At 37.9% G+C, this 144179-nt stretch overlaps 2 pseudogenes; one reads left to right on the top strand and one right to left on the bottom strand.

Moving 5' to 3' along the window:
• Nucleotides 1–24197: 24197 nt before the first annotated feature.
• Nucleotides 24198–127508, bottom strand: LOC133756576 (mannose-P-dolichol utilization defect 1 protein-like; annotated as a pseudogene).
• A 5179-nt stretch (nucleotides 127509–132687) lies between these two features.
• On the top strand, nucleotides 132688–133523 carry LOC133756575 (beta-chimaerin-like; annotated as a pseudogene).
• The last annotated feature ends 10656 nt before the right edge of the window (nucleotides 133524–144179 follow it).

Genomic DNA, 144179 nt, shown 5'->3' with positions numbered 1-144179 from the left:
CCTGTCAAATAAATAAAAAATCTTTAAAAAAATGAATGAAAAATGACATTGTAGAGACTGAATAGCCCTAAACAATGTTATATAAATGAAGAAAAAAACTTAAGGAGGAAACCTACTGATCATAACTGTACATGAAAAGGACTAGAGTGGGGAGGACATGTCTGTTACCTTAAACTCCATGAAAGGAGAGTGAGATAAATTTTGGCAGTGCAGATGGAGGCACTTCTTTGAGGATAGACTGTTGTGGCCCACTGCACTTCTGGAGATATCAAAAGCAAATGGAGAGGTCCCAAGGTATGTCAGACTGAGATTACCAAATATACAAGTAATGTATTAACTCCCCTCAATCTGAATCTAGTTGGTTTTTCATGTAAAATACTACGGCAAAAAAGTAAACCTGGGGAATGCTCAGGCTTCCAATCTTAAACAGTATTAACAATACTCATATTTCATATATGAATGATAATACTAGCGTACTTGGGCCTCATTCCTTTGTAATCATAACCTCTACTCTACCACCAATGGCTCTACTCCCAACCTGTGTGTACTAATGGTCCTCTTCCCCACTTAATGCAAAAAAAAAATACTCATATTTCAATAAAATCAGATTTTATGATGCCTTCCTGACCTGTTTCCCTGAGGCCTTCTCTAAATTATGAATCTAGTATGTTAACAAGACAGGGTCCTGAACTAAGAGGAAATAAATAAGCTCATGGTTAAGGATAAGTGCACCAAGTAATTCCATCCTATATGCAGGGAAGGTTTTGATAGAAATGGAATATACCCTGGGTGTTTCAAACAAAGAGCCTCAGCTAAGGAACTTCCTGCCCCATTGTGGGCAAAGTTAAAAGAACAAGCAGAGAATGATCTATCTATAGACTGCAAACAAAAGCTATCTCCAGGGATAAGGAGAGATGGAGTTATCAGAGTACTGCAGAAGTGGAAACCATTGAGGCATGTTTGTTGTCTAGTGGGAGTTGCAGTCATGGAAGTAAGTGGCTATTTGAAGATATTGGGCAGAAAAAAGCAGAGAAGGAACAGAGCAGAAGTGCTGCTTCCTGTTTATCCTCCCACATCCTTATCTCCTGTCTGTGAATTCCACTGGTTTAAATGAAGCTGATCAGTTAGTGAGCTCAGAGATGCTGCAAGTCATCCTCACCAGGTCCAGAACGGGCAATGAAATGGAGGGCATGGTGGAATATGGTGAGGCAGGTGAATGAGCACAAATCGGTCTTCTGTCTTGTTGAGGGCCTTACTCGGCATTTCGCAATGAAAATTTATCTTTAGTTTTCTTACATAACTTTCACATGCCAAATAAGAGTTGCTGTATATGTATCCTTGTGATAAGTCAGAATTCTTCCAACAAATTCAACAAGGTTCTTCTGAGAGCAACCACTGGTATCTTCTGAAGTACCAGTGTTTCCCTGAGTTTAACACGGGCTCATTTTTTTTTTTTTTTTGCATATTTGCTGCACTTTGAGGTGTATCAGGCAGAAGGTCAAAAAGTAAAAACTTCATGCTGTGCATTGGCATAAAATCCCCCCACATAAGATATATGAAGAATATTTAGAACAAAATGTGACTTGCCCATTATTGTAATTACTACTATTCAGGAAATGCAATGCCATGCTTGTTTAAAACCTGGCCAAGAAAAATCAGCTGGCCTTTCAAGTGCCAGAAACACCTTTGCCCATTTTGTTCTTTATGGGATGTTTGAAGGTCAGTGATGATTATACCATATTGTTAGCTTCGCATGAGTTTTATATCCATCCCTGAACTTAGAGATGGAGAAAAGTTTTGACAACGTGAGGTATATATCATTAAAGCTTTCTAAGAAATCTTTGTATTTGTGTAGTTAGACCTTTTATTTGAAAGGCATAAAGTCAGAGAGCCAGGCAGGCAGAAAAATCTTTTCTCTGAAGTTTCACTTCCAAACTGCCTCTAACAGTTGGGGCTGGACTAGGCTGAATCAAACTCAATTTGAGTCTCCTACATGGTGACAGTAGCACGAGTACTTCAGCTATTATCTGCCTCCCAAGGTATTCATTAGCAAGAAGCTAAATTATCAGTGGAGTTGGGCTTAGAACCAAGACACTTCCATAGGATACCACTTGGGAGGCTTACATCCCCTGTCTTCAAGTACCCACCCCAATGGCAAAGCCTTTTATCCTAGCCCCTCAAAACTAAGAAACAAATGAAAAAGAATAAATGAATCTTTAAGATTCCTTCCTCCATCACTGGCTGTGACATCACATTTCTGATCTGATGCACCTAATCTGCTGGCCTGTATCACATGATGACACCCCACCTAGGGGGACTTAAAGAGTCTTGAGGACCTGGGAGGTCGTTTTTTTTTTTTTTTTTTTTTTTTTTCCTTTATTTCTGTTGGAAAAGACTGTCTCTTGTAAGTCACTAGTTTAGGAATTTCACAAATAAGCTGGAATGATTAGATGCTGGGCAATGAAAACATAAAATAAAACTTGACCATAGTTATATTGAGTCTAGTTTTAGCTCTATTACAAATAGATTCAAAGTAAAGAGGGTTTAAGATGCATAAAACATCCATAACAGGTCAAAGGAAAAGCTGTCCTGATCAGCAACTATTAAGCATAATTTCCTGAATGGCTCTGCTGTCCTCTTTCTAGAGATATCTTTTTAAAATGAGAAACAGAGGGCTGGTGCTGTGGCTCACTTGGCTAATCCTCCGCTTGTGGCGCCAGCATCCCATATGGGTGCCAGGTTCTAGTCCCGGCTACTTTTCTTCCAGTCCAGCTCTCTGCTGTGGCCCAGGAAGGCAGTGGAGGATGGCCCAAGTGCTTGGGCCCCTGCACCCACATGGGAGACCAGGAGGAAGCACCTGCCTCCTGGCTTCAGATCGGCGCAGTGCCGGCCGTAGCGGCCATTTGGGGGGTGAACCAATGGAGGGAAGACTTTTCTCTGTCTCTCTCTCTCTCACTGTCTAACTCTGTCAAAAAGAATTTTTTTAAAAAATGAGAAGCAGAGAGACAAAATTCCCTCTTGCTTTCTATAATAGCATATATATAAGGAGAAACAGTCCTCTCTATATGTAGAAAGAAACAGTTCTATAACCCAATTGTTCACATTCCAAATGTGGCCATGGCCAGCACTGGATCAATCCAGATCTCCCACATATGGATGGTAAGAACCCAATTACTTGAGCCATCACAGTTGATTCCTGGGATCTGTTTTGGCTGGAAGCAAGAGTAAGGATGTAGAAGTGTGTATTGAGCTCAGGTACTCTGATACGGGATGCAGACCTTTTAATTTCTAGGTCAAACACCTGTCCCCCAGAGATTTTGAAATAGAATTGTCATTTGATCAGACTTGTAAATCACTTATCAATATTACCTCTTTGAGCTTGTAATATTTAATTGATGCTTATTTTGTAAGTTGCATTAGTAAAGGAGTAGAAAATTAGGGCTTTAAACATAGACAAAACACAGATGGAAAAGGGCAGAGTCTGAGCGGGATCTGATAAGTCACATAAGAACACTTTGTTCTTTTGCAAAAGCATCCCAAAGTTTTAGTGACAAAACTAATACTGTGATCCCACTGAGTATTTTGAAAATGTAAATGTTTCTCTAATTATATAAACAAAACATGCAATTAAATCTTAAAAATGAATTTACTCTGAAATTGGTTTCAAGATGACCTCTTTGCCCATTTTCTTTAAAAAAAAATTGAGTCAGAATAACAGGAGAGTTGGGATACACAGGGGAGAGATCTTCCATGTGTTGATTCACTTCTCAAATGCCCACAATAGCTGAGACTGGGCCAGAAGGAAGCCAGGAGCCAGAAATTCCATCCGGCTCTCACACATGGATGTCCGGGATTTAAATTGAGTTATTAGCTGCTACCTCCCAGGATGCATTAGCAGGATATTGTATTGGAACCAAGGTACCTGGGACTCAAACCAGGTACTATGATGTGGGATGCAAGAATCCTAAGCATTCCCAATACACCTATCCCTCATTACTCATTCTTAAAAAATATCGTGAGTGACAGAATTGAGGTCTTACTGTGGAATTTCACTGTTCTTAAAGAATGACTTTTAAACACATTCTACAGGTGCTTACTAAGTAGCTGTTATGTAGAAATAACTATAATTGCACATGAAAGATGACTACAACACCATTTCTGTAAGAAGTTTCACTCCAGTATGGTGAAAGATATGACTGATACAAAAATAGAAAGCCCTAAGTGCCAAACAGGCATTCTTTTTTTTTTTTTGATTTTTTAAAAACTTTTATTTAATGAATATAAATTTCCAAAGTACAGCTTATGGATTACAATGGCTTTTTACCCCCCCGTAACTTCCCTCTCACCCACAACCCTCCAATCTCCCGCTCCCTCTGCCCTTCCATTCACATCAAGATTCATTTTCAATTATCATTATATACAGAAGATCAATTTAGCATATATTAAGTAAAGCTTTCAACAGTTTGCATCCACATAGAGTGTAAAATACTGTTTGAGTACTAGTTATATAGCATTAAATCACAATATACAGCACATTAAGGACAGAGATCCTACATGAGGAGTAAGTGCACGGTGACTCCTGTTGTTGATTTAACAAATTGACACTCTTGTTTAAGGCGTCAGTAATCCCCCTAGGCTCTTGTCATGAATTGCCAAGGCTATGGAGGCCTTTTGAGATCTCCAACTCTGATCATATTTAGACAAGGTCATAGTCAAAGTGGAAGTTCTCCTCCCTTCAGAGAAAGGTACCTCCTTCTTTGATGACCTGTTCTTTTTTTTTTTTTTCAGTTTCTATTAAACTTTTATTTAATGAATATAAATTTCCAAAGTACAGCTTATGGGTTACAATGGCTTCCCCCCTCCCATAACATCCCTCCCGCCCGCAACCCTCCCCTTTCCCGCTCCCTTTCCCCTTCCATTCATGTAAAGATTCATTTTCAATTCTCTTTGTATATAGAAGATCAGTTTAGTATATATTAGGTAAAGATTTCAACATTTTGCCCATATAGCAACATAAAGTGAAAAAACTACCATTGGATTACTAATTATAGCATTAAATAGCAATGTACAGCACATTAAAGACAGAGAACCTACATAATTTTTTTTCAAATTAATTAATTTTCTATGTCATTTCCATTTTAACACCAGGTTGTTTTTTTTTTTTTTCATTTCCAATTCTCTTTATATACAGAAGATCACTTCAGTATATAATTAGTAAAGACCTCATCAGTTTGTGCCCACACCGAAACGCAAAGTATAAAAATACTGTTTCAGTACTAGTTATAGCATCACTTGGCTTTAGACGACACATTAGGGACAGATCCCACATGGGGTGTAAGTACACAGTGACTCCTGTTGCTGATTTAACAATTTGACACTCCTGTTCATGGCGTCAGTAATCTCCCTAGGCTCTAGTCATGAGTTGCCAGGGCTATGGAAGCCTTTAGAGTTCGCTGACTTTAATCTTATTCCGATAGGGTCATAGTCAAAGTGGAAGTTCTCTCCTCCCTTCGGAGAAGGGTACCTCCTTCTTTGATGGCCCCGTTCTTTCCACTGGGATCTCACTCACAGAGATCATTCATTTAGGTCTTTTTTTTTTTTTCTAAAAATTTAAAAAAATTTCAAAAGATCGCACTTCATAGTAAGTCAGCCATGCCTCCCCTATGCAGCTGTCTCATACGCTGCTGTCATTTACTCCTGGTTTTTCTGTTCACTTCTGAGCTCAGTCTCCCATTTTGGGCACTTGAAATATGTTTTTTTTTAACTTTTATTTAATGAATATAAATTTCCAGTGTACAGCTTATGGATTACAATGGCTTCCCCCTCCCATAACTTCCCTCCCACCAACAACCCTCCCCTCTCCCGCTCCCTCTCCCCTTCCATTGGCATCAAGATTCATTTTCAATTCTCTTTATATACAGAAGATGAATTTAGTATAAAGATTTCAGCAGTTTGCACCCACATAGAAACACAAAGTGAAACATACTGTTTGAGTACTAGTTATAGCATTAAATCACAATGTACAGCACATTAAGGACAGAGATCCCACATGAGGAGCAAGTGCACAGTGGCTCCTGTTGTTGACCCAACAAATTGACACTCTAGTTTATGGCGCCAGTAACCATCCTAGGCTGTCGTCATGAGTTGCCAAGGCTATGGAAGCCTTCCAAGTTTGCCGACTCTGATCATCTTTAGACAAGGTCATAAAAGACAGAGTGAGGATAGTAACCAATGATCCTAAGAGTGGCATTTACCAGGTTTGAACAATTATACAGCATTAAGTGGGGAAGAGGACCATCAGTACACACAGGTTGGGAGTAGAGCCATTGGTGGTAGAGTAGAGGTTATGATTACAAAGGAATGAGGCCCAAGTGCACTAGACAGGGCCTAGAACAAAGGACAGAGTCATTATTAGAGGAGCTAAGAAAGGTGCTGTCTAAGCTACAAGTAATTTTTCTGATTGAGAGGCAAATAGAACCTGATAGAAGGGGCTTGATAATAATCTGCTGGGCTTTAGGCCTTGTAAATTCAGAGGCCCAGACCTATCTATCTCTTCACATGGGGTATATGGCATTCTTAAAGTCTTCAATGCCAGGGACAGGAGGAATGAACTGTGTTATAAAGAAGCAAAGGATTTGCTTTGAAAGATAAATCTAACTATGACTGAAATAAAATAGTAGGAAATTCAATATAGGATGAAGGGACCAAATTTCCAAAGACATGATAAATGTAAGACTTTCCCTATTCAAACAGTAGTTAAAGCTGCAGCAAAGGTGCATGGGACTCACGTATGGTAGCAAAATAGTTGTCTCTTTTTGGCTTGCTCTATCTGGAACTCTTCCAGGACAGATGCTGCCTAACTGCATATGCCACCACTCCCCCTTATTCTAAACAGGATCTCCATTTACTTATCTTTGTGCACCCCCAAAGCTGAATGTCTGCTAGTCCAAAGCAATTAGGTAATGCACTTTCTTTTGCATGGAGGTGCGATCCAATTTCTGTCAATGATATAATGGGATGTATGCTAGAGGCCTTCTGGGAGAGGGACATAAGAGCATAGTTATCTGTTCAGTCTGAATGTTAGCCTGGGGATCTGTTTGAAAATTAACAATTAACCTGTGCCTGAGGGTAGAGCAGAAGAACCCATGCAGAATCCTCTGTACAGTAAACGGCTGAACCACTGACATGGGCACTTACTCATGTGAGAAATGAGGGATTTACCTCTTGTTTGTGGCCATTTTTTCTTGACATTCTGGAATCCTTAGTGAAGGCTGTTGCAGTGGTATGTCTTTTTTACTCTGAACCAATACTGAATTTTCTTAGGAACATTCAGAACTTTTGAAAAATGCTTGCTTTTTCATCTGTCACACTATATAGGAAAATCTTTTTCTTGTTAATTGCAATGATTTCTGTAATACTTCTTCCCTTTAGAAATGAGTTCAGTCTCTGAAGTTTTGTTAAATATTTATTCAATAGTTATACTCAAGAGCAGAGGAACAGATGAGCGTGGAAAAATTGCCCAATATTTAAAAGTGTTCAGATATATTCATATGCTAGAATGTAGTTTTACTGTTTTGTTGGAGAACATGAATTTTATTCAGAAACATGAGTATTGGTTCTTTGCTACTTGGGATAATGGTAGTCTTCTTTATTAGCCTTCTCATGTGAGGAAAACAAACTTTCAGCAAAGTTTTCATGAAAGAGACTATCCTCCCCACCCCAGGGAGTCCTTCAAGATCTGTGTTGTGGATCAGAAAACAGGACCAAGCATCACGGGACTCCTTTGGAAACTAAATTTGCATGTTGAGATTCCGCCAGCTTGGGCTTTATTTTCACTTGCTCCTGATGATTCGTTCATCCTCCCTTTGTTTTTAACAGATACTCCTGGCATTTCATTTATTCTGCTCTGCCTACTCAATACAAAATCCATTCCTCTGATCAGTGTGTTAACTTACAACTAGAGCTGCTCCGTGTAACTTGAACATAACTCCATTAGATCAAGTGAGTCCAGGAAGTGGACTTGTAAGACAGTATCCTTCACCTCCATGGTTTCTTAAGATTGAGTTTAAACCAAGTTGAAACCCCAAACATTATAGTTCAGTCTTGACCTTCATGCCTCTTAAAGGTTAAATAAATTAGGGCTAGAGTTGTGGTGTAGTGAGCTGACTGCGATGCCGGCATCCCACATGGGTACCAGTTTGTGTTTTGGTTGCTCCACTTGTGATGCAGCTCCCTCCTAATGTGCCTGGGAAAGCAGTGGAAGATAGTTCCATGGTCTCCATATAGGAGACCCCCGAATAAAGCTCCTAAGTTTGATCTCCACATAGCAGACCAGAATAAAGCTCCTGACTTTGGCCTGGCTTACTCCTAGCCATTGCAGTCATTTGGGAAGTGGACCAGCGGGTGGAAGATTCTCATTCTCTATCTCTTTCTCCTTGTGTGTGTGATTAGTTTGAAAGAGTTGGAGAAGGGGGAAATTATGTGATAGAGAATATCTTCCATCCCATCCCTCCTTAAATGGTTGCAACTGTTGGACCTGGGCCAAACCATAAACCAGGAGCTTAGAAGTTCACCTGGATCTCCTATGTGGGTGAAGGGGTTCGAGTGCTTGGGCCATCATCTTCTTTCTCAGGCACATTGGTAGGGATATGGATCAAAAGTGGAGCAGCCAGGACTCTAACCGGCACCCATATGGGATGCTGGAGTTGCAGGTGGTGGCTTAACTTGCTGTTCCACAATGCCAATCCCCTTCATGAGTTTCTGAAAGTTCATATTCCCACTTTCTTGCATAATGAGTATTCTTTGAAATATGTTATTGGAAAACTTTGATTTAAATAAAAGTTGGGGCTGGCGCTCTGGCTCACTTTGTTAATTCACTGCCTTGGCAACGGCATCCCATATGGGCACCGGGTTCTAGTCCTGGTTGCTCCTCTTCCAGTCCAGCTCTCTGCTGTGGCCCGGGAGGGCAGTGGAGGATGACCCAAGTGCTTGGGCTCCTGCACCCGCATGGGACCGGGAGGAAGCTCCTACTCCTGGCTTCGGATCAGCGTAGCTCCTGCCGTAGCGGCCGTTTTGGGGGTAAACCAACGGAAGGAAGACCTTTCTCTCTGTCTCTGTCTCTCACTGTCTATAACTCTACCTGTCAAATAAATAAAAAAAAATATAAAAGAATAGGGGCTGAGTTGTATTTTGAAGCTGTTATTCAAACTTCTCTTAAAGAATTTTCAATTTTTTAATATTCTATTTCTATTTCAGATATAATATCTATTTAAAATTTGAATATTGATATAACACGTATAAAAATATCCCAAGTGACAAAAACAATTACAATTGTTCTTGATTGAGATAATCCATTTTTTTCTATAAGTATGTTTATAATGCGTATGAGGCTTGCATATATACACACATTAACAAGTGTATATCCACAGATTATATAAACTCATCTATTTTGTATTTGCTGTACTCACTAGCTTATATTGTACTGTTTTGGGATTGCACTTTAAAAGGAAATTTTTTGGTTCACCCAATTATTAAGATTGATACAAAGAACACCATTATACTTTCAATTCATATTCAGCAATCATTTACATTTTTAGTTTTACTCACTGTTTCTTAACTTTCTTTTACTTAATAGATATAACACATTTTCTGACATGTGCTAAATTTAATTGTTTCATTGCAGTGATAATGGGAATGATGCTAGTGATAATGATTGCTAAACAGTTAAAAGATTATATGTGGCAGGCACAATCCTTAGTGCTTTATGTGTTGTATCTCAACCAATGATATTGGGCATATTTATCTAAACAAAGATCGTTTCTTAGAAAATCAAGAAAATTATGTATTAAATGATAGTACTAGAGGTTTTCTTAAAGATTTTTATTTATTTGAAAAAGTAACAATGGGGAAGGAATGGGGAGGAAGAGGGATTCCATCCACTGGTTTACTCCCCAAATGGCCTGGGCCAGGCTTATATAAGGAGCCTAGAGCTTCTTTTAGGTCTCTTAGGTGGGTTGCAGGAGCCCAAGGACTTGGGCCATTTTCTGCTGCTTTTCCAGGTGCATTAGTAGGGAGCTGGATAGAAGTGGAACAGACAGAACTAGAACTGGCACCCATGAGGGATGCCGGTGTCACAGGTGATGGCTTAACCTGCTGCACCACAGTGCTGGCCCTACAATATTACTGTGGTTTTTTTAAGAATAGAGTTGGAGATGCCAGCACTGTGGCCCAGTGAGTTAAAGCCCTGGCATCCGGCACTGGTATCCCATATGGGTGCCGGTTCCAGTCTCAATTGCTCCACTTCCAATCCATCTCTCTGCTATGGCCTGGGAAAGCAGTGGAAGATGGCCTAAGTCCTTGGGGCCCTGCAACCATGTGGGAGACCGGGAAGAACCTCCTGGCTCCTGGCTTTGGATTAGCTCAGTTCTGGTGGTTGCAGCCATTTGGGGAGTGTACCAGCAGATGGAAGACCTCTCTCTCGTGTTCTCGTGCTACCTCCCTCTGTAACTTTTCAAATAAATAAAATCTTAAAAAAAAGTGGGCATTGGACAGAATGATTAAGATGCTTCTTATGATGCCTGCATTCCATATTGGAGTGCTTGGGTTCAAGTCCTGGTTATTCTTCTGATTCCAGTTTCCTGCCATCGTGTACCCATGCATGTGGGAGAGCTGGATTGGGAAGAGCTGGATTGAGTGAAAATTAATGCTGCTCTATATACTTAAAGTATTTAACAGGATGTTATAAGATACAGATAAATGGTAAAATGGCTACATACCAAGAACAAATGTAATCAGACTATCGAGCATAATTTTCAAATACAATACAATGACTATAGTCTTCATGCTGTACATTAAACCTTTCCACTTGTTTTTTTTTAATTTATATATTTTTTTATTTGAAAGATGGAGATATAGACAGTGTGAGAGAGAGAGAGACAGAGAGAAAGGTCTTCCTACTGTTGGTTCACCCCTCAAATTGCCACTACAGCTGGCACTGCGCCAATCCAAAGCCAGGAGCCAGGTGCTTCCTCCTGGTTTCCCATGTGGGTGCAGGAGACCAAGCACTTGGGCCATCCTCCACTGTCTTCTCAGGCCACAGCAGAGAGCTGGACTGGAAGAGGAGCAACCAGGACTAGAACCTGTCCCCATATGGGATGCTGGCACCACAGGTGGAGGATTAACCAAGTAAGCCACAGTGCTGGCCCCTCCACTTGTTTATCTTCCCTATTTGCTCATCAGTTTTGCTTGCTCTAAAGGAAAAACATTTTGATTAATATATGGAGGAATTAAAGTCAGCATTCATTGTGTTGTCTTATAAAAATACTTTATGCAACAAACACTATGTATAGCAGTACTGGATTATAAATTTGGTTATGTGTGTTTTATACTTATGGTTTCTCAGCAATAGGTGTTATTAGTGCATTTCCATTTTTTTTCATAATGGAATTGGTGAAAAGCACTCAGAATGTGGATATAAGAGTAGTTTTTGCATGTTTAATTTTTGTGTTTTCTTCTTCCAGATCCTACTGACTGTTCTGTACCCCTCCTGTTCTTGTTCCACAGTATTTTAGTCCTATGTCAATCTGTTCCAGGATGTTTTTCTGCAACTGTGATTTGCATAATATTTCTAGCTGTTGCCTGTTCCTTTGCTCAGCATTCATTTGAATTCCAGTCTTTATCACTGCTTTACCAAGGAGCTTTTACATCTCTAAATACCTTACAAAATGCTTGTTGTTGATTACTTATACCCCGGGAACAGCTTTGCTCTCTGCGAGGCACCAAGACTCTGTTTCTCTCCTCTCATTACTCTGTGCATTTGTTGCCTCTGGCCTTTTGTGTTTGGAGCCTCCTGTGGCCCGTGGTTGCTATGAGAAGGTCAAAGATATAGTGTGACTAACACTATTGGTGGAGGGCCAGCCGGAGAAGATAGTGATTGCTTCTTCCATGAGATGGTTCCTTATTTTTAGCTTTTATCCTCACAAAAAACTAAGATTTTACCATTGCAAAAGAAAAAACTGAATAGTTCTTAATATACCTTTGTTTTATGTCTCTTTGCATTAGTTTATCTGAGATACATTATGGGACCAAGGAAAGGTACACTGGAAGTTGAAGGAGTGTGACCAAGCAGTTAATATCATAGGCTGACGTTTTGCTGACTCACCTTCGTTGCAGCAGAGTAAGCTACATACTTAATGGAGCTTCCTTAGGTTCTGTCCAGTGGTACTATCTCCTTCTCTGATGGCCTTCAGAGGCACCTGCGGAGTACAAAGAGGAGCGTTTCCACAAGGGGACCAGTCAACTTATAGGAATCCAGTCTGGTTGTGTCAATATCTTTTGTGATCATATCCTTCTTGTAAAGGATTACTTATTTGAAAGGCAGAGTTAGAAGCAGAGACCTATCTTCCATCCACTGGTTAACTCCCTAAATGCCCCAACAGCCAGGACTGAGCCATACCAAAGCCAGGAGCTTTTTCTGGGTCTCTCACATGGATGCCAGGGCCCAAGCACTAGGACCATCCTCTGCTGTTTTCCCAGGCTCATCAGCAAGAAACTGGGTTAGGGATCAGTGCTGTGGTATAGAGGGATAAAGCTGCCACCTGCAGGACAGGCATCTGATATGGATGCCAGTTCAAGTCGGGGCTGCTCCACTTCTGATCCAGCTCTCTGCTATGGCCTGGGAAAGCAGTGAAAGATGCCCCAAGTGCTTGGGCCCCTTCACCCACATGGGAGAGACTAAAGAAGCTCCTGACTTTGAATAGGCACATGTCAGGCGGTTGTGGCCATCTGAGGAGTGAAGCAGCAGATGGAAGACTTTGTCTCTCTCTCCCTCTCTTCCTCTCTTCATCTCTCCCTTTCTCCCTCTCCCTTCCTTCCTCCTTCTCCCCTCCCTCCCTCCCTCTCTGTCAGCCTCTCTGTAACTCTGCCTTTCAAAAATTAAAAGATCAGGAGTAGAACAGCTGGGACTTGAAGTGTTGCCTATATGGGATACATCATTGCAGGCTGGAGCTTTAACCCACTGAGCCACAGCCCTGGCCTAGTCATATCTTTAAAACTCAAAAGAGGAAATCCAAAAGGCCAACAGACACATGAAAAAATGTTCAGGATCACTAGCCATCAGGGAAATGCAAATCAAAACCACAATGAGGTTTCACCTCACCCCGGTGTGAATGGCTCACATTCAGAAATCTACCAACAACAGATGCTGGTGAGGATGTGGGGAAAAAGGGACACTAACCCACTGTTGGTGGGAATGCAGACTGGTAAAGCCACTTTGGAAGTCAGTTTGGAGATTCCTCAGAAACCTGAATATAACCCTACCATACAACCCAGCCATCCCACTCCTTGGAACTTACCCAGAGGAAATTAAATTGCCAAATAAAAGAGCTGTCTGCACCTCCATGTTTATTTCAGCTCAATTCACAATAGCTAAGACCTGGAACCAACCCAAATGCCCATCAACAGTGGACTGGATAAAGAAATTATGGGGCATGTACTCTATAGAATACTATACAGCAGTAAAAAAAAAAAAGTGAAATCCAGTCATTTGCAACAAAATGGAGGAATCTGGAAAACATCCTGCTGAGTGTAATAAGCCAGTCCCAAAGGGACAAATATCATCTTTTCCCTGATCGGTGACAACAAATTGAGCACCTAAAAGGAAACCTGTTGAAGTGAAATGGACACTATGAGAAACAATGACATGATCAGCCCTTGTCCTGAATGTTGATATACAATTTTTTTGTAACAATTTAATGATTATTTTATATCAGCACCATCAGTTGAATGAACTCTGTTACATTTCTAATGTTGATTAATTTGGATATTCTGCATTTTTCATTAGTTGAGTCAGTGCTTTATTGATTTTGCTTATTTTTTTCCAGAAAACAATGACTCTTTATTTCACTGATCTTCTACATCATTTTTTGGTTTCTGTGTTTTTAGTTTTTTCTCTAATTTTTATTATTTTTCTCCTACTAATTTGGCATCTTTATTTAATGAATATAAATTTCCAAAGTACAGTTTATGGATCACAATGGTATCCCCCCCATAACTCCCCTCCCACCCGCAACCCTCCCTTTTTCCACTTCCTCTCCCCTTCCATTCACATCAAGATTAATTTTCAATTCTCTTTATATACAGAAGATTAGTTTAGTATATATTAAGTAAAGATTCCAACAGTTTGCCCCCAATTTAATACTTTATTCCTTTTAGTATTTTTTTGTTCTACTTAATACTATTGGTTGAACTATTTAATTAACACACAATTATTCTTAGGTGTTTAAATTTAACTGAAAAGTGAACCCTATTAAATATAAGAGTGGGAATAAGAGAGGGAGGAGATGTGCAGTTCGGCACATGCTCAGTCAGAGTTACCCCTAATAGTAGAGTAAGAAACATACCAGGGGAGTCCAATTCAATCCCATCAAGGTGGCATGTTACCTATGCCACCTCACTAGTCAAAGTGGTCAGTTTCAGTTCATAATTGATCATAATGATAGGATTAGGAGTCAAAGGGATCACATACACAAGACTAGTGTCTACTAATCTAACTGATGGATTGTTCTCTCCTTTTTAATTCTAACATGGGAAGCAGGATATACAGAAGACTCATAGAATGGCAGATGTCCTAAACAGCACTCTGGCCTCAGAATCAGCCCTTAAGGCATTTGGAACTGGATAAAATCTCATGAGAGTATTTCAGGCATGGAAAGCCAAAACACTCTGGCAAAAAAAAAAAAAAATGACCTAAATGAAAGGTCTCTGCGAGTGAGATCCCAGTAGAAAGAATGGGCATCAAAGAAGGAGGTACCTTTCTCTGAAGGGAGGAGAAAACTTCTACTTTGACTATGGCCTTGTCTAAATAAGATTGGAGTTGGCCAACCCAAGAGGCTTCCATAGCCTTGGCAACTCATGACAAGAGCCTCAGGTGATTACTGATGCCATAAGTAAGAGTGTCAATTGCCGGGGGATTCCAATACAATCCCATCAAGATTGCATGTACCAATGCCATCTCACTAGTCCAAGTCATCATCTTCAGTTCACAATTGATCACACTGATAGGTCTAAGTCAAAGGGATCACAAAAGCAAGACTAGTGTCTGCGAATACTAACTGATAGAATCAAAAAGGGAGAGAATGATCCAACATGGGAAGTGGGATACACAGCAGACTCATAGAATGGCAGATGTCCTAAACATCACTCTGGCCTCAGAATCAGCCCTTAAGGCACTCGGATCTGGCTGAAGAGCTCATGAGAGTATTTTAGGCATGGAAAGCCAAGACATTCTGGCAAAAAAACAAAGGACCTAAATGAAAAGTCTCTGTGAGTGAGATCCCAGTAGAAAGAACGAGGCCATCAAAGGAGGAGGTACCTTTCTCTGAAGGGAGGAGAGAACTTCCACTTTGACTATGACCTTGTCTAAATAAGATCGAAGTCAGCAAACTCAAGAGGCTTCCATAGCCTTGGAAACTCATGAAAAGAGCCTAGGGAGATTTCTGACGCCATAAACAAGAGTGTCAAATTGTTGAGTCAACAACAGGTGTCACTGTGTACTTACTATTTATATGGGATCTCTGTCCTTAATGTGTTGTCCAATGTGAATTAATGGCATAACTAGCACTCAAACAGTATTTTTACACTTTGTGTTTCTGTGTGGGTGCAAACTGTTGAAATCTTTACTTAGTATATACTAAATCGATCTTCTGTATATAAGGATATTTGAAAATGAATATTGATGTGAATGGGATGGGAGAGTGAGTGGTAGATGGAATGGTTGTGGGTGGGCGGGAGGTTATGGGGGGAAAAAGCCACTATAATCCAAAAGTTGTTCTTTGGAAATTTATATTTATTAAATAAAAGTGAAAAAAATAAAACTTGTTAGTGTTTTCTATCTTGATTTGAGCACATTCTTTTGATAAGGTTGAGAATTTTCTCTTTGTCTTATTTTCTGCTGTTAAAATTCTTATAATCTTTGGTAAAATTGTTGATATTTTTTGGTTTGAGGGAGCTCTGTTTGCAGTAAACCAAACCAGAACATGTGTAGAATTGTGTTGCTCTGCTTGCTTGGCTGAATTTCCAGAGCTGAGTTTATTATTCTTACTAACACTCTTTCCTGGTATTTTTGCCTTATTCCATCTGTATCTGCCTAATAATCTTTGCCTTAAGGCCTAATAGAGAGACAACATCCAATAGAGCACATTCCTTATCCATGTTTATCACTTCCAAGTCATGAAATTCTATTTAGCTTTTTAGGGTATTTGCTTATGTGGTAAATTGTTGCTAGGATATAGCACACAGAATGCCCACCCTACCTCATGAAGGAATCAAATGACTAAAGTGATATTCTAACCCTCCACCTTATTGCACATACTTTCATTCCAAAAGTTAATATACTTCATTTTTCTCATCAATATTGGAGACATATGATCATTCAGGTAACATGGCTGTTTGCCAATGTTCATAATTTTTTGAAGGAACATAATAAATACTACTCTTGCATCCCTTTTTGTCCATAACTGGATATCTTGTTTTAAATCTGACTATATATATTTCCCAAGTTGTACTCTGTATTTGTCCTCTAATATCTTTACACTGATTGTAACATCATATAAAGCTTCAATATTTGTGGAAATGTAATCTAAATAGCCATGGATAACAGATGACAGCTGAACTATTATGTTACTGTCAATCAGAAACTTATCATGTGACAGAGGAATCATCATTTTCCCCCACCCCCAACCTGGACTCAGTTCATCCAGCTTTACATTAAAAATAAATTATAACTTCATTTATGCCAATTTCTGTTTTCAAAATTATTTTGGCTGCAAATAACTGAAATCCATCAAAGCAACTTAAGTAAAAGAAGCTATATTGCAAATGCAAACTGATAACTGTTCATAGTCTAACAGGAGAAGTGTATTAGGCTTTAAGAAAGACATGAAATATAAACTTAAATAGACACCCTCTTAGTTTCCTCTAAGTTGATCATTCATCTCTATCATTTATTTCTCTATATATTCTATTCCATTCTGCTTAGCCATGATGCAAATTATAGCAATCCATATCTTCTATTACAGTGTCTCAACCCCAACCCTCAGGGAAGAGCATCTAGTTGGTCTTCTGTTTAATTATGGACTCATGTCCCATCAGCTCAGCCTGTATGATAAAGACACATGGGACAGACAAAAATCTCTGTATAGCTATAGGGACCCAAAAGGATACAATTTATAATGAAGAATCCTGGGCTGGTAGACATCCAAATAATCTACCACATCTTCTATAGGACTCAACTATGGTTGCCATGGAACAGCACAAAAGACCATCTCTGTTTTTCAGTGGATGGAAGATATGTCTGTGTCTGTTTCTTTCTCTGCCTGCCTGCCTGCCTTTAAAAAGAAAGTTAATGGAAAATTAAAATGTTTATGTTGGTCTAAAATTCAAATCCATGTGTATGTAGAGCCTTCAAAAGTTTCATGGAAAATATTCAGTATGGAAGAAAACTGTATTGACTTCAATTATTTTGCCCCAAAATAAACATTTTTTTAACTTTTATTTGATGAATATAAATTTCCAATGTACAGCTTATGGGTTTCAATGGCTTCCCCCTCCCATAACTTCCCTCCCACCCACAACCCTTCCCTCTCCCACTCCCTCTCCCCTTCCATTCACATCAAGATTCATTTTCAATTCTCTTTATATACAGAAGATCAGTTTAGTATTATATTAAGTAAAGATTTCAACAGTTTGCCCTCACATAGCAACACAAAGTGAAACATACTGTTTGAGTACTAGTTATAGCATTAAATCACAATGTACAGCACATTAAAGGCAGAGATCCCACCAAAATAAACATACTTTTAATGCTATTTATTCCATGAACATTTGAATCAACCTTGTACTTTTGGCAATTTCATCTGCTAGAATTTTTTTTTTCAGGAATAATGATTACATATGCTTTAGATCTCCTTTTTTTTTTTTGCATTTTTTCAGGAAAAGTCTATTTTCCAAAAATTTTTGTTAATTTTTTACCTCTTGTTGACCAATGGAGTCTCTTCCTAGAGTTTATTTATTGCCTTTTAAGTTGATTAATCTGATTTTTGGTGATGTTTTTACACAGCTTTCTTTTCTTTACTGAGCCCTACCAGCTTACTTTTGGTCTTTTCACCTGTTCATGCAATCTCATCTTTGAATCTTTATATCTTTTCTTTGAACTTTGTCCCTCTGTGGAGATATGTTTGTTGTAATTTGAGACTAGAGAAACACACATTTTTTGTACTCATATCAGTTTTGCCTTTACTACTACTTTAAAATGTTTGGCTGATTTTTTGAGTACTTTGAGTACTTAGGTTTAAATGTGACCGGGTATATTAATGAAGGATTTGAAAGAAGTGTGGTGACTGAACTGGTGCAGTCCATAGCTTTATTTGGGGTTTAGTGTCTCAAATATCCTCTAATCAAATCAGTTACTGTCTTTGCCCTGGATGTATAGTTCTCCAATTGTGTATTTGAAGAAGTTGATGGGGTCTTAGTAATACTTACGGAGTCTAGGTTTCTGACTTGGAATCTGGTAGCTTCTCTTCGTCTGTCTCTTTCTATTGTTCCTCACACTGTTATCATTGAATTGATCTTTTCCTCATTCTCTTTTGTCCAGAGAGGTTAGTTCCTTGATCAATGGCTGGATAAATGTTGGGAGCCTATGACACTAGTTTTTCTTTTTTTAATTTTTAAATCTATTGAAGTATACATATAATAAAACACACTTGAAGTGACAAAGTGAGGTAGGAAGAAAAGCCTTTTCTAGTAAAGAAGAGTGACAAGAAAACACATTGATTGAAATAATAACAAGGGGCTGGCGTTGTGGCACAGCGGGTTAAAGCCCTGGCCTGCAGCACTGGCATCCCGTATGGGCATCAGTTGTAGTCCCAGCTGCTCCTCTTCCAACCCAGCTCTCTGCTATGGCCTGGGAAAGCAGTGGAGGTTGGCCCAAGTCTTTGGGCCCCTGCACCCATGTTGGAGACCGGGAGGAGGCTCCTGGCTTCCGGCTCCTGATCGGTGCAGCTCCAGTCAATGCAGCCATCTGGAGAGTGAACCATCAGATAGAAGACCTCTCTCTCTGTCTCTACTTCTCTCTGTAACTCTATAACTCTGTCATTCAAATAAATAAAATAAATCTTTTAAAAAAAGAAGAAATAACTATTAAGTTGCTACTGCTGGAAGATCTTAGCTTTAAAGGAGCAGCAGTTTTGAAAGAGAAGAGTGGGGAAGTGATTTGGAAACAATAGTGAAGAGCAAGGAGAATACATACCTCACTTCCAGGCACTGAGGTACCCAAGAAATTAGACAAATGTGAAAGAGCAGAGTGTTGTTTTGGCCAAAATGGGATTACTATTAAGAGTGGTCATGGATCTCCACTTCTTGTGTGATAGTCATATTCCCATGTGCATTTAGTTTTTTGATTCAATTTTTATCCAAATAAGACTTGTAGATAATTTTATAAAAATCCTCAGACCATAATAAGACGTATAGCATGAAGAATTATCTACTTTCCTGCCCTTTTGGCCTTGAAATTCTAATTTTCAACAGAAAACAACTGCTTCTGCTATATACCTCCACTGCTTGGTAAAAGCATGCCCATATTGCTGTTAACTATCTTTCTCTTTCATATTCTTCTCCCTTTTTGTACCAATCTCTTCTCATACACACCTTTGTTTTCCCAATCACCCTGATATTTTTATATCAAATTTTTGGACTAACATCTAGTGCCTACATTCTATCAGCTATATGACCACAACTCAGCTAGTTTTTAGTGGGTGAAAGTATTTTCTTTCTTGTATGATTCTCTGATGTTAATTTTACATTTTAAAGTTAGTTTTAATATCCTTATTAGGGACTGACCCATTAACTTCCCAGTTTTATTTTTTTTAACCCATTCGAATCTTTAACTATTTTTCATTTTCCTAAAGGTACCCCTCCTGAAGACTTAATTCTCCATACTAAGCGCTTCTCTCCAACGAAAATAGGTTCCCACAGCCTGTGGCACAGGCATCCTTCTAGAATGTCCTTCTTGTCTTCTCTTGGATTTCAGGTTTCCTGCCTTCATTTTCTATCTTCCTGGTTTACATTCTACTTTCAGATGAACTCGCATCATTCATGTTATTTATAAAAATATTTTGGAGTAAAATTGAGTTTTCTGAAAATTTATTTCTTCTCCCTTCACGTGTGATGGATGGTCTGGCTGGGTATAAAATAATGGATCAGAATCCCCTAGCCTCAGAATTTATAGTTACACATCCAAAAGTTACCAGACAGAAGTATATTTTACTTCTAGTCTTTGCCTTTTTTTCTCATTGCTTTGAAAAGATTGTAATTATCTCTGAAATTATCAAATATTTGATGTTATTCCTTGGTAAGTATAGTATTCATCCAACTATCTTCAGTGGTTCAGTGGTCTTTTTAAACCTGGTTATTATGTACTTCAGACCTTGAAGAAATTATTAGTGTTATTTGAGAATTTTTACCCTGTCAACTGTCTTTTTATAGTCTGGGATTTCTTTTACCTGAGCATTAAACACTGTAAGTTGCTGTCAACTTTCTTAGCTCTTTTTGTTTTTATTTTTACTTCACATTCTGAGAGAGATGAATAACTTTATTGATTAATATTGTTCATATATATATATTTTTTGACAGGCAGAGTGGACAGTGAGAGAGAGAGAGAGAGACAGAGAGAAAGGTCTTCCTTTGCCGTTGGTTCACCCTTCAATGGCTGCTGCAGCCGGTGCACTGCAGCCGGCGCACCAAGCCGATCTGAAGCCAGGAGCCAGGTGCTTCTCCTGGTCTCCCATGGGGTGCAGGGCCTAAGCACTTGGGCCATCCTCCACTGCACTCCTGGGCCACAGCCGAGAGCTGGCCAGGAAGAGGGGCAACCAGGACAGAATCCGGCACCCCGACCAGGACTAGAACCCAAAGTGCCGGCGCTGCAGGCGGAGGATTAGCCTATTGAGCCACGGCACCGGCCCCTATATTTTTAATATCTAAGAAGTATGTCCTGATGCTTCTTTTAAGCATTTTACTTTTTGAGTGGATATAATGTTAATTATAGTCCAATCAAAAACATTAACTGATGCAATGTGTTTAGTTATCTGTATATAAGCATATGTAATTCTGTGAAATATATACATAATATTACAAACTGCAGTTTATTTTAAGTTTCTTTTGATTCCAGAAAAGTCTATTGCCTTCAGCTACTTGTTTTAGATCCAGATTTCATATTGGAGCTTTTCTTTAATTTGTCAAGTGTTTCTCAGTTATCTTTTCATGTTATGGAGTAAAACACTAAAATTCTGACTACAAATTCTTGTAAGGGAGAAATTTATTGACTACAGAGTTTTACTGATGAGTCAAGGTTGGCCATCTCATTAAGGGATCCATAACTGTCAGTTTCAATGGACCATTTCTCTTGCCCTAGTCAGTTTCCCCTAAGAAAATATTCTCAATCACGTCTGGGGATATTAACCAAGGTTCTGGGAGCCCCAGTGGTTCTTGTTGCTCGTTTGTCACAGTTTGCTCAGTTTTGCAGTTCCTGATTCTGACCTCCGGTGAATTCTATCTAGTAACTCAAGTCAAAAGACATTCTGTTCAGCATCACTGGAGATTAAATGGCTAGGTTTCCCAGAGTAGCGAGAACTGCTTGGCAGTTCTGACATGTTTTGGTGTTTAATTATATCCTACAATCTCTAGCCAATCCTTCTATTCTAAAACTCCATAGTATTTCTGCTTTCTTGGTAGCTCTATTTCTTGAGCTCCTTGTACCTCTAATTCTTGAGACTTATCCAGGTTTCTGAGGTGTGAATTTTCTGATTTTTTTTTTAATTCCACACCCTTTATTTGCTAAGTAACATCCTTCTCCCCTTTGCACAGTTATCTATGCAATATCACTGTTACCTCTAAAATAAAAGAATTTACTCTCTAAATATTTTTAAGATTAATTTATTTAAAAGTCAGTTATACAGAGGGAAGTAGAGGCAGAGAGAGGGGTCTTCCATGTGCTGGTTCACTCCCCAATTGGCTGTGATGGCCAGGGCTACACTAATCTGAAGCCAGGAGCTTCTTCTGGGTAACCCACACAGGTGTAGGGGCCCAAGGACTTGGGCCATCCTCTACTGCTTTCCCAGGCCATAGAAGAAAGCTGAATCAGAAGTGGAGTGGCCAGGACTTGAACTGGTGCCCATATGGGGTACTGGAACTGCAGGCCATGGCTTTATCCCGCTATACTACTGTGCCAGTCCCTTTAGATCAATATTTTAATTCTTTCATTGTAACTCTACTGGGGTTTAAGAGGGAGGTTAATGTATATATTTGATCTATAATGTTTCACTAGAAACTCTAGGATACACTTTAAGGACACCAATCCTGATTTAATAAAATTAGGGCATTCCTCAGAGTTTATGGTGAAATGGATTAGAGATAGTGTTCAAGTACTTCATGTTGTGAGAATGATAGGTATAGCTCATCCTGCTGAGAATCAAGTATGTTTCTATTAAATCTTGTAGTTTCAGTGATGAACATTAGAAACAAGTATTTCTTTGGTACTAGAAGCTATATATTGTTGTTAACTAAAATACTAGTAATTGGCCCAGAATATGATTGAATTAAATTCTTTTGAAGTTTGGATCTTTAAATGCTACAGGAGGGAAAGTGGAAGTAATATAATCAGAACAGTATTAACTTCAGAAGAGTTTATATAGAAAAAGGTTTGTTGCAATCTAAAGTTTTCAGTACTTTTAACCTCCATTATTTGTGTTTTCCACATTTGTAGTTTGTTTACCTTTTTAAAATTCATGGGCATTAACATTCAAGCAAGCTCTGCAGAATTTTGCAAATAATTATCTTTATATTAGCAACTGCAAAGAATTTCCAGTGTTTGCATAGACTCTGGATAGCTTTTCAGAAAAAAAATTCAAAATTATTGATTTCTGCTTGAGGGTTACTATATATATATGTATATATATATAATGTATATGTTTTAATTATTTAATGCTGATGTCCTTGGAAATATGATATAGTTTGCAATATGTGCAGTAAGAGAAACAGTCTATAAATATTTGTTAGCAAGATATTTAAATATTTCATAAATACTCAATTGTGAAAATTATTCATCATTGATATATAATTTATGTGTATAGTAATTACCTATATGCATATTAGTTCTAGTAAAAAAAGAATATATTTTATGTTGTCTAATATGCAAATAAAAGTTCATGTTTTAGGAAATCTAGAAATGTCTTAAATACTTTAAATAACAAATTTTTTAAAACATTCTTTTCATTTAAGTGTCAGAATTGCTATTCTATTCACATAAATTGATAGGATATAATCTAGGGCAAATGAATAGACATAAGTTTTTTTATGTTCTTAGAATTGTATGTATGAATTACATCATATCTGTTTTCTCTCTCTTTCTGCCTTTCAAATAAATCTTTTAAAAAAAGATAATTATTAGAAATTTTATAAAAATTGGAATGAAAAGTCTAAAACCTTAATAAAAAATCTACCTTTTAAATTTCTGTAATCACTTTATGTCTGGAAAGATGATATTTCTTTGAGGGCACATACCTTTTTTCTAAAATATAGTGAAACCTTAGACTTCAGTTCTAAAGCACAATTCACCTACCTTCTCTCTAGATTATATATCCATGATGATTTATACTTATAAAGAAATTTTATATAAATTACATCATGAGCATTTTCCTTTTCAACATAGCTACATGTGTACTTTGAATGCTTATATGTGCTTTTTTCTAATTTTAACTTTCAGTTTATGATCTAACATACATTTTAAACTTAAGGTATAAAAGTTTCATGTATTTCATATATACAGATTTAAGAACATGCTCCAACCCTTCTTCCTCCTCCCTCTCCTATTCCCACTCTTGATTTTTACATCTATTTTCAGTACACTTTATAATCATAAGGTTAACCCGGCTCTAAAGAGTTCAACAAATAGCATGAAGAAATAAAAACAATGTTGCTCAATAGTAGGGACAAGGGCTGTAAGCAATCATTGAATCTCAAAATGTCCATTTCACTGCAATACATTACATTTTAGGTACTCTATTAATTACCCCAGACTAGGGAAACATCTGTCTTTGTGGGACTGACTTATTTCACTAAGTATAATGGTTTCCAATTTACCTGTCAACTTACATGTAGTAAAGGCACAATGTCTCTTGAAAACGTACTTTCCTGTGTTTGGCACGAGATATGCAGAAGTGTGGAGAGAAGAATGGAGAAAGAGATGAAGTCACACTGGCAGTCTGGCTTAGGTGGCAAGCACCTGGAGGTTGAGTGGATAAATGGAGAATGGCAGGGGATCCAGCAGGTGCTTCAGTCCTATTTCTCCTTTTTCTGCTTGTCGTAAGCTTTGCATTCTAGTAGAGGACTTCAGCAGTGATGAAGCTGTGGCAGAGGAAGGAGACTGCAAAGACTCCAGCCGTGACTTGGTCTCCAGTTTCCTGGCTGGAAGTGAAGATTCATGTCTGGAAGCCCCCAATAGCAGGAAGACTGTGAACACTGTGATGCTGTTGTCAGCAGCTTCCCCACCAGTGCAGTAAGCACATTGGGGGCCTGGAGCAGGCTGACTACAGCCAAGGGCATCAGCAGGATGAGGGCATAACAACAGCAAAGAAAGCCCCACTTTTCACAGTCTGTCCTGTGGAATGCATGACCAGGAGGCAGATTGTAATAGTGTGGAGCATCAGGAACAGAGGGCTTTACCCTAGGAGCTGCAGAGTCAAGAGTTGGGGCAGGGGGTAAAGCAGTCCCAAATGAGAAGTTGTTGTTGATGGTCCCAGGTCCAGCATTACTGACTAGAGACAGCCCTTCAGCATTGTTGGCTCCCATAAGTTTAAACAGCTGGATAAGCTTCACAAGAAGTGACCCAGCCACAGACTGCTGAGGAGAAACCTGAGGCAGGAGACTAAGAAGAGGAAAAGAGTTAAGCAGAGGAGAATTGATGTAGCAGTTAAGGATCAGCCTGGGATGCCTGCATCCCCTACTGGTGTTCCTGGATTGAAGTCCAGGCTCTGGTCTGGATTCCAGCTTCCTGCTAATGAACATTCCAGGAGGTAGTAGACAATGATTCAACCAGTTGGATCCCTGACCCCCATGGGGGAGAACTAGAATTGGGTTCCTGACTCATAGCTTTGGCCTGGTCCAATACAACCCAGACCTGGCTATTGCATTCATTTGAGGAATGAACCAGTGCATAGGAGATCTCTGTCTTATCAAATAAATAAGACTGTCCTTACTTGCTCCAAATCATCTCCTATTCAAAGAAGGTGGTTTGCCAGTTCTTCATTCCCTACAAATTAACATCTAAACTCACTTGATTGTTTCCATTTATAAAACAGCAATGCTTTAGAGTCCTCTGATCCTTTTTAGGTGACCCATTTCTCATGTCTTCTCCCTCCAAGGACATTTCTCCATATGACTCCTTCCTGAACCCTGAAGTCATCCCAGGTCCCTATTTACAGACTTAAATAAATACTTTTAGGGCTTGCTTTTTTTTCTTTTGTTTTTTTTTTCTTAACTTTTATTTAGTAAATATAAATTTCCAAAGTACAGCTTATGGATTTCAATGGCTTCCCCCCCATAACTTTCCTCCCACCTGCAACCAACCCTCCCATCTCCCACTCCCTCTCCCATTCCATTCACATCAATATTCATTTTCAATTCTCTTTATATACAGAAGATCAATTTAGTATATATTAAGTAAAGATTTCAACAGTTTGCACCCACAAAGAAACATAAAGTGCAAAATATGGTTTTAGTACTAGTTATAGCATTAATTCACATTGAACAACACACTAAGGACAGAGATCCTACGTGAGGAGTTAAGTGCACAGTACTCCTGTTGTTGACTTAACAAATTGGTACTCTTGTTTATGGCATCAGTAATCTCCCTAGGCTCTTGTCATGAGCTGCCAAGGCTATGGAAGCCTTTTGAGTTGGCCAACTCCAATCTTATTTAGACAAGGTCATAGTCAAAGTGGAAGTTCTCTCCTCCCTTCAGAGAAAGGTATGTCCTTCTTTTGATGGCTTGTTCTTTCCACTGGGATGTCACTCACAAAGATCTTTCATTTAGGTCATTTTTTTTTTTTGCAAGAGTGTCTTGGCTTTCCATGCCTGAAATACTCTCATGAGATTTTATCCAGTTCCAAATGCCTTAAGGGCTGATTCTGAAGCCAGAGTGCTGTTTAGGATATCTGCCATTCTATGAGTCTTCTGTGTGTTCCACTTCCCATGTTGGATTGTTCTCTCCTTTTTAATTCTATCAGTTAGTATTAGCAGACACTAGTCTTATGTATGTGATCCCTTTGACTCCTAATCCTATCATGATCAATTATGAACTGACCACTTTGACTAGTGAGATGGCATTGGTACATGCCACCTTGATGGGATTGAATTGGAATCCCCTGGCACCTTTCTAACTCTACCGTTAGGGCTAAGTCTGAATGAGCATGTGCTGAACTGCACATCTTCTCCCTCTCCTATTCCCACTCCTATATTTAACAGGGATCACTTTTCAGTTAAATTTAAACACCTAAGAATAACTGTGTGTTAATTAAAAAGTATAAGTGCTTTGAAGGCATCTGCAAAATATTCTGAGCACATAATCATTGTAGAATTTTGTAGATTTTCTTATCATTGTAATGATTTTCTTATGTGCCTAATTTCATAGCCCTTTGATTGTTTTAAGTAAGATTTGTTGATGTAGGACTTACATTTGTTAAAATTCACCTTTTGCTATGCCATTGCATGAGTCTTAATAAAAAATATTGTATGTAACCATATTCCTGTAAACACCATCATAACTAAGATATAGAACAATTTATTTACTTCAAAGGATTCATAATGTCACTATAAAGCCTATTCTCTTCTGACTCTGGCAACTCCTGATTTCATCCCCTGCCCCTCAACCTCCAGTCCAGATTACAGAATCAAGTAATATGGAACTTTTCATGTTTGCCATCTTTCACTGAAGGCATTTGAGATTCATTCATGCTATTGTGTTTATCAATATTTCATTTGTTTATCTTGGTGTATATTATTCCACTGTACCACAATTGTTTTTTAGTTTCATTTTAAATTTATGTATGCCAGTTATGCAAACTCATGAAATGCAGCATGATATTTTGATACATGTACACATTGTAAAATGTTTAAATCAGGGTACTGAGCATATCTATCACCTAAAACATTTATCATTTCTTGATGGAAAGAACATTGAATATCTTTCCTGCTGGCTATTTTGAGATGCCTATAGTTAGGCTACTGTGCACTAAAATAGAACTTGGTCCTGCTACCTTTGTTCCTTTTGACCATCTTCCTTTTTTGTCTACTCTCCCAGATTTTGATAACAACTATTCCACTTTAAATTGACATCTGAGTGAGAGAATGCAGTAGCTTCCTCTTTGGTTTATTTTATTAACATAATGTGTTCCAGTTCCATCCATACTGTGGCAAATAATTGGATTCCATACATTTTCATGCCTGAATAGTATTCCATTGTGTATATGGTCTATATTTTAAGAAAATCTATTTGGGCACTTAGGTTGATTACATATCTTGGATATCATGAATAGTGCTAAACTAGGAGTTCAGATATCTGTTTGACATACTGATTTAAATTCTGTTTGGTATATACCATAAAGTGATAGTTTTATTTTAGCAACTTGCCTTTGTTACCTTCCTCAAATAATTCAATTTAGTTTTCACAAAAATAGCTAGGTTTACCACTTTCATTTCTTCCGTTTGAAATAAGAATAGCATGTAAAACTGGCATTAACTCATCTAGATAAAAACAGAATTGGGATTTGGAACCTGGTGGGAGCAGAAAAGACCCAACAGAGTAGCTTCACAACTCTGTATTTAGTAGAGAACAGTGATAATTTATGAAATTTCATTGAGGAAATGAAGAGCTTTGGCTAATTTGAGTCAGTTGCATAAGGTCAGTTAAATGATCTATTGCTGCAGTAGAATTCTTAACATCTGTGATATGTTTTTACAAAAGTAGGGGTAATTTCTGTCTTTGGTAGGCAAAGCTTATATAGATATGTATCATTAAAATTTTTAATTAAAATGTAAATTATATAAATAGCTGTTTCAATAAATTATAGCACATATAAATTATGGCATACTGTTTACAAAATATTCACATGCATTATGAACCCAATTTAAGTACTTAAAAAGATGCCTATTAGGCATAATTAAGTGTTCGTGAATGTTCATGTGTACCTGTCTTATCTGGAATATGATAGCAATGAAGTTGGGGAAATTACTCTTTATACACTTCAAATAGTGGGCTTATGTTTCAAATGGCTTGTCTTTATATCATGTCACAGAAAAGAATATATTTTTAAAATTTCATTTGCTTTTGGAGATTTTCTTCCCATTTTGGGTATTTTTTTTAAACTTTTATTTAATGAATATAAATTTCCAAAGTACAGCTTATAAATTACAATGGCTTCCCCCCCCCAAACTTCCCTCCCAACAACAACCCTCCCCTTTCCTGCTCCCTCTCCCCTCCCATTCACATCAAGATTCATTTTCAATTCTCTTTATATACAGAAGATCAGTTTAGTATATATTAAGTAAAGATTTCAACAGTTTGCCCCCACATAGTAACTCCAAATATACTGTTGGAATACTAGTTATAGCATTAAATCACAATGTACAGCACATTAAGGACAGAGATCCTACATGATATTTTTTAAAGATTGATAAGATTGATTAATTTTCTATGCAATTTCCAATTTAAAACCAAGTTGTTTTTTTTTTTTTCATTTTCAATTATCTTTCTACACGGAAGATCAATTCAGTATATACTAAGTAAGGATTTCATCAATTTGCACCCACACAGAAACACAAAGTGTAAAAATACTGTTTCAGTACTAGTTATAGCATTACTTTACATTGGACAACACATTAAGGACAGATCCCACATGAGACGAAAGTACACAGTGACTCCTGCTGTTGATTTAACAATTTGACACTCTTGTTTATGGCGTCAGTAATCTCCCTAGGCTCTAGTCATGAGTTTCCAAGGCTATGGAAGCCTCTTGAGTTCGCTGACTTCAATCTTATTTAGACAAGGCCATAGTCAAAGTGTAAGTTCTCTCCTCCCTTCAGAGAAAGGTACCTCCTTCTTTGATGGCCCCATTCTTTTGACTGGGATCTCACTCGCAGAGACCTTTCATTTAGGTGTTTTGTTTTGTTTTGTTTTGTTTTGTTTTTTTTGACAGAGTGTCTTGGCTTTCCATGCCTAAAATACTCTCATGGGCTCTTCAGCCAGATCTGAGTGACTTAAGGGCTGATTCTGAGGCCAGAGTGCTATTTAGGACATCTGCCATTCTATGGGTCTGCTGTGTCTCCTGCTTCCTATGTTGGATCCTTCTCTCCCTTTTTGGTTCTATCAGTTAGTATTAGCAGACATTAGTCTTGTTTGTGTGATCCCTTTGATTCTTAGACCTATCAGTGTGATCAATTGTGAACTGAAGATGATCACTTGGACTAGTGAGATGGCATTGGTACATGCCACCTTGATGGGATTGTACTGGAATTCCCTGGCACATTTCTAACTCCACTATTTGGGGCAAGTCTGATTGAGCATGTCCCAAATTGTACATCTCTTCCCTCTCTTTTTCCCACTCTTATTTAACAAGGATCACTTTTCAGTTAAAATTTAAACACCTAAGAATAATTGTGTGTTAATTACAGAGTTCAACCACCAGTACTAGAACAAAAAAATACTAAAATGGATGAAGTATTACATTGTATATCAACAGTCAGGACTAGAGCTGATCAAGTCACTGTTTCTCATACTGTCCCTTTCACTTCAACAGGTTTCCCCTTTGGTGCTCAGTTAGTTGTCACTGATCAGGGAAAACATATGATATTTGTCCCTTTGGGACTGGCTTAATTCACTCAGCATGATGGGTAATTTTAATATTTTTTCCATCCAGTTTATTTATTTTTTTTATAAAGACCCTTTCTTTTTTTTATTTGACAGAGTTAGACAGTAAGAGACAGAGAGAAAGGTCTTCCTTCCGTTGGCTCACCCCCCAAGATGGCCGCTACTGCCAGTGGTACTCCGATCCAAAGCCAGGAACCAGGTGCTTCTTCCTGGTCTCCCATGTGAATGCAGGGGCCCAAGCGCCAGGCCATCCTTCACTGCCTTCTCAGACCACAGCAGAGAGCTGGGCTGGAAGAGGAGCAAATGGGACTAGAACCTGGTGCCCACATGGTATGCTGGCACAGCAGGCAGAGGGTTAACCAAGTGAGCCACAGTGCTGGCCCCTCCATCCAGTTTATTGAGATAAAGTATCTTGGTGCCATTAACATCATTGAGCGCAGATCATTTTATTAGGGCAAAGTGAAAGAAAAACCTAGGGAATGTTTTCCTTAGTCCAAAGTAAATAATATTGTCCATACCAAGTGTTTAAGAGGATTAAATGAGGTAATATATATATATGTATAAAATGCTTAGAGTCCTGTTTTGCAGATAGTAAATGCCATGGATGTTTTCTTTATTATTAATAGAATGATTGTTATTGTTACAGTCTGCCCAATATGTCAAAAAGATTTAGGAAAAATGGAATTAAAAGATTTTTAGGCATAAAAATTTGTTGAAATTTATACATAGCATAAAAAGAACACATCTTCCATCAAGTTTTTAAAGAAACTTGTAGATGTTCTGCTTCCTGTAAATCTAAGCTTTGCTCTTACAGTTATGTACTCTTGGACAAATCATTTTAATTCTGTGTGCTTCAAGTTTTTATTCTGTAAAATAGTTACTATAATATCTTCTGAGTTTTATGATATTTCTTAAATGATTTTAGGAAATAGCAAATACTGCATTGTGGGGAACATGCAGGTCTTTGAAAATGCTGTCTGCCCAAATTGGTTTACTCTCTCGGGTCTCCTTTCTCAACACTACTTCTGCGTTCTTCTGTGTGACTGAAAGACCTTTCTTGTCTCACGTTTTTTTTTTTTTTTCTCCTAACCAGTAGGCGTCTACCTGTATTCCCTCTCAGCATTTTATTTGTATAACTCTTCCACAAATACATACCAAATGTTGTTTGTAATATTACAGTCCTCTTGATAGTCTTATTTAGTATTAAATTTTATCATAAAATTTGGGCTTGAATCTAGAAAGAAAAATTATGAATAGCTCCCTCTTCTTGTGCTTCCCTGATTCTTATAGATGCAGAATTGGAGCACAATTTTAATTATTCATTTGTACTGAGATGGTGATATTCATTTTTTATGATTTTTGGGAGTCATTAAGGATAGCTACTTCACTTGTCCTCAGATAAAACTCCTTTTGTTGTTATACCACTGATAACCTTCAAAATGCCTTAGTGTATTTTTTCCTTTATGAAAGTACCTGGAATTCCATACAGCACCTGAGTAGATTTTTCTTCCGAATATTTCCTTAATAAACAAAATTTCTTTTTCTGATTACTTAAAAAAAAAGTTAGGGAAAACTGGCTATTGATTCACCTCATTGGTATAATTTGATAATACATGAAATATGTAGATGTTTTCTGTTCCTTAGAAACAGGAAGCCTTCTCAGTATACATATTATGTAAGTCTGATAAAAGACAGATGGTACTCCAGCACATTCTGTTAACTTGTGTTTTCAGAGATTAAATTTTATAATGTATGCAGGATTAACTTCCAGCTTTGTATCCCAATATTATGTAAATGTTGAGGGCCTTATTTCATAAAAGAATATAAAATACAAAAGTTACAAACTGAACTTTTTCACAGGACAAAAAATACAACCTACAAATTTGAAAAAGGTTTACATGTTCTAAAATCTAGAAAGTTTATTAAATAATCATAATGCCTAATGTTCTATATCACTCTTCCCTATGCATTTAGTTGCATGCTGTTTGATTACCTCATTATAAAACAATTTTGGAGTACTCTGTATAAAATCCATAGAAAGATAATTTAGTTTTCTTCTGCCTGATTGAAATTTATTTCTTACTGTCAATAGCTATGATGCATTCAATGTGAAATTTTACAATGTTTATTGCTTGTATTGGTGTTCTTAATTGGAGCCATACAAATGCAGAGATTCTAATAAATTGTATGGTGTAGGATTCCTGTAAAAAGTGTTGTATAATCACATTGCAGCATTCTTGAAAATATTCTTGAATAGAACTTCTATTTTGACTGGCATCAAAGAATTGAACTTTCCCTTTATAATTCCACATATCTGATAATTTAAAAAATTGTATATATCCTAATTTCCTGCTCCATACATTCCAACCCTTATTACTTTATTAACCATGAATATTAACTGTATTAACTATGAATGTTCTGTGCGGGGAATCATAAGTCATGCTCCTATAACACTATGGTATCTAGATCTATATATCAGATGCTTGGTTAGTCCAGCAGCAACTTAAGTACAAATGCAAAATACTGCAAAACAAAATTTATATTGGATCCAAATAAATATATCCTCAATTAGCTTTCCCTTAATCAGATTCTAAATGTCCATGACCCCACCGTTGCTATTTGAGTCTAGAGGATTTGTGATGGAGAGGAAGTCAGGAAAGAAATACTAGCAAAATCTTCGCTGGCTCCGTGGCTCACTAGGCTAATCCTCTGCCTTGTGGCGCCGGCGCGCCGGATTCTGTCCCGGTTGCCCCTCTTCCAGGCCAGCTCTCTGCTGTGGCCCGGGAAGGCAGTGGAGGATGGCCCAAGTCCTTGGGCCCTGCACCCGCCTGGGAGACCAGGAGGAAGCACCTGGCTCCTGCCTTTGGATCAGCACGGTGCGCCGGCCGCAGCGGCCATTGGAGGGTTAACCAACGGCAAAAGGAAGACCTTTCTCTCTGTCTCTCTCTCTCACTGTCCACTCTGCCTGTCAAAAAAAAAAAAAAAAAGTCCTTCTCACTTCTCACTTTTGAAAACTTTAGGAAAAACAGTAATTACATGAACACATCACAAGGGAGCCTCCTAGGATATTACAATGATCTCATGTAAGTGAGGTGCCTTAGAATTAAGCTTTATCAGTGTTACAGCAAATTTTCCCTTAATTACAACTCTGAGCAAAAGGCTTTCCCAGAGAGACTTACTTTCTGCAAACACAGGTATGTCACCTTTGATCTTGTTTTGTTTAATTGTTTTTCCTATTCCTATTTCTCAAAAGCTGAGTTATTCCAAAGGCACTGAAGTTGCGACCTAAGAGTTCTCTATTTCTTAGAGTAGCAGTTCTGTATGGATTACTAAAATATGAATGGCTCACAACATTATAGACAGCAAGAAGTTGGAAGGAAGCAAAGAGTGTATGCACAACTGGAAAAAGGGAGGCCTAGTCAGTTCAAACTGTTGAAGGTAGAAACATGAGTTTGGGAGCTCAGGCACTCCCAGGATGCTCTCTGGGGCTATATAACTAGAAGTCTATGTTAAGTTAAAAACTCCCCACAATCTTAACCTCAGTCTTCCAGACCAAGAATTGGTTTCATTGGAGTTGGACAAATGAAAAGAAGTTAATTTACAATAACTCAGTTCTCCAGCGATGAAGTATAAACTTGAATGTTTATCTAGTGCTTTATAGTGTGATAAAATTTGGCACAGATCAGAATACTTGTGTTAATGTGAAATGGCTTGTCTTCTCAGGGACTAGTTTGGCATATTTGATTGTAAACATGAGGTAGCCTGGTTAGTGTGGAATGAGATGTGTGATCCTAAGCAAAGTTTCTCAGTGTTAATACATCTAAGTCATTCTTCTCCAAGTCTGTTGGCCACAACTTGCTTCTCCCTTGAGTTCTTTTAGATGCACGTTGGCACATTCATCATGTATGCCTGTTCTGATTGATAGTCTTTGCTTACACATACTTGCCAATGCCCTTGTAATGGCTACAGTTGAACATTGCACTGAACTAGGAACTATTTAAATCTTAGGTGACATAGTAATGTGCTCTATTATTCTACATTTTTTTGCATTTTTGTAAAAACATTCTGTTAGAGACAAATTGAAGGGTTTAAGCAAAATGAGTAGCTCTCCATTCTTATCACTATCTTTCCCACATCCTTCACCTGGAGGCTTATCTGCATATCTGAAAATCCGTGTAGTGGGATTTCTTGATTGCCAGTTCTTACACATTTTATGCTAAATTCTTGATAAGATAGAATAATATTTGGTCCTCTTCCTTCCAAAAAACTGTAATAGCATTTGTTCCTTAACTTTATTGGAAACATTAAAAAGTATTCTTATATGTCTACTTATGATCTTGCCAATTATAAAAGTAATTTTAAAAACTCCTACTTTATAAACATAGATGTTAAAGATTCGTATTCCTCTTGTCAGAACCTCTTTGTCCAAATTTTTATTTGTATTTTATTCTTACATCGCCAATGTTAACAATTATCAACTAGACACTACATGGAGGGGAAGATCCTCAAACTCACGACTAATGATGTTTGCATTCTATATATAAGTTGATTGAAGGGGAAGAAATGAGACCATGAAAGATTTTGTTCACAATAACAATGGGTCTTTCAGAAATTGTACCTTTCTCTGTTTAAAAACTCCAGGCAAGAAGCCTCAGGATGTACAATGTGTACTTCACTAAAGAGCTGCTCTGCCTATACAGTGCATCCTTAAGATGTCAGCATAGATGAGAGGTGAACCAGATTGAGACAACCAACTTCACACTTAATCCACAACTTACTGTCTATTGAATCCATGTATTTGCTGACTTCTGCATGCACATACCTGGGTCATACCCAGAATGAAGCTATACATACACTCAAACCAGCAACTGCATGTTTCTTTCATCTTGCAAATGTTCCTATTAGTTGTGTAAATTTACATTATTATGATTATGTAACTAATTCACCAAGAAGTACCTTCTTCTCCTTTCTGGTTCAGTGTTTTATTTTCCAATTGCCCTTTCTGTTTTCATTGTTCCTTGCCTTCATTTGTTATATAATCTTTTCTTTTCCTTGTCTCACTTTAAAGAGCTGCATACAACAAGGCAGGATAACTGTAAGAATAAAAATTCTGTCCTGGATGAATCACAAGAACCTGAAATTCAAAATACTCATCTTGAGTCCATGGCATCCCCTCCTATATTTCCCATCAAGGGACACTCAGTACCAAAGCCAAATATTGAGGAGGTATCCTGAATTTCTTCCTTTTATTCTCCACATCCTGTCTGCTGTGAAGTTGTTACCTGTTTTTCCTCATAAAGAGATTGGAATAGGGTAACTTGCTCTGCTGCCACTACTGCTTCCTTGGTTTGATCTGAACTGAATTCACAATCCTCTCTCAAAACACTTGCTATATAGTAAACTCTTAACTGCCCTTCTTGCCTTTAGTCTCGCCTACTTTCAAGCCATTCTCTATTCCTACCCTGAATAATCTATTTAATGTTTAGATCTAATTAAATACGTCTTATGCTTAAAAGCCTTATTGCTTTCTCATTGTGTGCACGATAGTGCCTCACATATCCAATGTGATATCCACAGCCTTCTGTTACCAAGACCCCGCTTGTCTCACCAGCCTGGCATCTCAGTAAAGCCCCTTCAACCCACTACTCTAGTCACCCTACACTGTACCAGAGCATCCGAAATATCTTTTCCTCTTTGGTCTTTAGACTTTTGCATAGTCTGTCTCTCCTCACTGGAATATCCTTTCATTGTTTTCTTTACCTGGCAAACTTATGTGCCCAGCCTCAGAGTAAAACTCTTTCCTGAATAAATCTTCTCTCCTAGCGTCAGTAGATAACAAACTCATGTTTCCAAAGATAATATCTTAACTGTTTCTGAAAATACGTACAGTATACTGACATGACCTCTTGAACTGTTGTGATTATTAGACTGTGCATTCTTTATGGAGATTGTATCTCATTCACCATGCATCCCAAGTGTCCAATATTGAGGGCACCATTCCTGGTATCTGTTTGCAAGTGGATAGATAAAAGCATCCAATTCTTCTGTCAGATTTCTTCAGTCTTTCAAAATATTTTTAATATAGCAGATGGCTATCCCATAAAATAGCATTTTTCTTTTTCATAGCATCTGATACTTCTCATTTTCATGGGAATGTGATATTAATACAAAGAGAGCCGATTCAATGTAACACATAGATATAATTCTAATGTAATGATAGCCCTTTCTTATTTCCTCCACTCCCACCCACTTACCTTCCCTGATTTACCCTCCTCGCTTTATTCTCCCCACTTTACCTTCTCCCCACCTCCCTCCTTGAGGTAATATTTTTAATTTATTTTATAGTCAAAGGCTTAATACTCCACTAAATAGTTCAAGTGAAAGGTGAAAAGACCATAGTTCAGCAGGAATACAGACAAGGGCTATAAACAATAGGAATGGACAGGTTGGATGACATCCTCTAGATGCTGTCAGGATTCTGAGGAGAATAAATTTATTTGGGGATTAGATACCATTACAAAGGTTTTTGTATTACCCTCTTTCTTTAAACTTTTTATTTGAGAGGAAGGGAGAGGTAGAAAGAGACAGGGTCCCTCTGCTGGTCTTTTCTCAAATTCCTACAATGACTGGGGCATAGGCTGAAAATAGAAACTGGGAATTCAGTCCAGGTCTCCAGTGTGGATGACAGCAATTCTTTTTTTTTTTTTTTATTAAACTTTTATTTAATGAATATAAATTTCCAAAGTATAGCTTGTGGGTTACAATGGCTTCCCCCCTCCCATAACTTCCCTCCCGCCTGCAGCCCTCCCCCCTCCCGCTCCCTTTCCCCTTCCATTCATGTAAAGATTCATTTTCAATTCTCTTTGTATACAGAAGATCAATTTAGTATATATTAGGTAAAGGTTTCAACATTTTGCCCATATAGCAACATCGAGTGAAAAAACTACCATTGGATTACTAATTATAGCATTAAATAGCAATGTACAGCACATTAAAGACAGAGATCCTACATAATTTTTTTTTTCAAAATAATTAATTTTCTATGCCATTTCCATTTTAACACCAGGTTGGTTTTTTTTTTTTTCATTTCCAATTCTCTTTATATACAGAAGATCACTTCAGTATATAATTAGCAAAGACCTCATCAGTCTGCGCCCACACAGAAACGCAAAGTATAAAAATACTGTTTCAGTATACCAGTCATAGCATCACTTGGCTTTAGACGACACATTAGGGACAGATCCCGCATGGGGTGTAAGTACACAGTGACTCCTGTTGCTGACTTAACAATTTGACACTCCTGTTCATGGCGTCAGTAATCTCCCTAGGCTCTAGTCATGAGTTGCCAGGGCTATGGAAGCCTTTAGAGTTCGCTGACTTTGGTCTTATTCCGGTAGGGTCATAGTCAAAGTGGAGGTTCTCTCCTCCCTTCGGAGAAGGGTATCTCCTTCTTTGATGGCCCCGTTCTTTCCACTGGGATCTCACTCACAGAGATCATTCATTTAGGTCTTTTTTTTTTTTTTCCCATGATATCTTGGCTTTCCATGCCTGCTATACTCTCATGGGCTCTTCAGCCAGATCTGAATGCCTTGAGGGCTGATTCAGAGGCCGGAGTGTTGTTTAGGACATCTGCCATCCTATGAGTCTGCTGTGTATCCCACTTCCCATGTTGGATCTTTCTCTCCCTTTTTGATTCTATCAGTTAGTATTAGCAGATACTTGTCTAGTTTGTGTGATCTCTTTGACTCTTAGACCCATCAGAGCTATCAATTGTGAGCTAAAATTGATCACTTGGACTAGTGCGATGGCATTGGTACATGCCATCTTGATGGAATTGTGTTGGAATCCCCTGCACATTTCTAACTCCACCATTTGCGGCCAGTCCGATTGAGCATGTTCCAAATTGTTCATCTCCTCCCTCTCTTTTTCCACTCTTAGATTTAACAGGGATCACTTTTCAGTTAAAATTTAAACACCTGAGAATAATTGTGTGTTAATTACTGAGTTCAACCAATAGTACTAGAACAACAACAACAACAACAAATACTAAAAAGGATAAAGTATTACATTGTACATCTAAAGTCAGGACAGGAGCTGATCAGTTCATTGTTGCTTATAGTGTCCATTTCACTTAACAGGTTTCCTCTTTGGCGCTCAGTGGATGACAGCAATTCTTTACTTGAACCATCATTGCTGCCTTCCAGGATCTGTATTAGCAAGAAGCAGGAGTCATGAACTGGAGAGATGTATCAGACCCAGGGACACGTGGGGCATGTGCATCTTACGGGGTCCCTCACAGGCCAAGTGCCTACCTCTATTTAGTCCTCCAGAAGTTACTAGACTTTGCCTAATGGCTTTTAGGAATTTGCACATAATTAAGATGGCTCCTTTTCTATATACTTTACCTTGGTGACTGATTCAATGTGAGAAAAGCAATTGTTCTGTGCATTTGGGGAAATATAAATAATCCCTGGTCAATCTGAGATATTGCATTATGATAATTTTTTTTCAATGACTTGAACTTAAGTTCAATAACATTTCTCCCAGAAAGCTATTTGAAATCTTATTTTTCAATTCTTATTTAAAAGAAATTTTCCAAGCTGGAATTTGTCCTCCAAGTCTTTAATTACCTTCCATAAACTGATGGTTGATATTCTCTCTGCAGAGATTTCCATTCTCTCCAGGCCCTATAATATGGATATATTGCTGGGAAAACTGTGTTGCTCTTTGAGGGTTAGATGTAGTTCCTTGAATTTTTATCCACTCAATGCTTCATTTTATCATATCTATTGTCAACAGCAGACGTTTTGTTTTCGAGATATTCTGTATTTTGTGCTGAAGTTTCCCATATAGGGTTGTTCTTTTCGCTATCTTATACTGGCATATTTATAGTTCAATTGTCCACATTTAAAAATTACTCTGAATTTTATTGTGAGTCTAGAAATTGGCATAAGGCTGAGCACTAACTTTAACATAAGTCCAATTCCTTTATTTGCTTTTAGACTGACTGTTCACAAGTATGCTGGATTTTCATTTGCCCTCCTTGAAGTCTCAACTCCACTGTGTTTGATGGCAAAAGAAGCCAGAACTGGACAATTAGGGCTGTGCAATGCTCCCCTACCACACTCAAATCTAGTAGCTTCACTTTTATCTTCTTAATCAGTCAAGCTTCAGAGTACTATTTCATTTTGGAAAACGAAGTGAATAGAGCAGGTTGCTACCAAATATTAAATTCTCTACCGTAGAACCTGTATAAGGCTTTGATGTGATGTAAAGCTTTCTATGAGCGAATATTCTTTTCATTTTTCCTCTTATACTGTCTCTGTAGGCACAGATTGCTACGTAATCAATATTTTAATCACTAAACTATGGCTCATCAACTCAGAATCTTCAAGGACACCCTCTGCAACAACTGTCCAGTGACTGCCTTTGAAACGCCCTTCCCACCAAGAGCTGCGAAAGGTTGGGCTTCTCATGTTGCAGAGCATTCCAAAAGACGTTTTTCAGAAAAATTACTCACGTAGGCATCATATGCACTTTAGCTTATCCTTTACATCTTAAATATCCATCACACTGTTAAATATCTAGAGCATGCAACAGTATGGGAGATATCTATTTCCTTGCAGAGGTACTCATCACTCCCATTTGTGGGGGACAATTACTTGTTTTTTAATTGACTACCATCCCTTCTCTTTTTTTCTGGAGACTGTTATGGACAAAGACCACAGCAATCAAAAGGCACTGGAGGCTTTGGGAGGAAAGGAACAGTTTATTTACTCATGTGGACTTCAGACTCCTGTCTCAAGAGAAAAAGCCCCGATCCTCTGTCCTTTTCCTGTTTTCATACCCTAAATTTACCAAGGCAGTTTCAGGGAGCACACTGTTATCTTAGGGCCTCGGGGATTAACAAGTTGCAATGGCAAGGTAAGATAGTTGTACTATACAGGAATGAGTAAATTATAATTTAAAAGCAATTTCGAGAGGAACACAACTATCTTGTCTTAGGTATGCGACCAGGCCTTCATGCTAAGTGGGGAACTGGTTTCTAGAGTCAGCATGGGTTTGCATAGACCCAATGACAACCACAGAGGAGTTGTGGGGGAATCTTTAGCATTCCCTGGAATTGGAGGGTCTGTAATCACAACAATCCTCCTCTTTGGGGAACTGCTCTTTGTCCAGTCCCCTCAGGAAGGAGTGTGTTGATACAGCTTGGAACCTGGCTGGCTAACCAAAAACTCTCCTATAGGATTTATATTTTATTACAGAGAAATAAGTTTTCTTTCTCCTGGGCTTTCCCAAGTGAGATGAGGTGAGCCTGAATGATTGCAGGCTATTCTTAGTTTCTGCTGTGATAGGAGAGCTGGTTTACATACTCTCATAATTCCTGGGATGCCGGGGAGCCTATCTCCCTAGCAGAGTGCCTCTACCATGATTGTACCCAGAAAAAAAGGACAGTACTTTAGAATACAGGACTTCTGTTTCTGAGATTTAAAAAATTCTTGTCTTCCCATTTCAAAACACTGCCATTTCTTCCTGCTGTAGAAAAAGTTAGGGAACTAAAACTGAAGTTTTATGACACATTGGTAGGGCCGGTGCCGTGGCTCACTTGGTTAATCCTCTGCCTGCGGCACCAGCATCCCATATGGGCACCGGGTTCTAGTCCCAGTTGCTCTTCTTCCAGTCCAGCTCACTGCTGTGGCCCAAAAGGGCAGTGGAGGATGGCCCAGGTGCTTGGGCCCCTGCACCCACATGGGAGACCAGGAGGAAGCACCTGGCTCCTGGCTTCAGGTCAGCACAGCGCCAGCCGTGGTGGCCATTTGGGGAGTGAGCCAATGAAAGGAAGACCTTTCTGTCTCTCACTGTCTGTAACTCTACCTGTCAAATAAGTAAATTTTTAAAAAAATGACACATTGCTGTTTCCACAGCCAAAAAAAATAATCAATTTTACTTTAACTATTTTCTATTTGCAATATACTGAGTAAATTATTCCTATATCCTGCCTACAAAATATACTATTGCCTGCAAAATCCACTGTAAAATGAGATTTCTTGCAGCCTGGTTCCTTATGTTAATTCTGTGAACCTTTCCCATAAACACTTGATATAAAAAGAATTAAAACAATGATCCATTTGAACCATTATGATTGTGCACCTTCATATTTCTTGTCCCGAAGAAATATGAACATAACTAATCTTAAACTGAAATTTATTCTCTTTCACACTTTTGTGAGTTAGATTATATTTCCAACCAACTGCATTAAATAGACTCCTTTTCACTGCCTGACAAGTAGACAGAGAAGAACAAAAGATTTAATAATCACACTGAAGTAGTCTGCCATCCAAGTAAGCCAGGAACTAGGCTAAAGTCATCACTTTCGCCTTAATTGCCCTATCTCACTTCTACAGTGTAGAATAAATGCATCATCAAGGTGGATAGCATTTCATTAATAATAAAAATGAAGCAAGGCTTTGAGAATTTTATTATTCTAAAGACAAAATTGAATTACTCAAGTGTAATTTCACGGGATTACTTATTTAATCAATGATTACCTTTATATTGCTGCAGGGTAGGGAATCTTTTGTAGCCAACCTACTTTGGGCTACAAAACCTAGAATTGTGCTTCACTTTGGGAATTGTTACTCTCCTGGTTAGGATACCCATTTCCCACCTATCGGGCAAAGGGATACCAAAAACTGGAGGTAAAATGTAAATATTAATCATTCAAGGGATTTCAGATTTATATGTGATATTGATATCTAAATTGCAGATACCTTGTAACAGTACATGATTTAGTCTAAGAGGTTGTAAAATTTTTCTCCTACTTGAAATGATTTCCCAGGAAAATCTCTGTGTTTGAATTAATGGCATCAACCCTATATAATTATGCTATATGTTAGTAAGTTCTTGCAAAGTCATGAAAATACTTCAAATATGGGTGGTCTGCCTGCAAAAGAAGAACCCCTCTCTCACTCCCCAAGGCTGTACCCTGGTCTTGTTAACAAATTAGAACTGCGGATAGCTTTATAGGATATTCTTTTTTAAAAAAGATTTTTTATTTATTTGAAAGTCAGAGTTACACAGAAGAGAGGCAGAGAGAGAGGTTTTCCATCCACTGGTTCACTCCCCAACTGGCCGCAACAGCAGGAGCTGTGCTGATCTGGAGCCAGGAGCTCCTTCCAGTCCTCCCACATGGGTGCAGGGGCCCAAGGACTTGGGCCATCTTCTACTGTTTTCCCAGGCCACAGCAGAGAGCTGGATTGGAAGTGGAGCAGCCAGGACAGGAACTGGCACCCATATTGGATGCCGGCACTGCAGGTGGGAGCTTTACCTGCTGTTCCATTGGGCTGGCCCCATTATTGGATATTCATAACAGCATTATATATTGCTCATTGGAAAGGCAGTGCAAACCTGTAGTTATCATTATGTTCACATATGTTGTATTCTAAATGCACAATTATCTCTAGCTTCCTAGACAACTGTGCATTGCAGCATTTAGAATTGCATAATGAAAACTTCTTGAGTGTAGAAATGCAGTGAAATGTGAACAAATACTATCAATGTTTTTTAGTTTTAGATAAGAAGATTTAGGATAGTACTAAGGCAATAATGTTAAGCTATATATTACTTCTTGAAGTAAACACATCTATGTTTTCTAAATGTGAGTGAGATTTAATGTTTGTATCCTAAAGAGGCAAAATAGGAAGCAGAAAAAAAAAATTCTGTCTAGCCCAATAACCACATTAATAAAAAACTGTCCTTAGGATATAACCTAGCTGATAACTTCATGGACCATTAAAAGTATGAGAGAGGTTATTTACGGAATGGCTTTGAACTTCTTTAACTTACAGTCTTTAGTGGGGGAGGGACTTTAACATTCCTTCCAGAGAGTTCAAAATTATTCCTCCTTTGGAATTCTAGGTCACGTTCATGCATTTGACTTTTATTGAGAATTGGAGAATACAGGACACATTGTGCCACACTCTCTCTAGGATTAAAACAACTTAAAAGAATGCAAATCAGCATGTGCTTATCCCAACTTTCATATTCTGAATGCTCTTGCACATTTCAGGGTGATGGTGTTGAAGATGGGAAATTTTTCCCCATTTCCCTGCAGCAGGTGCTGAATCCTTCATTCAGCTCTTCCACCAGTTTTCCCCACTTCATCAGTGTGTTGAAAGCAGTAATGAGTTAGTGACAGGAGAGTGTTTAAGTGTGAAAGCTTGAAAGTTTGACCTTCCATGTTTGTTTTCAGTGTATCAGCATATACATAACCTCAAATTTATTTCTAAATGATGAAATGCATCAAGATGAGAAATGCAGGGGTTTGATGGCTAAGTGAGAAAGAGGGAGCCTTGGCTTATCTTGTCATTCATCTGAGTCTATGAAAAACTGGGAAAAACTTGGCAGACTCCCCCTTAATAAGAGTTGTGTTACGTTCTAAGAGAATGATCGCAAGTACCCACATGATGTGGAACATGATGTTCAAGCTCCAGACTGAGGCATAGGGAGTTCCCTTTGGAAAGATGTGGGCAGGATAAGCAATAACCCTCAACAATAGCTATTCAACCTTCAGGGTCTTCTCTCTAATAATACAATTTCAAATATGGCATCCCACAACATAATTACAATACTGCTCCCATAACTGAAATTGTAGCAATGGTTTTCTCTGAAGTCGAAATTCTAGGTTATTTTTACACTTTTCTTCCAGCCCTTTTTCTATACCATTGTATTTGTATTTTAAACATTTTACATTTAAAAAAATTCATTTTCCACTAAGAATAAAATGGGCGTAAAACTTGTCAGGAGAATCAACCTGATTTTCTTATGAGAGATTGAAAACTACATAACTACTGGGAATTTGAAGATATAGAGTATGTGGTACTAATGATGTGCTTTATCTGAATCTGACCTTATAATTCTAGAGAATCAGTGGTCACCATAAATGAGTGGAAATGAGAGATATTCATCTGAATAAAAGTAAGGGCCACACAAATGGAAAAAAAGCAGATGTTATTGTAGAAGTATCAGGTGCATCCCAGGTACTTAGATGCTTATTTTTAACTTGCTGGTTTTAAATTTTTCTGTGGAAGGAAATAGCTGGTCCATGGCATTTCCTAAAACCTCCAAAACCTGATAATTTGATGCTGAATTGAATCCTCCTATGACTCAAGCGATTATAAAAATATAACAGATTTTTATAACAGTACATGCCTACCAAGCACCTATATCTCATCCTAGGAATAGCTTATTGAGTCATCTGTACTAGTATTTGCTGAAGTAGTATAATTGGTGAGAAGTTGCTCCAGCAGAGAATTAGTGTGACTCTTGTACCTTGAGGGTCCAATGTGACTAGCAGTACATATATATAAGGTGCAATCATGTACCCTGAGGGAGCAGTAGGGGAACTTAGGGCTGATGTCTTCCTTAGGCTGAGGTGATTGGTTATGTCCAATGTCATCTCTCCTGACCTTCTGAGTTTGGGGACAGCCATGGTATTTCTGCCTTGCTGTGGATTGTCTATGCTTGGTGCCTTTGCTGGCTCTTTGTTAACATTAAATCACTTTTCACTGGAAAAAGCCTCTTGTGTGTCATGTCTTTGATTATTAATCCAAACCACAGCTCTTGCCTGAGCAGTTTGTATCATCCTGTATCTCAGTGAGTTTACTAAGATCTTTTCAGCTTTTAAGTGTTTGAATTTCTTTAAAAATAACTCTTTGAAAAACAAATAGCTGTATCAACTTTTCAATAACTTTTAGAAGAAAAATGGCTTCTTTCATCCCCTTCGCAGATTAGTCTGATGGCTTGATTATTGTAATAGAGTATATATAATGTATTATAATAAAATGTATTACAAAGAGTTTCTTCCTCTGAGAACATCCAGAATCACAACTTATCAAAGTTGGTGAAAGCACTTTCAAGTAAATATTAATTTTACTGTGACAAAGACTGAAAATTAAATGATGTTTTATAAGGGAAAATGATTATCAGTTTTATTCAGTACATTATATAAATAATATTTTCTGTCACTTTGTACTTGTCACTTATATTTTCACTTTCACCTATCTTAGATAAAGTGATAAAATGGGGCATTTCCATGGAAGCTTTGAATATAAATCAAATAAGCAAAAATGCTGAAATATATATTTTCAGAAACCAAGGGCTTCATAAGAAAACTGTAGGGTAGTGGTATGCGTATAATCTAGATCAATATAGAGAAGCTGAAAGACAAAAACTGCCTTTGCAGTATGTATCATATAGGCTGGGCATAACACTTTTGTGGTAGGATGTTTCATTCATGATCTGAGTTTTCAGGATTTGCAGTTATTTGCATAGAATTAATGTTTTATATCCGTAAAGTTTAAACACTTTTTATTCTGTAGAAAAATTATTGTAGGATTTAGAGTAAATAAAAATTCTAAAGAAATAAAAATTCTTATTTTTCCTTATTTTGTAAGGCATGTTGCTGGATAAGTAACAGTAAATATGCAAATGCCTCCTTATTAAAATTGAATTAGAATATGAAAATTTCCTATGCCAATAAAAATGCAAAACTAGGTAAGTAGTTTTTTTTGCAGGCTACTTTATGAACACTTTGATAAAATAGCCTCTAGGGTCAATAAAAGGTTATATAAGAGTCAAAAACTTATGGCACTACAAAAATAATACATTAAATATTTGACAGTATAGAGAATACCGGCCTTTCCAATTTCCTATCTTTGGGACCCCACTTGATGTTTAAATGTAACTGTTTACATCTCCTATTTTTACAACCAATAACTGCCTCAACTAAGAGAAAACATTTCTTTTTGAAAAGAAAGTCACCCAAAATTAAAATATTGCATTGTGACTCTATTCTTTGATAACTTACCTTTGATTTTTTAAAATGCTTTCCTATTTACATTGTTTCTCATCAAGCTATTAATGTGTAGACAGTGATGCGGGTTTACAAGTATCATACATTTCTTCTTAGTATCTCTCCTTTATTGTCATAGCCTCATTTTTCTTATTGTTTTTCTTTTCCCTTCTTCAACTTTCTTTACCTCTTAAGATATTCTTTTATTTCTCATAACAAGTTGAAATTCTTTATTTTAAATAGTTATTTACTTATTTGAAAGGCAGTGAGTTACAGAGAGGCAGAAGCAGAGAAATCTTCCATCTGCTGGTTCACTCCCCAGATGGCTGCAATGGCCAGAATTGGGCCAATCTGAAGTCAGGAGCTTCTTTCCAGCATTCAGCTTCTTCGAAGTTGCAGGGGCCCAAGGACTTGGGTCATCTTCTACTGCTTTCCCAGGCTAGAGCAGAAGAGCTGGAACAGAAGTTGAGTAGCTGGGACTCAGATAGGCACCCGTATGAGATGCTGGCACTGCAGACGGCAGCTTTATCCACTGTGCCACAGTGCTGACCCCTCAAATTGAAATTCTACACATTAATTAAATTGAAGGTGGTTGGAAGAAGCATGGAAACTCAAATAACGGGAACACTATTAACAATGAAAATACATCCACAACTAGATTTCAAAGGCTCCTCTAAATTCGGCTCTTGCCTTATTCGATGTTATGCAATGTTAGTGATGAGTTACATCCAATTATATGTAGTATACATAGTTTCACTCTGAAGATTAGCCTCCTTTCCCCACTGAGTTCTTTAAGTGAGGTATTATCCTTTATTCTGGCCATTCACCAAATTGGCTTAAGCAACATTTTGGTGCAGGAGAGTATGTCCATATACAGACAAGGAAATTGAAATAAAGATTTCCTAGGCACCACAGTTGATCTTAGGTAGTGATGGAACAAATCTGTTGTCTCTGCTGGTCTTTGGTGTACTAGCTATTGTGCCTTGGCCTGAGTTTGGTTAATGCCTGAACTTGCAAGCTTTCAAGTTGACAAAAACAGAAATGTAGGAAATTGTAGATTACATGTACTGACATATATTTCAGTAAAGAATATTATTGCAGTTGAGACAAGAGCTGTTCAAAGTCATCACATTTGAAAGTATCAATTTCACTTCCATAGATTACCTTTTAGGTGTTCTATTAGTTACCACAGAATGGGGAGAACATATGCTATTTGTCCTTTTGGGACTGGCCTACTTCAATATGTTTTCCAGTTGCATCCATTTTGTTTCAAATGACAGGATTTTTTTTCCCACTTTCAACTGTTGTGTAGTATTATATGGTGTACATATCCCATAATTTCCCTCCATACTATTTGTTGAACTCTTTACTTAGAATATAGTTAATCATATATGTATAAACTTAATTTAAAATAGATTTTAGTAAAAATCAAGAATGGGAGGGAGGAGGAAGAAGAGTGGGAGTGAGGGTGAGAGGTCGGTAGGGTGGGAAGAATAACTATGTTCCTAAAGCTGTGCTTATGACATACATGAAGTTTGTGTACCTTAAACAAATGGTTTCTAGAGGGAAAATATTATTACAGAGAGTAAAGACTTAAACCTTCTCTTGAACATGTAGAAAGTAATAGCATGTTTGCTATCATCTGTCATTTATCATAAGATGTAAATATGCAACTAGATCCTTTGTTTCATAAACACTTTATCAATATGCATTTTGTAAGCAGTAAATGAAAAATGTGACCACATGCTTAACTAAACATTAAAATTGAATATCTGAATCTCAAAGTTGATGACTGTGCAACTTGTACATGTCTATCAGTATTTACATCTCCCATGAAATCTATAGAGAGATTATTCATAAAATTAAAACCAGAAGGAGAGCAGTATGGAAGTTCCTCAAACTAAAAATAGGTATACATATGACACAGTTATCCCAATCTGGAAATATAACTGAAAGAAATTAGTTTATAATATACCTGTAATGTTCTTGTATATTAGAACACTATTCACAGCAAGCAAGATATGAAATCAACATAGATGTCCATTAATATATAAATGAATAAAAATATGTTATTAGAATATTAGTCAAAAAAAGAACAAAATCCTTATAATTGCAAAATACAGATGGGATGGAGATCATTATGCTTACTGAAAAAATCTAGACAAATACTATGTATTAAATATGCATGTTGGGTTGACGCCGTGGCTCACTTGGCTAATCCTCCACCTGCGGTGCTGGCATCCCATATGGGCGCTGGATTCTAGTCCCAGCTGTTCCTCTTCCAGTCCAACTCTCTGCTGTGGCCTGGGAGGGCAGTGGAGGATGGCCCAAGTGTTTGAGTGCCTGCACCCACATGGGAGACCAGGAGGAAGCACCTGACTCCTGGCTTCGGATCAGCATAGCTCTGGTTGTGGCGGCCATTGGAGGGTGAACCAACGGAAGGAAGACCTTTCTCTCTGTCTCTTTCACTTTCTAACTCTACCTATCAAATAAAAAAATATATAAAATAAATAAAAATATGCATCTCATATATAGTCTATCTAAAATAGAGATTCTTAGAGGCTGGAAAGAGTAAGGTGATAGAGGTGATCAGAAAATGGAAACGGGCTGGCGCTGTGGCTCACTTGGTTAATCCTCCACCTTCGGTGCCAGCATCCCACATGGGCACCGGTTCTAGTCCCAGTTGCTCCTCTTCCAGTCCAGCTCTCTGCCGTGGCCCAGGAGGGCAGTGGAGGATGGCCCAAGTGCTTGGGCCCCTGCACCCACATGGGAGACCAGGAGGAAGCACCTAGCTCCTGGCTTCGGATCAGTGCAGTGCCAGCTGTGGTGGCAATTTGGGGGGGTGAACCAACGGAAGGAAGACCTTTCTCTCTATCTCTCTCTCTCACTGTCTATATCTCTATCTTTCAAATAAAAAATATATATAAATAAAAAAAAACAAGTGGAAAGGTTTAATGTACAGCATGAAGACTATAGTCATTGTATTGTATTTGAAAGTTATGCTCGATAGTCTGATTACATTTGTTCTTGGTATGTAGCCATTTTACCATTTATCTGTATCTTATAACATCCTGTTAAATACTTTAACAGGAGTGTGGCCATTTGGGGAATGAATCAATGGAAGGAAGACCTTTCTCTCTGTTTCGCTCTCTCACTGTCTATAACTCTACCTGTCAAATAAAAATTTTTTTTTTTTTGACAGGCAGAGTGGACAGTGAGAGAGACACAGAGAGAAAGGTCTTCCTTTTGCCGTTGGTTCACCCTACAATGGCCGCAGCGGTAGGCGCGCTGTAGCTGGCGCACCACGCTGATCCGATGGCAGGAGCCAGGTGCTTATCCTGGTCTCCCATGGGGTGCAAGGCCCAAGGACTTGGGCCATCCTCCACTGCACTCCCTGGCCACAGCAGAGAGCTGGCCTGGAAGAGGGGCAACCGGGACAGGATGGGTGCCCCGACTGGGACTAGAACCCGGTGTGCCGGCGCCGCAAGGTGGAGGATTAGCCTAGTGAGCCGCGGCGCCAGCCAATTTTTTTTAATGTTTATTGCAGCTCGATTCACAATAGCTAAGACCTGGAACCAACCCAAATGCCCATCAACAGTAGACTGGGTAAAGAAATTATGGGACATGTACTCTATAGAATACTATACAGCAGTCAAAAACAGTGAAATCTGGTCATTTGCAACAAGATGGAGGAATCTGGAAAACATCATGCTGAGTGAATTAAGCCAGTCCCAAATAGACAAATATCATTTGTTTTCCCTGATCGGCGACAACTAACTGAGCACCAAAGGGGAAACCTGTTGAAGTGAAATGGGCACTATGAGAAACAGTGACTTGATCAGCTCTTGTCCTGACTATTGATGTACAATGTAATACTTTATACCTTTTAGTATTTTTTTTTGTTCTACTTAATACTATTGGTTGAACTCTGTAATTAACACACAATTATTCTTAGGTGTTTAAATTTTAACTGAAAAGTGATCCCTATTAAATATAAAAGTGGGAAAGAGAGAGGGAGGAGATGTACATTTTGGGACATGCTCAATCGGACTTGCTGCAAATGGTGGAGTTAGAAATGTGCCAGGGGATTCCAGTACAATCCCATCAAGGTGGCATGTACCAATGCCATCTCACCAGTCCAGGTGATCAATTTCAGTTCACAATCGATGGCTCTGATAGGTCTAAGAGTCAAAGGGATCACACAAACAAGACAAGTGTCTGCTATTACTAACTGATAGAACCAAAAAGGGAGAGAAGGATCCAAAATGGGAAGTGGGATACACAGCAGACTCATAGAATGGCAGATGTCCTGTCAAATAAATTTTTTAAAAAATGGAAACTAAAGTGCAGGCAGGTCAAGGTAATGGATTCTGATGTTACACCAAAGAGTAGGAAAAGTATAATGTGTGATAAAGGAAATGGAAGAACTAGATGCCTGGCATAATTGCATTAAGTTGCTGAAATGTTACACTATTTCCCAAAAAATGTAAAGGTATTTTATGTTAAATTTAAAAATTCAAGGAAAAATCCAAACAGGCATTAATACTGCTAAAAAATATCAGAACCTACTAAAATGTTAGCCTTTGTCTTATGTGTTAAGGCAATCACTTTACACATACAATTGTAGGAGATATATTTACACACTTATTTTTGAGAGAGGGCTTTTGGATAAGTGAGAATTGTTCTATACCCATTTGCTCATTTTTCTTCATTAATATAAAGAAAACAGATTTTACACTTTCTATAAGTGCAGCTCCAAGAAGACAACCACACTTCCCTCACTCACTTGCTCCCCACCAACCTCCCTTCACTCTCTCCATCAGTTTTTGCAAAGCCATAATTTTAATTCAGTCTATATTCACAGGCTTAATTCACCACTAATCACAGTATCCAACAAGTAAAAACTAAGAAAACAGCAGTTCCACAGGATTAAAAACAAGAGCTAGAAATGACAAACATATTTCACAATGACCATTTTACTTCCTATACAAGTTTTGATATTCTATATTAATTGCCACATATCAGAGAAAACATACTTGTCTTTCAGACTGGCATATTTCACTAAGCATAATGGTTTCCATTTGCATCTACTCTGTTGCAAAACGCAAGACTTCACTCTTTTTTGTTGCAGACATATTCCATAGTGTATATATATTCTACATTCTCTTTATCCAGTCATCAGTTGATGGACATTTAGGTTGACTCCATATCTTAGTGATTATGAATTGAGCTGCAGTAAACATGGAGTATACAAATAATTCATATGCTGACTTCATTTCATCTGGTTAAATTCTTAGGAGTGGGATGGGTGGGTTGTATGTAGATCTACTTTTAGATCTCAGAGGAAACTCCATATTATCTTCCATAAAGGATGTACTGGTTTACATTCCCACCAACAGTGTGTTAGGGGACCTTTTACCCCACATCCTCACTAGAATTTATTCTTTGATTTTTGGATGATAGCCATTCTAACTAGGGTGAGGAGATACCCCAATTGTGGCTGTTATTTGCATTTCTCTGTTGGGTAATGATACTGAGAGTTTTTTCATGTTGTAACAGATCCCTTAATCATTACATAATGTCCTTTGTTTTAAAAATTTTTGTGTTAAAGTCTATTTTGTCTGATATTAAATGGTTACACTTGCTAGTTTTTGCCTTATGCTAGCGTGGAATATTTTTTCCCATCCTTTCACTGTCTTTGTAGGTGAGCAAATAGGCAGCAAATAGATGGGTCTTGTATTTTAATCCACTGAGCCAATCTGTATCTCTTAATAGGAGAGTTTAAGCCATTTACATTCAAGATTATTAATGATAAGTAACAGTTTGCTCCTACAATTTTCCATACATATTCTATTGTTTGCTTTGGATTGCCTTTGTGCTTTTACTAGGAGATTTTCTACCTTCATATTATTTTTCTTTCCCCAAAGAAACTGTTCATTGAGTACAAAATTCATAAGTACAACTTTAAGAATATAGCAATTAATCCCATCATACCTGCCCTCCCACCCTACTACCTCCTCCCTCTCCCATTCCCAGTCCCATTCTCCATTAAGAAAAACAAAATCTGTTCCCTGGATTGTCAAGACAAGGGCTATTCAAGTCATGGATTCATAAAGTGTCAATTTCACCTCTACAGATTTCCTTTTAGGTGCTCAATTAGTCCTCACGGATCAGAGAAAACATAGGTTAACTGTCCCTCTAAGACCAGCTTATTTCACTAAGTGTGATGTTTTCCAGATTCATCCATTTTGTTGCAAATGACTGTATTTCATTTTTTCTCATGACTGTTTAATATTCCATAAAGTACATACCCCAGAATGTTTTGTATCACATTGATTGATTTGTGAATGTTGAACTATCCTTGCATATGAAAGATAAATCCCACTTGGTCCAGGTGAATGATCTTTCTGATGTGTTGTTGGATTTGATTGGCCAGAATTTTGTTGAGGATTTTTGTGTCTATATTCTTCAGGAAAATTGGTCTGTAGTTCTCTTGCTCTGTTGTATCTTTTTCAGGTTTAGGAATTAATGTGATGCTGGCTTCATAGAATTTAAGAGCATTCCCTCCCTTCCAATTGTTTTTGAAAAACTTGAGAAAAATTGGAGTTAGTTCTTCTTTAAATGTCCAGTAGAATTCAGAAGTGAAGCCATCTGGTCCTCAGCTTTTCTATGTTGGGAAAGTCTTTATTACGGATTCAATTTCCATCTTGATAGTGGGTCTGGTTAGGTTTTCTATGTCTTAATGGCTCAATTTTGGTAGGTTGTATGCATCCAGGAATCTGTCCATTTCTTCTAAGTTTCCCAGTTTGTTGGCATACAGCTCTTTGTAGTAATTTTTGATGATATTCTGTCTATTTCTGTGATATCATTAAATTTCCTTTTTCATCTCTAATTTTAATGATCTGGGTCGTCTTCCTACTTTTTTGGTTAGTTGGGCCAATGATGTGTCAATTTTATTTTTCAAAAAAAAACAGCTCTTTGTTTTACTGATCTTTTGAAATTTTTTTTGTTTCAATTTTGCTGATTTCTTCTCTATTTCTTTTCTCCTACTAGTTTTGGGTTTGGTTTACTGTTTCTCTAGGTCCTTAAGATGCACTGATAGCTCATTTCCTTGGTATCTTTCCAATTTCTTGATGTAGGCACCAATTGCTATAAACTTACCTCTTAACACTGCTTTTGCTGTATCCCATAAGTTTTGATATGTTGTATTGTCATTTTAATTTGTTTCCAGAAATTTTTATTTATCTTGTGATTTCTTCTATGACCCAATGTTAATGACTGAACAGTGATGTGTTGTTCAGTCTCCACGTGAGTATGTGTGTTCTAGAGGTTCCTGAGTTGCTGATTTCCAGCTTCATTGCATTGTGGTCCAAGAAGAAGCATGGTATGATTTTAATTTTTTTTTTTTAATTTGAGACTTGCTTTATGGCCTAGCATATAGTCAATCCTAATGAAGGTTCCATGCACAGGTGAGAATAATGTGTATTCTGCAACTGAAGGATAAAAAGTTCTATAGGTATCTATTATGTCCATTTGATCTATAGTGTCAATTAACTCTGCTGTTTCCTTGCTGATTTTCTGTCTGGTTGATCAGTCCATTGCTTAAAGCGAGATATTGAAATCTCCCATTACTATTGTATGTGAGACTATGCATCCCTTTAGATCCCTTAACATTTCTTTAAATAGCCATTTCCCTGTAATTAGGTGCATATACATTTATAATAGTTACATCTTTCTGTTGGCTTGATCCCTTAATCATTACATAGGGTACTTTTTGTCTCAATAATTTTTGTGTTAAAGTCTATATTGTCTGATATTAGGAAGGCTACACCAGCTCTTTTTTGGTTTCTGTTCCCATAGTACATCTTTTTCTATCTTTTAACTTTCAATCTGCTTGCAACTTTGTTGGTGAGATGTATTTCTTGTAGGCAGCAAATAGATGGGTTTTGTGATTTAAAACATTCTAACTGGAGAATTAAGGCCACTTACATTCAAGGTGACTACTGATAAGTAATGACTTTGCCCTTCTATTTTCCCATAAATATTCCTATTTTTTACTTTGGATTTCCTTTGTACTTTTACTGGAATATTTTCTTCCTTTACCTTCATTCTTATTGATGATCATGTTTGTGTTTTTGTGTGCAGCACATCCTTAAGCATCTTCTGCAGGGTTGGACAGGTGGTGACATTCTTTTTTTTTTTTTTTTTTTTTTTTTGTCCCAGGTCTTTATTTCACCTTAATTCATAAATGAGAGCTTTGCCATGTATTCTGGGTTAACAGTTGCTTTTTCTCTTAAGACTTGGACTATGTCTCACCATTGTCTCTTGGCCTATAGGATTTCTGATAAGTCTGCTGTAAGTCTAACTGGAGATCCTCTTAAAGTAATCTGGTATTTATCTCGTGCACATTTTAGAATCTTTTCTATATGTTTTAGTGTGGAGAGTTTGACTACTATGTGTCGTAGTGAAGATCTTTTCTGGTCATGTCTATTAGGAGTTCTATGTGCTTCCTTTATTTGGATGCACTTTTCTTTTCCAAATTGGGGCAATTTTCCGTTATTTCACTAAAAAGGCCTTGTAATCATTTTTTCTTTCCATGCCTTCAGGAACTCCTAGAATCTTTATGTTGTGTCATTTCATAGTATCCTGTAGATGAACAAAATTTGTCTTTTTGGTTTTCTAATTTTTTCTTCTGTTCGGTCTGGCTGTATAATTTCCTGTGCCTTGTCTACTAAGTCATATATTCTTTCTTCTACTTCACCAATTCTGTTGTTAAGGCTCTCCACTATATTTTTTATTCTATTCTTTATTTCCAAGATTTCATTTTGATTTCTCCTTAAGATCTCAATTTCATGGGAGAAATTTTCTTTCATGTCATGTTTTCATTTCATTAGTTTGTGCATTTGCTTCTAATTACTTCCAAGTAATCCTGTGATCAAATGTTTCCATTTCTGGCATTTCTTCAATCTCATCATCTTCACAATCTACTATTGAAGTGTTGTGTTCTTTTGGGGGATACCATGTTGTCTTCCCTGTTCTTGTTTCTTGGATTGGTACATTTGTTATTTGGTATTTGTGGAAATACTATATGGTTTCTTTGCCTTTTTTTCTTCTTCTTTTTTTTTTTTTTTACTGTGTTGGCTTTTTTCTTTTGACTATGTCTGATTGAATTAATGGAGTGTCTGCTTTTGGGGAAGAACTAGAGGCTGTGGTGGGAGTGGCCAGAGAGCTATGTTAAGTGCTCCAGGGTGAAGGGCCTGTCTGTGGTGACATACCCAGGTTTCCAGGTTTGCTGTGGTAATTTTTTTTTTAATTATCAGATATCATGTGGGAAATTTCTTTGTTCGCATAGACTCAGCTGAGCTCCCCTCCTCGAAGGAGACCAATGCCTTGGCGTTAGCTCCAGTGAGTATATTATTTGTCCACTCTGCCACAAGAACCACACAAAGGATCTGTGCAGTCCTCAGTGTAAGCTCAGATTACCCATCAATGTCTCTTGCCAGGTAACTAAGGAGCCCTGATCGTGTGGGGCCTCCCACAGTAATTGCCCAAAGTCCCAGCCATGCCCTGAGTCTTCCCACATACCCTCAGTGTTTTCACATTCCCAGCACACAAGCCTCTCACAGTCATGGGCACCCAGCACCCTGTCTATTCTCCACACCAGGCTCAGGAGTCTCTGCTTGGCTGGTTGCTGGGCATGGACATGAGCTAGTGCAGCTGTTACATATGTCTAAAATGGCACATGCTTTTTGTCAGCCTGTTATAGGACGCCTTTGCTGGGTGGTCAGGGAAAAAGAAATCGTGCCCCCACCCTTTGAATTTTCTCCTCTAGCTTGGTGCATACACATCCCCCATGGGGCTCCAAGCCAGATTCCCTATAGGCTCTCCCTGCATCATTTTCACCAGTGGCTTAGGCTGCTCTCTTCTTGCTCTCCAACGCTGATGTGCAGGTCAGTGGGGTCCTAAGTTGTGCGCGTCTTCACCCTCCACATAGATCCACTGTGTTCCTCCAATTTACATAGTTTCTTTGCTATTTTCTCTCTGTCTTCCCTGAGGCTGTACTCCTTGCACTTTTTTCTTCATATTCTTTCATAAAGATAACTATTGTATGTGCATAGCACATCAATAAGAATCATTTGTAAGGCTGGACAAGTGATGACAAATTCTTTCGATTTCTTTGTTATGGAACATCTTTATTTCACCTTCATTTATATATGAGAGCTTTACTGGGTACAGTATTCTGGGTTGACATTTCTTTTTCTGTTTTGACTTGTACTATGTCTCTCCATTCTCTTCTAGCCTGTAGGGTTTCTGATAAGAAATCAGCTGTTACTATAATTGAGTATCTTTGCATGTAATCTGATGTTTCTCTCATACACGTTTTGAAACCTTTTCTTCACATTTTACTGTTGAAAGTTCGACTGTAGTGTATTGTGGTGAAAATCTTTTCCGATTATGTCTGTTATCAGTTCTATATGCTTCCTGTACTTGGATGTCCCTTTTTTTCTCCCAACTAGGAAATTTTTCTGCTATTATTTCACTGAATAGGTCTTTTAATCCATCCTCTTTTCAGACCTTCAGGAATTTCTAAGGCACATATGTTTGGTCATGTGATAGTATCCCACAGATCTCAAACTTTTCAGTTTTCTTATTTTTTGTTCTTTGTTTTCAAGGATTTGTGTTTTATCTCAGATATTTTCTTCTGCTTCACCAAGTCTGTTAAGGCTCTATACTGTATTTTCTACGTGGAAAATTAAGTTCTTCATTTCTAATATTTAAATTTGATTTTTTACCTACTATTTCTCAATTTTTCATCCATATAGGGTAAGGATTTCTTTGTATCATGAATTGGTTTCTCTGTGTTTCTGAGTAATCTTAGGACTATCCAGAATTCATTTTCAGGCATTTCATCAATTTCTTTGTCTTCACATTCTAATATGGAATTGTTCTTGAGATCTGTTTCTTGAGTCACATTGTCTTCCTTGTTCTTGTTTCCTGTATTTCTGCATTTATTTTAGATTTCTGTGGAAACACTTGTTTTCTCAGATGATGGCTTTTATACTGAATTATGCCTCTATGGCTTTGTGGAGTGTCTTCTCCACAAGCTACTGTTCCACATATTGCTACTGAGGTAGGATTGCTACCCTGGTGGGGCCAGGGAGCTCTGGCCAGTGCTCAAGGGTGGGGTGAACATCTAGGGTGACACTCAAATTGGACATAGTTGATCTCCTCTATTGTCAGCAGTATCAAGAATATGATCATCCCTGTTGGTACAACCGCAGCCCCACCACCTCTTCCAAGGTGATCAGTGCCTGGAGTTAGCCCATAGGGGATAGAAACTATACCCACACAGGTGCCTCAACTACACAAAGATCTATGTGGTCCTCAGTGTGAGCATGGAACCCTCTGCAATGACCCACCCTGGCAATCAGGGAGCTCTGAGCCCTTAGTAATCATTGTGCCCAGAGACCCATGCACACACCTCACTCTATCATGCAGTCACAGAATTTCCAGCTTTAGGGTTCCCACCTCTCTGCCACACTCTTGGCCAGACTCAAATGCAATGGGAAATACAGATTCATCTGTCTGATTAAAACCCCCTAACCACATGCATGAGAGCCACTGTAGTCTCTACTGGTATTAAGATGACACTTTATCCTTGCTGATCACTGGAGGCCCTTGTAGCCAATTGAGTAGAAAGAAAGTGTTTTCTTTCATGGGCCCCACTAAGGCTTTGGGTGAACTCAGTGTGTCCCACAAGGTTCTCCCTCAGGCAATATCACCAGTGACAGGCTCTACCACAGTCTTCTCTCCTCTTTGGCGTCTCCTTCAGCTCCCAACTGCCAGTGGGGGTAGTATCCTGCCTTACTGCTGCATGATTATACTGTCCACAATGCTCCATGGCATTTCTCTTCTTTCTGTAGAATTTTTATTGCAAACATCGCTGCAACTTTCTGCTGGGAATGCATTTCCCCTGATAGTTTTCTGTTATCCTCCCCTGGTCAAAATCAGCATGTCATTTTCCTATTCAGCCAACTTGGAATGGCCCATTCATTTTTTTTTTAATTTTTATGAGCACATGGATAAGTGTTATTGTTTTTAATCAACTGAACAGTAGATTTGCAAGTGTCTAAAAGATGCTTCCTGTTCATTAATGTCATTAGAAAAGTCAATTAAAATATAAGTGGAAATCAAACAGAAAATTAGTTAATTCAAATAATGGTTCATATTTTTCTTAAGATAAGGACATCTGATGTTTACTCTGTTGAAAATAAAACTTGACAATATTATTATTACTGCTGTTAACTTGGTGAAACAGCAATGCCAATATGTTTTACTTTGTGGAGATGATAAGAATTTTGTCATTTTGGTGGGCTATAGCATCATTAAAAACAATATTGCTAAATTAAGAAACCTATAGATCAAATATGAACTTGCCATCAGGTTTCTGAATGTATAGTTGGTTCATAATATCCAAATAAGTTGTAATACTCTATGGATTAATTTAGCTGCTGTAGTTAACAAAATTTAAAAATGTTCTTAAATATAAGCAGAATAAGTGAAGTATAAAAATTGCCACACAGCAGAACATGCTTTCTCTTTTGCTAGTCATCTTATTTCGGATTTTAAAAGTGTTTGAGAATTATCACATGCTTGGGACAATTAAAGTTTTTTGTAAATGGTATTAAGCATTTTGGAGGCAGGTGTTGCGCTTAGCAGTGATGATACATGGCCCATCCATATCCTATGTCAGAGTGACTGGATTCAAATTCTGGCTCCACTACCAATTCCAGCTTCCTACTGATGAGCATCCCAGGAAGGCAGCAGTGATGGTTTAAGTAGTTGAGTTCCTTATACCTAATGGGAGACCCAGATTCAGTTATTGGCTCCTTTGACCTGGTCCTTTCCAGCTGTTGTGGGCATTTGGGGAGTCAAATAGCAAATGGGAGAGCTGTGTGTGTGCCTTTCAAATAAAGATTTTAAAAATTCAATAAATGATTCCTATAAACATTGCATTTTGCTCAAATACAATTGGGAATCTTTAATAAAAATATTCAACTGTGATTATTTGACACTAAGCCTACCAACAGAAAGGCATTAAAATTTCTACCTTAAAAAATCAAGAAAAGTTGGGGCTGGTGCCGTGGCTCACTTGGCTAATCCTCCACCTGCAGTGCTAGCATCCCATATGGACACCGGGTTCTAGTCCCAGTTGCTCCACTTCCAGTCCAGCTCTCTGCTGTGGCCTGAGAAAGCAGTAGAAGATGGCCCAAGTCCTTGGGCCCCTGCACCCATGTGGGAGACCAGGAGGAAGCACCTGGCTCCTGCCTTTGGATTGGTGTAGTGCCGGCCGTGGCAGCCATTTGGGGGGTGAACCAGTAGATCGAAGATCTGTCTCTCCCTCTCTGACTCTCTCTTTAAAAAACATAAATCTTTAAGAGAACCTTTTACTTTTTTTAAATGTAACATTTATTTTTATTTGAAAGATGTAGATTTCATGTCCTTGTATTAGCCTGTTTATTGCTGCTGTAACAAAATACAACATACTGGGTAATGTATGAAGAACAGAAATGTATTTCTTAAAGTTCTAGAGGCTAGGAAGTGCAAGGTCAAGAGGCTGGCATCTGAGAAAGACTTATACTGCACAATTCTATGGCAGAGAATAAAGGATTGGGATAGCCAGAAAACTTTTATAAGAAACTACTCCTTCAACAATGAAATTCATTCGTTCATGAGAACAAAACACTATGGCCTTCTCACCTTTTAACGGTCCCACTTGTTACCATTGCAATGAAAATTGAGCTTCAGTCTTGTTAAATGAAGGCAAGAAAGTTTACAATTTTGTAGCATGTAAATTTGATAATATTTTTAAAGAAATTATAAATTACAATAACATGTTAGCAAATACTTTATGGTAAAAGCATTTGTTGGAGAGATACTTTGAACAGAGGGAAAGCTACAGCGTGAATTAAGTATGTAAACTCCATTTGCATCTGTCTCTCTGTGTGACTTGTAGCCTAGTTCACAGAGATCTAACCAGAGTTGCCATTATGTTACTTTTGTTCTTACAAAGTATATTGCCTTCCTTGTAGTTGTCACATTATTATCTCAGCATTTACACAATGAAGCCTCTGGTTTGTTCCATTCTGATTTTCTATTCAGCCACATAGGCAAAAATTGTCTATTCCTGTATTGTTTGTTTATATAACCTCTCTTCTAGCCTTTGATTAACGACACATTTCTAAAATTAAAATGTGAGAAGAAGGCAGGCATTCGACACAGCAATTAAGATTCTACTTGGGATGCCTTCATCTTGTATTGGCGTTCCTGGGTTTCAGTCTCAATTCAACTTCCAATTCCAGCTCCCCAGTAATACATACCTTCAGATGCAGCAAGTGATGACCCAAGTACTTGGGTCCCTGCAACCCATGTAGTAGACCCAGAGTGGGTTCCTGGCCCTTGGCTTCAGCCTGTCCCATTCCTGGATGTTGTAGGCATTTAATGATTAATAAGCAGAAGTAAGGTCGGTCCCTCTCTCCCTCTCTTCCCCTCTTCCCTTCTCCCCTACTCCCCCTCTCTTCCTCTCCTCTCCCCCTCTCCCCCTCTCCCCCTCTTGCCTCCACCCATCTTCCTCTCCCCCCTCCACCCATTTCCCTCTTTTCCCTCCACGCATCTCCCTCTCTCCCTTCAACCCATCTCCCTCTCTCCCTCTCCCCTCCACCCATCTCTGTGTTGGCCCTTCAAATAAAATAATACATAAAAATGTGGAAGAATGGGGATGGCACCTTGGCTCATTTGATTAATCCTCTGCCTGCGGTGCAGGTGTCCCATATGGGCACCGGGTTCTAGTCCCGGTTGCTCCTCTTCCAGTGCAGCTCTCTGCTGTGACCTGGGAGGGCAGTGGAGGATGACCCAAGTACTTAGGCCCCTGCACCCACATGGGAGACCAAGAAGAAGCTCCTGGCTCCTGGCTTCGGCTCAGCACAGCTCCTGCCCTGCTATAGAGGCCATTTGGGGAATGAACCAACAGAAGGAAGATCTTTCTCTCTGTCTATAACTCTACCTGTCAAGTAAAAATAATAATAATAATAATGTGGAAGGAGGCAGTACAAAATTTCTAGACTGCCAGGGCCGGCGCCATGGATCACTTGGTTAATCCTCCGCCTGTGGCGCCGGCATCCCATATGGGTACCAGGTTCTAGTCCTGGTTGCTCCTCTCCAGTCCAGCTCTCTGCTCTGCCCCGGGAATGCAGTGGAGGATGGCCCAAGTGCTTGGGTGCCTGCACCCGCATGGGAGACCAGGAGGAAGCACCTGGCTCCTGGCTTCAGATCGGCGTAGCTCCAGCCGTGGCGGCCATTTGGAGGGTGAACCAACAGAAGGAATACCTTTCTCTCTGCCTCTCACTATATAACTCTATCTGTCAAATAAAAGAAAATAAAAAGCAAAGGGTAAGTAGTATCTAGAAGCTTTAAAATGTTTTTTTCTAGATTGCCAAGCTGTGACTCTCCATATACTTTCACTTCATGTATTCTTAAGGCTCATGGATAATCTGAGTGATCATTCTCCTTTACTGTATGTAGAGTGAAACTGCAATATTCGACAGGTTATGTTTTAGTAAACAATGTCATGACAACTCTATCCAGAGATTAGCAATAAGAGGCTGGTGACAGCACTCTTAGGGCTGAAAAAATGCTGAAAAGAGGGTATCAGCAGGACTCAGAAGTCTGGATCTGGACCCAGATTGGGAGCAGCTGATCAATGGAAGCTGGAATATTAAGGATATGTAGCCACTGACCAAATAAAAATGCCACTTAAGCAGATGGTGGGCAAAATACATTGACTTCCCCCTCCTCCAACTATCTAATTGTCTTCAAGTACCCTCTTTGGTCAAATCAACTGAACGTAGTAGAGGAGGAGGTGGGAACTAATGAGAATTATCAGGCACATAACAAGCACAGGGAGGACCTTTGCATGTAATGCACAACCTCAACAAAGAAGTGTGGATCTTCTCAGTGTTCATCCTATGTATAGTGATTATAACACATAGAAGTAGCTGGCAACTTCAAATACTGCAGAACAAGTATCAGACATACAGGTCCAATAGCCAAGTATTATTTTTCCCTCAAGGCTTTACTCAACTGATCATTTAGTCTAATTTTGCACATAATTACCCTTTGTGCTAATTGGAAGCAGATCAGACAGAGCAGCTTAGAAAAGTGAAATTGTCTGTTTTGTGTCAGCAAAGATAGAACCAATCTTGAAATGTTTATTCATCTGGCAATAACAGGGAGAACAGGAAAAAAAAATCCATGAAACCCAAACAAAATGATGTAAAATTTTTTTCTCTGAAAATAATTTAAGTAGTTTTCCTGTAGTTGTTTAATATTAAGTAAAAACTGTCATACCCAATTTTAGTGTCCATGAGGGCATACTCCTTGAATTCTTGAAGGCTTGAATTCTTGCTTTTATTGATGTTGTTAAAGGTGAACATGAATCAATAAGAAAAGGTTAAATTATTCCTAGGGACCAGCAGTTTAAATGAGAAGAATATATACATTTTATTAAACAGTTGTGTAGACCTGTCCCCTGGTTGAAAAATGAATGCATTTTGGATACTTCATGGCATTTTGATAGCAGATATGCCACACTGCTAGTATAAGATGTGAAAATGTTAGATATGAGCAAGGAATGTTAATGTTAATAAGGACAATAAGATGACATACTGTGGAGGCTTCCCTAAACACACACTCTCACTTGCTTCTGAAATCGGGAATGACCCCCTAAAATCTATACCAAAATGTGGCCCCTTAAAGTTCCTCAGAGCGCCATCTGGAATGCCACATATGTTACTGGAATTTGAGGTGCCATAGGATATCACTATATCCTTATTAATAAATCCCCAATATTAATAAGCCTGAGAGGGTTCTTGCCTAATATTTAGAGAAGAATTCTAAATACCAGCATAAATAAATGAGGCAACATTTTAGGCTTTTATTTAGTGCAAAAGATGCATAGGAGAGTGAGAGCTTTATCTAAGAGAGAGAGGTAAATCTGGGTTCATACTGAGCACTAGGAACCAGCCATGTGGAGGAGCATCTAGGCCAGGAAGCCTAGGGCGGGTGGCCTAAAGGCCATGCGCCCTGGAGGCACAGGGCTACAGTCAGCCTCCTCCTGGCTAGAGGCCAGGGCAAAGAAGAGTGGGGCCGGGCTACACCATGTCCCAGGCTTTTAACCCACTTCCAAAGAGGAGTGGTTAATTAACCTGATTGGCCAGTGGGCACCCAGGTGTGGCCAGGTAGGGGCATGAGGTCACACAGGGGCATGGCGAAGGCGTGGTCTTCCAGCTCACAAACCTAATCTATTTTATCCTGTATGCATGCCTACTTCACTTCCATCTCATAAGGAAGAATACAAAGGCAGAATTGAGCCACTTATTCACCAAATATTTCTTAAGTGTGAGCTACATATCAGATGCATCTGTAACATACCTTTTGTTCAAAAACAAGTTAATGTCCCAACACCATCTCACATGGTAATTATATAAAATTTACATAGCCTGGCAAGATGAGAATGTATTATTAATTGCATTGTTAGTTTTGTAGTTAATTTTTAAATATGTCACTGGTCATGTGAAATGTGGCATTTTATTCTTACTGATATTGAAAGAGGCAGATCATTGAGAACATGCTTCTTTTTTTTTAAGATTTATTTTATTTATTTGAAAGACAGAGTTACATAGAGAGGTAGAGACAGAGAGAGAGGTCTTCCATCTGCTAGTTCACTCCCAAATGGCCTCAACAGCTGAAGCTGCACTGATCAGGAGCCAGGAGCCAGGAGCCAGGAGCTTCTTCCAGGTCTCACACAGGTGCAGGGACCCAAGGACCTGGGCCATCTTCTGCTATCCCAGGCCAGAGCAGAGAGCTGGATCGGAAGAGAAGATGCTGGGACTAGAGCCAGTGCCCATATGGCATGCTGGTGCCTCAGGCCAGGGCTTTAACCTGTGCACCACAGCGCAGGCCCCAAGGGACATGCTTCTTAAGTAAAATAGATTACTTCATTTTAAATGGACATTTGGAAAAGATTTTAGACCATTAATAAGAAGGATAAAATCTGTATTTACATGTTATGGCAGAAAAATTCAATGCTATTCATAGAAAGGTATTTTTATGAAGCTTTTTAAAGGAACTAGAAAAGCAAGCAGGTTGGGTCCCTGACCCCATTGCAGCTACAAACCTCACTGACCAAAATTATGTTGAAGTGTCTTTATGTTCATTGTATTTCTGGAGAGAAAGCTTTAGCTTTCTTCAGACTGAAGAACCTCAAAGGGCCCAGTGCCAATGAACTGGAATAAATGCAGCCTGTTCTCTCAATATTTTAAACTAATAATTCTGCTGAAAAATACATCATTTCTGGCTTCTATTATTTATACATCTTGTGTTGATTAATGATGAAAGGGTCACTGTTGTTTTTCTAAATGTACCAGACAAGTTTCAGAGAGCAATTAAAATAATTAAAATCATTTTGATTTTCTAACGTCATATTTGTTATCGATTAGAAAATTCTAAGTCCATTAGTGAGCTAAAATTCAGTACAGCCCTTGGGGGAGAATTTGCAGAAATATGACACTTCCTCATTTGTAAAGCTTAAGTGGTGGAAAATGGAATTACCCTATTTGATGACTTTTAATGTAGCCAGTGAGAAAGTGAAGATATTTATCAACTCACAGAAAAATCTACTTTACATGTTTAATTTGTACCTACACTGGATAGTCTCAAACCATTAAACTTGTAAAATGAAGTGTATGTGGGTGGGTGGCAGCTATGCTATGGTACAACAGGTCAAAGTCCCAGCCTGCAGTGGTGGCATCCCATATGTGTGCAAGTTTTAATCTTCATTGCTCTACTTCCATTTCAGCTCCCCGCTAATGCACCTGGGAAGCAGCAGAGGATGGTCCAAGTGTTTGGATTCCTGCACCCATGTGAGATACTTGAAAGAAGCTCCTGGCTTTGGATTGGAATAGCTCTGGCTGTTGTGGCCATTTGGAGAGTGAACCAGCAGATGGGAGACCTCTCTATCTATCTATCTCTAAACTTTTTTTTTTTCAAATAAATAAAATCTTTTAAAAAATGAAGTAAGGGCTTAAACTATTAAAATCAAGTAACCTGAAACATTATAGACAACAAACTTATTAAAGTCACCCTTATCTCCAACATTTTCCCTTCTCTCTACTCATTTCCTTCACCCAGTCCCTATATCTATTATTGAACTGGATTCTCCAAAAAAGATGCGTCCACCTGTTACAAAGTCCAAAGTTAAACAATTTCTTACTAAAGCTAACAGAAATGTAAAATTATACATATTTACAAGATATGAGGTGATATTTCTTTAAATGTGTACATTGTATAATGTCAAGTTAATATGAATACATTTATTCTTTAAACATTTAACATTTCCTTGAAGAGAAGCATCCAAAAGTCTTATCTGTTATCCACAGAGAAAAATACAGTAAATTTCCATTTTTCTAACCTTACCCTACAGTGCAATAGAATCTCCGATGTTCTTAACACTACCTATCTTTAATCAAGTGCTCATCAGTCAACTGTTCCCAATGTCTCCCTGCCCACTTCCATCCCCTGCCAACCAGGTTTCCCACGTGGGAGGCAGGGCCCCAAGTACTCAGCAGCATCTGCTGCTTGCCCAGGCGCATTCACAGGGAGCTGGATTGGAATCCGAGTAGCTGGGACTCAAATTAGCAACTTGATATGAGATGTTGGCACCACAGCAGTAGCTTAACTGATGTGCCACAATGCCAGTTTTTCTTTTTTTCTTGATTAATCTTGCTAAGAGTTTATCAATTTTGCTTTCAACCAACCAACTCAATATGTCATTGATTAGTATTTACACCATTTTTTTTACTCCCTATGGCATTTATTTTTACTGTTTTATTTCTTCTACCAATTCTGTTTTTTTTTTTTATTTACTTATTTGAAAGGAGAGTTACAGAGAACAGAGAGAGAGATCTTCCATCTGCTGGTTCACTCCCCAAATGGCCACAATGTCCAGAGCTGAGCCCATCCGAAGCCAGTTGCTTCTTCCGGGTCTCCTTCATAGGTGCAGGAGCCCAAGGGCCTGGGCCATCTTCAGCTGCTTTCCCAGGCACATTAGCAGGGAGCCAAATCGGAAGTGGAGCAGCCAGAACTTAAACTGGCACCATATGGGATGTTGATGCTGCAGGCGGCAGTTTTACTGGCTACGCCACAGCACTGGCCCTTCTTCTACCAATTTTGAATCTGATTTGTTCCTCTAGTTCTTGGTGGTACAGTGATAAGTTGCTTATTTGAGATCTTTTAGAGTGTTTTTAAATTCAATTTTAAAGTTTTATTAATATGAAGAGAACATATTGCATGTATTTTACAGATAGTATTCTAAGAAGATAACCATAATTCCCTCTCCATCCATCCCTCAACCCTCTTTCCTTTGATTTTTTCTGGTAACATTTGAATTTAATCCTGACATTGATTGCTATAAACTTTCTTAGTGCTGCTTTTGTTCTATCCCATAGGTTTCAGTATGTGGTATTTCCCTTTTCATTTGTTTCAAGAAACTTTAAAATTTCCTCCTTGGTTTCTTCCCTAATTAATTGGTTGAATAGGGATGAGCACTTTAATTCCCATGTGTTTCAGTAGTTTACATATATTTTCTTATTGATTTCTCATTTTATTGCATTGTGGTCAGAGATGATACTCAGTAAATTTCTTTTCTTTTAAACTTGTTGACTTGTTTTATATGATCTATTCTGGAGGATGTACCGTGTGCTGTTTAGAACAATGGATATTCCCTAGCTGTTGGAAAGAAAATTGGTAGAAATCTTTAGATCCAACTGTTCTGGAGTTCAACTTGACTCTGCTGTTTATTTTTAATCTAGATGATTCTTCCATTCATAAAAATGCAGTGTGAAGTTCCCCTATTGTATCGGAGTCTCTTTCTTTAGATCTATTAATATTTGCTTTATATATTTCACTGCTCCAATATCAGGTGCATATATATTTACAAGTGTTATATCTTGTTGCTGGATTGAACCCTTTATCACTATATAATGTCCTTGTCTCTTTTTACTGCTTTTAACTTAAAATATATTTGATTTGATAGAAGTACGCCTATTTCTGCTGTGTTCTAGTTCCATTTGCATGAAATATCTTATCCCATCCTTTCAATTTTATTCCATGTGTATTCTTAGAGGTGATGTGGGTTTCATGTAAGTAGCATATAGGGGGGTCCTATTTGTAAAACCCATTGAATCAATCTATATTTTTTAATTGGAGATTTTGGTTCACTGATATTTAAAATAATGTTTAGAGATTTTATTGTCTACAGTGCTTGTCTCTACTGTTGAGGAACAGTTTTTCTGTTGAATTATTTAAGTGGAAGGGTAAGCTTATGATTATAAAATAAAATGACAGTAAGTCATTGTAAAAATTAAGAGAAAGAATAAGATAATTGTTTGCAGGCCTTGTCTCTTCCATTTTAGAACAGTGTGTTTTTTCTCTTCATACTATTTTTTAACTCTTACTTAATATAGGGTTAACTATATGATCATTAAGTAAACTAAACTAGATCTTAGTAAAAATTAAGAGTGGAAATGTGAGATGGAGGAGGAGGAGCTGTTGGAGGATGGGCAGAAGGGAGCATAGGGATGGCAGTATCACAGTGTTCCTAAATCTGTATATGTGAAATACATGAAAATTGCATAACTTAAATAAAATTTAAAATATAAGAAAGGAAGGAGAGAGGTGGGAACATGGGCAGTAGGGAGGGTAGGGTACGAAGTATGACTATGCTCCTAAATCTGTCCATATGAAATACATGAAATTTGTTTACCTTATGCAAATAAAAATTATTTAAAAACAGTCATAAGAAATCCTAATACATGTCTTTACATTTGTACTCCATTCTTCTCTACATTTTGAATTTACGTTAAATTTTACTTTTCATAAAGCACATCTCTTAACACTTTAGCATAGTAATTATAATTTTTAAGCACACATTCTTCCAGTATTAAAGCATTCTGACTTCTTTGCTAAGTTACTTGTACAATTGAGTTTTCTACATTTTGAAGTTTTCTTAGTATATCTTTAAATTTGAAGATTTCCTACCCCTCTCTCATTTGAAGGATAGCTTTAAGGATGTAGTATTCTTAGTTGGCAATTTTCTTTCCCTTCAGTATCATAAAAGTTTCTTCCTACCCCCACCTGACCTGAAAGGTTTCTGTTAAGTAGTTTGCAGTCAGATGAACTGCAACCCCTTTATGTATTATTTGCTTCACTATTGCAGCTTTGAAAACAGTCTATATGTGAACACCCTGATTATGTCTTGAGGTAGACTTGTTTTGATTGAATCTAATTCATAACCTTAGACTTTCCTTGTTCGGACAGTTGTAGCTTTACCTAAGTTTGGGAATTCTTTCTCTTATCTTCTTGGATATGCTTTGGACCTCTTTGGCATTCTGAAGTCCCACTTAATTCCCAATAATTTGAATATTTTCTTTCATGCTACCCCATAGTTCTCATAAGCTTTCTTCATTCCTATTGATCATTTTCCCCTCCTAATGTGTATTTTAAAATAACCTATGTTGAGTTTACTGTTTTTGAGCTGCTTCTGCTTGAACTATTCCATTAATATCCATCAATGTCTTCAATGAAGTTTTTAATTTCATATAATACGTCTTTTTTCAAAGATTTACTTATTTATTTGAAAAGAAGAGTTACTGAGAGGCAGAGAGAGAGAGAGCGAGAGAGAGGGAGAGAGAGAGTGAGTTCTTCCTTCTGCTGATTCACTGCCCAGATGGCCAGACGGTGGGAGCTGTGCTGATCCAGAGCCAGGAGTTTCTGCTGGGTCTCCCACATGGGTGTAGGGTAGGGGGCCCAAGGACTTCAGCCATCTTCTACTGCTTTCCCAGGCCATAGCAGAGAGCTGGATTGGAAGTGGAGCATTTGAGACTCGAACCGGCACCCATATGGGATGCCAGCACTGAAGGCAGCAGCTTTACCCACCATGCCACAGCACTGGCCCTTCATGTAGTATCTCTTTTAGTTAAATGATATCTGCCTGTTTCGCTTAGCTACTTCTATCCTTCCATCAAATCTCTTGATTGAATATTGAATAGTTTTTCTGTGCTTTCTAGAGTTTCCTTGAGTTTCCTTAAAATGGCTACTCTAAAATGATAATCTGAGCATCTGGGACATTAAATTTCTAGATGATTGGTTTTGGCACTTTAACTTATTCCTTAGGTGGATTCAGAATTCCCTGATGTCCCTGAAGCTTTTGGAGTATAATGCCATTTGTGCTTTGAAAGAATAGCTTTAGTAATCTGGCTTCATTTCTGGCTGTCTAATCCAAATTCTAAGTAATCTGTTCTGTGGCTGCGGTGGGCTACTGCCTGTCTGCAGCCATGGTGACCTCACTGCCTGGTAATGCACCTATCAGCCGGTGGTAATGCTGACTGGAAAATGACTGCTCATCAGGGACCATAGAACCCTACTGGGCACTAAAGCAGGGCCAGAGGCTTTGTCTGGAAACATTGACCTGGGAACAAGGTCTGCTAGAATATGTTCAATGCTGGATTTTATCAACTTGACATGGAGCTTTAAAACAGTCCTGGAATCCCTTGCTATCTGCTTAAGATTTTAGGAGGAGTTAATAGATGTAGCTCCTCAACTACATAGGCAGAACCTAGGTAGGTCACATCTGAGTCTCATAATCACTGTGCCATGTGCAATATTTTGAATGCATACCAGGCTTCTGAGATGCAGGTGGGGATAAAAAAAAATAAGTCTGTCTTAGCAAGGTGCAGAGTTGATATTGGAGCAAGTTCTTAGAATCTTTGCCTGTCCCTCAACATTTTAATGTAGTAATTGTATGTTTTTATTCTTAGTAAAAATATAAATGTCTTATACATCATGTTCAAAATACTGGAACATGCTGAATTTGTTAGTATAGTTATTGTTCTGGCTTCCAAACTCTTGTGAAAGTGATTTGGTGTATGTGTAGCCATTCACATTGATGTGTCTATGGAGAGGTGTTCACCAGAGCTTTTTACTCTACTGTCATCTTCCTTCTACCCCATTAAAAAAACAGTTTAGAACACAGCCTACCAACTGTGTGTGTGGGTGTATAGATATGTATTTCATCTACTACTAATGAATGTCAAAAATACTTAAAATAATCTCTCTTCCTATTTTTCCACTTATGTTGATAGACATGATGGACTATTGTGAATGTAAGCCTGAAGATTTTAATACAGTAAATCATCACTAGTTGTATCATGCTGCCATCTATTTCATGAACCAGCCCTATATATTTTTGTGTCTTGAGTGTACTGACCAACCTGAGGGAGTGGCAGATGCTATTTAATTCCTTAGCACTTCTCCACATTTTACTTTTGCCTTAGCTTTTGCTTTACTGTACTATTCCTTAATTTCTAATCCTCATATTGATATTTAATCATCATCACTTGACACTTAGCTATCTCAAGATTTGGAGGTGACTCCAGTTCTTTTTAAGATGAAAGGCAGAGTAACATGGAGAAGGGGGAGAGAGAGAGGAAGAGGGAGAGGGAGAGGGAGAGGGAGAGGGGGAGAGAGAGAGAGAGAGAAAGAGAGAGAGAGAGAGAGAGACCTTCTATCCACTGTTTTACTTCCTAAATGGCTGTGACAGCCAGGAATGAGTCAGGCAAATGTCAGGGGCCAGGAGGTTCACACAGGTCTCACATGTGTGTGCAAGAGTCCTAGTATTTGAGCTATCTTCCACTGCTTTCCCAGATGCATTAGCAGGGAGCTGTATCGTAAGTTTAGCAACTGGGACTCAAACTGGTGTACATATGGGATGCTGGCTTTATGAACGAAGTTCTACAAACACTTTTATATGTGTTAAAATCATTTTCAATGAAAAAACTCGATACTCTGACTGCACAGCCTTATTTCTTATAAGTGTGTCCCATAAGACTTGTATCATACTATTAATGTGATTAAAACTGTGCAACGTGAATGTATATTATGAAGTTTAGATAGCATTTCTTTTGAAATAATTGTATAACTTAAATTGAAGTACTTTCAATTAAAGTAATGAGTGCTGTAGAATATAAAATGGATCTATTAGGAATCCAAGTAGTCATTTTTAGTAATAGTGTCATTATAACCCTTCATATCATTGAATAATATAGTCTTTTAAACATATTTGACATGATGCAAAAAAAGTATTTGAGAGTACCTGACTTACCCAACTTCCAAAGAGAATCTGAGGTCACACTAGCATGGAGGAATTTGAATAGGCCTGGTCTTTGGCTTTAAAAAAATAATCTTCTGAGACATACAAATGACTAACAATATAGAGACTAATAAGGGCCTTCTAGTCTGAGATAATCTGTCTTTCCTAACAGGCTCTGCATTCAATGTTATGTGAACTATCATTTAATGATTGCTACCAGTGTGGTTAAATGGTTTTATAACTAAATCTATATTGTATGGATTTCTTTATTTTTCCTAGGTAGTTTCCTGCTTTGTGTTTAAACTTGTTGCAGTTTGGCATATTGTCATGAAAAATGTAAAATATGTGAGACCTGAAGTGGAATTGTGTTTGTGGCAAGAGAAAATAATTTTTGCCAAATAAGTAGGCATTGAATTGCATTAATTTATCTAATTCATACTCTGTAATGCCCATTATAGCTTAGGAAAGTTAATCTTTTGGGAGCAATATTTTGGACAATGTCATTATAAAATGGCTAGGCAAAGAATGTAGACATGTTTATAATCTCTTCTACTCTATGATCATCCTAAATACTCCATGGTAAACATAATTCATGGTTGTTGGAAGCACTGACTCGGGAATTAGCATGAGATATTAAGCTCTGATTTTTCTATTTACTATCAGTGTGACTGGGTTACTTACATGTCATTTGTGAACTTATAAAATAGGGCAAATAAAGACACCTACAGCATAGCATTGGTTTAAATTTCAATGTGAAGATGTGTATGAAGACTGCCTACGCAGTACAGTATTTGGTACCTAATACATGGTAGCCATTATGATCTCTTTTTATTACTAAATAACATAACATAAAATAGTGTCATTTAAGAAAATATCATGAATGTGCAATATTTCAAATTTAGCCTTGCAACAGGGAATATTCATAAAAATTTTATTTTCTTTAAAAATTAATTTGTATCAAATTTTCTGCCCCACAACAAATCACCAAATTTAATGGTACTAATTTAACTGTTCATAATAAAGTCCACAAAATGATTATTTTAGAGCTATTATTTTTGCATAGATCTCAATTCTTTTTTTTTTTTTTTTATTTTTGACAGGCAGAGTGGACAGTGAGAGAGAGACAGAGAGAAAGGTCTTCCTTTTGCCATTGGTTCACCCTCCAATGGCCGCTGCGGTAGCGCGCTGCGGTCGGCGCACCGCGCTGTTCCGATGGCAGGAGCCAGGTGCTTCTCCTGGTCTCCCATGGGGTGCAGGACCCAAGCACTTGGGCCATCCTCCACTGCACTCCCTGGCCACAGCAGAGAGCTGGCCTGGAAGAGGGGCAACCGGGACAAGATCGGTGCCCCGACCGGGACTAGAACCCGGTGTGCCGGCGCCGCAAGGTGGAGGATTAGCCTGTTGAGCTACGGCGCCGGCTTAGATCTCAATTCTATTTCAAAAACTGTAGGATAGATTTATTAATTTGAATAGAGTAAGATGAATTTTTGAATATGTATAAATCTAAAAAAAATATCTATTTGCATAAAATGCTTTTGGTAGAGCCAACTTATGGCTCTAATTTTACAGTCATGGACAAATACATGTTTCTAAATTTGTCATATAAAATTGTTATTTAACATTTGAATGTTCAACTGTTAACTACTAGGTATAACCCAGCCAGTTCCGATGATATGTAAACCTGTGGGTCCAAATCAACTTATTTCTACTCAGTGAGTCAGAAAAGCAGCACAGAGAGGACACTGAATAAGGGACACAGTGGGAATAACATTTCACAGGTAACTGAGGCATGAAGACTTGTGGCTTGCTAAAAAATTATCTAGACAATGGATAGTTGATTACAGTGTCCAAATGAACTGCCATCTACAGAGTTATATTCCAAAAAGTGTAACTTGTTAACTATTGACATAATTTAAAGCCTGTGTTGGTAACATAATGAGAACACTAATTATCAATATTGTATCACTGTAGTTCAAGTTTAACGTATCTCCAATGTTCTGGGAAGATCTAATTCTTACTATTTTAAATTATCCTAGGAGTTCTATGATACTTCTGGAATTTTGACAGAAAACTGCTTTTGTTATTTTGAATTCAAAATCCAGCTCTGCCATTTATCAATGGCAGAGACTAATACTCCTTTTTGTGAGTCTCGGGTTTTCTTTTATAAAAAAGAACCATTGAACATTACTGGGAGCATAAGGTTATGATAGCCATTCAACTTACTTCCATGACAGAGAGGATATTTCTGTTTGGGTTCTTGCCCACTCATTATTTTTTACATTTAAAGCAAAATCTAATGAGGTTCATTAGGTTATTTTTCCTTAATCGCCTTCCATATCAAACTGGGCTTGACCAATGGTTTGAAATATATGTTTTAGCATAATTAATGTTTTTTAAAAATATTTTTTTATTTCTTGAAAGAGTTTATTACTTGAAAGAGTTATGGAGAGGCGGAGAGAGAAGTCTTCCATTCACCAGTTCACTCCCCAAATGGCCACATCAGCCAGAGCTATGCCGATCAGGAGCCAGGAGTGTCTTCAGGGTCTCCCATGTGGGTGTAGAGGCCCAAGAACTTGGGCTGTCTTCCATTGCTTTCCCACGCCATAACAGAGGACTGGATCAGAAGTGGAGCAGCTAGGACTTGAACCGATGCCAATATGGGATGCCAGCACTGCAAGCAGTGGCTTTATCTGCTACACCACAGCACCAACCCAAAAGTCATGTTTTTAAAAATGTCCCATAAAAAATTGATTTGTGTACCAACAACCCAAGTTTGAATTGTGTGTCTATAGCCTACTAGGTGGGTAATTTCTCTGGGTCATAAGTTCATTTGTAGGATGAAAATAATATTTACATGGTTGTCCTATCAGCTGTTATGAGAATCAAATCAGAGGTTATCCTATTGTTTAAAGATATTTGAAATTGAGAGTCATAGAGGGAGGGAGAGACAGATCTTTCTTCTGATTCACTCTCCAAATGGTCACAACGGTCAGGGCTGTGCCAAGCTGGAGCGAGGAGCAGCTTCAAGATCCTCCCAAAAGGTTAGCAGCAAGCACTTGTGCCATCTTCCACTGCATTTCCCAGGCCATTAGCAGGGAGCTGGATCAGAGGAAGAGCAGTCAAGACACAAACCAGCGCCCATATGGGCTGGTGGCATTTCAGGTGGCAGCTTTAACTGCTACACCACAATGCCTCGTTACTTTAAAATATTTCTTGAACAGTTTAACCTCTTTATTCAGCTGTTTTTCAAGTAATGGTTTCACTTAATTGAATGATGGAATATTGGCTATACTTTTCATAATCTTGAGAATTTTTCACTCTCATGTTAAGTTCTTTTAAAATGGCTGGTGCAGTTGAAAGGACAGTCTGTTGCCTAGCAACAGTGTTTCATGTCCTCTTTCACAATATTGCTTTTGGACATAGGTATACACTACTAAATTTTGTTATTCACATTCACCAAACAAATCTGAATTTTTACAACTAATCAGGTGAATGAACTTCATCAGCATGAATAAATACATAGCTAAAAGTTGTTAAAAAAATTCTAAAGTTTTCTATCTAAAATCTGTCTCCTTTGTCATTTACTGCTTACCACTGAGAGCTAATATCTTTGAATTTTACAAGCATCTACAGATTTTTATGTTCCCCATATATCTTTAAAGTATCCAGTCTTACTAAATATTTTAATAGTAGCAGTAGTCAAAACATAAAATTTAAGTTAGCAAATAATTACTCTTCACAATAGACTTACAACTAGGCTTCAGATTAATTGTTAATGGTTGATTCCTGGTTATGGAAATTAGTTAAAATTGGCTTTTTAGACTCACATAAGACTTTAGTTTATTAAATGTTATAATGTATAGCTCTATTTGTGTTTGTGTGTGTGAGTGTGTATACATAAATAAATTTCAATTTATGAAGCAAAGAAACTCCTCATTTATTTGGGGTTTTAAATACTTGTGGATCTTATGTTCTATTAAAGTGTTTTTTTTTCTCAATGATTATATAAATCGCTGAAAGGGTGCAGGCATTCGGAGTAATCAGCCTGAAAATAATTCTGACTGTTCACATCTGAGCTAATTAGTTTGAGCTATGACAATTGATGTAGGACTAGATGCTTGCTGCTTTGGGATTGTTTATTATACTTTTCCAAAATCTTTGAGGCAGTCATATTATCTATTTGTAGAATTTAATGTAATACTGGAGACAAGTGGCATCTTGAGTTTTGACATTTGTACTTTAACATCTTATGGCATTAGCAAGGTAGCACCTTGATGCCTAAAATTCAGAATATTTTTACTTTCTAAAAAGATAATTAAAACTAAATTCATCTAAAGTTGCTTTTTCTTTGCTCAAGCCACGATACAACTTTTTAAAATATGAAATATTATGTGTAGGACTTGTTTTTCACATGGCTTTCAAGGCATATGTGTGCAAATTACTTTTCCTGCTACCTACTGTGATATCATTTCCAGGTGTTACTTCAGAAACAGAATGCTTATAAGGTGTATGGATTATAAGGGAGGGTGAGTTGTAAATGATTCTTAGCATGAAACTTTTTAATATTGATCATTCATAATGTTAAAATACAGCAACCTTGCTAGCATGTCTGGAAAATAAAATATATACATCACTTTCCAATCACAAAGCCAAGTATGAGGTTTCGGAAGAAAGCAATAACAAATACAACAAATAATAATAATCATTATTTGATTTGAGAAGTGAATAAAAGGTGTAAAACTATTATTTGCTATTACAAATGTATTACAACATTGTGATTTAGAAATACATAATTTTGTAATTATGTATTACAGAATTATTATAGCAAAAATGTAAAATTCTAACAACAGGTATTGATGAGGTTTTTTAGAAAGTAACTCACCTTTCACACTACCAGTGGAAATAATTGTATAAAGCTATTTCAGAGGCTAAACACTGTGATCAGTCATCTAAGTCCTATGTATCTGTAAAACAGATTAGTACATACGTCTAAAACATATGAACATGGATGAATGGAAGCAAATTTTCATCAAAGGAAAAATAGCCAAAATGTGATACTTGCATATATGAAGAGACACTCTACCATGAGTAAGAGTCGTAGGTTGACAAGCTGCAGAATCAGACTTCCATAAAGATTAGAGATATTAGAATGATGAGAGAAAGAATATAAATTAAAGATACAATCTTTAAAAGAATTGCAAGAATGATTAGAGAATATTAGCTTGCTAATATTTACCGGGTAGATTTTAAGAATCTAGTAGAATTTCTAGAATAAAAACAGCATGTATCAATTGAAACAAACATAACTTCTTGTAGATACAAAGATGCAATTAATAACAAAAAAGAGCAAAGGAAATTATTCAGAATGAAACTAAGACAAATAGGAAAATGAAAGTGAGATTGGAACACAAACAGTCCAACAAGACAGTCCAACCCACATCCAAAAGTGTTCAAGAAGGAGATAATAAGCAGAAGAAAGATGTTAGGATTGATAATGTTTCCCCTCCTAGAATTTTTTAAAGTCATAAATTCTCAGATTCAGAAAGGCCCATGTACCTGGAGCAGGATAATTTTTTAAAGATTCATTGTTTATTTGAAATGTAAAGATAGGAGGACAGGGAGAGAGAGATCTTTCATCTACTGGTTCATTCCCCAAATGGCTACAAGAGCTGGGGCTGGACCAGATTGAAGCCAGGAGCCCGAAGCTTCATCTGGGTCTCCCACATGTGTGCAGGGCCAAAGGACTTGAGCCATCTTCTGCTGCTTTCCCAGGCTCATTAGTAGGGAGCTGAAAAGGAAGTGCAGCAGCTAGGACTAGAACTTACGCCAAGTTCTAATGCAGCAACTTTACCTGCTATGTCACAATCCTGATCCAATTTACTGTGGTTTTTAACTATGAATTTGACAATAAAATCAATGACAACTTAAGCTGTATTTGTTCTCATCACATGAGTGCTTAAGTATTTGTAGGGAGATAACTAATCATTCAAGGTCTATGAAGAACATTTATTTCAATTTGACAAATGTCTCTGTCAGGAGGAGTCTTCCTATATCTCTAAGTCGTGTAGTTTTTCTCTGAGTCTTTCCTAGTCAAATTTGTTTAGTATAGGCAAAAGCCACCGCCTGAGAACAACCAAGGTCAGGGTTGAAATATACCCCTATGGTTGATCAATTACAACACTAAGAATATTTTCCATGAATATTTCAGTGGAAACCTGACAGATTATATTCTTCAAAATCAATGGATCTGATAAACTGTAGTCATGCTTATATGTGATGTGCTTGTTAATTAAGCCAATTACTCATCACTTAATGAGCTATCCATTTATTAATGGCAAGTGTATTTTACCTGGAAAATACCTATACATATTAATAGAACATTGACTTAAGCAGTATTATTTTTTTAAGTTTTTATTTGAGAGGTAGAGTTACAGACAGTAAAAATGACAGAGAAAGGTCTTCCATCCTCTGGTTCATTCTCCAAATGGCCACAACAGCTGGAGCTGAGCCAATCAGGAGCCAGGAGCTTCTTCCAAGTTTCCCATATGGGTACTAGGGCCCCAAGCACTTGGGCCATCTTCCACTGCTTCCCCAGGCCATAGCAGAGAGCTGGATAAGAAGAGAAGCAGCTGAACTAGAATCCGCGCCTGTATGGGCTGCAGGCACTGCAGGTGGAGGATTAGCCTACTGTATCACAGTACTGGCCCTTAAGCCATATATTTCTTCTGGGAAGAATCAATAGGTAGATGGGTGATAGATGACCATTTATCAAAATATATTCACCTGCCATTTGGTTTTGCCAGGATAGTCTCAGGGTCTTTATTTTTAAACAAGCTTGCTATGAAATAATCCCAGAGGATTTGAGCAATCAAATGCTAGCATCTGGCATTTGCTGTCACCTATTCTTTCTGAACAGACGATACATTGTACTTCTGCAAGATTTTTTTACATTAAATTTAAGAGAAGCATGATGGTATTGTAGATTTTTTTTAAGGCAGAGTCACAGAGAAAGAGAGATCTTCCATCTGCTGGTTCACTCCCCAAATGACCACAACGGCCAGGACTGGGCAAGACTGAAGGCAGGAGTTTTTCCACATTTCCCACATGGGTGCAGGGGTCCAAGGACTTGGGCCATGTGCTGCTGCTTTCCCAGGCACATTAGCAGAGAGCTGTATCAGAAGTAGAGCAGCTGGGACTTGAATTAGTACCCATGTGGGATGCTGGCATTGCAGGCTGAGGCTGAACTTGCTTGCCACAATCCAGCCCCAGAAATGGAGTTTTACTACTTTATTTAAAATGTTCCCATTTAATAAATGCAAAATTAATTCTATTTCATTTAGAAAATGTCTACAGGTAGGTTTTCACTCTTAAAATGAATTTTTATGTAAATTTATGAATTGTTTGTAGAATAATCTTTAATTAGTGACCAACATATGGTGCTATTTACCCCTACAACTATAATACATGGGTCTTAGAATCAAATGATAGGAAGTAACAGAGCAGATTGAATTATTGGATCAAAATCACAACTAGATATGTTACCCAGCAAAAACAATCAAAAGCTACAGGTGAAGCGAGAAAATTCTGTGCCATTCTGTGTGATTCTCCAGGACCTTCCTTTTACATCAAGCATATTCTGACCTAGAGAAACAGATGATGTATCCAGTGAAGAGTGTAGGTCATTTCACACACCAGGAAGTGTTCAGGGTGTATAGTGGTTTCTGTTTCCACACCAAATTGTATTGTCATATGTCAGTCTGCATGAAAGAATTGTGAGTTTACACCATAAGCAATACCAAACCAGAGGCGGAGACAGCCTACTGAAATTATTCTTAGGAGAAATATTCTCTTCCTATTCAATATCATTTGTTTATTTACCAGGAGAACTGGATATCAACTTGTTTATGTGTTGATCATTCATAAATTCCTGACTGCCTTTACCTGTGATATTCTTCCCTGATCCTGGCAGTTGATAAAGAAATGGTTCAAAAGTCAATTCCCTTACTTGTTTATCCCCAAGGTGGAAATCGGATTAGCTCTTTACACTACTATACCTAATCAACCTAGCTGTAGATTACTTCCTATCCATATCACCTGGGATTTTGCTCCCCCTGTTCGTGAAGGTAATTTTAGTTCATAAGAAAAGCAGGGAGTACAAAATAGTCCAAAACTGGCAGCAGCCCTGAGATTTCAAACCTGTCAGGGATAACCTAGTGAAGAATTCCAAATCCCTTAGGTATTAACCAACTATACAGGGAACAAGGGATGGTTTGTGGAAGAAGGAAGTTTCAAATGTCAGCCACAGCCTTGTGGTCAGTTATAGAAATAAATCTAACTGGGCAGTATTATCACACAGCAGGGTAAGTCACTGACTGTGACACTAGCATCAGCATTCCACTATGGGTTTTCCAGTTTCAGTTCAAGCTGCTTGGCTTCCAATCAAGTTCCCTGCTAATGCAACTGGGAAAGTGGTCTAAGATTGCCCAACTGCTTGGGTCCCTGCCACCGATGTAGGAGATGTAGTTGGAGAAATGAACCAATTGTAGGTATACAGATTACCTTGTTTGTTTTTTATATGTATACAAATTTTTTCTCACTTTATATAAGGATTCTTATCAGTGGTTAACTTTACAATTTTAAGATTGATTTATTCATTTTGAGAGAGAGAGAAAGTGTGTGTGTGTGTGTTTGTGTGTGTGCTTGTGTGTGCTTTCATCTACTGGTTCACTCCAAATGCCCAAAACAGCTAGGGCTGAGCCAGGTCAAATCCAGGAGCCAGGAATTCCATCCAGGTCTCCCTCTTAGTGGCAGGAACCCACATATTTGAGCCATCACCTGCTGCCTATCAGAGTATGCATTAGCGGGATGCTGAATTGGAAATAGAGGTGGGATCAATTACAGGCATTCTAATGAATGTGGAGTATAGACATCCCAAGTAGTGGCTTAACCTGCTGTACCAAAATGCCTATCGCATGAATGAAATTTTAAGTTACATATTAGTTAAGACTGTGATTGAATTGGAGGACATGAACGCGGTAACTGGTAATCAGAAATTGATAGATAGTTGAGATTTGGGTTTCGTTTTTCAGAAGCGTATCCATATGTGAGAACTTCATCTTGTTGAAAGTATTGTTGCTATATGGGTAAACATAGTCTCTGAGCTTTGAATTGACCCTTCCATACTTTGCTTTATGTTGATGGATCAAGGACTTCACAAAATGTATTTCTTCTTTCTCTGCTGTCTTCTTGTTAGGTTTTTGCCAAAAGAAAGCAATAAAGAAAGGCTAGATAATCCTGCTGAATACTGTTGTTTGAATTAGCATTTCATAATGTGTTTTAGACACCTGATTTCAACAGCTACCTAGAAACTCTCCCAAATATTCTTAAGTCCTAATAAAAATATTGAAAAGATAAGAACTCATCACTGAAAAATTAAGAGTCACTACCCTATTGTCAGAATGAAGTTTTGCGTTTGGTTTAGTTTGGCTTTTACAATTTTCAAAGTTGATGAAATAAGAATAAAAGGCAAACACTGGTGCAGGCATGTTGTGTAGCCAGAGTAAAAAGATCTCACTCCACTGAAATGTGGAATGAATTCCCTTGGATTCTGGTACTTTGTGTTGTTAAGACTGCTTTATTCTGATTCTTTTATAAATCATCTTTTTTAGCTCAATACATGTGCACTAGTGATTTTTTAAGTTTTAGAGTAATAAAACTCTTTCCTGGAACAATAAAATTGCTTTTCTATAATATAAATTTCAAAAAATTCCATTGCTGAATATTATATTTGACTTATGACTGCTTGGATATTGAATAATCCTATGACAAGAAAAAGGTAGAATATTTTTTGCTTAACTTTTTGTTAAAATCAGTGGAAGATAGATGCCATAAGATTTTTTTCCTTATCTCAATATAAATCTTAAAAAAAAATTCTTAAAGAAAAACTGAGTTTAATTGTTCATTTCAAAAGACATTTCAACTGTCCGTAATTTAGTCATTATTGACAAAATCACCCACTTCAAATGTGAGCTAGTTCCTTTGGGGACTGAATTGGAAAGGGATATGGAAACTTTTCATTTTACTGCTGGTTCAACCACAGCTCTTTACATCTAACTTTTGGTAGCACTAAAGTTTTCTGTTATGGATTTCATAGGAAAAAAAAAAAAAAGACTTACCTAAAAGCTGCCAGTGTTAGCATCTTAATCTGAAAGATCCTACAGAGTTATGTCAATTTCTTTTCCAAGCCTACATATTCATATATTCTACTTTTTTTAAGTTTTACTGTCCAACAAAGTAAAACTTTGGAAAGAATTTTCCTTACTAATAAAGTCTCTGTAGCTATTTTGTGCACAGAATGTTCAGTGTTTTCAAAGTTTAAATATTTATTATCTTAAATGAATCAGAATTTGAAATTTTTCTTTTTTTCTTTTCTTTCTTTTTTTTTTTTTTTTTTTTGACAGGCAGAGTGGATAGTGAGAGAGAGAGAAACAGAGAGAAAGGTCTTACTTTTTGCCATTGGTTCACCCTCCAATGGCCGCTGCGGTGGGCGCATCGTGCTGATCCGAAGCCAGGAGCCAGGTGCTTCTCCTGGTCTCCCATGCAGGTGCAGGGCCCAAGCACTTGGGCCATCCTCCACTGCCTTCCCGGGCCATAGCAGAGAGCTGGCCTGGGAGAGGGGCAACCAGGATAGAATCCAGCGCCCCAACCAGGACTAGAACCCGGTGTGCCGGCGCCGCAAGGAGGAGGATTAGCCTGTTAAGCCATGGCGCCGACCTAAATTTTTTCTATTACAAACAAATCACATGATGGATAGTATTAGAATTATCTATTCGCAAATCGATGTCTGAGTTGTATACAATGACATGCTAAGCACTGTGCTAAGCTATGCAGATAATGGTAAACATCTTTCCAAGTCAAAATTGTAATTGTAAGGAAAGTCTGAAAAATTTTTAAATTACTTTTAAAATCATAAAATTTGGGGACAGCACTGTGGGTTAAGCTGTAGCCTGCAGTATCAGTATCCTATTTGGACATTGGTTCAAATATCAACTGCTTCACTTCTGATCCAGCTCTTTGATAATGCACCTGGGAAAACAGTAGAAGATGGCCCAAGTCCTTGGGATCCCTATACCCACATGGGAGACCTGGAAGAAGTTCCTGGCTTCAGCCTGGCACATACCTGGTTGTTGCAGCCACTTGGGTAGTGAACCCACAAATGGAAGATCTGTCTCTTTCTCTATAACTCTACCTTTCAAATAATCTCTTTTAAAAAAATCATAAAATATATAACTTCATATAACTTTTAAGTTACAAGTAGTAAATCTAATGAGAAGCCAAAATATTTTTTCATTTTAGTAACTGCATTTCAATATCCTCAATATTTTAAACAACTAAATTTCAATAGAATAGTTCATAAAACAAATTATTTGACACAGAGAGGGAGAAAGAGAAGAGAGAGATATCATGTACATACTCTCCAAATGCCTGCAATGGGCAGGGTAAATGGCCAAAGCTGGAATCCAGAAATTCAAAACAAATCTACCACACAGGTGCTCAGGGCCCCACTGCTTGAGTTGTCATCAATTCCTGAAAAGGCTCACATTAGCAAGAAGCTGGAATTGAGCATCAAATGTTGGATCTGAAGCTGGAAATCAAACGCAGGCACTCCCTTGTGGAACATGGATATGATAACTAGAGTTATAAACTCTTGGCTGAATACATACCCCCAGTGAAAATTATTATATCAATTAAGTTCTCAACATAATTTTACCTATGAACAGTGACTATGCAAGTTAGGATAATGCTGATTTGAAAACTGACCACAACCATTGATCAGCAGAGTAGTGAGTTGTTTAATGGGTAGTGAATGATTTGCTCTTTTGAGGGTTCCAGATAAATTGACAAGGCATTTGATGCAATTTTCATCCTTGTCAGCCATAGGTATAACAAGAACTGCTTTAAAGTAAGAACATATGAGTACCACAGTTTTAGTGTTTGTCTTATTTCCCAAGCAAGTGTTCTTTTTGGTACTTCAATTGAAATCTAGCCCTTTTGTACTTTAAAACAGGGTTTATTGAAGAATTGAATAAGTAAAAAAATGTTTATTATACAAATGGCTTATGAACTGTCCTTAGAGGCTGGGTAGTGACTGCCTTAGTCCATTGCTTCCTTTGAGTGCATAGCCTTGTGTGAACTATGGTCTGATGAGCTGGAAGCAGAAGATGATGGATAAAATCAGACAGGATGTATTGATCTCAAGAAACAAAACCAACACAGATTAAATTTTGCCAAAAGGAAATGTTTTGTAAGGCTGGAGAAGCAAGCTTAATGGGCAACATGCACTGGGTGTAGTGCTTAATATGTGAAAAGAGCTAGAACAGCAGCACTAGGATTGTCTCATTCAATCTTCACCATAATCCTAGGAGATATGTTATTAATGTTCTTGTTTTACAGCTAAAGAAATAGAACTAAGCAAGTTGCCCAAGGTTACACAGGTAGTATAGCACAGTCCTTAGGATAAGCACCAGGGCTGCTCTGGGCAACTGTATAATTACATATTCAATGATCTTTCCTGAGAGGAGGAGCTCAACTAAGTGCACACCAGCCATTTTTAAGTCATTGAAGATCTCTCTTTAGGATTTGAAGCTTCACAAGAAACACCTACTGACCTAATTTGGCTCTCAGTTGATGAGTACAACGAACTTTTAAAGGATTCCAACTACAGCACAGACAAAATGAGAAATGGATAATTCAAAAAGGAAATGGAAAGTGTTAGGAAGGGGAATGAAATAAAAATCTAAAATGGCACGACATAAGCATAAGGAAATGTGATCTTCAGAACTTTGGAAACTGGGAAATTTAAGATAAAGGGTGATATATCATTACAACCCACTTTCTAGTTTATTTATAGAACTTTTTTACAGGGGCTTTTTAAAAATTGATTTATCTACTTATCTGACTAGCAGAAAGAGTTAGAGAGACACAGACAGGTCTTCTACATACTAGTTTACTCCCTAAATGCAACAAACGGGATTGTGCCAGGCCAAACCTAGTCCCACATGGTCATCAGGACTTGGATCATCATCAGTTGCATTCTCTAGGTGCTTTAACAGGCAGCTGGATTGGAAATGAAGTAGCTATGATTTCAACCAGGACTCTGATACGGGATGCAGCTGTCCAAGATTCAGGTTGGCATTAAAATGCTCATTCCTTTTTCTGTGTCTTCTGTGAAAGAGGTCACTGTGATACCTTGGAGGTCTCTTATAAGAATACCTGTCCTGTTATTGAGGGGTCTGCATGTATAAACTAATTTTTCTTAAGTCCCCAACAACTAATACCATTGCCTTGGAAGGTAGGATTTCATCACGTGATTTTTGGAAGGATAAAAGCATTCAGACCACTAAGTGATCCTATAAAGTTAAAAACCCTTCTATAGGGGTCAGTGCCGTGGCTCACTTGGTTAATCCTCCGCCTGCAGTGCCGGCATCCCGTATGGGCGCTGGTTCTAGTCCCGGTTGCTCCTCTTTCAGTCCAGCTCTCTGCTGTGGAGGGCAGTGGAGGATGTCCCAAGTGTTTGGGTGCCTGCACCCACATGGGAGACCAGGAAGAAGCACCTGGCTCCTGGCTTTGGATCGGCGCCGGCCATAGCAGCTATTTGGGGAGTGAACCAATAGAAGAAAGACCTTTCTCTCTATCTCTCTCTCTCACTGTCTATAACTCTACCTGTCAAATAAATTTAAAAAAAAACTTTTTATAGTAGAGGACTAATATAACTAAAAATTAAATCTCATCTCTTTCACAAGGGAAAGGTCAAGAAAATTATCAACTCCAGAGAAACCAAGAGAGGGGAAGGAAACTAACATCTCTAGAATTAGGAAGATGAGAGGAAACATAAAACAACAGAGATAGTTTCCTAAAGCATCTTCTGTGACTGCTCCCTGCTTTTAGGATGCATGCATGGTTTATAAAAGCTACCAGCATAAATCATGCAGGACTAAAACTATTCTGCAAGGTAGAGAGGTTCAGAATTTACTTTTCAGATAATTTAAACATGTAAAAATTTGAACCACATTCAGTTGTATTCAAGAGATGATTAATTACCATTCTGTTATAGTCAGAAGTTGATGAATCCTTTAGAAAGGTGTGTATACTTTTTTTCCCAGTTTATGTTCTATGTTGTCCACATAAACTTCCTTTTATCCTATTCCTTCTTTCCTTTACAAAGGCTAAAATAAAAATCTCAGATGCACTGGACACATCTAGTCTAAATGAACCCCTATACAAATTGCCATCTTGCTCTTGGAGTTTTGTATGGGGCAGATTAGGTAAACATTTCTTCATCTCAGAACAAAGCTTTATCATGTTTGGGGTACACCAGGTGATTCCTTAGCACATAAATAGGGAAAACTATTAGATGTGTGATATAGCTGATGTTTCTATGAATTATTGCAATTCAATAAAACAAAATTACCAAAGGGATCTTCTGATGAGAAAAGAGACACTGAGAAAGGCTAAAAGAGGATTGAACTACAGAGAAAACTTTTTTGAAATTCTCATCTATAAATGACCAGTTCTGTCTCACAGAGGAATTTGCTTACAACAGACACTATGTTCAATCTTTATATCTAACCAAAATATTGGTAAATTTTGTTTACATTCTAAATTTATTGTGATTATTTCATAACAAATCCATGTTTTGTTCTAGTTTTAAGAGTCTTAAGCATAATTTTTAGCAAAAATACTAGGAGGACCTATCATTATTTTTCATGTTCAATGTTTAGATAACAATCAGATTTTTTTAAATTAAAATATAATTTCTTGATTCTAAATAGACTTTAATGATTATCCATAAGGTCATTATTTATTGGCTTCAACAAAGACTTATTAACTTTAGTTGTGCTTAAATGAAGTCCTTTTGCTCCTTATAGAGAGGAAAGGAGATTTTGAGTGAATTTCAGTAATATATTTGTTTAAACAAACTATTTTAAAATTGCTATGTGTACTTATTTCTAGGTAATATCACTTACTTGGATATGATTAAATTGAATCCAGTCTAATACATGGTAAGCGGCTACTGATTTTTCAGTATTTTCTAAATTATGGAGACTCTAGTTTTATGCTTGGATATGGTAATTATAAAATATTGAAAAAATAGGGGCCAGCAATGTGACATACTTAGTGAAGCTGCCACCTGCTTCTCCAGAAACCCATATGGGTGCCAGTTTTGGTCCTAGCTGCTCCAATTCTGGTCCAGCCCCCTGCCAATAACATGAGAAAAGCAATGGGAGAAGGCCTAAGTGTCTAGGTTGCTGCTATCCATGTGGGAGACACAGATGAAACTCTGGGCTTCAGTCTTGCCAAGGCCTGGCCATTGCAGCCATATAGGGATTGACCCAGTAGATGGAAGATCTCTTTCTCTGTTTCTGCCTCTCCTTCTACATCTTTCAAATAAATAAATATGCCTTTTTAAAAATGTTGAAAAAATAGTTTAATATTTCAATATCATTCAAGTATAGTAGTAATCCTTTATTTCCTTTGGAATTATAATCAATTAAAAAGATAAATGACAAAAGGAAAACACACAATGATGACAACACAGGTGGGATTATAGGTGGAGTGGAAAATGTAAAGGGATAGAAAACCGTGACTGACAACGAGGAGTCCCAGGACTTACTTTTTTTTAAAGATTTATTTACTTTTTGCTTGAAAGTCAGTTTTACAGAGAGAGAAGGAAAGAGAGAGGGAGAAGGATAGAGGTGGACAGAGAGAAGTGGAAAGGGAGAGAAAGGTCTTCCATTTGCTGGTTCACTCCCCAGATGGCCACAACAGCCAGAGCTGTGCCGATCCAAAGCCAGGAACTTCTTCCCGGTCTCTCATATGGGTGCAGGGACCCAAGGACTCAGGCCATCCTCTACTGCCTTCCCAGGCCATAGCAGAGAGCTGAATCAGAAGGGGACTTTTGAAAGCATCAACTGAGTTTAACAAATTTTGGTTATCCAGGTACATCTTTTTTTAATTATGGTATTCAAATTTTGTGTATTTCATATATACAATTTTTTTGACAGGCAGAGTGGATAGTGAGAGAGAGAGACAGAGAGAAAGGTCTTACTTTGCCATTGGTTCACCCTCCAATGGCCGCTGTGGCCAGCACATCTCACTGATCCAAAGCCAGGAGCCAGGTGCTTCTCCTGGTCTCCCCTGCGGGTGCAGGGCCCAAGCACTTGGGCCATCCTCCACTGCCTTCCCAGGCCATAGCAGAGAGCTGGCCTGGAAGAGGGGCAACCAGGATAGAATCCGGCACCCCAACTGGGACTAGAACCTGGTGTGCCGGCGCTGCAAGGCGGAGGATTAGCCTGTTAAGCCACGGCACCGGCCTGTGTATTTCATATATACAATTCTAAAACATAGAGATATTTTTCACCCTACCTTCCCTCCTATCCACACCCCCTATTCCCACTCTTAATTTTTACAAAGATCTATTTTCAATTTAACCTATACTCATAAGATAGACAAAATAGAACTTAACATAAAAACTGTGAAAAGTGACAAAGAAGGGTACTATGTAATGATTAAGGGATCAACTCAACAGTAAAATGTGACTATAATAAATGTATATGTACTCAATGCTAGTAAGCCTGGCTATTTAAAACATGTTAATAGATCTGAAGAGAGAGATAGACACTGATACAATAGTAATAAGGGACTTCAACACTCCACTTTCATCAGTGGACAGATCATTTAGACATAAAATCAACAAAGAAACAGTATAGCTAATCTACACTATGAGCCAAATAGACCTAATTGAATTCTACAGAACCTCTCGTCTCACAGTTGCAGAATATGCATTATTTTCATCAGTGCATGGAACTTTCTTTAATATGATGATATGCTAGACCATAAAGCAAGTCTCAACAAATTGAAAAAATTTGAAATCATACCATGTATGTTTTCTGACCACAATGGATGAATCTTGAAATCAGCTCAAGAATCTTGAGAACATATGCAAACACATGGAGACTGAATGACATGCTCCTGAATGAACAATGAATCATAGAAGAAATCAAAAGATAAATCAAAAAATTCCGGAAAAAAATGAAGATGAAAAAGTCATTCTTACTAAATTTGTAGGTATCATGAAACTTGGAGTTTAACAGATATATTAGGTTACAGAATCACTACTCAAATTTATCTCTGTGTGCTGTAAATCTGTTCTGTATCTAACAAGATGAAATTTGTTTGGAATAAACAAGTATTATATTTAATTTATTTATAAAATAATTTGTTTTCCCTCATACATTATATTTTTTGTACTTTCTATATACCACAAATCAAAGACAAATTGATATTTGTCTTTTTAGGGACTGAATTATTTCACTAAGTATAATGGTCTCCAATTGTATTTATTTTCTTTCAAAAGATAGGATTTCATTATTATATATGAGTAGTATTCCATCATATATATATACCACGTTTTCTTTGTCTCATCATCCAAATTCACCCAGATTCCATAGCTAAGCTATTGTGAAGTGAACTTCGGTACACATGGGGGTACAGACGATTCTTTCATAGGCTGATTTCATTTATTTTGGGTTAATTCCCAGGAGTATGTTTGTTGGGTTTTATGGTATATCATTTTTGGATTTCTAAGGACTCTCCATACTGTCTTCCATAATGGTTATACTAATTTTCATTCCCATCAGCAGTGTATTAGTGTACCTGTTCCCCAATATTCTCACCAGCATTTATTATTTTTGATTTTCGGATGATAGCCATTGTAACGGGATGAAGTGAAACCTCATTGTGATCTTGATTTGTATTTGATGGCAAGTGATTCTGAGCATCTTCTCATGTGCAACTTGGTCATTTGTATTTCATCCTTTGAAAAATGCCTGCCTGTATCCTTTGCCCATTTCTTAACTGGATTATTTTGTTATTGAGTTTCATGAGCTCTTTAAGTACTCTGAATATTAATCCTTTATCAGGTGTGTAGTTTGCAAATATTTTCTCTCATTCTATCATGTTATTGAGTATGTTCTTTGCTGTCCAGAATCTCATTAACTTGATGTAATCCCATTTGTCTTCCTTCTTATTTCCTGTGCTTCCACGGTATTATCCGAGAACGCCTTTGTGTATATCAATGTCTTAATATGTTTCCCCTATGTTTTCCTCTAGTAATTTGATGGTTTCAGTTTATATCCTTGACTCATTGTGGATAGTGTGTAAGGTAGGGATCTTGTTTCATATTTCCATATGGAGAGATCCAATTTTCCCAATACCATTAGTTGAGGAGATTGCCCTTTCTTTGGGGATTAATTTTAATTCATTCATCAAAGATTAATGGTTGTAGATGCATAGATTAATTTCTGGATTTTCTAATTTGTTACATTCATGTACATGTCTATTTTTGTGCCAGTATCAGTTTTTTGGTTTTTTGTTTGTTTGTTTGTTTGTTTTGTAACTGCTCTGTAGTATGTCTTGAAATCTGGTATTGTGATTCTTCTGGTTTTGTTTTTGTTGTCTAAGATTGCTTTAACTTGGCTATTCAGGGTCTCTTGTGTTTCCCTATGACTTTTTGGGTCTTTTTTTTAAGATCTGAGAAGAATGTCCTCAAAGGAACTTTTAATTCCATGTAAGAATAGCCTTTTTGGCCAGCACCGTGGCTCACTAGGCTAATCCTCCTGCTGCAGCACCGGCACACTGGGTTCTAGTCCCGATCAGAGCACCGGATTCTGTCCCAGGTGCTCCTCTTCCAGTCCAGCTCTCTGCTGTGGCCCAGGAGTGCAGTGGAGAATGGCCCAAGTCCTTGGACCCTGCACCCGCATGGGAGACCAGGAGAAGCACCTGGCTCCTGGCTTCAGATCTGCACAGTGTGCCGGCTGCAACGGCCATTGGGGGGTGAACCAACAGAAAAAAAAAGGAAGACTTTTCTCTCTGTCTCTATCTCTCACTTTCCACCTTGCCTGTCCAAAAAAAAAAAAAAAAAAAAAAAAAAAAAAGAATAACCTTTTCACTATAAGAAATTCCTAGAAAATAGATGAAATTGCCATCTGCTTATAGTTTCAACTGAATGGCTCACCAACTCCTGTAGACATCAAGTCCCAAAGTCATGGATTGGTCATACTTATAGGATTCAGGCTTGATCCAATTGTAGTTACTAGAAGGTAGTCCTAATGGTGAATCCTTAGGTCATAGAGGGTACATGTCATTGGAAGATAGTTGTCATGAGAGTGCTAGTTGTATCAGCTTTCACTTAGGCACCTTTTCTCTCTGCTTTTTCACTCACCATGTGGTCATTCCTCTACACATGTACATTATTTTGGCTGCTACTTCACTTATTTTTTTAATTTTTTATTTAATGAGTGCATTTTTTGTAGATACAACTTTAGGAATATAGCGGTTCTTTCCCCCATACCCACCCTCCCACCCCAACTCTCTTCCCTCCTTCCTCTCCCCCTCCCAACCCCTTCTTCAACATAGTATAGACCAACTCCATGTTAAGCATAGATTTCCACAGTTTGAACACACATACAGCATATAGAGTACAGTTTGAGAACAAGATTTGCAGTTAATTCTCATAATACAACTTATTGAGGATGGAGTCCTACATGGGGAGTAAGTACACAGTGACCTCTGTTGTTCCTCTAACAAATAACACTTTTATTTATGATGTCAGTGATCACCTGAGGTTCTTGCCATGGGCTGTCAAGGTTATGGATCCTTTTGTGACCATAGACTCCATCAGTATTTGGACACGGCCATTAGCAAAGTGGGTGTTCTCTCCTCTTTTCAGAGAAAAGTACATGCTTTTTTGATGGCCCTTTCTTTCCACTGAGGTCTCAGAGAGATGTTCTGTGTAGGATATTTTTTGCCACAGTCTTTGCTTTCTATGCCTGAAATGCTCTCACAGGCCTTTAAGCTATACTTACTTGGAAGCTTTAAGGGTTGATTCTGAGGTCAGAGTGTTATTTACAGCAAATGTCATTCTAGGAGTCTGCTGTGTGAACTGCTTCCTATATTGGACTTTCCTTCATTTTTAATTCTATTATTATTACTTGTCACTTGATATTATTTATATGATCACTTAAACTTATCTATATGTTGACTTTAAATTTAATATGATTATTTTAAAAGTTAAGATGGCATTTATACCAACAATTTCTATGGGTTTGGAGTCCCATGACATGTTTTTAGGCTGTGCCTTTAAAAGTTAAGTCTGTGGGACTGTATGCAGAACTATACTTCTTTACAGTTATAGACTACTTCTTCCCTCTCTTATTCCTCCTCTTCTTTTTAACTGGGATCTTTTTCCAATTGATTTAATATGCATATGATTAACTCGATGTTACGTAAAGAGTTCAACATACAGTATGAAGAGGAGAAAAGAAAGAAAAAAAGATATACAAAATAAAAAGTAACAATGATAAACTGTCCCTTGATAGGTCAAGGACTATTCAACTCATTGATTCTAAAAGTGTCAAATTCTCTTCTATAGCTTTCATGTTAAGAGCACTATTATTTCTCCCAAATCAGGGAGAACATATGGTATTTGTCTCTTTGGAACTGGGTTATTTCACTAAGTATTAAGTTTTCTAGCTTGCTCCATTTTGTTGCAAATGACTGGATTTCATCCTTTTTTACTGCTATGTAGTATTCCATAGTGTATATATCTCACAACCTCTTTACCCAGTCTTCAGTTGATGGGCATTTAGGTTACTTCCATTTCTTAGCTATTGTGAATTGAGCTGCAATAAGCATGGAGGTACAGATAGCTTTTTTGTTTACTGACTTCATTTCCCTTGGGTAAATTCCGAAGAGTGGGATGGCTGGGTTATATGATAGGTCTATATTCAGATTTTTGAAGTATCTCCATACTGTTTTCCATAGTGGCTTTATCAGTTTACATTCCCACCAAGAGTGGGTTAGAGTGCCCTTTTCCCCACATCCTCTCCAGCATTTTTTGTTTGTTGATTTCCATATGAAGGCCATTCTAATTGGGGTGAGGTGGAACCTCACTGTGGTTTTGACTTGCATTTCCCTGGCGACTAGAGATCCTGAACATTTTTTCATGTGTCTGTTGGCCATTTGGATTTCCTCTTTTGAAAAATGTCTGTTTAAGTTCTTAGCCCATCTCTTAGCTGGGTTGTTTGCTTTATAACTGTGGATTTGCTTGATCGCTTTCTAGATTCTGGTTATTAATCTTTTTTTTTAACTTTTATTTAATGAATATAAATTTCCAGTATACAGCTTATGGATTACAATGGCTTCCCCTTCCCATAATTTCCCTCCCACCCGCAACCCTCCCCTATCCCGCTCCCTCTCCCCTTCCATTCACATTAAGATTCATTTTCAATTCTCTTTATATACAGAAGATCAATTTAGTATACATTAAGTAAAGATTTCAACAGTTTACACCCACATAGAAACACAAAGTGAAACATACTGTTTGAGTACTAGTTATAGCATTAAATCAAAATGTACAGTACATTAAGGACAGAGATCCCACATCAGGAGCAAGCGCACAGTGGCTCCTGTTGTTGACCCAACAAATTGACACTCTAGTTTATGGCACCAGTAACCACCCTAGGCTGTCGTCATGAGTTGCCAAGGCTATGGAAGCCTTCCAAGTTCCCCGACTCTGATCATATTTAGACAAGGTCATAAAAGACAGGGTGAGGATACTAACCAATGATCCTAAGAGTGGCATTTACCAGGTCTGAACAATTATACAGCATTAAGTGGGGAAGAGGACCATCAGTACACACAGGTTGGGAGTAGAGCCATTGGTGGTAGAGTAGAGGTTATGATTACAAAGGAATGAGGCCCAAGTACACTAGACAGGGTCTAGAAGAAAGGACAGAGTCATTATTAGAGGAGCTAAGAAAGGTGCTGTCTAAGCTACAATTAAGTTTTCTGATTGAGAGGCAAATAGAACCTGATAGAAGGGGCTTGATAATAATCTGTTGGGCTTTAGGCCTTGTAAGTTAAGAGGCCCAGACCTATCTATCTCTTCACATGGGGTATATCCTAAGGGGGGTGTGAACCTCCTAGGGGAAGGCACTCTGTTGACTTTCATTACTTGGCTGGCCTGGGAGGAGAGCTGGCCAGGTAAAGGCAGGGGGCATCTCTAACAAGAAATTTACAGTTCTGCCTGCAATGTTGCTGACCCTACTTGACCACACCCTCAGCTGCAGTGGTCACTTTGGAAGTTGGGCTGAGTGAAGGGCTTTTCAGCTTGGAGCCAATAAGATCTGTGGCTCTGACCTGGGCATCCTTCGACTCCAGGGCAGGTCTATTTCCAGTGACCCAACTCTTGGCAGAGCTGCCAGGGCTCTTCACAAGCTGACTTCTGCTGAAGCCCAGACTTACCACATTGAAAGCCACTGCAGTGGACTGACCTGTTGGGTCTCCTTGAGGGCAGATCACCGTACAGATCAGCCATTAATAGGCCTGCCACCCATTGCTTCTGATGCCTAGCTTTCTTTTCCTCCTGGTTTGTGTTAAAGCAGACCAGAGGATGCAAGTCAAGGGAGTGCCCAAGTCCCATCTCTAATCTTCGGTGGCCTGAACTACAAGTCTATAGTCACAGGCATGTTCTGTAGTAGTTTTTCTAAAGTAGACAATGCCCATGAGGAAAATTATATTCTCACTTTAAAACTTTCTTTCCCTTTGGTCTGAAAGGGAGGTTTTTTTTTTCTACTTACTGTATACTTCGCTGATGGCGATGTGAATCTAGCTATGAGATTATTATTTAAGCTCTTATTTTGGCTATGCTATTACAGAAAAATGTTAGCCATCTCTTTTATAAGGTCTAAAGATTAAATTGTGCGTCCTACAGATTCCTTCATAATAGAATTAGTTCCCTCCCTTGAAGAGAATAGAGAAATGAAAGAACAAGTTGGGCTTAGAATAGAGAAATGAGGGAGCAAGTCCTACATCGCTTGCTGACAATAGCAATATTACATGAATACTTAGCAAACCGTTTCAACCCTTAGATAAGAACTTAATAAAACATTTACCAGAAGGTCCAATGCCTTCTATAAATTTTAAGAATCATGTACTTGAAAACACCTCTTAAATATCTAAGATGGTGTAGTTTGTTTAACCAGTAAACTTAAGCACAACCATCTAAAATGTTTTTAGTTTCTTTCTACCAACAAGTTTAAAACATGTGATACACAGATTCAGGTCACACAAATTAAAATGTATCTTTGATTGATTTTAGCAGCTTAAATTTATGGACAATCTTATCTAAAAGCCATTTAAAATAAAACTCTTAATAAAATTTCCCCATGTGGACATACAATATGTACGCACATATAACATAGCATAATAGACCAATATCAAAATCCAAAATATCTGGTTGAACTAAGATTCCTTAAAATCATGACATAACATAGACCAAATTTGATCATTGTTACAAGGTGATTATTCATGTCTTTGAAAATAAGCACATAGTTAAATAACCCATAGCTCTTAATAAAATTTCAGCTGTTTTTGAAAAATTAGAATTTAACAGACATCAAGAGCACATAATAGATTACTTTAACACATTGCTTTAACAGAGCATCAGAGTTTAATTCTATGTCAAAGAGAAATTGAGCTTCCTGTGATCTTTTGCTGTGAGGTTTCCTTCCTTTACCTTCTTTCATATTGGTGACCATGTTTCTGTGTTTCTGTGTGTAACACATCTTTAAGCATCTTTTGCAGGGCAGGATGAGTGGCAACAAATTCTTTCAGTTTCTGTTTGCTATGAAAAGTCTTAATTTCACCTTCATTCACAAATGAGAGCTTTGCAGGATATAATATTCTGGGCTGGCAGTTTTTCTCTCTTAGTACCTGGGCTATGTCTCGCCATTCCCTTCTAGCTTGTAGGGTTTCTGATGAGAAGTCTGCTGTGAGTCTAATTGGAGATCCTCTGAGAGTAATCTGACGATTCTCTCTTGCACCTTTTAGAATCTTTTCTTTATGTTTCACTGTGGTGAGTTTGATTATGATGTGTCGTGGTGAGGATCTCTTTTGGTCATGTTTATTAGGGGTTCTATAAGCTTCCTGTACTAAGATGCCTCTGTCCTCCAAACCTGGGAAATTTTCTGCTAGTATCTCACTGAAAATGCCTTCTAATCCTTTCTCCCTCTCCATGCCTTCAGGAACTCCTAGAACCCGAATGTTGGTATCCTGTAGATTCCTGACAATATTTTTTAGATTTCTAATTTCTTCTTCTTTTCTTTGGTTTGCCTGTTTCCTTTCCTGTTCTCTGTCTTCTAAGTCTGATATTCTCTCTTCTGCTTCGCCCATTCTGTTTTTAAGGCTCTCTAATGTGTTTGTCATTTGATCTATTGAATTCTTCATTTCATTATGATTTCTCGTCACTATCAGAGTTTCTTGTTCCACTAGTTGTTTCATTTCATTTTGATTCCTCCTTAATATTTCACTTTCACGAGAGAGATTTTCTATCTTGTCCTTTAAGGATTTCTTTAGTTCAAGAATTTGTTTTTGAGAACTTCTTAATGTTCTTATCAATTTCTTGAGATCCGCTTCTTGCATTTCTTCAATCTCATCATCATCATAGTCTTGAATTGGGGTGTCTTTTTCATTTGGGGGCGTCATAGTGTCTTCCTTGTTCTTGTTACCTCGGTTTTTGCGTTTGTTGTATGGCATGTTGGAGATATTTGGTTTCTTCACTGTGGTGGTTTTTTTTTTCTTGTTATACTATGACTCTAGATTAAGTGGACTGTCTGCTTTTGGTGGAGCCTTAGAGGCTTGAGATGGGTGTGGACTGAGAGCTGTGTTTGGTTCCTCAGGGTTGAGGGTGTGTCAAGATGACACTCCCAGGTTAGGTGTGGTAAATGTCTCTTTCTTTTGTTGATTCAAAAGGGAAGTAATTCCGCACAGCTGAATGTAATTGGAGGTAGTTAGCAGGCAAATGATATACCCACAGGAGCCAGAGATTGGGAGCTCTTTCCCAAGGACCACACAGGGAATCTCTGCTGCCCTCAGTGTGGGCTCCAATTCTCCTGCAGTCTCCCACTGGGTTGCCAAGTTAGATGCTAATCTCCAGTTATTTCACCCCTCCCCCCAGAGTCAGGTTTTTCTGCTAGGCTCAGGGCTGGTGCAGACCTGAGGTCGCCCTGCTTATGACGTATGTCCAAAATGGCGCCTGCTCTTTGTCTTGCTCGCCCTTGAGGGGTGAGCGGAGAGAGAGAAACTCGTGTCCGTTTCGGTCACTTTTTTTTTTCCCTCTCTCTCTTCTAGTTAGCCTGGTGAACTTTTCCCCACGGAGTTTCAAGCCTCGTTCCCTCTAGCCTCCTCTTTCCGCTTGCCCGCTGGTGTCTCGGGCTATGGAGGTTCGGCTCACCTCGCGTTCCAGCGCTGGTGCGTTGAGTCTGCTACTGGTGTCCCGAACTTGGGCTCCCACGCTCTCCACGCAGGTCCACTGTGAATCACTAGTTCCGGAAGAGTTTCCTCTGCTGTTTCTTCCCCTACTCTTCCTTGACCCTGCAGTATCTCCACTTTTATTAACCTGTGTCTTGCCGAAGAATATCAATGTGCTCCCTTCCTATTCCGCCATCTTGGATTTCTCCTGGTTATTAATCTTTTATCAGTCGCATAGTTTGCAAATAATTCCTCCCATTCTGTTGGTTGCCTCTTCACTTCCCTGTTTATTTTGCTTTATGGAAGCTTATCAATTTGAAGTAATCTCATTTGTTCAATTTGGCTTTGACTATCTGTGCCTCTGGGGCCTCTCCAGGAATTCGTGGCCTATGCCAATGTCTTGCAAGTTTTCTCCAGTGTTCTCGATTAATTTGATGATGTCATGGCATAGATTTAGATCTTTAATCCATGTTGATTTTTATATAGGGTGCAAGGTAGAGGTGTTGCTTTATACTGCTACATGTGGACATCCAGTTTTCCCAACCCCATTTGTTGAAGAAACTGTCCCTGATCCAGGGATTGGTTTTAGCTCCTTGATCAAATATAAGTTGGTTGTAGAGGTTTCAATTGATTTCCAGGGTTTGTATTCTGTTCCATTGGTCTATCAATCTATTTTTGTACCAGTACCAGGCTGTTTTGATTATAACTTCCCTGCAATATGTCTTAAAGTCTGGTATTGTGATGCCTCCAGCTTTGTTTGTGCTGTATAAGATCGCTTTAGCTATTCGATGTCTCCTGTTCCTCTATATGAGTTTTAGCATCATTTTTTCTAAATCTGAGAAGAATGTCTTTGGTATTTTGATTGGTTTAGCATTGAATCTGTAAATTGTATTCAGAAAAATGGACATTTTAATGGTATTTATTTTTCAAATCCATGAACATGGAAGATTTTTCCATTTCTTATATTCTCTATTTCTTTCTTTAATGTTTTATAAATCTCAAAGTTCTCATCGTAGAGATCTTTGACCTCATTGATTAAATTTATTCCAAGATACTTGATTGTTTTTGTGGCTATTTTGAATGGGATTGATCTTAGAAGTTCTTTCTCAGCCATGGTATTGTCTGTGTATACAAAGGCTGTTGATTGCTGTGTATTGATTTTGTATCCTGCTACTTTACCAAAATCTTCTATGAGTTCTGATAGTCTCTTAGTGAAATCTTTTGGATCCCCTATATATAGAATCATATCATCTGCAAGTAGGGATAGTTTGACTTCCTCCTTGCCAATTTGTATCCTTTTGATTTCTTTGTCTTGCCTAATGGCTCTGGCTAAAACTCCTAGGACTATATTGAATAGCAGTGGTGAGAGTGGGCAACCTTGTCTGGTACTGGATTTCAGTGGAAATGCCTCCAAGTTTTCCACATTCAATATGATGCTGGCAATGGGGCCAGCACTGTGGCACAGTGCATTAATACCCTGGCCTGAGGCGCCGGCATCCCACACGGGCGCCAGTTCGTGACCCGGCTGCTCCACTACCGACTGATCCAGCTCTCTGCTATGGCCTGGGAAAGCAGTGAAGGATGGCCCAAATCCTTGGGCCACTGCACCCATGTGGGAGACATGGAGGAAGCTCCTGGCTTCAGATCAGTGCAGCTCTATCTGTTACAGCCAATTGGGGAGTGAACCATCGGATGGAAGACCTCTCTCTGTCTCACTCTCTGTCTCTGCTCCCTATAACTCTGATTTTCAAATAAATAAGTAAATCTTTAAAAAAAAAAAAGTGGCACGCTGCTGCCCATACTTAAAAATGTAAACTATCAGGGGCCGGTGCTGTGGTGCAGTGGGTTAAAGCCCTAGCCTGAAATGCCAGCATCCCATATGGGCTCCGGTTCTAGTCCCGGCTGCTCCTCTTCCAATCCAGCTCTCTGCTATTTCCAGGGATAGCAGTAGAAGATGGCCCAAGTCCTTAGGCACTGCACCCATGTGGGAGACCCAGAAGAAGCTCCCGGCTTTGGATCCGTACAGCTCCGGCCGTTGCAGCCATCTGGGGACTTAATTAGCGGATGGAAGACCTCTCCCTGTGTCTCTACCTCTCTCTGTAACTCTATCAAATAAATAAAATAAATCTTTTTTAAAAATGTAAACAATCAATATGGCCTCATCCCATCAGCTGCAGCTCCCTTTGTGGGGAGGGGGAAAACACCGAGGGACTGTGTGACATGTTCAACCTCTCTGCCCGACCCCTAGAATTTCTCCTTCTTCCCACTTAGAGCTCTGAGTGCTGTTCACCAAATTTCCCCATTCATCTGTGTCTGCATCTGTGTGGGCTCACAACCTCTCATCTGGTTCACTGAGGGCATGGTGGCTGTCTCCTTGCTGGGTCTTCGCACCAATCCCTTTCTGCACTTCGGGCACCTCTCTACTTTTCCCAGCATGGACCTGAGCAATCTCTGGTGAAATCCTGGGCCACTCCACATGAACTAGTCATGATTCCACTGCCTGCTTGTATCCCCTCTACTCAGTGATTATCCATTTTTCCCTTTGCAACTCAGAACATCCCACTGCTATACCACCATCTTGCCACCCTCTTCTCACTACTCTATATAAGTTATTTCATTGCCATCTTCCAGCCTCACTAGACACTGAATCAGGAACCTGCGTGATCTTTGGACTGTGGACTTTCCATACTGTGAGACAAAATCAATCTTCTTCTCTCATTAGTGGCTAGGCTTAGTGTTTGTCACTACAACAAATACCTAACATACCATGTTGAGAGTTTTAAAACATTCAAAATGTTTCAACAGAGGTAGGTTGTCCAACTGTTATGACTTTTGAAAACAAAACTGATTTGCAAGTTCAATTTGCTTTCCAATGTTCATATTCACTGCATCTACCTTAATTTTCAGGATTATGCACTTTTTGGAAAAACATCTTTAGTTCTCTTTAACTAGAGATGAGTCAACTGTAATGCTTTTCTCATGGTTCACTCAATGTTATGATTGCTCTATTGGTTTCCATCAGACTGTGAAACATAAATGCTCTTAGATCACTGTTTTTGAATGTTTCTATTTTTTTTTCATGTTTATAAAAATTGATATTTGAAAATTTCCAGTAATGGTTTATAATGGCCTGAGGATTATTTTTCTATTCATTTTAAAAACTAGATGGCATTTAAAACCATAGTCTTCCATAAACAATGTAAATATCTTAGAACTTTTTCACTATAGAATTGTGGCACAGCAGGTTAAGTCATCACTTAAGATGTTTGCATCCCATATGAAAGTGCTTGGGATCACATCCTGATTCTGTGTCCAATCCAGCATTATGTTAATAAAATGGAGAAACTGCAGATGATGGCCTGAGTTCTTGGGTTCCTGCTACCCACGTGTGAGAACTGGATGTGAAATCGGAGATGATCCCCTATAATTTATACAAAAATGTGGCCCTTTAGAGTTCCCCAGAAGTGCCATCTGGGATGCTACGTATGATACCAGAATTTGGGGTGCCATATGATTTCACCATATGCTTTTTTATTTATTTATTTTTTATTTTTTTAATTTAATTTTTTTTGACAGGCAGAGTGGACAGTGAGAGAGAGACAGAGAGAAAGGTCTTCCTTTTGCTGTTGGTTCACCCTCCAATGGCCGCCGAGGCCCGCACGCTGAGGCCAGCGCACCACACTGATCCGAAGGCAGGAGCCAGGTGCTTATCCTGGTCTCCCATGGGGTGCAGGGCCCAAGCACTTGGGCCATCCTCCACTGCACTCCCGGGCCACAGCAGAGAGCTGGCCTGGAAGAGGGGCAACCGGGACAGAATTTGGCGCCCTGATCGGGACTAGAACAGCCGGAGGATTAGCCTATTGAGCCGCGGTGCCGGCCTAGAGAAAAATTCTAAATGCCAGCACAAATAAACGAGGAAGCATGGTACATTTTAATCTTTTATTTAGTGAAAAAGATGCATAGGAGAGTGAGAGCTTTATTAAGAGAGAGAGGTTAATCTGGGTTCATACCGAGCACCAGGAACCAGCCACGTGTAAGAGCATCTAGACCAGGAAGCCTAGGGCGGGTGGCCTGAAGCCCACACAGCCTGGAGGCACAGGGGTTTAGCAAGCCCCCTCCTGGCAATAGGCCAGGGAAGAAGAGAAGGGCCAGGACACACCATGTCCCAGGCTTTTAACCCATTTCCAAAGGGCAGTGGTTAATTAACCTGATTGGCTGGTGGGCACACAGGTGTGGCCAGGTAGGGGGATGAGGTCACACAGGGGTTTTGGCATAGCTAGTGAATATGTAAGTATTTTGTGTTGCTTATCCACATATAGGATGCATCAGAACCACCTGAAATGTTCTGCAATCCTGTGCAAGCAGTTTGGAATTTTTAGGCTGGGGTAGATCCTGGGAATTTGCATCCTAAAAATTTCCTCATATACATTGCAAAGAATACTGTGCTTCAGTTAAGTACAATAAATTGTTCTAGGTTCTTAGAAGCATTTAAGCTACAGACCTTATGTTTCGTTAGCTAAATATAAGAGCATATTACTTTCTTTTTGGATGGGGAAAAGCATCCAGGGGACTTGCTAAACAAGACTTTGACAAACTAGTTTCCCATAGGATCATCGGACAGAAGACAATCCAGGCATGAGCAGTAACGTTACCCCCCAAATAGTAAATAAATAAATAACAATAAACTCAGGAGACAGGATAGATTTGAAGAAGCAAGATTAACAAGATATAAATGAAATTGATGACCAAATATTCATTCATTCAATGAATATTTAGAGAGTAAACCTGATGAAAAGTGAGGCTTCAAATAAAATAGTTGTGGTGTGACTAGAAAGGTATACATAGATTCAAATGATACCCAGCTGGAAGTTAAAAAATAATTAAATATACAGAATAGTGCTGAATTGGTTTTGCGCAGCATGCAAGTGAGAGAGAAGTGAAGGTTAAATTGAAATTCCTAGTCTGAGCCATGGCCTATGCTGTAACACTAGTTTCACTAGTTTTCATTTATGGATACGTCTTATAGGCACCAACCTTGCCCCATTCATATTAGGTCTCCCTTGGACTTTGCAATAGTACGATGAAGTGGGTGTTATACCTCCTTTGGTAAAACTAGTACCATAAACATTAGAATTGAAATGCCCAAGATGGTTATATAATCACAGGTGGATAAGTGGTGCCTCATGTCTTTCACAGAAATACATTCTTTTATTATCTCTCCTTATTTTTCCTCTTTAAAAAAACGTATGATTATCTCAATAGATGCAGAGGAAACATTTGATAAAATACAACCCTTTCATGATGAAAACCCTAAGCAAACTGAGTATAGAAGGAACATTCCTCAATACAATCTAAGCAATTTATGAAAAACCCACAGCCGGTATCCTATTGAATGGGGAAAAGTTAGAAGCATTTCCACTGAGATCTGGTAGCAGACAGGGATGCCCACTCTCACCACTGCTATTCAATATAGTTCTGGAAGTTCTAGCCAGAGCCTTTAGGCAACAAAAAGAAATTAAAGGATACAAATTGGGAAGGAAGAACTCAAACTATCCCTCTTTGCAGATGATATGATTCTTTATTGAGGGGATCCAAAGAACTCTACTAAGAGACTATTGGAACTCATCGAAGAGTTTGGCAAAGTAACAGGATATAAAATCAATGCACAAAAATCAACATCCTTTGTATACACAGACAATTCCTTGGCTGAGAAAGAACTTCTAAAATCAATCCCATTCACAATAGCCACAAAAACAATCAAATACCTTGGCATAAACTTAACCAAGGACCTTAAAGATTTCTATGATGAGAATAACAAAATCTTAAAGAAAGAAATAGGATACCAAAAAATGGAAAAATCTTCCATGCTCATGGATTGGAAGAATCAATATCATGAAAATGTCCATTCTCCCAAAAGCAATTTATAGATTCAATGTGATACCAGTCAAAATACCAAAGACATTCTTCTCAGATATAGAAAAAAAATGATGCTGAAATTCATATGGAGGCAAAGGAGACATCAAATAGCTAAAGCAATCTCTTATAACAAAAATAAAGCTGGAGGCATCACAATACCAGATTTCAGAACATACTACAGGGCAGCTGTTCTCAAAACAGCATGGTACTGGAAGAGAAACAGATGGATAGACCAATGGAACAGAATAGAAACACCAGAAATCAATCCAAACATCTACAGCCAACTTATATTTGATCAAGGATCCAAAACCAATCCATGGAGTAAGGACAGTCTATTCCTTGGAATAGGACAATCCTTGGAGTAAGGACAGTCTATTCAATAAATGGTGCTGGGAAATTGGATTTCCATGTGCAGAAGCATGAAGCAAGACCCATACTTTACACCTTACACAAAAATCCACTCAACATGGATTAAAGACCTAAATCTATGACCCGAAACCATCAAATTATTAGAGAGCATTGGAGAAACCCTGCAAGATATAGGCACCAGCAAAGATTTCTTGGAAAAGACCCTGGAGGCACAGGCAGTCAAAGCAAAAATTAACATTTGGGATTGCATCAAATTGAGAAGTTTCTGTACTGCAAAAGAAACAGTCAGGAAAGTAAAGAGGCAACCGACAGAATGCGAAAAAATATTTGCAAACTATGCAACAGATGAAGGGTCAATAACAAGATCAAGAAACTCTACCACCTCAAAACAAACAACCCACTTATGAGATGGGCCAAGGACCTCAATAGACATTTTTCCAAAGAGGAAATCCAAATGGCCAACAGACACATGAAAAAAAGTTCAGGATCACTAGCCATCAGGGAAATGCAAATCAAAACCACAATGAGGTTTCACCTCACCCCGGTTAGAAAGGCTCACATTCAGAAATCTACCAACAACAGATGCTGGTGAGGATGTGGGAAAAGGGGACACTAACACACTGTTTGTGAGAATGCAAACTGGTAAAGCTACTATGGAAGTCAGTCTGGAGATTCCTCAGAAACCTGCATATAACCCTACAATACAACCCAGCCATCCCACTCCTTGGTAGTTATCCTAAGGAAATTAAATTGGCAAACAAAAAAGTGGTCTGCACCTTAATTTTTATTGCAGCTCAATTCACAATAGCTAAGACCTGGAATCAACTCAAATGCCCATCAACAGTAGACTGGATAAAGAAATTATGGGACATGTACTCTATAGAATACTATACAGCAGTCAAAAACAATGAAATCCGGTCATTTGCAACAAAATGGAGGAATCTGGAAAACATCATGCTGAGTGAAATAAGCCAGTCCCAAAGGGACAAATATCATATGTTCTCCCTGATGGGTGACAACTAACCGAGCACAAAAAAGGAAACCTGTTGAAGTGAAAGGGACAGTATGAGTAACAGTGACTTGATCAGCCCTTGTCCTGACTGTTGATGTACAATTTAACACTTTAGCCCTTTTAGTATTTTTTTTGTTCTACTTAATACTATTGGTTGAACTCTGTAGTTAACACACAATTATTCTTATGTGTTTAAATTTAATTGAAAAGTGATCCCTATTAAATATAAGAGTGGGAATAAGAGAGGGAGGAGATATACAATTTGGGACATGCTCAAGCTGACTTGCCACAAGTTGTGGAGTTGCAAATGTGCCAGGGGATTACAGTACAATCCCATCAAGGCTACATGTACCAATGCCATCTCACAGGTCCAAGTGATCAATTTTAGTTCACAATTGATCACAGATAGGTCTAAGAGTCAAAGGGATCACACAAATAAGACTAGTGTCTGGGAATACTAACTGATAGGATCAAATAGGAGAGAACGATCCATAATGGGAAGCTGGATACACAGCAGACTCATGGAATGGCAGATATCCTAAACAGCACTCTGGCCTCAGAATCAGCCCTTAAAGCATTTGGATCTGGCTGAAGAGCCCATGAGAGTATTTTAGGCATGGAAAGCCAAGACACTCTGGAAGGAAAAAAAAGAAGACCTAAATGAAAGATCTCAGTGAGTGAAATCCTAGTGGAAAGAATGGGGCCATCAAAGAAGGAGGTACCTTTCTCTGAAGGGAGGAGAGAACTTCCACTTTGACTATGACCCTGTCAGAATAAGATCGAATTCGGCGAACTCAAAAGGCTTCCATAGCCTCGGCAACTCATGAATAGAGCCTAGGGAGATTACTGACGCCATAAACAAGAGTGTTGAATTGTTAAGTCAACAACAGGAGTCACTGTGTACTTACTTCTCATGTGAGATCTGTCCTTAATGGGTTGTCCAATGTGAAATAATGCTATAACTAATACTGAAACAGTATTTTACAGATTGTGTTTCTGTGTGGGTGAAAACTGATGAAATCTTTACTTACTATATACTGAATCGATCTTCTGTATATAATTAATGGAATGGGAGAGGGAGTGGGAGGTCGGAGGGGTACGGGTGGAAGGGAAGTTATGGGGGGAAAAAGCCATTGTAATCCATAAACTGTACTTTGGTAATTTATATTTACTAAATAAAAATCTTCTACTTATGGGGGATAAAAAGAAATCAGGAACTACACAATATACTGATTAATATTTCAATGATACCGATGGGAAATGAAAAATTCCAATTATAATCAAAATAAAAATATTTTAAAATTATACTTGCTTTAGGTAAGACTGAATTTGATAAACAGTACCCATTTGAGATCAACTCTGATTTTGTTTAATATTGAACTTAAAACTTCATTAACTTTGTTGATTCCTCTCAGTTTGGTTGCATGCTTGGGGGCAAAGTTATTTATTATAAATAATATCCTGAATGCTACTTATTATCAGGAGTTATGAAAACAAACAGACCTATCTTATAAGGAACAAATAACATGTGTTTTCGTTCCTTAATTTTCACTAAGAGTAGGCCAAAAAATTTTTATATATTCCCAAGAAGAACTCTTAGACTGTCAGTTTCTTAAATCTCCAAAAACTATTTTTCCATAAAAATATTAAAAGTTGGAGACAGTCTATGTTATGTCATGATTTTAAGGAATCTTATTTCAACCAGATATTTTGGATTTTGAGCCTTCTTGGCATTCTTGACAGGCATTCAAAAAATCAAAGTTCCAAACAATCTGCGCTCTAAAATTTCCAGTAAATCTTGGACTTTGGTTTTTCCAGTTTGGGCCCAACTGAAAAAAATCAAAGGACTTATGTCTCTCATCTTATAGAGACACCAACTAATCAGGCTATTTGGATTGTATTAGAAGTACTGTCAAGATGTGACGTGGTACTAAATTTTAAGTTTCTATAATGGAAAATGCTATTAATACAAATGTTTGAGAATTAAAAAGTCTAATGATCTTGTGTTACTAGACATGATAGTTATCTTAATGAAAAAGCCCCAGAGGCCTAAAGGGTTAAATACTTGTAAAATCCTACAGGTGCTTTCAAAAATACTGTGAAGTAAGCAAGTACCTCTTGTTGGTTGATGAGTTTATAATTTTAAACATGGCGACTTAAAGTCTTTTGTCATCCATAGTTATATATGATTTGCTGCTCATAAAACTGAAGCATTGTTGGTTTGGTGTTTAGCTGTCCTCCTATAGGTTCCTATGGACTTTTTCCAGCCACTTCCATTGTATTCAGTACTTTGGGATGGCTCTGTAAACAGATGAAGCCAACAATGTATTAACAGTACCAACTGAGAGAAAGTATGGTTAACTGAGGTTACTAAAAACAAAAAGCAATTCAAATCAATTGGCAATCTACAGAAAGAGTTAAAGATTTTAAAAGCTATTATTAAAATTGCTATATTGGTCTATTATGTTATGTTATATGTGTGTACAAATTGTATGTCCACATGGGGAAATTTTATTAAGAATTTTATTTTAATTGGCTTATAGATAAGATTGTCCATAAATTTAAGCTGCTAAAATCAATCAAAGATACATTTTAATTCGTGTGACCTGAATCTCTGCATCATATGTTTTATACTTGTTGGTAGAAAGAAACTAAAAACATTTTATATGGTTGTGCTTAAGTTTACTGGTTAAACAAACTACACCATGTTAGATATTTAAGAGGTGTTGTCAAATACATGATTCTTAAAATTTATAGAAGGCATTGGACCTTCTGGTAAATGTTTTCTTAAGTTGTTATCTAATAGTTGAAACTGTTTGCTAAGTATTCATGTAATATTGCTATTGTCAGCAAGCGATCTAGGACTTGCTCTTTCATTTCTCTATTCTCCTCCAGGTAGGAAACTAATTCTATTATGAAGGAATCTGTAGGATGCACAATTTAATCTTTAGACCCTATAAAATAGATGGCTAACATTTTTCTGTAATAGCATAGCCAAAATAAGAACTTAAATAATAATCTCATAGCTAGATTTACTTCACCATTAGCGAAGTAAACAGTAAGTAGAAAAAACCTCCCTTTCAGACCAATGGGAAATAAAGTTTTTAAGTGAGAATATAATTTTCCTCATGGGCATTGTCTACCTTAGAAAAACTACTATAGAACGTGCCTGTGACTATAGACTTGTAGTTCAGGCCACCGAAGATTAGAGATGGGACTTGGGCACTCCCTTGACTTGCATCCTCTGGTCTGCTTTAACACAAACCAGGAGGAAAAGAAAGCTAGGCATCAGAAGCAATGGGTGGCAGGCCTATTAATGGCTGATCTGTACAGTGATCTGCCCTCAAGGAGACCCAACAGGTCAGTCCACTGCAGTGGCTTTCAATGTGGTAAGCCTGGGCTTCAGCAGAAGTCAGCTTGTGAAGAGCCCTGGCAGCTCTGCCAAGAGTTGGATCACTGGAAATGGACCTGCCCTGGAGTTGAAGGATTCCTAGGTCAGAGCCACAGATCTTACTGGCTCTAAGCTGAAAAGCCCTTCACTCAGCCTAACTTCCAAAGTGACCACTGCAGCTGAGGGGATGGTCAAGTAGGGTCAGCAACATTGCAGGCAGAACTGTAAATTTCTTGTTAGAGATGCCCCCTGCCTTTACCTGGCCAGCTCTCCTCCCAGGCCAGCCAAGTAATGAAAGTCAACAGAGTGCCTTCCCCTAGGAGGTTCACACCTCCCTTAGGATATACCCCATGTGAAGAGATAGATAGGTCTGGGCCTCTTAACTTACAAGGCCTAAAGCCCACCAGATTATTATCAAGCCCCTTCTGTCAGGTTCTATTTGCCTCTCAATCAGAAAACTTAATTGTAGCTTAGACAGCACCTTTCTTAGCTCCTCTAATAATGACTCTGTCCTTTCTTCTAGACCCTGTCTAGCGTACTTGGGCCTCATTCCTTCATAATCATAACCTCTACTCTACCACCAATGGCTCTACTCACAACCTGTGTGTATTTATGGTCCTCTTCCCCACTTAATGCTGTATAATTGTTCAGACCTGGTAAATGCCACTCTTAGGATCATTGGTTACTATCCTCACCCTATCTTTTATGACCTTGTCTAAATATGATCAGAGTCGGTGAACTTGGAAGGCTTCCATAGCCTTGGCAACTCATGACGACAGCCTAGGGTGGTTACTGACGCCATAAACTAGAGTGTCAATTTGTTGGGTCAACAACAGGAGCCACTGTGCACTTGCTCCTCATGTGGGATCTCTGTCCTTAATGTGCTGTACATTTTGATTTAGTGCTACAACTAGTACTCAAACAGTATGTTTCACTTTGTGTTTCTATTTGGTTGCAAACTGTTGAAACCTTTACTTACTATATACTAAATTGATCTTCTGTATATAAAGAGAATTGAAAATGAATCCTGATGTGAATGGAAGGGGAGAGGGAGCGGGAGAGGGGAGGCTTGCGGGTGGGAGGGAAGTTATGGGAGGCAGAAGCCATGTAATCCATAAGCTGTACATTGGAAATTTATATTCATTAAATAAAAGTTAAAAAATGAAAAAAAATTTTAAAAAGTTGGAGACAGTAAAATCAACAAATTAAAGAGTAATATGAATAACAATAAAGTCCAGTAAAAGTTCTGCTATGGTATTTTTCATTTTAATTTAAGGCTTTATAAGTTTAGACTAAGAATTTAATTAAAATTTCAAAGGAAAAAAGGAACTTTACTTAGAACAAGACAGAATTTAAACTTTAAAGATGAACTTCCTAGAAGTCAGGCAGTATAGCCACAGGTTGAATGCATTTATAAACAGGAAACTGCTAAACCAAAATATCATGCCAGGATGCTGTTCCCTAGCACTGCGGGAAGCAATGCTGATATTTGCTAACAAATTTAGTTAATAAATGATTTTGTTTGCAGAAAGAAAATCTTATCAATCTAGTTCAAACCTACACAAGGGTACTTCAAGATGTTCATGGGGAAGTGTGACGTGCATTTAGATATAGCATTTAAGATGCTGTTTGGGACTCCACATCCCCGATCAAAGTTCCTGGGTTTGTGTCCCAACTCTGCTTCTGATTCTATCGTCCTACTAACCTGTGTGCTGAGGAGCATCAGTTGATTACTAAGTATTTACTTGGGTTCTTGACACTGATGTGTGAACCCCAGATTGAGTTTTAGACTCCTGATTTCAGCCTGAACCACGCAGCTGTTCTGAGTATTTGGGAAGTGAACCAGTGGAAAGTTTCTCTCTGTCCTTGACTCTGCTCTCTGTGACTATTAAAGACAGATATATAAATAGCCTTGAACTCTAAGTAATGATACTGTCATAGTTTTTGTTAAGTGCATCGACAAGGAACAGCTAAAACACATGTGCTTTTCATTCAAACATAACTCTATATCAGACTTCTATAAAAAGGTAAGGCAATTTAATGTAGATACATATTGCTAAATAGATAGAAACATGCTGCCATTAGTGTTCAGAGATTGCAACAGGAAACTTGTTAAAGGGAACCTGTGGAGGGTGTGTTGGGAGCTGGATGAATGTCACACTTGCAGATAAAACCATAGGTAAGTACTCACTTTCTATGAGAATAAAAGACATACTACTAATAAGTAAGCAGCATGATTTTTTTTTTGTAGAACAAAAGAATGCAATTTAAGTGAACAGATAATTATTTACCTATGTAGTTAACATTGATTCATACACACAGGACATTTACAGTTATGTTTTGAATCCTTATGATCCATTTATTCCTCAGGTAATTTTGTCTTCCTGCTTTTACTATTATCAGTGAGAATTAGAGGCAGCAAGGTATTTTGGGAGCCCTTTGGAGCTATGCTGTGGCTTTTTCAATAGCCATCTTCCTATGGTGGAATGGATTGAATCCTTTCATTATTGTCTGTTTCCACATCCACCACCATTTTTGCAGCTTCTGAGCAACCTCCAAGTTTGAGAACTGCTTGCTCTTTGTTTTCTTCCTCTTTGTTGTCCTACCTTTTCTTTATAGTGGCCACTGAGTCTAGTCACAAATATCCAACTCCTTGTCCTTCCAGGAACAAATAGAATTGGACTTTATTATTAATTTAATAGGCATGGTCATCCAACTTGCCTTAGCCAGTGACATCTTGAGCAGCTATGTCTTGTGTCATTTCCATGCTGTAGGTTTAGAGCCAGCATGTGATTTACCACACTTACACTTTCCTCAGGGATCATGGAGTTATGTGTCGGTTTGATACCTGTTAATATGATGTTTGAATTAGTGTGAAGAATAGACCTCTTACATGTCTGCCTTGGACATGAAGCATTAGGCCCCTGCAACTTTGAGGTTAGTAGTGCAACATAATTTAGCCTGTCCTCAGTGACTTTATCCTTTAGACTGAGGTAGTTCTGTGCTGAACTGCGAATGGTTCTGCAAATATCTTTCAAAACTATTTTTCAAGTCCAAAACACTACTATTAACTAATGACTAGAACAATTTTAAATCATTTTTTCATGATAGGAACTCATATTTTTACTTTAAAATTTACCATATACATTATAAGTGTAATTTGTCTAAATAACACAAATATCTATAGATATTAGATTTTTATAGTACTAGTGAAAGTAGTAATTAAAATTATTTAACGTATCAAGGGTTCAGACGAATGTGTGCAAAGGCATAAAAATGGTCTCTGACTTAAGATTTTTCTCTTCAAACTATTATAGGAGCTTAATCTGTACAACATATCATCTGAAAAAAACCAAGGGAAGTGTATATAAATATGAAATATATCTCCCACCATTTTAAACGTTTCAGTTTTTTTTTTTCATTAAACTGGTATCTGAGTTTAGTGTCAAAGTAGGATAACATAAAGGGACAGCTGCTGCTGTGAAATCTATAAAATAATTATATAAGCTTGATTGTAATCATTTTTAGTCATTTCAATTTTTGGTTGTTGGTTTTGCAGCATCTTTTCCAAGATTTAAGGAAAGAGCTGTCTTAAGGTGTAAATTGGAGAAAATATGGCTTTAGCTTCCTCTTTCTTGTTTGAGTCCTTTGCCCCATCCTCTGTCAATACCTCTCCCACCCTCAATGATTATTCAATCCATAGGTCTAATACCAGTAATCAATACCTTTGTATAAAGTCAGTAGTTTTCCTTTTCTCAAGAATACACACGTTTCAAATTTGTGATGATTTGAGACTTTCGTATATATGCCGAAAAACAATTTTTGACACCAGATGGGAGTGAGGCTTTAGAGAAAAGAGGGTACGTTGGAGCACCTCTCAAATCCTACCTTACAATTTAAATTTAGATGAAGCAAGAGAAAGAATCAAATGTACAGCTTTATTTGTACTTCGACTGACTTTCCAACCTTTTAGCTTCTTTGCATTACACAGTGGCACTGTGTGGAATTTCTAGTAATTCAAATAGAAACTCCTTCTAGCTTCACATGACTGAACATTAGATTAAAATTAGAGAAACTGAACTACCAGGCAACTCCTCCCAGCTCCATATGGAACATCTGCTTAGGCAAGCTTTTAGAAGTCAGGTAGCATTGAAATGTCACGTTCTGGGGTAAATATAAACAACACAAAATTAAATAATGAACATAAAAGGCAGAACTCATAAGCTGTGGACTATGTGTGAGCTGGTTGCTTAGTGGCTTAAAAAGGGGGGTTTAGGATCTAGTAAAAATAAGTTTTAGATTTATTTGCTACTTTATATTAAGGGAATAGATGATGGTACTAACTTTAGAAGCAGTAAAATTGCAGAGAACCTAAAGGTTCTTAACAGCTAATAAAGTTATATTACATTTTGGGCCAACATCAGTATTTATATCACCAAACTTTGTTTTATAATTGAGAGCACGATAGGTAGACTTTAGGACAAACACTTTTTTTTTTTTTTTAATTTTTGACAGGCAGAGTGGACAGTGAGAGAGAGAGACAGAGAGAAAGGTCTTCCTTTGCCGTTCGTTCACCCTACAATGGCCGCCGCGGTAGGCGCGCTGTGGCCAGCGCACCGCACTGTTCCGATGGCAGGAGCCAGGTGCTTATCCTGGTCTCCCATGGGGTGCAGGGCCCAAGCACTTGGGCCATCTTCCACTGCACTCCCTGGCCACAGCAGAGAGCTGGCCTGGAGGAGGGGCAACCGGGACAGAATCGGTGCCCCGACCGGGACTAGAACCCGGTGTGCCGGCGCCGCAAGGCGGAGGATTAGCCTACTGAGCCGCAGCGCCGGCCTAGGACAAATACTTTTAATGCCTTCCTCTGTTACAGTTAACTGGCCTATCACCATTAATATAATAAAGTTTGCTGTTAAATTTATTATGGTCCATTTCCCCAAATAACAATAGGTACTTTTCCAAATATTCAAAATTATTTTAAAAATACATTTGCAATTATTTAAATTTTAATACTGAAACATTCTGAGTTTGATTTTATCCACTCAGTACAAAATGCTGTCTATAGAAATGACATTCCAATGCTTATACTAGAAGTGAATAGAAAAGCAAACAAAAAGGTATTAAAGAAAAGGATTCTGAAGATTTGTGTTTTATCTGTGTTGCAGTTATACCATATGTTGAAATTCACACAGCTCATTGATTTCAGCAAGAGATAAAACACGAATAAAAATGTAAAAGATCATAGAGATGTTATCAACTTGATGGATAGCAAAATTCTGTTTTCATAAATAGCCACATCAGAAGACTTCATATCAAATATATGCTTTAATAAAAATACTCATACATATTGATGCAGAAATTCATATATTTGACTCAGAGGCCTGTTCAGTGATTTAGAATTAACCAATGGGAGAGGGCAGGTGCCTTTTCTATTGCTTGTTAAAAAAAACATGGTGCTTGAACAACTAGCTGAAATTTGGTTAACATTTCAGTCCTTAAGGATTAAACTGTACAATCCTGACACATTTGGTAGGATGCACCGTCAGCTAACATTTTAGAATACATTTCTGAATCCAGGTTAAATAAATTCAAATCCATGAAAGGAATGGAGAAATTAAAAAGAACAAGAATTGCACTACTGAAGCAGAGGTCAAAGTGTAATATAATAGGGTATAATTTTAAAAAGAAATGTGTACTAAGAAGAAATGCAGAAAATTAAGCACATTCATCTAAGATTACCAAAAAAAAAAAAAAAAAAAAACATGGAGTCAGTGACCAAAAACTGTTGAGGTTATAGTTGCAGGCTATATGGTTAATCTCCTGTGCTCATGAAACATTCTAGGTTTGGAATTCAAAATCAAGTTTAGACAGGGACTTGGTTCTCCAACAACCTATAGAACAAAGAAATTACAAAGCATGATAAAACTTCAAATCATATGAGCTTATGTTTTAGAATCTTGAAAGTTACAACTTTTATACATAGAACATTTTTTGTACATGATAATTTGTATAGCTATTAGGAATTAGCTGTAATAAGCAATTATCCCAAATTGGATCTATCAGTTTTAGTTAAATTTGTACTTCACTCAGAATTTATAACTCTGCTGCAAAGTGTTACTTTTTAGTTCTATAAAATGGAAAGCAGATAAAATTGGGAAAATTTAAAGTACTTATTAAATTTACTTGGCTGATTCTTTAATGAATTTAATGAGCCAAGGAATTTATATGATGTGTTAGATGTGATTCTAAAGTGAATTTTTGCAGACTTATTCTAAATCAGTGATCACATTTTAGCAAGCGGTTCTTTCGATAGATATAACCTAAACAAATTAAAACATCAAAGTTGACAACTTTATCACTTACCTAAGCTGTTTATCGGCAGTAACCTTAGATTCTGAATTTGATAATATTGTTTTCTTTAGTACAAAAGTGACTCACTGCCATTGACAATTTGTAGAAAGAAAATAAATTATGTTTTTCTTTGTGAAATTTTACCTGGTTACAAGCCTATCTTCTCTCCCCAACTAAGGATTATGAGATTAGGTCTTTTGAGGATCTTAATTCTTAGTTTATTGTGTGAAAAGAAGTCTAGGTAACTCTTATTTATAGTTGGAAAAAAAACACAAAATGCATAAGCTGATAGGAATCTAGCCCATTTAGAAATTGCCTGATGTTGTAATATACAATATGTTTACATTCTGTGGCTCACTTGGTTAATCCTCCACCTGTGGCACCGGCATCCCATATGGGTGCCGGTTCTAGTCTCGGCTGCTCCTCTTCCAGTCCAGCTCTCTGCTGTGGCCCGGGAAGGCAGTGGAGGATGGCCCAAGTGCTTGGATGCCTGCACCCACGTGGGAGACCAGAAAGAAGCACCTGGCTCCTGGCTTCAGATCTGCGTAGCTCCTGCTGAAGCTGCCATTTGGGGGGTGAACCAACAGAAGGAAAGTCTTTCTCTCTGTCTCTCTCACTGTCTAACTCTATCTGTCAAATAAATAAAAAATAAAAAATAATTGTCATCAAGAGAACATTTTTGTGTATGCAAATAAGAACCAGGGTTCCACCTTCCCCCTAATGTAGCAAAATAAGCTGATTAGCAACACACGCAATTAAATCACTTATCACTTATATTGATCTGATCAGAGCCAACAAGGATATCATATCTGTGGTACCCAAGATACTTTCAAATATTTAATTTGAATTCATATATTTATAAACAGCAATGACAAAAAAAAAAAACCTTTTTTTCCTTTTGTTTTCTTCCTTTACCCTACTTAGTGCCCCAAATGTGTGTTGTGGCTACTCCACCTAAAACCATACTGCACCTGTGTTTCAGATCCTTTGCATTACAATGTAATTAAAATATGGAATGCTACATACTTAATTTTTGTCCTAAAGTACTCAGGATTGTATTGTTAAGTCAAACTATTTTTAATCTCTTTTTTAAATGGCACCATTCTGAATTTCTTGAGATTTTTGTCAAAACCAATTTTTTTTAAATTTCTTGGCTTCTTTATGTTTTTTACTTTGATGTCATTTTTCCATATTTACTTTGACAAACTTCTTCTTTTTAATTATTCGAGGGCTTGCACTTTTTCCAACCATTACATAGCTTTCTCTTCATTTTATCTAACCCTCCATTTTCATTTCTTCTAACTACTTGGATAATATTTCTCCTCCAAGAATGGTTTAGTTATTTATTGTAGCATAACAAATTTCTCCTGATATGAACAGCTGAATGCAACAATAAATGCATGCTATTCAAACACTTTCTGTGGATCAGGAAATCAGGAACAGGTCACCTGCGTTGTTCTGACTGAAGATCTCTCCTGCGTTCCAGGCACGATGTCAGCGAGGTCCTGACTGAGGCCGGAGGTCCCACCTCCACAATGGTTCACACATGTTTCTAGCAAACTAATGCTGCTTATTGGCAGGAGGTTTCCAATCTTTGATACATGAGCATATTTTTCTCCAGAGGGTTGTCTGAGTTCCTTGACATACAGGGCTCATTTCCTTCAAAGTGAGTAATCCAGGACAGTGTAAGATAGAAACTGCAACGTTATTCATATATAAGAATTGGCTACCCAGGTCAGCTGTAAAGAAACACCAGAGTGTCACTACCAGGAGGCGAAAATCACTGAGAGGCATCTTTAAGGATAGTTATCACACATACGTACAGTGTATGGCTTTCTCTCTCTTCAATTGCTATTGTTGAAAATTTCTCAGTTGTATAACACCCTCCTTCCTTTCTAAAGTTTATTTTCCTAAAAATCAAATCCATGCTTGTATTTTATAATCTTACAATTGACTGAACCTTCAGGGTCACACTCATGGGATTCTGATGGTCCATTACACAGTCTCTCCATAGACATCAGGAAAGCTTACCTTTCTATACTGTTACAGATGGAATAAGACTTTGTGCATAAACTCCAAAGTCCTACACTAATAGTTAATGGATTAATGCTAATACTTGGTAGATTAGGGTGGACTCTTGATTTAAGATGGTGTGTGAGGTGGGAGCTTTCGAGAAGTACTTGGGTTGGATTATATTGCTAGGGTAGAGCCAACGGTTGAACATGATGGCAGTATAGAGAGAGACAACATACGGGTTAGGTAAAGAGTATGCTCCCTGTGTTTTTCTCTGCTTGCTGGCTCAGCATGTGATCATCTCTCAGCCATCCTCCAGCCTCACCAAAATCAATAGGGCCACCTCATCTTGAACTGCAGAATTCTATGCTGTAAGCCAATATAAAACTTTTCTTCCTAAAAAGATACTCTCAAATATCTTTATTAAAGTGACTAAAAGCTAATACGTATACATCACTTTTAGCAGAATTTTTTAAAAATTTATTTTTGCGGTAGACAGCAGAAAGAGGTCCCATCTCGTGACCCAATTCCAGAATGCAAAGCACCTGGGGCTGTGTTGAGTCAAAGCCAGGAAATGGAAAATCAATCAAGGTAGGTAACAGAGACCCAGTCAGTTGAGTCCTAACTGCTACTTCCCAGGGTCTACATTAGCTGGAAGCTGGAGTCAGGAGATGAAGCAAGGCATTGAACCCAATTACTCCAGTATAGGATGTGGGCATCTTAACTACCAAGCCAAAAACCTGCCCTTAGCACAACTTTTGTTACTTTTTCCTGTTAGCATCGACACCAACCTGTTCTGATTGCTTTCTCCATTACAACTCAATGTTTTTCTCCTTAGTCACTAGCTTTTAATTTAGGCTCCCTCTCTTTCACTTGGTTTTATTGTTATTATTATAACCATTGAGTACTGTGACCACATTCTTTGACACATACACACACAAAAAAATCCCATATTCTACCTAAGAGTTGAAAACATGTCCAGACTAACAACTGTGCATTGGTTTTATAGAAACTGTATTCATAACTTCCAGGATCTATACACTGTATTATATCCAGATAATAGAATAATATTCAGTGCTAAAAAGCAATGTGCTAATAAGCCATGATATATATGAAGGAATGTTGAATGTATATTGTTAAATAAATTACTCTGCAAAGGCTACATACCATATGATTTTCACTATGTGACATTCTGGAAAATGAAAAACTATAGTAAGTCCCACCTTATCTACAGCTAGTGCCCATATTTTAAGACCTCAGTAGATGCTCTGAAGCCATAGCTAGTACCAAATTCTATACAGTTGTTTTCTAGTATCCATAAGGGATTGATTCTAGGACACCCTTGCCATCGATACCCAAATCCATGATTATGGAAGTGTGTTATATGGAACTGAATACATATGTATATATATATATATATATATATATATATATATATATATATGTGTGTGTGTGTGTGTGTAAAATGAATACATAATGTATGCATATGCATAGTATTTGCATATAACCTGTATTCATTCTCCTGTATACTTTAAATCATCTCTGGACTACCTATAATATCTAATAAATAATAACTGCCATGTAAATAATTGTTATTTGTGGTACAATTAAAAGAAAATATACATATGCTCAGTACAATTTTTCTGAAAATTTTTATCTACTGTTGAATCTACAGATGTAGAACTTGAGGATAAAGAAGACCTAATGTGTATATAGCTGGATTCACCAAACCAAAGATCAAAAATATTCCAAAAACAAATTGTATCTGTACTGAATGTGTAGTGACTCTTCTTACTATTCTTTAGGCTATATAGTAGAACTATTTGCATATCATTTACATTGTCTTACGTATTCATAAGTACTCAAGAGATTTAAAGTATGCAAGGGATGTGAATAGTCCATATGCAAGTACTATGCTATCTCACATAGGAGACCTGAGTCTCCATGGATTCTGATATCTGTGGTGGAAGAACTGAAAACCAATTCCCTGAAGATAATGAGAGATGACTATACTGTGATTTTTTTCCTATATCCATATATTTGATAAAGTTTAATTTGTAAATTAGGTACAGTAAAAAATTAATAACTCATAACTAAATAGAACAATTATAACAACATACTGTGATAAATGGTATGTGACTCATCTCCTTCAAAATATCTTGTTGTACTAACCCTTCTGGTGTGACAGTATGAGAGATATGGTGCCTGAGTGGCGAGATGAACTGAGGTGAATAATGTAAGTTTCTGATGTAGCATTAAGCTACTATTGACTTTCTGTGAACACATTTGAAGAAGAATCATCTGCTTTATTTCAGAACTGGACAGAGTGAATTTTATCACACTGCTCAGAATGGTATGCAATTAATGATTCATTTATTTCTGGAATATTCCATTTAATATTTTCATACTGCAGTTGACCACAGGTAGTGGAGTAGCTGTGGCTATTATGCAGATACAGCAAAAAGAGCAGTGGTTGTTAAAGCTTAGGTGTGGGAAAGAGGTTTGAATGGGATTAACACAGAGGAATTTCAGGGCAGCGAAAATATTCTGTACACTGTAGTAGTGAATACATGTCATTCTATATTTGTATAAACATATAGAATGTACAACACAAACACCCAGCATGAATTGTAATCTGAACTATGCACTTTGGGTCATTATGCTGTGTTGGTATATGTCCATTAACTATTCAAATGTCCTGTGTTGGAGAATATTGATGAGAGATGATGTATACACATGTGTAGGGATAAAACTAAATGGGAAAATTCTGTAACTTCCTCCTAATTTTGCTGTAAAAGTGCTTTTAAATAATTAGATCTTTGAAAACATCCTAGAGTAGGAGCTGGTATTGTGGTTAGAGAGTAAAGCCACTGCCTGTGATGCTGGAACCCCATGTGGACACCAGTTCTTGTTCCAGTTGCTCCACTTAGAATCCAGCTCCCTGCTAATGCCCTGGGAAAAGCAATAGAAGATGGCTCAAATTCTTGGGTCGCTGTACCCACACTGGGGACAAGGATGAAGCTACTGACTGCTGGTTTCAGCCTGACCTAAATCCTCTCTTTATTGATCACCAGGAGTTTGAACTAGCAGATGGAAGATCTCTCTCTTTCTCTGTCTCTCCCATTCTCTCTGTAAGGCTGACTTTCAAATAAATAAAAATAAAAGTTGTTGAAAATCCTAGAGTCCTCTTCTTTCTTCTACAGACAACTGAATCGGCTATAACCCAGGGACCTCTGGTTCCTTTTAGAAGAGAATAACATTAAAGGCCAAAATATGACTCAAAAGAGCAACATTTGCCTGCTTCACATGAATCGTGGAAGTGGCAAGTTGTTCTGTTTGATACGCATGGTCTCATTTTTCTGAAATATCAATTTCTTCAACTCACAAATAGTTTCTTATGCAATAAGCCCTCTGGAAAATCTGTATTTGGGTTTGGTTTCATATAGAAAAAGTGGAAAGATGTGAAGCCAGAAATTAAGTGATTAAAAATTAGGTAACATGAGAAATTGAAAGAAAAAGAATTAAAGGAGGGTGAGTTAATTATTGCTGTCTCATTTGAAATTTAAAACAATTTTGTATTAAAATCATGTAATTACAAGTGTGTCAGATAAGATTTCCTTTTTAAGCTACATATTCTAGAGCATTTCTCCATTTTTTTATAAAGACAACAATCATGACTTTCTTCGATATCTGAGTGACTTCTCAAAAATTAATAGCTTTGATGGTTGGAAGCTTCAGCTCTGATGTTAGACATAAACTAATTAACATTTCATGGAGCTATATGATCTTATCAGTTTCTTCATCTGTGAAATAAAGATAAAAATAATCTCCTGCAATTATAAATATAAGTATAGGAGGTGGCACTGTGGCGTAGCGGGTGAAGCTGCTGCCTACAGTGCCGGCATCCCATATGGATGCCTGTTCAAGTCCCAGCTGCTCCATTTCCAATCCAGCTCTCTGCTATGGCCTGGAAAAGCAGTGGAGGACAGTGCAAGTCCTTGGGTCCCTGCACCTGCGTGGGAGACCTGGAAGAATCTCCTGGCTCATGGTTTCAGATCGGCACAGCTCCAACCATTGCAGCCAATTGGGGAAGGAACTGGCAGATGGAGAATTCTCTCTCTTTCTCTCTCTCTACCTCTACCTCTACCTCTACCTCTTCTTCTATCTCTGAAACTCTGATTTTCAAATAAATAAAAATAAATTTTTAATAAATATAAATGAAACATAAAAATATTCAGTTAACATTGAAGGGATGATTGAATACATGTTACATTTGTTACATGATGCAGGGATGAGCAGAGTGTTTTGGGTTTGATACGTGCTGGTTCAATGCTGGGTTCTTGTTTATCCAATATAAGTTATCTTTTTATATTTCAAAGAAATTTATCCCAGCAAAGTCTTGCCAACAATTTAAAGCTTATTTTTTTTTTTTATTTATTGGGAAGACAGAGTGTCAGAAAGGAGTTGGAAGAGAGAAAAGGAGATATTTTCTATCCACTGGTTCAATCCCCAAATGGCTGTAACAGCCACAGTAGGGCCAAGCTGAAAACAGAAGCCTGGAACTCCTTCTGGGATTCCATCCAGTTCTCCAACATTGGTGACCGAAGCCCACTTAGGCCACTTTCTGCTGCTTTCCCAGGTCCTTTTACAAGGAACTGGTCAGAAATAGAGCAGCCAGGACATGAGTTGGTGCTTAGATGGGATTCTGGCATCACTTGTAGTAGCACCACTTACTGTAATATAAAGCCCACTCCAGTCTAAAGCTTAAATTGTGAACATGAAAAGCACTGAGAAGTAATTAATATGTATTAGGAAGACAGGCTCTAAACTTTGTTTTTAATTGCCAATTTTTAGGTTGTATAACTTTAGATAAATTATTAAGCCTTACTGAGGCTCAGTTTGCTACTAGAAAATATGAAGTAATAATATCTGTAATTGAGTGAAATGGGCAGGCCTTATTATATGGTAGTAAGTACCATATGATACTGTAGTGGTTGTTCAGCTTAATAACATTTGCTTTCTTAAAAATTTCATTTAATGTATACAAATTTCATGTATTTCATATATACAGAATTAGGGACAAAGTGATATTTTCCACCCTAGTCTCCCTCCATCCTACTCTCACTCCCACCCATATTCCTTCCATTCTTCATCTTTCCTCTCCTGTTCCCTCTCAATTTTTAGAAAAAGATATTTTAATTTACTCAAAAGATTAACTCTACACTAAGTAAAGAGTTAAACAGAAAAAAAGTGCTGTGTCTCAACAGTAGAGACAAGGACTGTAAACAATCATGGAATCTCAATGTCAATTTCATACCTATATGTTATATTTTTGTTACTTTATTGATTACTGCAAATCAGGAAAAAATTATGGTATCAGTCATTGTGGGACTGGCCTATTTTAATAAATATTATGATTTTCAGTTTCATTCATTTTTCAGAAACACGATTTCAATATATTTTATGGCTGAGTAGTATTCTACACTATCTATCTATCTATCTATCTATCTATAAAATTTCTTTATCCAGTCATCAGTTGGTAGACATCTGGATTGATTACATAGCTTAACTATTGTGGATTGAGCTGCAATGAACATGGACATACAGATAACTCTTTCATATGCTGATTTCATTTCCCTTGGGTAAATTCCCAGGAGTGGGATTTCTGGGTCATACGATCCTTTTTCAAATTTCTGAGTATCTCCATACTCTCTTCCACAGTGACTGTACCAGTCTACATTCCCACCAATAATAGATTAGGGTATCTTTTTCCCCAAATCCTGGCCAGTGTTGATTTTTAAACTTTTATTTAGTAAATATAAATTTAGGAAGTACAACTTTTGGATTATAGTGGTTTCCCCCCCATAACTACCATCCCATCTCCTATTCCCTTTCCCATCCCATTCTTCATTAAGATTTTTTTAATTATATACATAAGATCAATTTAGTATATACTAAGTAAAGATTTCAACAGATTGTACCCACACAGACACACCAGTATTTATTTTTTAATGGTTTCAGTATGAGAGCCATTGTATCTGGGGTAAGGTGAAACCTCATTGAGTTTTAATTTGCATGTCTCCAATGGCTAGTAATTCAAGCATTTTTTCATGTGTCTGTAGGCCATTTGAAATTCCTCTTTTGAGAAATTCCCATGCAATTCTTTTGCCCATTTCTTCTTTTTTTTTTTTCCTTAACCGGATTGTTTATCTTGCTGTTGTTACATTCTTTGAGCTCTTTATAGATTCTGGATATTAACCCTTTATCAGTTATGCAGTTGCAAATTTTTTTTCCCATTCTGTTGGTTGCCTTTTCACTTTGCTGAGTGTTTATTTTGCAGTGCAGTAACTTCTCAGCTGATGTAATCCCATTTGTCAATTTTGGCTTTGATTTCCTTGCTTCTGGGGTCTTTTCCAAGAAGTCTTTGCAATGTGTTGCAGACTTTCCCTGTTTTTGTCTAGTAATTTGATGGTATTGGGTCATAGATTTATGTCCTTCATCCATTTGGAGTTGACTTTTGTGCAAGGTAGGGTCTTGTTTCATACTGCTGCATGAGTAGATCAAGTTTTCCCAGCACCATTTGTTGAAAAGAGATGGTCTTTTCTCAAAGGATCAATTTTAGCTCCTTTGCCAAAGATAAGTTGTTTGGAAATGCATAGCTTCATTTTTAGAGTTTCTATTCTGTTACATTGGTATACATATCTATTTTTGTTCAGTATTAGGATATTTTCATTACAACTGCATTGCAGTAAGTCTTGAAATTTGATCTTGTGATGTCTCTGGCATTGTTTTAGTTGTTTAAGACTGATTTAGCAATTCTAGGTCTCTTTGGTATCCATATGAGCTTCAGCATATTTTTTTTCTAGATCTGCAGGGTATGTAATTGGTATTTTGATTAGCTCACAGTGAATCTGTGAGTTGCTTTGGTAGTATGGACGTTTTGATTTTTCCATTTTTTTGTCTTCTATTTCTTAATGTTTTGTAATTTTCATCATATAGACCTTTGACCTCCTTGGTTAAATTTATTCAAAGGCGTTGAATTTTTTATAGTGACAGTGAATGGGATTGATCTTACAAGTTCTTAGCCATGGCATTGTCTGTGTATACAAAAGCTATTGATTTTTGTGTGTTAATTTTATATCCTGACACTTTGCCAAATCTTTTATGAGTTTTTATGAGTTCTGATAGTCTGAGTGAGTTTTTCCATTCCCCTATATATAGAATCATATCATCTGCAAATAACAATAGTCTGACTTCCTCTTTTCCAATTTGTATGCTTTTGATTTTTCTTGCCTAATGGATCTGGCTAAAGCTTCCAAGACTATATTGTCTATCAAATGGCCAATCTTCTGTTTCCAGATCTTAGCAGGAATAATTCTTACTTTGCCCCATTCAATAGGATGCTGGATGTGGTTTTCTCATAAATTGCCTTGATTTTGTTGAGGAATGTTCTTTCTTTACCCAATTTGCTAAAAGTTTCCATCATTAAAGGGTGTTGTATTTTATCAAATGCATTCTCTGCATGTATTGAGATAAACGTATGGTTTTTGTTCTTCAGTTTGGTAAGGTGAGGTATAACATTTATTGATTTGTGAATTTTGAACTTTGCCTGCATACTAGGGAAAAACTCACTTGGTCCAGGTGCATGATCTTCCTGATGTGTTGTTGGATTTGATTAGCTAGTATTTTGTTTGGGATTTCCAAATCTATATTCATCCAAGATATTGAACTATAGTTCTCTCTCTTGTTGTATCTTTTCTGGTTTAGGAATTAAGGTGATGCTGGCTTCACAGAAGGAATTTGGGAGGATTATCTCCCATTCAATTGTGTTGAGTAGCTTTAGAAGAATTGGAATTAGTACTTTTTTGAATGTCTGGTAGAATTCAGCACTGAAGCCATCTGGTCATGGGTTTTTCTTGGTTTGTATGGTCTTTTTTAAAAGCTTTATTTATTTTGAAATCCAGAGTTACCCAGAGAGTGAAGTATAGGCAGAGAGAGAGGTCTTCTATCCGATGGTTCACTCCCCAGTTGGCCACAACAGCTGGAGCTGTGCTGATCCGAAGTCATGGGCTTCTTCTTCTGTGCCCCCACGTGGGTGCAAAGGCCCAAGGACTTGGGCCATTTTCTACTGCTTTCCCAGGCCATAGCAGAGAGCTGGACTGGAAGTGGAGCAGCCAGGACTCAAATTGGTGCCCATATGGGATGCCAACACTGCAGGTGGCAGCTTTACCCACTATGCCACAGCTCTGGCCCCCAGGTTTGGATGTTCTTTATTACTGATTCAATCTCCATCTTGGTGATTAGTCTGTTTGGTTTTCTATGTCTTCATTACTCAATTTTGGTAGATTGTATGTGTCCAGAAATCTAACCATTATTTCTCGATTTCACAATTTGTTGGTGCAGGGCCCTTTGTAGTAATTTCTCAAGATTCATTTTTGGCCAGCACCACAGCTCCCTAGCTAATCCTCCATCTGTGGTGGCAGCACCCTGGGTTCTAGTCCCAATTGGGGTGCCGGATTCTGTCCCAGTTGCTCCTCTTCCAGTCCAGCTCTCTGCTGTGGCCCAGGAGTGCAGTGGAGGATGGACCAGGTCCTTGGGCTCTGCACCCGCATGGGAGACCAGGAGGAAGCACCTGGCTTCTGGCTTCAGATCGGTGCAGCACGCCAGCCATGGCAGCCACTTCGGGGGTGAACCAACGGAAAAAGGAACTTTTTTCTCTGTCTCTCTCACTGTCTAATTCTGCCTGTCAAAAAAATAAAAAATATTCATTTTTATTTCTGTGGTATCGATTGTTACATTTCCTTTTTCAGCTCTGATTTTACTGATTTCTGTTTTCTCCCTCCTCTTTTGGATAGTTGGGCCAGTTGTGTATCAATGTTGTTGATTTTTTTAAAAAAAAATATCTTTGTTCCACTGATCATTGTATTTTTTTTGTTTCAATTTTGTTGTCTAATTTTAATTATTTCTTCTAATTTTCAGTTTTGTTTGGTGTTTTTCTTGAGATGAAAAATTGATAGCTTATTTATTTGGTCTTCGCCAATTTTTTTTGTGACTACCCGTTGCTATAAACCTCCCTCTTTACACTGCTTTTCCTTTATTGCATAAGTTTTGCTATGTTTTATTATTGTCTTCATTCATTTCCAGAATTTTTTTCATTTCTTTTTTGATTTCTTCTATGACCCACTATTCATTCAGGAGCATGTTGTTCAGTCTCCATATGTTTGCATATGTTTTCAAGATTTTTGAATTGTTAATTTCCAGCTTCATTCCTTTATGGTCACAAAAGATGCATGGTATGATATCAATATTTATGAATTTGCTGAGACTTGCTTTATGGCCTATCCTAGTGAAGGTTCCATATTAGTTCCACATATTAAAAGAATGTGTAATCTGCAACAATATGATGAAAAGTTCTCTAGATATCAGTTGAGTCTATTTGGTCCTAGTGTCAATTATCTCTGATTTTTGTTGACTCCATGTCCATTGATGAAAGTGAATATTGAAGTCTCTGATTCATATTGTAATGGAGTCTGTCTCCCTTTAAATCCATTCATATTTGTTTTAAATTCCCTGGCATTGGAGGCATATACATTTATTATAGTCATACCTTCCTGTTGAATCCTGTAATCATTACATAGTGCCCTTCCTTGTTTCTTTTAACAATTTTTGGTTAAAGTCTATTTCATCTAATGTTAGGATGGCTATACCTGCTCATTTCTGCTTTCTGTTGGCATGGATTATCTTTTCCTGCCCTTTTGCTTTCAATCTGCATGTATATTTGTTCATGAGGTATGTTTCTTATTGGCAGCAAATAGATGAGTCTTGTGTTTTAATCCATTCAGACAGTATGTAACTTAACTGGAGAGTTTAGACCTTTGATATTCAATTTTACTATTGATAAGTAACAACTTGGCCCTGCCATATTTACGTAAATGTTCCTATTGCTTGCTTTGGATTTTCTTTGTACTTTTAATAGGAAATTTTCTGCCTTCATATGCTTTCATAATTAGGATTATATTGCTGTGTTTCTGTGTATAGCACATCCTAGAGCATCTTTTGTAAGGCTGGATCAGTGGTGAAATTTCTTTCAATTTCTGTTTGTTTAGAAAGTCTTCATTTCACACTCATTCATAAAGGAGAGATTTGCAGGGTACAGTATTCAGTGTTGACAGTTTTTTCTCTTAAGACTTGGACTGTGTCTTGCCATTCTCTTCTAGCCTGTAGGGGTTTTAATGAGAAGTCAGCTGTAAGTCTAATTGGAGATCCTCTGAAAGTAATTTGGCAATTCTCTCCTGCATATTTGAGATTCTTTTCTTTATGTTTTACTGTTGAAATTTGACTACAATGTGTCATGGTGAAGATCTTTTCTGTCATGTCTATAAGGAGTTCTATGTTTCTCATGTACTTAGATATCCCTTTCCCCAAATTAGAGAAGTTTTCTAAAATTATTTCACAAAATAGAACTTTTAATCCATCCTCTCTTTTTAAAGCTGAAGTAACTGCTAAGACCCCTATATTGGGTTACCAGATAATATCCCATATCTCTTCAACAATGTTTTTAATTTTACTAGTTTCTTTTATTTTGTCTTCCTGAACATTTTTCAAAGATTTATCTCTAGCTCAGATATTCTTTCTTCTGCCTCACCAAGTCTGTTGTTAAAGCTTTCCATTATACTTTTTACTTGACATATTGGATTTTTCAATTTAAATGTTTCATTTTTATTTCTATGAAAAATCTCAATTTCATGAAAACTTTTTCATTCATGTCATGTATGGATTTCTTCAATTAGTAAATTTTCTTCTCATTGTTTCTGAGTAATCCTATGATTGATCTTTAGAATTCCATTTCAGGGCCAGTGCCACAGCTCAATAGGCTAATCCTCCACCTGCAGCGCCGGCACCCCAGGTTCTACTCCTGGTCAGGGCGCTGGATTCTGTCCCGGGTTGCCCTCTTCCACTCCAGCTCTTTGCTCTGGCCTGGAAATGCAGTGGAGGATGGCCCAAGTGCTTGGGCCCTGCACCGGCATGGGAGACCAGGAGAAGCACCTGGCTCCTGGCTTCGGATCAGTGTGGTGCACCGGCTGCAGCGCACCAGGTGCAGCGGTCATTGGAGGGTGAACCAATGGTAAAGGAAGACCTTTCTCTCTGTCTCTCTCTCTCTCACTGTCCACTCTGCCTGTCAAAAAAATAAGTAAATAAAAGAATTCCATTCCAGGCATTTCATCAATCTCTTCATCTTCACATTCTAATATTGAAGTGTTCTTGTGTTCCTTTGGCAGGATGGATCGTGTTGTTTTCCTTATTCTTGTTTCTTGAATTTCTTAATTTATTTTTAGGTATTTGTGGACATACTTGTTTTTTTTCCTCTGATGGCTTTTTTCTTTGAACTATGATTCTATGGATTACTGATATTTTGGTCAATACTGAGAGGTATGTGCTGGATATGGCCAGGGGACTCTGGTTAGTGCTCCAAGGTTGTGCAAGTATCCAGGGTGACACCCAAGTTGAATCTGGTAGATTTCCTCTTTAATGGAAACAAGGGTATGGTCATCTCTGTTGGCATAATCACACCCTCACCTGCTGTCTTCCAAGGTGATCCATGCCCAGGACTACCTCACTGGGTACAATATTCATCCGTGCTGCTATATGAACCACCCAAAGGATCTGTGTGGTCCTCAGTGTGAGTATGGATTACCTTGCAATGACCCACCCAGGCAATCAGGAAGCTCTGAGAGTGTAGAGATGCTCAAATAAATTGCCCGGAGACCTAGCTACACATTGAGCCATCTTCTGCAGTCACAGAATTCCCAGTCTCTGCACACAAGGATCCCACAGTCATGGCGTGCAGAGGATGCATTCTTACCCATTAGCTTGTCCCATCCACAGAGATGCAGAGACATTCTCAGAGCCAGTCACCTGTGAGTACACTGTAAAGGCAGTTGGAGCCCTGGAGCCAGTGATGCATTCAAAGGCTGGGAGCACCTCACAGTCTTGCATAGGTACCCAAGCCCTGTCAATCCTGCCAGCCAGACTCAAAGTCAAAGGGGAATCTGGGTTTTTCTCTCTGGTAGATTTTCTGGATCACACACATGCACAAGAGCCACCAGCCACAGCCCTTATTCATTACACTATGTTGCCTTCTCCCTGCTGGTTGCCAAGTGTGCACACCCAAGCTACTGCTGCTAGTACTTCTGATTAGATGGTGCTTGTCTTGACCAGTTGCTGGGCATGTGCACGACAGGTTCTGCAGCTGCTGCTTACAACCAAAATGGTGCCTTCCCTCTCTCAGCTGGTTATCAGGAACCTTTGTTGGGGGGATGGTGAAGAGAAACATGCTACTATTTTTTTTTCCACTGTGTTAGTGTATACCCTATCTCCCTTAGTGCTCCAGGCAAAGCTCCTGCCAAGCTTTCCCTCTGGCTATATCACCAGTGGCTCAGGCTACTGCAGTCTAATTTCACCTCACTCTCCAAAGCTGGAGCTTTCCCTGGCTCTTGGATGCTGGGATCATGTGTTGTGTCTGTGATTGTGCTGCATGTCTGCACCTTCCACGCAGATCCACGCCATCCCTCTTCTTTTCATATAATTTTCACTGCAGTTTACTCTCTAACTCTCCCCTGAGAATATACTTCCTCTCTCACCTCTTTTTTTCCCATTTATCCCTAGCGTAAGCAGTACACCCTTTCCCTATTGGGCTGTCTTGGAATCCCAGGACCATTTGATTTGAGATAGATTTTATTTTGGTTTCTGTTTTGCTATTTTGACTTCATTTTAAATAAGAATCTATTTCTCAGACACTAGGTTCCATTAATGCTCATGTTTATGACAAGAAAAATATTATACTTTAGGAAATAAGATACTCAAATGATTATAGCACCAAAACATCTTTTCTAAGAATGACTGGACATGTTGCTTAAGCATACCAGTGTACTGCAGTTCATCATTTTGGTAAAGGGCCATATTCAAAATAAAAATTATATGATTTTGAGTGGGAATCTAAAAGGATCCCTTCAGTTAAGACAAGGAAATAGAACCAGAAGTTCATACCATATGTTTACAATCTTGTGAATTTGGTTGAACAGCTTATTCTCCTTTTTCTGATTTGCTGTATTAGCCATCTATTGACTAGATTCCAGCTCTTTTTCATGAATAAGTCTCTGCTGAAAGGGTAAATGTTAGAATAAAATGAGGAAATGGCAATGTCAACAAAATATATATCTCATAAAAATCACTTACTTATCATTGGATATTTAATTTGATCCATTATTTCAAAGGTCACTTTCAACTAAAGTTAAGACATAAAGAGAAAGAAAATAATTGCTTATTCTTAAAAACATAATTGTCAGCAGGGTGTGATATGGAACTGAATTCATCCTAGAAGATATTGCCTACAGGAGGACACCTAGCTATAAGAATATTTTCCACAATTTTACCATGGGGACTATTTCCAAGCCTGGGACTCTGATAGACCTTATGTTGTAGCCTCAAGCTGAGGATTAGCTAACAGAAGAAAACTAATTTTTTTCTTTGAATTGTTTTACACAGTTAGGAGCATAATGGGTTCTACGCCTTCCCCTAAGCATTAAGCATTACTCACTGAGGGATACAGAATGTCAGCAGATAAGTGGCTGATTTTTTTAGGCTTGATGGCTCTTTTATTTTTATGGTAATTATCCTTGGTTGGGCATTAGTGTTGATGACCTACACAGAATAGTTCAAACCAACTGTGTGGTTATATTAGATTCAGTGTCCCTCTAAGTGAGAGAAGTTTAAAAAAAAAAGTAAAATGAGAAATATAAGAATATAATGGTCTGTAAAACTCCCTGACTTAGTAACAGATGTGAAATTTAGTAAGAGCTGGTATATGGGTGGTTAGATATAGTCTTTTAAATAAAAATTTAAAACAGTATATAAAATTGCTTTTTTAAAAGTACAATAGAAATGGAAGAAAATATATGTTAGAAGAAAATTTGTAGTTATACTAGAAAGATGTGTTTAAGAAAAACAAAGGTTTTTAAAACAGTCTGAGATCAGAATGAGATCAGTTGAAGAAAACTTAATAATACAACACAGAAATAGGAAGTTCAAAATCTTAACATCATTGCTTGAAGGCTAGGAAGGCATGCAAGGCAGTTTGTAAGTAGAAGACAACAACTATTTTGAATTGAATGAATAAATTAACATCTAAATATTCTATTCAAAGATGCCCTCAAAATCTCAGTTTTGAAAGCTTTAAAAGGCATAAATGTTCAACTTATTGAATCTGTAGCTATTTTCAAATGTCCTAGATACATTATGCTTGCAATCCTCACAAAAAAATGCTATGAGCTAAAATTTATTGCTTCATTTAAAGATTTACAAGTATATTATTTATGGTTTTATAAAAAGAAAAGCAAGACACATTGGAAATAGAGTAGTGCCATCTATCCTGTCTAGAAATTTTCTTTATTTGGTATGAATCATTAATTAATATTAAATTGTAAGTATAAATCCCATCAAGGTGGCATGTACCAATGCCATCTCACTAGCCCAAGTGATCATTTTCAGTTCACAATTGATCACACTGATAGGTCTAAGAATCAAAGGGATCACACAAACAAAACTAGTGTCTGCTAATACTAACTGATAGAATCAAAAAGGGAAAGAACGATCCAGCAAGGTAAGCGGGATACACAGCAAATTCATAGAATGGCAGAAGTCCTAAATAGCACTCTGGCCTCAGAATCAGCCCTTAAGGCATTTGGATCTGGCTGAAGAGCCCATGGGAGTATTTTAAGCATGGAAAGCCAAGACACTCTGGAAGAAAAAAAAAGAAGACCTAAATGAAAGATCTCTGCGAGTGAGATCCCAGTGGAAAGAACAGGACCATCAAAGAAGGAGGTACCTTTCTCTGAAGGGAGGAGAGAACTTCCACTTTGACTATGACCCTGTCGGAATAAGATCGAATTCGGCGAACTCAAAAGGCTTCCATAGCCTTGGCAGCTCATGGCTAGAGCCTAGGGAGATTACAGACGCCATAAAAAAGAGTGTTGAATTGTTAAGTCAACAACAGGAGTCACTGTGTACTTACTTCTCATGTGGGATCTGTCCTTAATGTGTTGTCCAATGTGAAGTAATGCTATAACTAGTACTGAAACAGTATTTTACAGATTGTGTTTCTTTGTGGGTGCAAACTGATGAAATCTTTACTTAGTATATACTGAATCGATCTTCTGTATATAAAGATAATTGAAAATGAATCTTGATGTGAATGGAATGGTAAAGGGAGCGGGAGATGAGAGGGGCATGAGTGGGAGGGAAATTATGGGGGGGGGGGAAGCCATTGTAATCCATAAACTGTACTTTGGAAATTTATATTTACCAAATAAAAAAATAAAAAAAAATTGTAAGTATAAGTGAGCTCAGTGAACCCAGGAGCAGGTTGTGGAAACAGGCAGGAGAATTTATAGGGCATGAGGCAGTCAGGAATGATAGTGATGATTCTCAGATCTGTTGTCTCCAAAGTAATAGATGTACATGCTTATGATGCACAAGAGTAGCAAGGGGCCGGTACAACGGGTTAACACCCTGGCCTGAAGCGCAGGCATCCCATATGGGTGCCAGATCTAGTCCCAGCTGCTCCTCTTCCAATCCAGCTCTCTGCTATGACCTGGGAAGACAGTAGAAGATGGCCCAAGTCCTTGGGCCCCTGTACCTGCGTGGGAGACCCAAAAAAAGGTCCTGGCTTCAGATAGGTGCAGCTCCAGCCGTTGCAGCCATCTGGGGAGTGAACCATCAGATGGAAGACCCCTCTCTCTCTCTCTGCCTCTCCTCTCAGTGTAACTCTTTCAAATATAAATAAATCTTTTTAAAAAGTAGCTAATGGAGTCAGAAAGAGAAACATTAGAATTTTGGTGTTTGTTTGTTTTTTTTAAACTATATTTATTTGAATGAGTGAGTGAGAAACCTTCTTTTCTGCTGATTGATTCCTCCTATGGCCACAACAGCCAGAGCTGGGCTGATCAGAAGCCAGGAGTCAGGAGCTTCTTCTCCCACATGGGTACAGGGGCCCAAGCACTTGAGCCATCCTTTCTAGCTTTCCAAGGTGTAGCAGCAGGGAGCTGGATGGGAATTAGAGCAGCCAGGACATGAACCACCACCCACATGGGGTGCCAGGATGCTGGCACTATAGACAGCAGCTTTATCACTATGCCTCAGTGTCACCTCATATTTTGTTTTTTGACCAATTTGCATTCCTAAATGTGTGTATTTTTATAAAATACAAATCAATATAAATAATTGTTATGAAATAACAAATATATTTGGGTAAGAGGAATGACTTCTAGCATTCTGTAGCAAGTAGGGTAGTCATGATTGGCTACACACACACACACACACACATTGTATATTTCAAAATAGCTGAGAGAATTTTGAATGTGTCGGCACTCAGTCAATTCATCACCACGTTTATTGCCTCGTTGTGTTCCAGGCCAAAGTAGGGGGCCCTGCGATAAGGGACCGGAGGCCGTCTCCCTGGGGAAACTCTTCAGCCTGCTGCAGCGAGCACACAGAAAGACAAGGATATATACCCCAGGCCCCATACAGAAAACATTCATTGTGTGCAATCATGCATAGCACAGGAACAAAGCAAGTTTACAAGGTAGCAAAGATCAGGGTACAAGCTCTGCAGATAGAGCAAAGAACATCATAAACCTTCATCAGAAGTCACATCCTGCCTGCAGGAATGTGGGATGAAAAATCTTGTGCCTTCAGAACAATAAGCACAGGAAACAGGATTAGATAAAGGACAGCCTCAGCCTGCTGCATCTCATGTCGGGCCAGGGCCACTAGCCCCAACAGAATGTTCTCAACTTAAATAATAAATGTTTGAGGTGATGATTTAACAATTGCCCTGGTTTGATCATTATATGTTATAAACATGTATTAAAATGTCATACTATAACCCATAAATAAGTGTCAATCAAAAAGAAAAAAATAAGTTGGGAGAACACAATTTTAAAATATGGTCAATCCATGGTGTGAACCCAGGTTTGTCTTCAAAGCCAGAAGAGCAACACTCTTGCTGGGGCGCAGGGCTGAGCCACCATTGAAAAACCTGCAGGGATGCAGGCCAAGGCTGCCTTCCATCAGGACCTGGGGAAGGGGGGAGTTCTGCTCCTACAGAGAGGTCAAGGGCATGCAGCTCCCTAAAGGGTTCCTGATGCAGTTGCATCAAGGCTGCCGGGCACAAAAGAGGGAGATGTTGAGAGAGGATGGAGGAAGTGACCAGGCAGCGCGGCTTACAGGGTGCAAGCCGATGATGGTCAGAAAAACACGGTCCGAGGCCACTGGCAGGCACTGCCCAGCCCTGTGCCCTTCAGCAAGCCACACTTTAAAGAAGCAGCCTTACTGGGAAGACACACTGGCATCCCACAGGGAACGCATATGGCCGACATCATCTGGGGAGCATGACATGGATGCTGAGGACTACCAGCCTCCAATATGGAAGTCGTACTTGTATCAGCTACAGCAAGAGGCACCTCGTCCCAAGAGGATCGTCTGTTCCCGGGAGGTGGAAAACAGACCAAAATATTAGGAAGAGAGTTTCACGGGATCATGTCCCGGGAGCAGGCTGACGAGCTGCTCGGAGGTGTGGAGGGCGCCTACATCCTCAGAGAGAGCCAGCGGCAGGCGGGATGTTACACATTGGCCCTGCGGTTTGGAAACCAGACCCTAAACTACCGGCTCTTCCATGACGGCAAACACTTCGTGGGCGAGAAGAGGTTTGAATCCATTCACGATCTGGTGACAGATGGTTTGATAACGCTGTACGTAGAAACAAAAGCTGCTGAGTACATTTCAAAGATGACAACCAACCCTATTTATGAGCACATTGGCTACGTCACTCTGCTCCGAGAAAAAGTCTCCAGGAGGCTGAGCAGGTCCAAAAACGAGTCCAGGAAAATGAGCGTCACAAGTGAAGAGCACCCAGGCGTGGAGAAGGACACGGCCGAAGGAGCAGCCCTTGTCTGAGACGTGCTACCTCGGAAAAGAGGAAGGGAAGAGAGAACCAGAGCCACATGGGTGCTCTTGCGGGTCTACTCAGTCGTGGCTGAAGCCACTCCTCACTCCCATTTCATTGACTGAACAAGCACTGGGCGGAGATGCATAACCCTTCCCTGGAAAGAAGCAGCAAATCCGTTGGACTGCGTCTTCCAGTACTGTGATTGCCAGATCAGGCTGCCCTGAGTTTAGCTTCATCTAAGACGCACCCATCTATGGGTTTTGCTTACAAAGCAACGCCTCAAGCAGAAATTTTATTATAAATTTTATTTATGCAGATGGGAAAAGTAATATATTGTTTGAAACTTGATTTCCTATGACAAGTGGATTAACAGCATAAATATTTGAAGTTTAAATACTTATGAATTTTGTGATATAGTTTGGTGGAAATTATCTCAGGTCTTTGTAGCTAACACAGGTGAATCCTGTTTGTCCCTTGTTTCAGTAGCTGACTGCCGCATGACAAATCCACTCCAAAATGTAGTGGCTTAAAACACCAAAAAAAAATAATTAATAAATAAATAAAATAAAATATGGTCAAATTTAGGCACTGTGAAATTTTGATGGGATTTGGTGCAACTTAGACTAATGGATATAAGGTAATTGGTATTATAGGTGAGAAAAAGAAGGGGAACACAAAATGAGAATGACTTAATTTTATAATTTTATGGTGATCTAGTATAAACAAAAATTCTATAAAGATGTATAGAGATATTATCACTAAAGAGAAAGACATATACTATCAGAGCCATAAGTTTTGCAGTCAATAGAATATGGAGGTTAGATGAAAGGACAAAAGTGGATGAAATCAAATCTATGCAAGTGACCAGAAATGAGGATCTGGCCTGAGGCTTAGAAATACCAACATTTTAGTAAGCACTAAAAGAGCAGAGAAGGAGAATGGTGGCCCAGACAGCAAGAAAGAAAACTGAGGTAGAAAGTGATTTCATGGAAACTAAAGAAGGTGTTGAGCAGGTCCTGATGGATGGTTCTGCTAATAGTTCAAGGAGAAGTGCTAAAAAGTGAATTTTGTGTTGAGGACATAAAAATAGTGATGAACAACCTTTTTGGCAACCAGCTTCAGTCACATTGCTAGAAATGGGAACTCCAAAGGGTACCAAGAGAATGACAAGTGAAGATAGTGATTTTTAATAACGGAATTTGGAGAAGACACGGCTGGAGCATTAATAAAAGATAGTAAATATTTCAGAATTTTTTTTAAAAAAGTAGGGAAGAAACTTTAAAAACAAATTTATTCATTTATTTGAAAAGCAGAGTTACCGAGAGAGGGAGAGGTAGAGCCAGAAAGAGACTTCCATTCACTGGTTCACTCCCTAAACGATCGCGATGGTCAGAGCTCGGCCAGGCTGAAGCCAGGAGCCTAGAACTCCTTCTTGGCAGGGACCCAAGCATGTGGTCAATCATCTGTTGTTTTCCTAGGTGCATTAGCAAGGAACTACATCAGAAGTGGAACAGCCAGGAGTTGAACCGGCACTCATATTAGATGTCAGCATCTCAAGCAGTGGCCACATGGCCCCAGTGAAACTCAGGTGTTTAAATGATGTTGATGAAAAGTTAGTTATTAGCAAAACTGAGGATACAGGAATCTGACTTCCTCCCTGTTTTTGTGAATGAATACTTGTCTTATTTCCCTGAGCCTTTTTAAATGATGGAAGTGAGAGGCAAATATTGCCCCAAACATAACCCTAAACATGTGTGAACTGTATGTATAGAAATCAGAGCGAACCAAAACTTTCAATCCTGTCTATGCTGCTAAGGACGAGTAAAAAATGACCAGAAATATGTACAGGTTAAGAGGTCAAAAGAACTCTTAAAAAAAGTGTTCTGTAAGAGTACCTCAAAAAGTTAGAAGAGAAAGAACATTAAAAGATGTTTATTTCCATGCTAAAAATTGAAATCCATGCATAGGTTTTTCATAATTTTTTTTCCATGAACTTTTTAAGTTCCCTCACACAGCAGTGGCATCCTATAAAAGCTTTTAATTCTCTTTCCTAAGGAGGAGAAATTAGTTTCTCTTGAAATTAAGTAAGTCTAATGAACAGAAATGAAGATGTGAAGCATCATCCTATCCATTAAATTGGATGTGAAAGCAGGGTATGAGGCAATGCCTACCCTGGCTAGGTTGGGGTTTGACAGTGGGAAGAGACTCTAAGAGGAAAATAACTACTATGTATCAGGAAGTCTTGCTTCTAGTGCATCTTGTACATTCACAGTTTATTGATGATAACCCATTTCTGTTTCTTTCTATCCCACATACTTTTGATTTAATAGACTCTCTAGAATTTTACTATTTACTCCTTAAAAGTTCTTTCAAATGTTATCTCCTTCTGTTCTGAATCTACCCTTAACTCCCAAATGTTTGCCATTCCTTTATTTGTGTTGCTTTCATTCCACATTTGCAACATCTTATTCCTACTAATCAGTTCATGGTTCCTTTATTTGCCAATAGTCTATGAACATTCTCTGAGATATCATAGTTATATTAGCCTGTATTCTATTACTATAACAAAATACCTGGGGGTGGGTACTTCATAAGGCAAAAAGTTTATCTAGTTAGCAGTTCTGGTAGTTCAAGAGCCTGATGATGGAAATGCTTGGCGCTGATGAGGACCCGCTTAGTTTTGTCACATGGTGGATAGGATCATGACAAGAGCTTGTGGGAGGGTAGAGATCACTTGGAAGCCAGAACAGCGAGGGAGCTCCCAATAACTTTCTCATGAGAATTAACCAGGGTCCTGTAAGAATTATATCAGTTCTGTCTGAATGCAGCTCTCTCAATGAACTAATTGTTTTCCATTAGGCCACACCTTTTAAAGGTTCTATTACCTCCAGTACTGTCACATTTAGTGCTAGGCTCCCAACACGTAAGTTCTTAAGGATGCACTCGAACCATGTCCAAACTGAAGCAATAGTTGTGTTATCCTTGGGTCCAGTATATATCCTGGCAACTGTTTGAAGCTGAATACATATTTTAGTGAATGAATGAATGAATGAATGAATAAATAACACATCATGAGAATTCTTTATCTTTAAAATACGTTAGGGAATCATTTTCAGACATGTAATTTCAGTCTCAAATACAGCTGTAGTAAGAGCTATTATTTATGAAGCTAGTAATTGTGCCAATCACTGTGGAAGACATTATACTTTGAATTCTCACACCAAACCTATACATTAATGGATTAATGGTAACTAACTCCATTTTATAGATGAGAAAGCAAAAAAAAAAAAAAACACAAAAAACTTAGGCTAGAGAGAGTAAGTAAATTGTTCAAAATCTCTCAATCAATAAGTGCCACAATTAGAACTTAAAAGCAACACAATAGGTGTCAATACGCTAGTTTTAACTTTCTGGATGCTTTTTTCCTAGTGCTAGTTCTTCTTCTGAATTAACTTCTGATATCCTAGTTGCAGTTTTTCTCCAAAGAACGCTACTCTTGGAAACGTTCATTCTCTTCCCTCTGCTTCCTGTTTTGATGTTGGGAATACATCATAAGTGATGCTGCTCCACTTCAAGTACTAATGGTTAATAGGGCTAGCAGTTTCTATTCCCTTCTTTGTGGAACTCTGAGCTGTCATGAAGGAACTGAGATAGAAAAAGTGACCATGTAGAAAAGCATTAGATATATGAGTGGAGAAATTATCTGGGACAACCATTTCAACTGAGCCCTTGCCCTTTTGGATCTAAAATTTTATGAGGTCCCAAATGAGAACGTTAATGGACTCAATCCAAGACTCCTTCAAGATAATAACAAATTGTTATTGTAAACTAAATTGAGGGCTAATTTGATAGTCATTGATAACAAAAACATTATATTTCTCCTATAACTATCACTAAGTGTATCTCAAGCTTTTTCCTATTTTTAACTAAAGGCCAATGGTAGAATAAACTTTTGAGATACATTGACTTTTACCTGGATAACCAAGCAAAAGTCTGTCTCCAGAGTCTGTCCAGGATCTAAAGGGGAAGATGTTGTCTATTTGAACTTTGATTTTTGTGCAATGTCACCATTACTAAAGCCATTTAAAAGCTGATGTAAAGTTATTTACTCTGTTTTCCTGAAGCAAGAACCATCTACCACTGCATTTACTTATAAAATTATATTTTTCTTTATGCTTTCAGTTAAATCATATGTTTATATAATCTTAGTTTATTATGCATTATCCTATGGCTGATATGCTTGGCTTTAGTGTCATGTGGGGTTTGTCCAAATCTGCATTTCTTGTCATTTAACAGATCTGGCCTCTTTTTATATTCGTATTTACTGCTAATTTCTCTTCAATGATGGAATCTCACTTTTGTTCTTGAAAATGAAGAAGAGACTGGCTCTGTGGCATAGTGGGGAAAGGCTCCTCCTGCAGCACCAATATCCCAGATCGGCGCTGGTTAAAGTCCCGGCTGCTAGACTTATAATCCAGCTCTCCGCTATGATCTGGAAAAGCAGTATAAGAAGGCCCAAGTTCTGGGGATCCTGTATCTGCTTGGGAGACCCAGAAGAAGCTTCTAGCTCAGATCAGCCCAGCTCTAGCTATTGCAGCCATCTGGAGAGTGAACTAGCAGGTGGAAGACCTTTCTCTTTGCCTTGACCTCTTTGTAACTCTGCCTTTCAAGTAAGTAAATCTTAAAAAAAAAATAAAGAAAATGAAGAGAAATGTAATTTGAATGTTTATTAGCTTGAACCATATGAACTTGCCAATACTTGACAATTTTTTGACCTGCAGAAATAAATATTTGATGATACTCTAATAATTCTCTGTTCCAATTCTATTTTCATTCAAGTCTTAACAATAACCTTGGGAAGGTAGTCAGGTTTAAAGGGTGCACATCTTACTGAAGAGGAAAGTAAGCTAGATGCTAAATGACTTATACTTTATTTCTTAAAATGTTTTTCCACTTATATACATCAATCATAATTCCTTATTGGGTGTGAGTGTCATCAATAAGACAGCATACACATACTTTCAAAAATAAAAATTATGCAAATGAAAATCCAACTATTGATTACAAATATTAAAAACAGCATGAATTGTCAGTTCTTAAACTGAGAAGAAAAAATCCAACACAAAAATTTAGTGAACAAGATTTGTAATACATTGGAAGGATGTTTTTAATTGGCTACAGTCACCATGGCCTTTCTAGCTGCAGCTCTCATCCTAATTGGCAAAATATCCCCACCTTATATAAATAAAAAAAAAAAAACTCTTAAAAGAAACCACCACATCAGTTCAAAAACCAAAGCACAGTTCTAGTACTGTCACTGAAAGATTGCCTGAAGAAACCTCTGATAAGGGAGGCTACCGCAAGAGCAGTGATATAGCTGAGCATAATTATTTCACATTAAATAATATTGAAGACCGGGCCAAAAGGAAAAATGCAATGAAGACAATATTTGCCATTAGAATAATAAAAACAACTGCTGAATTTAATAACACTCTTATCCCTTTCATGTACTGTAGCTCCCAAATGTAGTAGTCCAGTCCAGAAATTTTGCAGTCCAAAGATGATATCATATTACTTACTTTTTATATATATCCATATTTTTGATAGCTGATTTATTCAATTCACTTGTGGTCATTCTGCTCCAGTTACTGTCTCAACATATGATCAACCTACTGAATCAAACCTGATTCCCTCTCCTAAAGTCATAGTCACAATTTTCACTAGTACAACGTAGAAAAACCTTGAAGCTTTCAATTATGCTTCCTACATTGGATTCTTTCCCCTTTGTCCTGGCAGAAAATACTTCTGGAACTAGTAACACTCACAGAAAAATGGTCATCTTTGATGCAGTACCTTGTTCAGAATTAACGATAAAAACTCTTGTGAATATTCTATAAAAATTGGCACCTACCCATACACTTGCCCATTCACTCCCCAATTCCTTTCTCTGCTTTATTTTTCTCCCTAATAGTGATCATCTCTCAACATACAATCTAATTTACTTATTTTGTTAAGAATCTTTTATAGGCCATTATGTTCCTGAATGGTATTTATATGAAAGTAAATATTTTTGTTTTTTCACTGCTTTATTATCAATGTCTGAGATATAGATGTGCCCAGTCAATGTTTATTCAATTGGTAAATTAACAGAGGTCCATTTTTTCATCTATAGATTTTTGTTATGAAAATATAGTTGTTCAGGCCTACTATTCTTCTTTCCTAAATGGAGCATTTAATATCAAGCTTCTAGGTAGCAGGAATATATATTACATTATTTTTAATGAGAAAGATAAGATCAAACTCCAACCAAATATTTTAAAACATTCTTAAATACATAAATGACAATCCACAAATGATGTCTTAATAAGATAAAACATGCAAAATACAAACTACTGAGTTATTTAATAATATGGCTGTGGTGAGTATGTTTCTGTGCAGTATACAATATTTCTGTGAGTTTTCATTTTACACTGAAAAGATCTGATACTCGTGATGCAAATAACCAATGAAATAATATATTAAGTCTAAAATATTACCTAGCTTATTTGAAGTGTATTGAAAGTACCCTTAGACACCTGATGGAAGCAAGCAGGGATCCATACCAGAAAACACCTCTAAGGAAGGGGGAGAGGTTAAGAGAATTCAATGATAATAAGGTGTAACGGATTAAAGTAACTTTAATACAAGTCATAAACTAAGTAAGAGAAAAATAGAAATGCAATATGATTAAAATTGTCTCAGAAGTACAGGCACTCAATATACATGTCTTTGCCAACATGCATACAAATTTGTTAGGGATCTTTTGACTTGGACAGTGAATTTTTGTTAAAATTTTTCCAAGTTGTTGTAATGAATTGATGGTGAGATTTTAAATAATTAAGAGCTAAAAGAATATTTCAGATTTAAAAGGGTGTTCTCTGTAAAGGATTTGACACTATTAATTATTCAGTGCATAGTTTTTTTTTAAAGATTAATTTTATTTATTTGAAAGACAGAGGTACAGAGAGATGTAGAGATGGAGAGATAAGTCTTCCAACTGCTGGTTTACTCTCCAATTGGCCCCAGCTGCGCCGATCCAAAGCCAGGAGCCAGGAGCTTCTTCCAGGTCTCCAATGCGGGTACAGGGGCACAAGGACTTGGGCCATCTTCTGCTGCTTTCCCAGGCCATAGCAGAGAGCTGGATCAGAAGTGGAGCAGCCAGGACTTGAACTGGCACCCAATATGGAATGCCAGTGCTACAGGAGGTGGCTTTATCTGCTACACCACAGCACCAGCCTCCTAGCTGCTGATAATAAGGCTTTCATGTCATTAATTTCTCAGCTGTCCTAAATAATTTTCTAAAAGTATTATCTTAGGATTAAAATCTGGTTAGGTTATTGGTGACTGTTTTTAAAATTCTGGGAAGAATTGATATCCTGTTCTGCCTATTTTATAATTTTCTGCATTATTTCATATGCCTGGTCTTTAACAGCTTTGTATGTCTAGGTTTGCATTCTTGGAAACACTAGTGTGATTCAAAAAGTTCATGGGAAATAGAATTAAACGATAATGCAAATTTTCCATGAATGTTCTGAAACCTTGTTGTATATACCTAATTTTAAAACAAATAAAATTTGTGTGTTCATGAGAACTATGGTTGACAAGATGTTGCCATTCATATGAGTCTTTTATTGTTACCATGGAACTACCTGCAAGTCCATCTTGGTTGTTCATGACAGAAAAATAGGGTAAACTATGCCACCTTATTGTATAGTATATTTTTTCTTTTAGCTAACGCTATCTTCAAGTAAACTAGGCAGAAGAAGTTTCTGGTTAAATAATGGAGTGGCTCATTCCCAGTGGTTGGAAAATCTCTCAGTAGTATGCATATATTTAATTTAGTAAAGAGGTACCTCATAAATTAAAATATTAATATCTAAATGTAGACTAATTTGTCTCTTCATTACTGTCAGATATTAGCAATTATTTTACTCTCCTGATTCTGTCATGTTTCCCTGTAGTTTTGCAGAAAGAGCCATGTCTCTCCATTTTTACAGATTAGCCTCAGCAAGGAAAGACTTTTTTTTACCTAGAAACCTTTTAATTAAGGTATACAGTCTTCATACATTTGACATATACAAATTTTAAAATGCCATGATTCTACTCACCCTAGTGTCCCTCCTACCCACATTGCCATTCTCCTTCCTCCTCCCTCTCCCATTCTCATTCTTATTTTTACAAATATCTATTTTCGATTATCTTTATACATATAAGATTAAGCCTATACAAAGGAACGAGTTCAATAAATAGTATGAAAAAAATAAATAAAACTGTTCCTCAACAATCACGACGAGGGCTGTTCAAAACCATCACATCTCAAAGTGTCAATTTCACTTCTTTAGATTGCCTTTTAGATACTCTATTAGTTACCACAGATTAAAGAACATGATATTTGTCTTTTTGGGGCTGGCTTATTTCACTTAGTATAATAGTTTCTAGTTTCATCCATTTTGTTGCAAATGATAGGATTTAATTATTTTTACCACTGTGCAATATTCCATGGTGTACATATACCATAATTTCCTCATCTAGTCTTCAGTTGATGGACACCTGGGTTCACTCCATAACTTAGCTATTGTGAACTGAGCTGCAATAAACTACAATAAGCTTGGGGGTAAAGATCACTCTTTCATATACTGATTCCATTTCCCTTGGGTAAATTCCCAGGAGTGGGATGGCTAGATCATATGGTAGATCTATATTTCAGATTTCTGAGGGTTCTCCGTACTGTCTTCCACAGTGGTTGTTGTAGCAGTTTGCATTCCCACCAACAGTAGATTAGTGTACTTTTTCCCCACATCATCATCAGCATTTGTTGTTTGCTGATTTCTGTATGACAGCCATTGTAACTGGAGTGAGGTTAAATCTCCTTGTAGTTTTGATTTACATTTCCCAGATGACTAATAATCCTAGCATTTTTTCATGTGGCTATTGACCATTTGAATTTCCTGTTTTGAAAAATGTCTGTTCAACTCCTTTACCCATTTCTTAACTGGATTGTTGAGTTATTGTTAGTTATTGTTGAGTTTCTTAAGCTCTTGATGGATTCTGGATATTAATCTTTTATCAGTTGCATAGTTTGCATATATTTTCTCTCATTCTGTCAATTGCATCCTCACTTTGTAAACTGTTTTGTAGTTCAGAAGCTTTTCATCTTGCTGTAACCCCATTTGTGAATTTTGGTTTTGATTGCCTGTTCTTATGGGGTCTTTTTCTATGTCTTTACCTATTTCAATGTCTTACAGACTTTCCCCAATGTTCTCTAACAATTTGATGATACTGGGTCATATACTTAGGCCCTTGATCAATTCAGAGTATAAGTTAGGGTCTAGTTTCAGACTTTTGCATGTGAAGATCCAGTTTTCCCAGCACATTGTTTGAAGAGACTGTACTTGCTCCAGAGACTGACTTTAGATCCTTTGTTGAAGATTAGTTGGTTGTGGATGCATGAACTGATTTCTGGAGATTCTATTCTGTTCTATTTGTCTACCTGTTTTGTTCTTTGGTGGTGTTGTTTTTTTGTTTGTTTGTTTGGTTGGTTGGTTGGGTTTTTTTGGCCAATACTAGGCTCTTTTGATTATAACTGCCCTGCAGTACCTGCAGTATGTCTTATTGTGATGTTTCCAGCTTTATTTAGTTGTATGACGATCATTTTATCTATATGGGGTCTCCTGTGTTTCCAAATACTTTCTCTGTATCTATTGAGATAATCGTACGGGTTTTGTTTTTCAGTTTGTTAATGTGATGTCTCACCTATCTGTGAAGGCTGTCCACAGCATATTAAGGACAGAGATCCTACATGAGGATTAAGTGTACAGTGACTCTTATTGTTGATTTAACAATTGACACTCTTGTTTATGGCATCAGTAATCACCAGAGGTTCTTGTCATGAGCTGCCAAGCCTATGGAAGCCTCTTGATTTTGCCAACTCTGATCATATTTAGACAAGGTCATAGTCGAAGTGGAAGTTCTCTCCTCCCTTCAGAGAAAGGTACCTCCCTCTTTGATGGCCCATACTTTCCACTGTGATCTCACTCACAGAGATCTTTCATTTAGGTGACTTTTTTTTACAATAAAGAACCAAAAGAAATTCTGGCTTTGTAAATGGTAGGAAATTTTCAAAGTTACTACTATATGTATATTTCTAATAACAAAATAAGTGATCAATATCTGGTTTCTTCATTCTGTTTCAAAGAATTCTATATATATTCTATATTGTAAACTTCATTGATATGGAAAACTTACCATTCATGTATGCATTTTTTCTACATATTCCAGGTAAACATGAAAAAGGGAAGTGTACCCTAAATAACAAATATTCAGAATCATAAACCAAATTTGAAAAATCCGTAATTGTAAATGCTGTGAAACAAACTATACATAAATCCAGAAAAGTAATGTCATTTTACAGTTGAATACAGGATTCAGTTTATAGTAATGCAATGTCTAACATCAGTGGACCAGCCAAGCCACTTTATGAGCATGATTACAGAAACTCTTCCATTTGGTATGAATTATAGCAAAATTTGATTATGGCGAACTTTTATGTGGAATAATAACATTGGCACCAAAAACAACTACATATTATTTTGTATGAAAAGCAACTGAATAATAAAAAATAGATG

The sequence above is a fragment of the Lepus europaeus genome, chromosome 3, assembly GCF_033115175.1.
Source record: "Lepus europaeus isolate LE1 chromosome 3, mLepTim1.pri, whole genome shotgun sequence".
In the NCBI taxonomy this organism is placed as follows: Eukaryota; Metazoa; Chordata; class Mammalia; order Lagomorpha; family Leporidae; genus Lepus; species Lepus europaeus.
The sequence above is the reverse complement of the archived record's forward strand: the minus strand, read 5'-3'. Positions and strand labels throughout refer to the sequence as shown.